General features: G+C 42.0%; 2 protein-coding genes across 3 annotated transcripts; both read left to right on the top strand.

Moving 5' to 3' along the window:
- The first annotated feature begins 9143 nt into the window (after window positions 1-9143).
- Window positions 9144-65942, top strand: LOC114642491 (zinc finger protein 845-like). The gene is made up of 6 exons (XM_051927763.1): window positions 9144-9262; window positions 13712-14266; window positions 19718-21023; window positions 56154-56175; window positions 61328-61787; window positions 63524-65942. Exons 2-6 carry the CDS (start codon window positions 13855-13857, stop codon window positions 64735-64737), a joined length of 3414 nt encoding a protein of 1137 aa, XP_051783723.1. The 5' UTR covers window positions 9144-9262; window positions 13712-13854; the 3' UTR covers window positions 64738-65942.
- A 7803-nt stretch (window positions 65943-73745) lies between these two features.
- Window positions 73746-106797, top strand: LOC127527733 (zinc finger protein 771-like). Of its 2 annotated transcripts, none has more exons than XM_051927412.1 (4): window positions 73746-73925; window positions 82270-82357; window positions 93240-93788; window positions 96819-98600. In XM_051927412.1, exons 3-4 carry the CDS (start codon window positions 93374-93376, stop codon window positions 98561-98563), a joined length of 2160 nt encoding a protein of 719 aa, XP_051783372.1. In that variant the 5' UTR covers window positions 73746-73925; window positions 82270-82357; window positions 93240-93373; the 3' UTR covers window positions 98564-98600. The 2 variants fall into 2 exon arrangements, with proteins under 2 accessions (XP_051783372.1, XP_051783373.1); XM_051927413.1 differs by lacking the exon at window positions 96819-98600 and adding an exon at window positions 105594-106797 and having other exon boundaries at window positions 73763-73925.
- The last annotated feature ends 9178 nt before the right edge of the window (window positions 106798-115975 follow it).

Raw genomic sequence — 115975 nt, forward strand, 5'->3', positions numbered from 1 at the left:
AGAATAAAGAATATCACAACTGTAATGAGAAAATCCGGTGTATGTTAACATTATTTTTATTAAATTCGCGAGCTAGTTTATACAGTCCACACATACCGGTAAAAGCGTTTGACGTAACCGGCCCCGCGTGGGGTTGGTCAGCCCTCGGCCCCGTACAGCCCTAAGGCCGCCTCTGGAAGAAATAAATGTCTCTAAATGAAGGTGACGCCGCCATGTGCGTACAAATTGCAGAATAGAGCTGTTATTGAAGTGACAGACGACACTGAAGTCCTGCCGACCGTCACCGCCGCCACTTTTACGGACGGGTCGAGCTGCCACTTCGAGACCCACCGAGTCAGACTACAAGTTCAGGGCGTCATTTCTAAGATTTTTTAAACATTACTTGGAAGGTGTCCTGATTTTTTTTTTTCCTCTCACAACCCAGCGTGCCCCCAATTCTATTAAGACCCTCGGTTTAAACCCATGTATCGAACCGGCACTGCCCCAATCTAATCCAGTGTTCTGTTCGCGTGCCAAACGCTGTTGTAGGAGAAAGTTCTTGTGAAATCTGGTGTCGTGGCGTGGATTTTTGTGACTTTCTCCGCTGAATGACGAGCGAACGGCTTGAAGAGAAACGGGAGAGAGGAAGGCAAACTCCTGCAAGTCAGTCAGTCAGTGTAATTGTAATTGTCTCTCTCTCTCTCCATTTCACTCTTTTTTTCTTACCTTCCTCTCTTCTCATTTATCGCCCACACGCTGTTCTTGTTTTTCATCCCTGCCCACGTCTTGCTCTGCTGTTCTCTCGTCCCCGACCCGATATTCTCTCCTCGCTCGATTTTACCGTTGCTTACCGACACTCATCCTCCTCTTCTTCTTCTTTTCGTTGTGTGTCTCGTAGGGCAGTCCTAGCGGTCCGCCGGCTAAATCAAACAAAGAGAAACAAAACGAGTCAACACCGAGCGACTCGATGGAAAGACCGATACCAATCGGTGCAACACTGCCATCTATTGGACGGAGAGGGGAAGCTTTATAAATCTTCAGTTTTCTCTATTCTAAAAACTATCCATCCATCCATCCATTTTCCAACCCGATGAATCCGAACACAGGGTCCTGCTGGAGCCAATCCCAGCCAACACAGGGCACAAGGCAGGAACCAATCCCGGGCAGGGTGCCAACCCACCGCAGGACACACACAAACACACCCATCCACACACCAGGGCCAATTTAGAATCGCCAATCCACCTAACCAGCATGTCTTTGGGAGGAAACCGGAGCGCCCGGAGGAAACCCACGCAGACACGGGGAGAACATGCAAACTCCATGCAGGGAGGACCCGGGAAGCGAACCCAGGTCCCCAGGTCTCCCAACTGCGAGGCAGCAGCGCTGCCCACTGCGCCACCATGCCGCCATTCTAAAAACCAGTTTCTGTTTAATAAAGTAATGCAACTCAATAATTAGGCACCACGAAGGACTGCCATACCGCCGGGCGCTGGTTCCACTAAAGGCCATTAAAGGCTCCGGTCTTTTGTAATAATAAATGGATTATCCTGGATTGAGAATGATGATGATGAATTTAATAACTAATTTCTATCTTCAGCCCTCACAGCCCTAAATTAGATTAGATGGGTTAGATTATTAATCAATGGATGGTCAGCTTCTAGATGAAGATTATTTATAAGAATTCTCTGCATCCCTCAATTTTGCAGGCTGGGACTACTCCAGAGTGCCTTGAGCATGGAAAAGGCACCTTATAAATAAAACATTATTATAGTTTTGTTGTTCTGGTCATTACACAGTCATTTGTTGTGGGAGACATGTGGTCATTCAGATAATAACTTCTTAAATCTCCAGGATGTTTACTGACAGCACAGTGGAGGCATGTCTGGCACAGACCGGTGACAGGGAGACAATGGGCATTAGATTTCTATTAACAGGGTCTCTGTCTCTTTCTAAGTAAGCACTTATTTGAACAAGTCCAAAAGAAATCACCAATCTACCCGACATGCACATCTTGGGCAGTGGAGCGAGCTGCAGTGCCACCCATGCTGCCCCTCTACATGGTACTTTGAACAAAATACAGGTCAGGTCAGGTTAAGGAGTATGCACTGGTACAGACGAAACAGCTGAGGATCCTGGTAGACGACCCCCCAAGCAGAAAAACGGTCCAGTCCCACACTCCGGAAATGACCTTCTATCTGCCGCAGCCAGTTGTTATGTGGACATTGCACATAATGATGGTCATCCTTGGGAAATCGTGCCACATGGCCATAGTGTCATAACTGACGCTCTCTCACAATGCAGGTCATGTGCCTCATTCGGGACTCCATGAGCAACACAAAGTCAAACCAGCAGGACCCAAGGATTCTCCAAAGAGACACAGGAGTCCAGTCTTCATCTCAGGTCACTGGATTGTGTTCATGTCTCGCAAACAGGGAGCACCAGGACTCTAAAGACTTGGACCTTCATCCATTTTTAGAGATCTCAGGAGCGCCACACACCCCTTCCCAGTGACCTCATGACCCCAGATGTTCTCCCAATCCATCTACTGACTTAATAGGAACAGTCACCAGAGTCACATGAATGTCACTGCCGAGGTAAGTAAACCTCTCGACGAGGTCGACACTCTCTCTGCAGACAGACACACTGCTGATGGCCATGACCAAGAGGTCATTAAAGGCCTGGCTCTTGGTTTTTATCACAAGCCCAAACCCTCAGACTCCTCACTCAGACTCTCGAGAGCCCCCATCAGATCCTCCATTGAAGATCACAGCATCGTCAGCAAAGGCAAGATACGTGAATCTTTCTTCACCAACAGATGCCCCCCAGCCGGTGGACCTCACGACTCTGCCCACCCCCCAGTCCATGCAAGCATTGAACAGAGTTGGAGCAAAAACACACGGCTGATGGACCCCAGAATCAACTGGAAAAAACACAGAGGGTCTGCCTCCACTCTGCACAGCACTCACAGTACAAGTGCACAGGCCGGCCATGACATCCAGCAATCCTGAGGGAATCCTGCGAACAGCAGTTATATGGGAATAATGGTTTTTTTCTTTTTAACAATATTTTCATCTTCATTCTACTTTTCCAGGTGTTCTAATTCTTTAATTAATTAATTATTTACTAATTAGTGGGTCTGACGCTAAAGTAGTTGTCTGCCTGGCTGTCTGCTCCACTCGTTTTTAATTGTCATTATTAAGATACAATGGAGGCAGCCAACTGCACAGAGAAAGGGCAAAATCAAATGAAATCAACAAAAATGAGTTAAGCATTTAAATTGAGAGCAAAAATGGAAATACTTCTAAAGGTCTTATAAAAGTAAAAGTCATGCTGCTGTGCTTTCTTAATGTAGAATAAGAGAAGAGAAACAAAAAGCAAATTAATTGAGATCAGCGTTATCAGGTGCGACTGAATGACGAGAGAACGTCTTACATGGCATTCCGGAGACTCGGGAGACCTCATCTGCCTGTTATTGACGGTGTCGGGTTCAAGAGGAGTGTGAGCATGGAGCTGACCCACACCATCACGATATACACTGCCTGGCCCAAAAAAAAGTCGCCACCACAAAAAAAAAGGCAAACACTCTAATATTTCATTGGATCGCCTTTAGCTTTGATTACGGCACGCATTCGCTGTGGCATTGTTTCGATGAGCTTCTGCAATGTCACAAGATTTAGTTCCATCCAGTGTTGCATTCATTTTTCACCGAGATCTTGCATGATGGGTGCATCACTTCATCTGCCTCTCTTCTTACCCTGATGTGCCCATCACTCTGGAACAGAGTAAATCTGGACTCATCAGACCACATGACCTTCTTCCATTGCTCCAGAGTCCAATCTTTAAGCTCCCTAGCAAACTGGAGTCTTTTATTCCGGTTTGCCTCACTGATTAGTGGTTTTCTTACGGCTACACAGCTGTTCAGTCCCAATCCCTTGAGTTCCCTTCACATTGTGTGTGTAGAAATGCTCTTACTTTCACTATTAAACATACTGTAGACTTGAGTTCTACTGTTGTTTTTCTTCGATTTGATTTCACCAAACGTTTAAGCGATCGCCAATCACGATCATTCAGAATTTTTTTTCCGGCCACATTTCTTCCTCAAAGACGATGGGTCCCCACTATCCTTCCAGTTTTTAATAATGCGTTGGACAGTTCTTAACCCAATTTTAGTAGTTTCTGCAATCTCCTTAGATGTTTTCTCTGCTTGATGCATGCCAATGAGTTGACCCTTCTCAAACAGACTAACATCTTTTCCACGACCACGAGATGTGTCTTTCGACATGGTTGTTTAAGAAATGACAAGTAACTCATTGCACCAGTTGGGGTTAAATAACTTATAGATATAGATAATCGCCCATGCAGTAATTATCCAATAGGAGGCTCGTACCTATTTGCTTAGTTAAATCCAGGTGGCGACTTTTTTTTTGGCCAGGCAGTGTATATTGTCACACACGAGCGATTAGGAATCTGCCTGAAGCAAAAACCTGAAGCCACAGTGAAGCCCCTTTGAGAACCCCTGTTGTAAAGGAGTCCCCCACAAGGCCGGTGATGGCTGCGCGGTTCGAGGGGGTGAAGGTTCGGCAGGGGATTAGTGGAGGGGACACGAGCTGTTCTGAAGGGTGCCTGCGCCTGCTGGTCGATGTCTCTCCAGGCTGCAAGACCCAAATAGGAGAAGCCTGGGAGATGTTGGTTTTAAAGGGAAGCGCAGGGGACTGGGATTTTTAAAGAAGAGTGCGTGTTTTTAACTCCATTTTAATAGAAGTATTTATGGCTTGATTTTAACCTCCACTATCATTTGGTCTTTTTATGGATAATTTATTTATTGAACATTTTTGCACTGCACTATTTATTTGGACATTGTTTTGTTTGGTTGTTTTAATAAAAGCAGCAATTTTACACCTACTCCTTGCTGTATGTGTGTTGTGTCCTCATCTGCCTGGCTCGGTTACGTTATTGATGGTGTCGGGTTCAAGAGGAGTGCGAGCATGGAGCTGACCCACACCATCACAATATATATTGTCACACACGAGCGCATAGGGAGCAGCTTAAGGACCCGATGCGCACCGTGATAAGTCATGCCAGGGGACAACGGCGGGGCGCTAACCTCTCTCTCTATATTTCCGCAGAAAGAATGAAGCACTGCTGTCATAACATACCCCGGATGACTACTGAAACCAGCTATTTCTGGGTTCCCTTCTAACCTCTGGTCCCCTCCTGATGACATCAAACTTCCCATCCATCACCACGATTTTCCCAGCATCACTTTACTTCACTTCCGGTCCCCCCTTATAAATTGTCCGACCAGCCAATTTTATCTTGTCTGTTGTACTTGATGAAAACACTGAGTGAAACTTATTTTTCTTTACAGTGTGCGGGGCCTAAACAACCCCAAACCTTTATGCTGTGTCTGTTTTTTATTACTATATATATATATATATATATATATATATATATATATATATATATTGTAACAGATAGAGGGCGCTATCGCTCCCTTGAACCCTTGTTCGAGACGCCAGACACCAGATAAAAGTCCAATATGACTTTATTTTATAATAATTATGTGCACCAAGCCCTCTCCACTCCACTATACTCATAAATAACACAATAACCAATAAACAATAACCAATCCTCCACTCCCAGACACGTTGCCACCCTTCCACCCAGCTCAGCTCGACGTCTGGGATTTCTCATGGTCCTTTAATAGTCCGTGACCCGGAAGTGTTTCGCCCTCAGTCCATGTGACTTCTTAGCACTTCTGGGTCAGATCCAAAAGTTCTCTTTTTCATTCCGGGAAGCACGTCATTCACCCTGTCGCTGTGACTAAGACGTACTTCTGGGCTATAGGGCACATAATAGTCTCTAGGCCTTCCTGCAGTGACCCGTGGAGGCCCCCATGGTATCCAGCATGTGATGAAAAACTCCATTGTCTATGATGCCCTGCTGGAACTCGGGGCATCCCTATGTTGCAGGCAGGGCTCCATCCGGCGGCTTGGAGGTGTTGGCTGGAATATATGGCCGGCAATCCCCCACAATGTATAATATATATATATATATATATATGTGTATACAGTATATATATATAGGTAGTGGTGGACAGCTGGTGCCCTTGCCTGGCCAGGACGCCTGAGGGAGATAACATACACAGGGCATTATCACTCCCAGATTGCTTAATGGCAGAACCCCCAGGTTGCAGCAGTGCCTCAGATTCCCACAGAGCTTCATGGGAGTTGGAGTTCGGCACATCTCCTTTGAGTTCCATGGGTGCTGAAAGAGGGCACTGAAGGGACTGCAGAGCCCTACTTTGTTGGGCTTCTGCCTCACCTGGAATTGCTTCCAAACACACTAATGGGCCATCGGAAGTACTCCCAGGTGCAGGATAACAGAAGCCCACTGGCACTGCTCTAGGAGCCTGAGTCAGAAGGAAGAGGGGTGAAGTTTGCCAGGAGGAGTGGAGGCGGAAGACAGAGAGACTGAGAGAAAGGAGAAGAAAAGAAAGGGCTGTGTACTTTATTCTACTGTGCTTATTGGAGTTGTACTGTGCTTTATTGTGGGAAACGATTGGGAAGCATTTCTCAATGTGAAGTCAAAAGACCTGTGCATTGCTCAACTTGTGTCCCAGTCTGTTTGTCTCGGGTTTGGGATGACTTTGTGCTGCAGGTTTGACAGGGTGAGTGGCAGGAAGAAAGCCATTCCTTAAAGGACAAAATGGGGTCTTGAATTACCAGCTGTGGACTACTGCAGACTGGATAAAAAGTCTCAACTTCTCAGCAAAAACTGAGAGCTGCTTTTTTCAACCGGAACTGTTAAGCTGTACTTGAAGCTGTTGTGCTGTGAGGCGCCCTGTGACCACGCAATCTGCTGACCTCCAGAAACGTGACTTCTGACTGAGTTGTGGCTTTGGCTCTGCCAGATCTCATCTCTTCCTATCAGAATTTCTTCCAGTTTCCAATGACCTTTAGATGGTGTAGGAGACCACTGGACTCACTGGCACTTGGATGTGTTTTGTTTTTTTGTTTTTTTTGCAATTTCTCTAAATGAAAGGCCTACAATTATAAGGGTAAAGATGCTCAGTCTCATTACATTTGTTCATTGCCATTTCTTGCCATTCTACTAAGGGTGTAGTGACACAGTTTGCTTGAAGACACACAGTGGATTTTTAAGTAATCAACAGAAGTTGGGACACCTGTGCAAATTGTTTGCTTCACTTTGCAAGGCTTCATGTACTTCAATTATTGCAGAACATCTGAAGAGTGTAAATTATTTGTTTTTTCCTGAAGAAGTCACATTTGTAATATTCTGTAATATTCATTTATTTGCTAACCTGAACTTTAAATTTAAAACTCTAGCAGTTTGCTGCTTACCTCTTCACCATTTTAGTTCATTTATTGCATTTAAACTGATTACTTTTTTTAGACAAAAACGGAAAAATGGTGGTGTTCTAAAACATTTGACTGGTAGATAGATAGATAGATAGATAGATAGATAGATAGATAGATAGATAGATAGATAGATAGATAGATAGATAGATAGATAGATAGATAGATAGGAAAGGCACTATACAATAGATAGATAGATAGATAGATAGATAGATAGATAGATAGATAGATAGATAGATAGATAGATAGATAGATAGATAGATAGATAGATAGTATATCTATCTATCTATCTATCTATCTATCTATCTATCTATCTATCTATCTATCTATCTATCTATCTATCTATCTATCTATCAGCCAGGCAGACAACACTGAATCATGAAAGGCTGCAACTTCTTTAGCGTCAGAACCACTAATTAGTAAATAATTAATTAATTAAAGAATTAGAACACCTGGAAAAGTAGAATGAAAATGAAGATCAAAATATTGTTAAAAAGAAAAAAAATACATTATTCACATATAACTGCTTTGTTCATTTACATATATATATATATATATATATATATATATATATATATATATATATATATATATATATATATATATATATATATACTCACACTGACTTACTAATACTTAGTTAAATACTATAAACTTAGTTATAAACGTTTCTAATTTTCTATAGTTCTATATCTAATTTCTATATTGTTCCCAAAACACAGAATATGGGAAATCACCACTCACTTTATTAACTCAGGAGACCAATTAAAAACAAGAACAAGGTTGGGGCCCCCAGGGCTGAGTTTGGGGAGCACTGTTTTAAATGATGGTTTCCTCTTTAGCTTTCTATTTTGGCTATTTCTTTTTCCCGTTCCATTAGCAAACATTCTTAATTCACACATCGTCGTTTCACATTGTTCTCCATATCATTTTGAGAGTGTGGCTCTGTTATAGCATTTCTTTATAATACACATTTTTGTTCTTTAAATTGTTGACCCTCAAGAAGTGTGTGGTTTCACTTCCAATAATTAAAGACATTCCTTCTAGAAGGTGATCCTCGTGAATGTCACTTTACGGTCACTGAGCACAGACTGTTTAATATCAATTTCCATGGCTTGCTTTAGTGACTCTTTTGACAGCATCCAATCAATCCTAGATGCCCAGATTCATCTTTATTACAGTGAAGTGCATTTCATTGGGATTTTATGTCTCCGCACAATTTAAATGAGAACATAAATGATTTACATCAGTGTAGCGCTTTTGTTTTATTTGCTAAGCAGGCCAGTGCAGGATCACTGATTGTATTCCAGTCCCCTGTGAAAACAATTTAACATTTGCAAGTGTTAAGATTTCCAAAATCTGATTCTTTAAAATGTGTATCAGTTTTCTCTTTCCCAAAGTACTGTTACTACTATATATGCTTTCTAAAATAACGATATCATTGTTTTTTTTTCAACCACTGAGAGTAACCATTTTCTAAATGCATGAACTTCACTTTTTAACATTTCCCCTTAAAACGTCGTCCTCATAATTACACATTCTGCTGAAGTATTACTCCCATAAGAGAGCGTCATGTCATCTCCCCCATTTTGTTCTCCTAAAATTAAAAGCAGACACTAATGCATGTGCTCACTGCAACAAGTAAAAATCAGCCTGACATTTTAAAACTTATGAATAATCCTCTCTCTGTCCAGTAGATGGCGGTGTTCACCAGCAGATCCGCACTGGAGCGCCTTCTCTCCGTCGAGTCGCTCGTTGATGACTCGTTTTTTTTCGCTCTGATGCTACAGCGGGCGGCTCGGGCTGTGATATGAGGCGCGGGTCTGCACTTTCAGAGACAAAGGGAGCAGAAGAAGAGAAAAGAAATAAAGAAAGAAACAGAGCATCAAGGAGTCAAAGTGTCGGTGAGCAACGGGATCATGGAGCGGGGTGGGAGACGAGAAGAAAGAAAGTGGAACAGGACGTAACTGGAATCTCATAGAGACACGGAAAAAAAAACAAGGAGAACGTGTAGGCGATGAACCAGAAGAGAGCAGGAGTGAGAGTGAGAGTCGCGAGAATCTGCCGAGGTGTTCAGTATTGATGGTAACGGCTCTCCGTCCGCCCGCCGCGCACCTACATTCTCCCGTTTACATTCACGTAGGCTGCCGTGTAAAGCGCTCGCTCGCCCGCCCGTCCTGTCCGCTCATTGGAATTCAACTCGAATTTAGCTTGTGTAGGAATTTGCAAAAACCCGAAATTCTTTTTTGGAAATATAACAAAAACTTTATACCAAATAAACGTGTGTAGCACTCGTAGAGTACCCGCAGGAAATCCCATGTAGACACGGAGATTGGTGGTCGCGAGCAGGGCCAGATTCAGACTCCGTGGTGCCTCCGTAATCACAAAGGGAGACAAATGAAACGCAATTTGTTTAATACGTTAAGCATCTTAATCAGAAGGTATGAAAAGAAAACGAGCTTTCAAAGCACAGACCTCCTGGCCCCCTGTATCAATGTTCTTAAATTACGTTGGAGTGTTACAATTTGAGTTATCCTTCACGATTGGTAAGGATTTGTGATTCATATTGCAAAATAAGCGTCTTTTGCTTAAACAACACTCGTTATAGCTTTATCTGGTTATTTTTGGCACAAAACAGAATTAAACAAACACAATAAAGCCTGGAAACTTCTATTCTTCTCATATGCACCAGAACAAGGTAAAGACATGAGCAAAATGCACAAGAAGAAATAGGGATATTAAATTGAAAAAAATAATTACAGTTAGTAGTGTTCAATTCTTAAAGTCCAAAGTATGAAGAAGAAGGGAAAAAAAACAGAATAAGGAAACGCGTAATGTGTTTTAGCTATCTGTACAAAAACAGGATAATACTATAAATCTAAACAGAGTGCAGAACAAAAAATCGGGAGTGCTCTCCCCTCGACTTTCTCGTATACTTGGATATGGGGATGGATATTTGAGGAGTAAACTGCAAGACAATAATTATATTTTTATATAATGTACATTAAAGAACCAAAAACAACAAATCAAATTAATAATATAGTGAACAATTATTATAAAAGAAAAATGGAATAAATCGGACTCTGCAGCTGCATGAATAAAAGGTGAAATATCACTTCCGGTTAGTGGAAATAGCCCAAAAGTTAATAGAAATCTACGTTTTGTACCGAATACTTGTAAGGAAAATTTAATTAAGCTAAGTGAAAGTGTACTCAGGTTATCGTGTTTACATACAAACACACACACAATTCCAAAAATGGTATTTTTGCACTCAGGGATGTCTAAAACGTCGAGATTCATCAAACATGTTTGGACGATTACAATACTTTCCCTATACTTTGCATACGAGAAAATAAAAAAAAGGCAAAGGATAAAATGTCCTCTTTCTAAAATCAGGACCCCTGCCTAACAGTCACTTCCCATACTTTTTAAAATGCTGGTTCTGTAATGGCACTTTATGGTTCTTTACTGGGCTCTGTGAGTCGTCGAGCTTGACTAAGAGTCATTTTAGTTTAGAAAGGGCTCTCAGTATAGGATGTTGGTGCTTTGAAAAACGCACCCACCACTCGACGAGCCACCTGGATTGAGGTCAGCATGCAGTGGATGACACCTCAGCACCACACTGGAACTGGTGTCTTTACTTTACTTTTTAATTTTTTTTTTTTTAACAGTGGCTGGAGTGCCAATCCTGCCATTAACCCCCGTGTTTTCCCCATAAATTGGAGGACCTGGATGCAGATTAATGTCATACCAGGATGAAGCAATTGCAGGTTTCAGGCCTCGCTCAAGGGCCTAACAGAATCGAGTCACTTCTGGCATTTACACGATTTAAACTGACAACATTCTGATTGCCGGCACAGATCACAGCCTCAGAGCCACCACTCCGCTCTAATATGTGGTGGGGGGAATCTTTAATGTACAGTTGGCTACTGAGCAGGACACTAACAGTTTATAAAAAAAAAATTAGGACTTAGCCTGTGTTGTTGTATGCAGTAAGAGTCCTTTTAAAATCACGAGCCATTGATATTTCGCAAATCTGTTACCGTCTCCTGCATTCATGTTAATTTGAAGTATGGAACCTGTCACAGATCAAAAATACATAAAAGTTCTTTCTGGAACCTTCAGTTTGATGGGCCTTTTGGGAGCCAAAAACGGTTTCCCTATGGCATCACTCGGAAGAACTGCTCTGGTACCTTTTATAATAATAATAATAATAATAATAATTAAAAACAATAACAATACTACTACATCAACTACTACTAACAATACTACTATTACAACTAATAATAATAATAACAATACTATTACTACTGCTATAATACTACTACTACTACTAACAATAATAATAGCAATACTACTGTTACTACTACTACTTATAATAATAATAATTATTAATAATACTGTTACTACTACTAATAATAATAACAATACTACTACTATTACTACTACTACTAATAATAATAATAATTCTTTGCATTTATATAGCGCTTTTCTCACTACTCAAAGCACTTAGCAATTGCAGGTTAAGGGCCCTGCTCAAGGGCCCAACAGAGCAGAGTATTATTGCCATTTACGGGATTCGAACCGGCAACCTTCCGATTGCCAGTGCAGATCCCTAGCCTCAGAGCCACCATATAATAATAAAAATGACAATACTACTGCTACTATTAATAATAATAATAAACAATACTATTACTACTACTAACAATACTGCTACTATTACTACTAATAATAATGATAATACTACTGCTGCTACTACTACTACTACTAATAATAATAATTTGAATGTGAATTTCCCCTTGGGATAAATAAAGTATCCTATCTATCTATCTATCTATCTATCTATCTATCTATCTATCTATCTATCTATCTATCTATCTATCTATCTATCTATCTATCTATCTATCTATCTAATAGTAATAATAACAATAACAGTACTACTATTACTACTACTGCTACTAATAATAATAATAGTACTAATAATAACAATAATAATAACATTACTACTACTACTACTAATAATAATACTGTTACTACTAATACTACTACTAATAATAATACTGTTACTATTACTACTAGTACTAGTACTACTACTACTACTATTACTACTACTGCTACTACTACTAATAATAATAATAATAATAATAATAATAAATAACCGTACTAATACTACTAATAATAATAATAGTAACAATAATAAAAATGACAATACTACTACTACTACTACTACTAATAATAATAATAATAATAATAATACTGCTGCTACTAGTACTACTACTAACAGTACTACTAAATAATAATAGTAATAATAACAACAATAACAATACTACTACTATTACTACTACTGCTTACAATACTACTACTACTACTAATAACAATAGTAATAATAATAACAATAACAATAATAACAATACTACTACTATTACTACTACTAATAATAGTGATAATAATAACAATAGTAATAATAACAACAATAACAATACTACTACTACTAATAGTAATAACAATAACAATACTACTACTATTACTACTACTACTAACAATACTACTACTACTACTACTGATAATAATAATAATATAATAATAACAACAATAATGTTACCACTACTACTACTAATAATGTTTCTCTAATAATTATTGGCACCCTCTCAGTTGCTTATATGGTTGCTGTGGCCCTAGTCATGCGAGACCATAGCCTATCCTAACAGCATCAGGTAAAAGGCAGGAACCATCTTTGGACAGGGTGTCAGTCCAGCACAGGGCACACTCACGTAGTGACGCTGGGTTAATTCAAATTTCCCATTCAGTTATAACATGCAGTCATTTTGGTTAGTGGGGCAGTGGTGGGGGGTTAACTGGGGGCTTTAGAGTCCTCAGAGTAGTGCCAGGCCGACACAGGGGGAACGTGCAAACTCTGTACAGATAGCAATATTCAAGACAAGGACACAGGAGGCATTAAACATTTAAGAATAATTGTCCAATCCACGTGGACATTTAGTTTTTTCTAGTAAACAAGACTCCTTTATTGTCCTCCAATTTCATAAATTGAAAAATGTTTGTTTGCATTACCAAAAGAACCCCTGAGTCGCATAAACATCCAAAAGACTTGGAAAGGTGCAAGGGATGAGAAGAAGGGTGACAAGTTTGTGTTGAACCTAGCAGGTACTGTATGACACTGGGGAGGTCAGTTAACACTCAGGATATTAACACATAACACACTAAAGCCGGGGAGCACAGCTCGTATCTCATAAAAAACTTAGTCAGTAGTTTCTTAGTGTTTAGTTAAGCCTGAAATGTGGTAAAGATATTTTTAACAGCTTATTGAAATAATTTTGTGACATTCCTTTTGACAGGTCAAAAGGACCATCTATCCCAGTTCCATACTCATGCAGTGAGGTCTCTAAGGGCCTCCAGGCCAGGGTTGTCCACGTGAGAAGGGAATCTTAGAAGAGAAGAGCAGGCACTTGGAGGAGAGAGAAGAGTTTTACATACAGCAATGGCCTCACTCAGTTATGATGGCATGGTTAAAAGACTGGAGCACATTAAGCAAGAGGACTGTGAGGGGGGTTCCCCAGAGGATGTGTGTGTGAAGTCAGAGGATTGCGAAAGAGGAATTTCATTTTTTAAGGAGGAGGAGGAGTCTGATGGAGAAATTGTTCAGGTTATGGTTGGGGATTCTGACGATTTCTCGGTTCACCTTGAACTGCAAAAGCATGAAACTGGAAATGTTTTCAAGCAGGACATTTGTGAAGAATCACATTCCACTTTGCAGCCCTGGGTCACAAATACAGGATACCTGGCTACCCAGCAGAATTCTATAGAGCTGAAATCTGAGTTTGAAGAAAAAATCAGTGAAGGAGATGGGAAAGACGAAGAAGAGCAGCAGCCATCTAGGAGCTTTGGGATAAGTAAGTAATGCTAATAAATGTAAAGCAATGTGAAACTGAGAATAGTTACAGATTCTGCGTGATAAGCCAAAATGAAAGTGAGGGACACAAATATAGACAAGCTGCTTAGCTACAAAACAATTAACTATTGCTGACCTAACAAGTAATAATCTAAAAACCTGAAGGTGTCCAGTACTTAATTTTGTCACATACAGTAAAGCTGTGGCATTAGAAGTAAAACCCGACCAATAATATTCATGATGAAATTAGCACCATGTCGTCTTAAAAATGCGTATTCTATCAACTGTGCTCCAATTAGGGTAAAAAGAGCACAAAAAAGGGGAAAAAATCATTCCATCTAGGCAGATAAAATCTAATGGAGTGATTTTGATCAAACCGTTCCTGTCCTTTTCCAATGCTGTGTCCCGTGTCACTCAGATGGAGTGATGTGCATGTGGTGATCGTGTCCACAGACTCACATCTTCCACTGCCCTTATGCTGATTTTTATAGAATACACGCCTACAGAATATGTGGGAAAGTTCAATAATTTGGTGCGCAGTTGGGACTAGAATAGATATTTTTGTCAGCGAGCCCCAAATCCCAACATGAACACACACACACAGAGTCCCGGGTTCAAATAAAGGATGGTTTCTTCAAAACAATACCTTCAAAAGTAAAAAAGCCCTAAGCACAGGTTCTCTTTCTCTTTACAACACCACCCATGTCACCACCACCACCACCACCACCACCACCACCACCACCACCACCACCACACCGCCCTCTTCCAGTTGAATGTTGCCTTCTTTCCTCCCAGCTCCGACTCACCTGGAGTGCGGTCCCTTTTATTGTGGACCCGGGAGTACTTCCGGTGCCAGGGCTGCTGCCCATTGGAAGCACTTCTTGGTCATACAGTGGTGTGAAAAACTATTTTCCCCCTTCCTGATTTCTTATTCTTTTGCATGTTTGTCACACAAAATGTTTCTGATCATCAAAAACATTTAACCATTAGTCAAATATAACACAAGTAAACACAAAATGCAGTTTGTAAAAGGTAGTTTTTATTATTTAGGGAGAAAAAAAAATCCAAACACCACCCCTGGGAAGGCCCTGTGTGAAAAAGTAATTGCCCCCTGAACCTAATAACTGGTTGGGCCACCCTTAGCAGCAATAACTGCAATCAAGCGTTTGCGATAACTTGCAATGAGTCTTTTACAGCGCTCTGGAGGAATTTTGGCCCACTCATCTTTGCAAAATTGTTGTAATTCAGCTTTATCTGAGGGTTTTCTAGCATTAACCGCCTTTTTAAGGTCATGCCATAGCATCTCAATTGGATTCAGGTCAGGACTTTGACTAGGCCACTCCAAAGTCTTCATTTTGTTTTTCTTCAGCCATTCAGAGGTGGATTTGCTGGTGTGTTTTGGGTCATTGTCCTGTTGCAGCACCCAAGATCGCTTCAGCTTGACTTGACGAACAGATGGCCGGACATTCTCCTTCAGGATTTTTTGGTAGACAGTAGAATTCATGGTTCCATCTATCACAGCAAGCCTTCCAGGTCCTGAAGCAGCAAAACAACCCCAGACCATCACACTACCACCACCATATTTTACTGTTGGTATGATATTCTTTTTCTGAAATGCTGTGTTCCTTTTACGCCAGATGTAACAGGACATTTGCCTTCCAAAAAGTTCAACTTTTGACTCATCAGTCCACAAGGTATTTTCCCAAAAGTCTTGGCAATCATTGAGATGTTTCTTAGCAAAATTGAGACGAGCCCTAATGTTCTCTTTGCTTAACAGTGGTTTGCGTCTTGGAAATCTGCCATACAGGCCGTTTTTGCCCAGTCTCTTTCTTATGGTGGAGTCATGAACACTGACCTTAATTGAGGCAAGTGAGGCCTGCAGTTCTTTAGACGTTGTCCTGGGGTCTTTTGTGACCTCTCGGATGAGTCGTCTCTGCGCTCTTGGGGTAATTTTGGTCGGCCGGCCACTCCTGGGAAGGTTCACCACTGTTCCATGTTTTTGCCATTTGTGGATAATGGCTCTCACTGTGGTTCGCTGGAGTCCCAAAGCTTTAGAAATGGCTTTATAACCTTTACCAGACTGATAGATCTCAATTACTTCTGTTCTCATTTGTTCCTCAATTTCTTTGGATCTTGGCATGTCGTCTAGCTTTTGAGGTGCTTTTGGTCTACTTCTCTGTGTCAGGCAGCTCCTATTTAAGTGATTTCTTGATTGAAACAGGTGTGGCAGTAATCAGGCCTGGGGGTGGCTACGGAAATTGAACTCAGGTGTGATACACCACAGTTAGGTTATTTTTTAACAAGGGGGCAATTACTTTTTCACACAGGGCCATGTAGGTTTGGATTTTTTTTTCTCCCTAAATAATAAAAACCATCATTTAAAAACTGCATTTTGTGTTTACTTGTGTTATATTTGACTAATGGTTAAATATGTTTGATGATCAGAAACATTTTGTGTGACAAACATGAAAAAGAATAAGAAATCAGGAAGGGGGCAAATAGTTTTTCACACCACTGTACATCTCCCTGCAGCACCCTCTTGCAGCACCTGCCAGAGACTACATCTCCTAGCATGCACTTCTGGGTACCGATACCACCATCTAGCATCCTGGGGGAATATAGAGTCCCCAGTGACATCTTCTTCCGATGGGCTGTCTGTTCATCCTCTCCAGCTATCAGCTATCACTTCCAGGTCTGGAACCTTTCTCTACCATGGTTGGGCTGCTTGTCTACCTGCCTTGGATGCCAACCCCCCCACCCCCCCCCCCATCCGGGCAAGTAACCATCCCCTCTTGTAGTCGGGATGGCCGTCCAACCCATGTGGCATTTACAATATGTAACATCCCATAATATTCTCAGACACTTTTTAGTCAATGCATATTCAATGCATTAAAGGCCAGATTGCTTTGAACAAGCCTGTAGGACCATAGCTGGTGTGATGACTGTGAATATCTGATAAATGAGGTAACCTGGATTGCCTATAATCAATATTTTTTAAAGAGAGTACAGATAACTTATCATTGCCTGGTGATTTTAAAACTGCAAAAAAAAATTATATATATACATGTATATTTGTAAATTGTCAAAGCTGTGCATTGCAAAGTCCTTTGGATGAGACGTAAAACCAAGGTCCTAACTATCTGTGGTCATAAAAGATCCCTTTGTATTGAGTAGGGTGTATCTTGATGTCCTGACTTAATTGCCCACCATGGCCTGGTCATTCTGACCCCCTAATCACCCCCTTTCTTTAATTGGCTAAATGTTTCTCACCCCTGCACTACCTAACAGTGAGTGCATTGGAACAAAATGGCTGCTGTCACATCATCCAGGTGGATGCTGCACATTAGTGATGGTTGAAATTGCTCCCCACTCACTATGCGAAGTGCTTTGAGTAGTGAGAAAAACACTCGTTAAATGTAAAGAATTATTATTGTTACTATTACAGTAATCCTTCGCTATATCACGCTTCGCCTTTCGCGGCTTCACTACATTGCAGATTTTATATGTAAGCATATTTAAATATATATCGCGGATTTTTTGCTGGTTCACGGATTTCTGCGGACAATGGGTCTTTTAATTTCTGGTACATGCTTCCTCAGTTGGTTTGCCCAGTTGATTTCATACAAGGGACGCTATTGGCAGATGGCTGAGAAGCTACCCGGCTTACTTTTCTGTCTCTCTTGCGCTGACTTTCTCTGATCCAGACGTAGGGGGATTGAGCAGGGGGGCTGTTCGCACACCTAGACGATAAGGACGCTCGTCTAAAAATGCTAAAAGATTATCTTCACGTTGCTATCTTCTGTGCAGCTGCTTCCTGAAACGACATGCTGCACGGTGCTTCGCATACTTAAAAGCTCGAAGGGCACGTATTGATTTTTGATTGAAAAACAAACTCTGTCTCTCTCTCTCTCTCTCTGCTCCCGACGGAGGGGGTGTGAGCTGCCGCCTTCAACAGCTTTGTGCCGCGGTGCTTCGCATACTTAAAAGCCAAACAGCCCTATTGATTTGTTTGCTTTCCTCTGTCTTTCTGACAGACTCTGCTCCTGACGCGCACTCCTTTGAAGAGGAAAATATGTTTGCATTCTTTTAATTGTGAGACGGAACTGTCATCTCCGTCTTGTCATGGAGCACAGTTTAAACTTTTGAAAAAGAGACAAATGTTTGTTTGCTGTGTTTGAATAACGTTCCTGTCTCTCTACAACCTCCTGTGTTTCTGCGCAAATCTGTGACCCAAGCATGACAATATAAAAATAACTATATAAACATATGGTTTCTACTTTGCGGATTTTCTTATTTTGCGGGTGGCTCTGGAACGCAACCCCCGCGATGGAGGAGGGATTACTGTATATCATTTTTTTTGGTAAGAGAATCCATGTAAAACGCATTTTCCCAAAGTTGTATCAGTGACACAAATAGTGTTGTGTAGGCTTCACAAATGTCAAAGGTCACAATACACTTGCACTTATGTGTAAATAACGGTGCTGGCGGGCTCCTTACACACCGACATACAAATACAAATCGATACAAATCATTCACAGCATCAGAGAGCACAGGTCAGTCCTTTTTAAAGACACTGGGGTGTGTGGATAGTTCTTTTCTGATGAGGTGAAACTAATCATGAGGAGTGACATTAGGGGCAGATGCTACAGCTATATTTTTGTCTTGGCTGCTAAATGCATAACATACTGCACATCTGCATATTTGCTGTGTATGGTTTTCACTTGTCATATTGATACTGAATACGTTATTATTTTAAGTATTTTGAAAGTCTGATATTATCAATGAGTACCTTTATAACTAATCTGGATAATTCAAAGGATTTTTTTTTATTTAAAAAGTTTTCAACATTTCATTATGCAGTGCATAATTTCAGAATTGTAATGCACTCAGAGATCAGTCTGCTATGGATTGCCACACAGCCTTTCTCACTTTCTTATTATTGGATGCATTTCCTTTGTGTTATTATAAACCAGGTATTATTTGTTGATCAACTGCCTAACAGACTACCTATGTCTCTAATGATTTCTACTCTTTTATGTCAATTAAGTAAAAGCTGTCCCATAATACACCATGTGGCTTCATACTTAAAGTCACAAGTGCTCAGCCTGCAGATGTCACACTTTCCTCTGTATCTTTTTGATTCCTCACAGATGTTCTTGACAAATCAGTTGTCAGGGCTGCTTAAATATCACTAGTGCACACATATTTGTAGATGGACTTGGCCCACCTTGCGTTCACAGTAAGCACTTTGAATTTGACGAGCTGACTAAGTCTGAATTTGAAAATGAGGTTCATTCAAACAAGATTTATTCAGGTAAGTCTCAATTTCTCCTCTTGGAATGCCCCCAGTAGTGGAACTGAGGCATAGAAATGGCACCCAGTGTTTCACTTATATCATATTAATGTTTTATTCATCTTAAAATGTTTAACTGAATTCTTTGTATCATTGTAGATTTCCATGACATTGGCAACTTCTCCCCATCTTTATTTGCGGAGACTTCTCCTCTGTATAGACTGCAACCCATGCAGGACGAGAGGAAGATGACAAAATCAACAAGAGGATCAGAGAATTTGACAGCAGCTTCTTTGCAGTGTAGTTCTTTTTCTGTAATAGAAACCATCAATGCTGACCAACAACTCATGTATTACGCAGACCAACAGGGTTTGCATGCTGGACAAGAGTGTGGACAAACTTTTAAAAACAAGTCAGACTGTAAAGACCTCAAGTCGGCTTATACAGGAGAGAAGCCACACTGCTGTTCTGAATGTGGTAAACGATTCCTCTATAACAGCAGGCTTCAGGCACACCTAAGAATTCATACTGGAGAAAAACCTCATTGCTGCTCTGAATGTGGCAAGCGATTTTCTGACAGTTATAGTCTCAAAAAACATAAAAGAATCCATACTGGAGAAAAGCCTTATGGCTGTGCTGAATGTGGAAAAACATTCATTAAAAGTAGTGCACTTCACAGCCACTCAAGAATTCACACTGGAGAAAAGCCATATTGTTGTGCTGAATGTGGAAAAAGATTTTCGGACAGTAGCAGTCTCCAAAGACATAAAAGAATCCACACTGGGGAAAAGCCCTATGGTTGTACTGAATGTGGCAAACGATTCGCTGACAGTAGCACTCTCCAGAGCCACACAAGAATTCATACAGGAGAGAAGCCATATGGCTGTGCTGTATGTGGGAAAAGATTTGCCACCAGTAGTCGCCTTCACCAGCACTCACAAATTCACACTGGAGAGAAGCCATTTTACTGTTCCGAATGTGACAAAAGATTCTCCAGCAGTGGCGCTTTTCGTAAGCACACACAAATTCATACTAGAGGGAAGCCATATTGTTGTTCTGATTGTGGCAAACATTTCACCACCAGTAGCACTCTTCGCCAGCATACACTAATTCATACAGGAGAGAAACCATATTGCTGTGGTGAATGTGGCAAAAGATTCTCTAGCAGTAGTTCTCTTCGACAGCATGTGCAGATTCACACTGGAGGAAAGCATTATGCCTGTTCTGAATGTGAGAAACGTTTTACAAACCGTAGCGGTCTTCAGTGTCACAAAAGAGTTCATACAGGAGAAAAGCCTTATTCCTGCTCTGAATGTGGCAAACAATTCAACAGAAGTAGTAGTCTTTGGCAACACACGCGAATTCATATGGGAGAAAAGCAATATGGCTGTTCTGAATGTGGCAAACGATTCTCCCATAGCCGCAGTCTTCAGAATCACATAAAAATCCACACTGTTCTGCAGTTGTGAATATGGCAGATGATTTTCTCATAACAGCAGCCCTCATAATCATTCATGAAGTCACACTGAAAAAAAATCTCCTAAGATCACGTCTTCTTTACATCATGTTGGTACCAAGATTTGATAGCCTGTCAAAACTAGGAGAAACTGCTCAGGCATAATTAATCAAGCCTCCTTGACCCTGGTTTCTACTACTTCAAAACCTGGTGTCAAATTAGGACCCCCCCAAGAGTCGAAGCAGCCACTGACTTTAACCATGCTGGAGAGTTTAACTCAGTCTGAGGGGACTTTAAACTCTCATCTTTGTTTCAGAAGGGATTTTCTTCAACTCCTCTTCCTCATCCAGACTTCAATTGGAACTTGAGCAAGCATCCTTACCCCTCAACCCGACCCCCTTATCATTGAGAAGGGGGGTGTAACAGACTCTGGTGCTCCACATCTGTGGGACTCATATCGACATGAAACTGGTTTCCCTAAATGCCTTTCTTTTTAACCTGTGATGACCACATTAACTTGTCAGCTGAAAATACCTGAGAATGTGAAAATAATTAGATGCAGATATGTACATATTTTAAATCCCTTCCTCTCTCCTTTTGTTTTTCTCAGAATAGATAGCTGAATTATCAGACTCTCTCAGGTTTGAATAATTGATGTGCATGCTGTAATCTGATGGCTACCAAGCACCATTTTAAGCTATAACATTGCATTTGTGCTCTCTCTATATAAATTAGAAGCAGTTCAAGCAACTCGTTTTTTAAAATATTTTTCTTTCGTGTCTCCTCTAGTTTTATTTTAGCTTCTCTCCATTTCTGTGCCAGTCAGTAAGCACTGCACTTGTACTCCGACTGTTTCACGAGTAAAGACAAAGCTCACGATTCATTACTGTGCTAATCACTTATCATCCGTGTGCATATATTATACTCTTTTACATCATTTGTAATGGCTCCAAATTATGTATTTGCCTCTCCAGGCTTTTTCTTGTCTATAATAGCCTATGAGCGGGGTGGGCAGTGTCGGTCCTGGAGGGCTGCATTGGCTGCAGGTTTTCCTTCCAATGCAATTGCTAAATTAGACACCAATCCTTGCCAATCTCAGACCTTATTTAATTTATTGGCTTGCATAGTCCACAATGTTAGGTTCTTATATCGTAGATTTTTGTTCCTTTCCAAGGAAATCATCCAAATAATTTGAAGCCTAAAATGGATCATTTTCAGTGTGTCACATTTTTCTCTTAAGTGTTTTATTAAACCAAATGGTGTGTGATGAATCGACACAGGTGTAAACTTAGAGGGGGAACTGCTGGGTCCTTTGTCATTTGTATCTTATTGCTAAAAGAAGCAATTAATGAAAATGAGCAATTAAGGGTGGGGAACCTTACCAAGCAAGACCACAAAATGGCACTTGGGCAAGTCAATGAAAACCTGCAGCCCTCCAGGACCGACATTGCCCACCACTGCTTTGTAACGTGTTGTGGGTACCTATTTTATGACATTTACCACATACTAGGTACAGCTTTTGTGGACGGGCAACTAATATTTTGCATCCAGTGCCCTTAACAACCCTTTGAATCCTGATTTCTGGATGGCCTAGCCAGGTAGTTTACACGGCTGCTGACATTCTGAGGCAGGCGGTGACATTTCATTGGACATGAAGCCATTTCAACTACCCAGCAAAGCTTTACTCTCATTTTTAATGTGAATAAACAATGAAGTAACATCTCCTTATTAATCTGCCATTATAAAATCACACACGTTTTTATTGATTTCATTCATGTTGTATTATCCCATGACTAACCTTTGTTCACAAATTAATAAAGTTATATATTTGACTTTCTGCAAATGTCACCCAAACAATGTAGTATAGTACCCCTGGTTCCAGACCCGGAGAGGGACCTGCTCCTCAGGTGGCCATAGGGTGTCATAGAGAGTGAGGATACATGGAGAAGCCGGCCATAAAACACCAATGCAAAATGGTTGTAGGGGTGGGGATGGGGGGAATCTCACAGACAGCTTTCAAAGAGTCCTTCGGCTAAAGCCCACTGGCCTGACTGCTTGGCTGAGGCTGAGCCGCAGATGTGTTTACGGAGCACAGGTAACCCCAGGTGAGTGGAGTGAGGTGAGGCTGGCAGTTTGTGTGCACAGGCAGTTGTTGGGGGGAATTGAAGGAACAGTCGAGGAAGGCAGTAGCGGGTTCAGCTGGTGAAGAAACTCTCCAGGGCTAAGCACAGAGTGCTATACCCATTTCTCCTTCTCCTGCACCTCTGGGTCATTAAAAAATTTATAAATGTTGATTCAAAATGAATGTGTGACACATCGAATATCTGTTATTGTAATTAGGAAGCTCAATTCATCTCCTATACAAAAATACAAATTAAAAAACAAAAAATCTGATACCTGATACACAAGCACTGAATAATTCACAGAGAAGACAATTCCGACGGCTGCTGTTCATGTTCCCGCCTGTAATGTTTCAGGAATGGAGACCATGTTAAATGGATGTATGAGGATTTACGCTGCGTGACCTTCTGACTCCTGCTGTGATGTGAATTACTGGTTTATCTGACTGTCAGCCCCGGGTATAAACAAACAGCAGCGCCAACCCTGCCTGTTGTAAACGCTTCCTCTTCTGATCTGCACTCCCAAGATTTTTCTCATGATATTCACCACCAGGCAATGTTGGCGGAGTCGATGCAGACACGTTTAGAAAGAGCGCTGGGGATGTTGTTGATTTTATTTAACGCTCAGAAGAAGTTGTGGAAAATTGGACATCGAGATATAAGCTTTATGCATGTTGACTTTCCTTAAATATTGAACCAAATTGAAAATTTTATATATTGTCCAGCCCTAATAGTAATCATAATTCAATTCAGTATTGTCTAGTGCTCCACTCTGAGTGCAGGCCCAGGTCACTGTGACAAATCAGTTATTTTCTAACCTGCTTAGTCCAGAACAGGGTCGTGGGGGTCTACCAGGGCCCATCCTAACTACTGTCAGGCCCAAAGCACAAGCAAACCCTGGACAAGGTGCCAGGCCATTGCAGGGTAAATAGACACACCAAGCACACACTTGAGCTAAATTAGAATTGCCAGTTCACCTAACCTGCATGTTTTTGGACTGTGGTAGGAAACCAGAGCACCAAGAGGAAACGCACACAGACCCGGGGAGAACATGTGTCCTCAGGTAAAATGTAAATATACATTTTACAAATAACTAAATATGCTGTGAGGGCTAGCCAGGATCCTTACCCAGTTGGGACACCCTCAGCTTTGAAGGAGAGGGGGAGATAGCATGCACAGGGCATTATACTCCCCCCACCCCCCATGCTAAATGGCAGTTCCCGGGTTGCAACATTGACCCAGACTCTCACAGGGCATTATGGGAACTGGAGTTCTTTGGCACAGCCTTGTTGACCCCCTACTTCATCGGGCTGCAGTTTTACATGGAAGTGCTCCTAGGCCAAAACTTTGGGACACTGGAAGCACTCCCGTGTTTTGTTTAAGAGGAGCTGCCTGCCACAACTCTGGGAGGAGGAGGAAGAAGCCTGTGTGAGGAATGGAGGAGGCAGAGAGAGAGAGTCAGAGAAGAAAACAGAGTTGCTGTGCTTCTGTACTGTGCTGGTGTTGTTGTGGGAAACACTTGCTGAGGGAAGAGTTTCCCATGAATAAAATACTCTTGTTTATTGGCAACGTGTGTCCCGAGCCTGTGTGAGTCAGGTGTTCGTGGGAGTTGGAATAACCCCTGGTGGCCACAACACAAAAAAGACACACAGAAAACAAGTAGAAACATTCATTGTTGAACAATGGAGGAGTGGAAAACAAAAACTCAGTCAGCAGCATCTCGGTCAATTGTAACAGAGAAAGTCAAAGTGAGACACAGTTACAGTCCCAGAGACCTCCACCAACTGGTTGCCCACCACCTCTGAAAGTCTGACAGCAAAACTTTTCTGTCTGAAGATTCCAGTGCCACTTTATCAGGGATGACTTTTCCAAAGGCAGGAGAACAGCCTGGCAGTAGAGCAGTGGCACCAAGTGGCGAGACAGGACAATAAGAGGAGAAACAGAAGAGAGGAGGGTTAATAGCAGTTTATATTTATTAAAGTTTTAAACAAATGACTAATGTACACAGATGCATAATGCACAACCGCTTGGCAGCTCTAGTCAGGGTATGCTAGATTACAGTAGCGAGTCTTCAGCCTGGATTTAAGAGAATCACATTAGAAACACTAGGAATGTCTTGGCTAAATTTTGAAGTCAGTGTAGTAGCATCAAAGTCACAAAGGGCAAATCACGAAAAGAAGAAGAAAAAACGCAAAATTAACAATACAAACTAACAGCATAAAATAAGCATTAAAAATCCACCAAAAGCGAGAGTACTGAATAAGCAAAAACTAAAAATGGAAATTAACTTCACAACAGAAATAGCATTTTGAAAATGGAAATGACTCACCCCCTGGTGGCTGCACAGGAGCCCCGTTTCCCACAGCATGCTGACCCTGGAATTAGCCGGTGAACTGCCTTGTTGAAGATGTGTGGACAAAGTCACGGATACTAAGAATATGACGTGTTGAATTGAACAGCACAGGGAAAGGTGACTGCTCTGTTTGCACAGCTGCTGTGTCTAAACTTTTGACTGGTGGTGTTTGTGTCAGCCTGTAACTGAATATTGTAGTCATCCTGAGGTATGTTCTTGTATTCAGTTTTAATATTAATAATAATAATAAGAAGAATTCTTTACATTTATATACTGCTTTTCTCACTCGCATGTTGATCTGGCAAAATGTTACACCAGATGCCCTTCCTGAAGTAACCCTCCCCATTTATCCAGGCTTGGGACCGACACGAAGAAACACACTGGACTGTGCATCCCCTGTGACTGAGTTCTTAATAATAATTAAAATAATGATGGATTTTATTTATAGTTGTCTTTCAAGACACACAAGAAAACCTTACAGAACACATTAATAGCATCAGTCACAATTTAAAATTAATACAATATTATTGTACTGTACAATAAAGCCAGAATAAATACAATAATAAAATTGGATTTACATTTATCAGCCAAAATTATCAGACAGAATGAGCCATCTGTTTTGTCTTGGTAGAGTAATATATATGGCTCTACTTTCTCCTATTGTATTATTAATATGTAGCCTTAGAATGCCTAATCTCACAGATTTACCACTGTTTATAAGGTATTATTATATATAACTTATCCCCACCTTCCCTTCTATATCTATAACCTCAGGCAATTAGATGGAGTAAAAAAGACAAGCAGAAGTTAAGTTACAGTTTAAACAATGCATTAGTATTATTGATAATATTCATAAATAATAACAAAATGCAAAGTATATTTGAATATTGGCAACCATACAACCTGATTAAATGGTGATATGCAGTTCAGGTGGCACACAGTCTTCTGGTTACTTAAATGTCTCTAGTTAAGGCATCATTGATGCTCAGCTTTCAGCCACATGTCTGTTCAAAATGGCTGCTGAGCTGTTCTCTTCATTGTGTGGTCTTCATCATCAGGTTAGCAAGAGAGATGCTTCTTCATCATATGTTGGTTGGTAAGAGAGAGATACTGAGGTCAAACACATACATTTATAGATGTTCTGTCCAACCCCGAGAGCCAATAGCACATCATGGTACTTAAAGGCTTCTGAACCAAGCCAATTCCAAACAGCCATACTTCAGACCAATGGGGGAAATAGAACATCTTAACACCTGCCCCCAAACCATATGTTAAAGTACACCTTAGCCCATTTGCGGGGGTAGAAATGACTTTGGCAAGGAAACACTTGCCAAACTGGTTTAAAACACACATCCCCCAAATCCTGTCGTAAAATTCAAATAGACCCATGAATGTTTTGTACAATGTCTTTATAAACAGTCTTAATTGTTTAACGAGTCTGATGCATAACTTGTGCATTGATTTGCAGTATTTGCTGTCCCAGTGTTAAAAGTTGTCCGTGACCATTTGTCCATTACATATCGTCTTTAATTCAAAGACAATCTGAAGAATTTGGATGCGCTTCTGATGACTTGTATCTGCTCCGGCTTGCTTCAACTGTTCCTTTAGCTTTGTGCAGTCTTCATATGTCATCAGATCTGGTGGTTCAAAATGAGACAAGTCCACACCTTCCACTAAACTAGCCCACTGCAATTTAAGTCTATTGTGAATTCTTAAAACTGACCGTTGTTCTTTACTGGTTTTGTGTCTAACTGCTAATTAGACCCCTGTCCCAAGCTATCTGTTTAAGCATATGCAGCTGTACAATTAACATCAAAATTTGAAAGGTAACATGCCACAGGTGCCAGTACAACCACTTCTGACCAAGTGAGAGCACATGTGCCACTGCATAAACTGTTCACAAACCAACTTTTGTGGCCCCTCTTCACACATTTGGGGTTGACTTAGTTGCCTCTTGTGCTTTTCTACCCATGGTGTAACCTTTCACTGCCATCAGCCTTTACCAGTATAGGCTGGCATCACCACCATGAGACATCACAGCTATGCAACTCATCATTCCCCACTGTAGGCCACCCCTAGAGTTGTTTGCTCACCATATGCATACTCGTTGTGCTAAACACCTCAGTTCAGAATTGGCCCACTGGTCCTCTGCTTGCACCACAGCTGACAACCTCAGCAGGGCTTCCATATTTTCCCAATTAGACTATACCTAAACATCGGAGCCCATATGTCTTGCAAATGTACCGGCTGCATCTGCTTTCCTGAAATGTTCACCAATTTTCTTAGTATACATTTTCCTTAATAATAGTATGAATTATATTAATTATCCCACTTAATTAATTAATACCAAGAATGTATACTTTATGAGCCCAGAATTAATCCCTTTATTTTGGCATTCCTAACTGGCTTATTCAGTTTCCACCCCTTGGAATATAAATTTTCTGCAGTAATGAACAAACCTTTCCTTTTAAACTATAGCTATTCTGACTAGCCTTATTATCACATGACTTGTGGACTTGTTACTCACTTAAACCCCAGTAAGAGTCTTTTTCTTGCTGTCTCTTCAGTTCTTCTTCATGTCTTTGTCTTTGGTCTTTTCCGCTGTTTATCCATTCCGCTATGTAGGCAGGTCTGCAAAATGGAAGGTGACAAAGCAGTTTCTGTCCATCTCGTCTTTTGGTTGTTAAACCTGGTGCCAAAACTGAAACTTTGCTTCCAGGCATTCATTGGTACAGCTTGGCCACTAGTGCCACTCTGCTACAATGTGCTAGTTGTAACCCAATCTCCTGCATGGATTTTACTCTGCTAATTGCCTTCACTATTTATTACCTGCACCAACTCAAAGTCCATAAAACCTTACAATAGAAGTAGCACTATTGCAAAAGGCCAGAAAATGGAAACAGAAATAACTATTTTCCCTTTCCTGTCTTCCTGCACTACCCTTCTATTTTTTTTTTTCATTGCCTGTGTGTCCTTTTTTATTTTATTGTATGGTAACTGCTACTTGAATGTGTGGGCTATAACCTCTCCAAAATCCCAATGCCAGATCCAGCATCTCTCCTAAAACTGACCTGTGTTCTTTACCCAAGACCAGCTCACTTTTCTCCATTTTATTACTGGGAGATTCATAGGCTGTCTTTTTGTCAGGTTTCGATTTACTGAACCTAAGTGTGTGTGTTTTTTAATTACTGCTGGCCCCAGCACAGCTTTTAGGACTTTCACACCCCTGTGCTTTCCTGACTTGCTGTCTGAGCCTGTAAACCTTCCTGCTGCACCATCCCCTGTTCTTTGTTCTTTGGCTTGTACTGATTCATTCAAACCAAATCCTAAACTGGTGCACTTTGTTTCCAACTCAGCCATTCTTGCATTAGCACTTTTAAACCTTTCACACACAAACACTTGAATTCCATTAATTTCCATTGTTCTATGTTTTAATTCCACAGTTCCTTTACTCATTATCTTTAAACCATTATCCATTTCATGCCCTCTAGTCAACAATTGCCATTCACACTCACCAGCTTCTCTGCCTTCTATCTGATTTCTTTGTCCTAAACCAAATTTCAGTGCAGCACTAGTTACCTTTCTTAACAGTGGTGAAATATCTATTGGTGTAGCATGTTCTTTAAATACTGGGCAGACCTCAGAATCACCTGGAGATTGTGGTGCAATGGAGAATAATAATGGAAGAAAACATCCTTGCTGTTTTCCCTTCCTTCCATCTCTCTCCTTTTCCTTGCACTCACATTCCCACTCTTTATCTGAGCACTCATCTCTCTCAGGTATGTCACCCACCCATGTTTTAGGGTTCCAGTCTGATCCAGTTACTATTGCCCTAACTTTCACCATGGGTGGTTTTCTCTCCTTCTTTCCCCTGCTTTCTGTGCTTTCCACTTCAGCAGTGGGTGTTCTACATGCTAGCACTTCACAATTTTCACACCAACTGTTACATCGTTCAAAACTTTCACACAACATTCCATTTTCACTTTCTTTCTCTTTGCTATTTTCTTCCTTATACTGATCTTCCTTATCACCAATAATACAAGATAGTAAACCTCTTATAACAGCAGCTGTCTTCTTTAAACCAGATTTCTGTTTTCCTGATTTTAATCCTTCCAGCCCCCTACCATTTTGTGGCATGCTCAGCTCAGCTTCTGCTTTCTCTACCTGCACTACAGGTTTCCTAGCTTTAGCCTGCTTGCTTCTACCACTCCACTGGAAGATGGCTGACTTTAATATAAATTTAGGCATTTCTGAGTCTACAATTATAATCTAATACAATTTGCAACCTTCGTTATGGGTTGGCCTACTTTTGCCCCTGTAAGCAAACATACATACATACACAAAGATCCTAAACGAATAAGTGCCATATGAATGATGTATGCATGTCCCATCACTCCCTAGCACTTTAACCACTTAAATGCCATATGAATGACGCATGCAATGTTCCACCACTCTCTAGCACTTTAATTAGGGACTCACTACGACCAGCACTAACAAACATGCGGGTGTCCTTGTGACACACATGAAGTCTCTACACTTTGTTGGTTATATTCCATTCAGCAACCAAACAATGTTTACTTCCACCGCATTTGTACACTGAATGCCCTAAAATTCACATACATATACACACATATACAGTGGTGTGAAAAACTATTTGCCCCCTTCCTGATTTCGTATTCTTTTGCATGTTTGTCACACAAAATGTTTCTGATCATCAAACACATTTAACCATTAGTCAAATATAACACAAGTAAACACAAAATGCAGTTTTTAAATGATTGTGTTTATTATTTAGGGAGAAAAAAAATCCAAACCTACATGGCCCTGTGTGAAAAAGTAATTGCCCCCTTGTTAAAAAATAACCTAACTGTGGTGTATCACACCTGAGTTCAATTTCCGTAGCCACCCCCCAGGCCTGATTACTGCCACACCTGTTTCAATCAAGAAATCACTTAAATAGGAGCTGCCTGACACAGAGAAGTAGACCAAAAGCACCTCAAAAGCTAGACATCATGCCAAGATCCAAAGAAATTCAGGAACAAATGAGAACAGAAGTAATTGAGATCTATCAGTCTGGTAAAGGTTATAAAGCCATTTCTAAAGCTTTGGGACTCCAGCGAACCACAGTGAGAGCCATTATCCACAAATGGCAAAAACATGGAACAGTGGTGAACCTTCCCAGGAGTGGCCAGCCAACCAAAATTACCCCAAGAGCGCAGAGACGACTCATCCGAGAGGTCACAAAAGACCCCAGGACAACGTCTAAAGAACTGCAGGCCTCACTTGCCTCAATTAAGGTCAGTGTTCACGACTCCACCATAAGAAAGAGACTGGGCAAAAACGGCCTGCATGGCAGATTTCCAAGACGCAAACCACTGTTAAGCAAAAAGAACATTAGGGCTCGTCTCAATTTTGCTAAGAAACATCTCAATGATTGCCAAGACTTTTGGGAAAATACCTTGTGGACTGATGAGTCAAAAGTTGAACTTTTTGGAAGGCAAATGTCCTGTTACATCTGGCATAAAAGGAACACAGCATTTCAGAAAAAGAACATCATACCAACAGTAAAATATGGTGGTGGTAGTATGATGGTCTGGGGTTGTTTTGCTGCTTCAGGACCTGGAAGGCTTGCTGTGATAGATGGAACCATGAATTCTACTGTCTACCAAAAAATCCTGAAGGAGAATGTCTGGCCATCTGTTCGTCAACTCAAGCTGAAGCGATCTTGGGTTCTGCAACAGGACAATGACCCAAAACACACCAGCAAATCCACCTCTGAATGGCTGAAGAAAAACAAAATGAAGACTTTGGAGTGGCCTAGTCAAAGTCCTGACCTGAATCCAATTGAGATGCTATGGCATGACCTTAAAAAGGCAGTTCATGCTAGAAAACCCTCAAATAAAGCTGAATTACAACAATTTTGCAAAGATGAGTGGGCCAAAATTCCTCCAGAGCGCTGTAAAAGACTCATTGCAAGTTATCGCAAACGCTTGATTGCAGTTATTGCTGCTAAGGGTGGCCCAACCAGTTATTAAGTTCAGGGGGCAATTACTTTTTCACACAGGGCCATGTAGGTTTGGATTTTTTTTTCTCCCTAAATAATAAAAACCACCATTTACAAACTGCATTTTGTGTTTACTTGTGTTATATTTGACTAATGGTTAAATGTGTTTGATAATCAGAAACATTTTGTGTGACAAACATGCAAAAGAATAAGAAATCAGGAAGGGGGCAAATAGTTTTTCACACCACTGTACATCAACAGTATTTTCAAACAGGGTGCAAAACATGGTTACCCCAAAATCCTGCCGGACTACGCCAATTGTTTTGTCTTGGTAGAGTAATATATATTGCTCTACTTTCTCCTATTGTATTATTAATATGTAGCCTTAGAATGCCTAATCTCACAGACTTACCACTGTTTATAAGGTATTATTATATATAACATATCCCCACCTTCCCTTCTATATCTATAACCTCAGGCAATTAGATGCAGTAAAAGACAAGCAGAAGTTAAGTTACAGTTTAAACAATGTATTAGTATTATTGATAATATTCATAAATAATAACAAAATGCAAAGTACATTTGAATATTGGCAACCATACAACCTGATTAAATGGTGATATGCAGTTCAGGCGGCACAGACTTGTAGTTACTTAAATGTCTCTAGTTAAGGCATCATTGGTGCTCAGCTTTCAGCCACATGTCTGTTCAAAATGGCTGCTGAGCTGTTCTCTTCATTGTGTGGTCTTCATCATCAGGTTAGCAAGAGAGATGCTTCTTCATCATATGTTGGTTGGTAATAGAGAGATACTGAGGTTAAACACATACATTTATAGATGTTCTGTCCAACCCCGAGAGCCAATAGCACATCATGGTACTCAAAGGCTTCTGAACCAAGCCAATTCCAAACAGCCATACCTCAGACCAATGGGGGAAATAGAATATCTTAACACCTGCCCCCAAACCATATGTTAAAGTACACCTTAGCCCATTTGCGGGGGTAGAAATGACAAATAAAGATATACAGTACAAAATATTCATCAAGTTATATGTAAAATCTCACATCACAACACCATCTTAAAAAGATGTGTTTTAAAAAGGTGAGATTTTAAGGTACGAAGAGAGTCGATATCACAAGTATCTTGTGGTAGAAAGTTCCAGAGGAGAGGGTCCGCTCGACTGAAAGCTCTAAACCCCACGGTAGTCAAACGAGCAGGAGGGATAATAAGACTGATAGAGGAAGAAGATCGGAGGATACGAGAAGGAACGGAGATGTGAAGAAGATCAGGAAGATAAGGAGGTGCAGGATTATGGAGGGTCTTGTATGTAATAAGCAGGATCTTCAGGTCAGTGTGATATTTAACAGGAAGCCAGGGCTTCCGGTTATCAACTGAGGAAGACCAGAAAGGGCAGAATTACAACAATCAGTATGAGGTGTCACCAGAGCATGAACAAGAACAGCAGTGCTGGGAGCTGAAAGAGATGGGCGTGAACGGCTGATCTGACAGAGATTGAGTTATGCAGACCGAGTCGCAGTAGCAATATACGCCTCATATTTTAAGGTGCTATCAAAAATGACACCTAAGCTCTTAACCTGGGAGGAAGAAGAGATTAGAGAATTATCAATAGTCAATGAGCTATTATCACATTTGTCTAAAACAGATTGAGTCCCTACCAGGAGAAGCTCTGTTTTATCACTATTTCATTTAAGAGAATTAGCAGACAGCCAGGATTAGACCTTCAGAGAGCAAAGAAGGTGGAAGAGTGGAATCGGGCTTAGTAGATAAATAGAGCTAGGTGTCGTGAAATGAAAGTGACAGTGAAAGTGAAAGTGAATATCAAATTTCCTAAAGATATGACTAAGGGGAAAAAGGTAAATAATAATAACCACTAACAACTGGACAAACTTCCATCCATCCATCCATCCATTATCCACCCCGCCATATCCTAACTACAGGGTCACGGGGGTCTGCTGGAGCCAATCCTCACAGGTGGCGCAGTGGTAGTGCTGCTGCTTTGCAGTAAGGAGACTGTGGGTTCACTTCCTGGTGCCTCTGAGTACTGAGAAAAGCGCTATATAAATGTAATGAATTATTATTATTAATCCCAGATTTTGGTGAAGATAAAGGTGAGCTGGTGGGCACACACTCTGAGCACCCTATCAGGCACTCCATCTGGGCCGGCGCTCTCTCATGTCGCTGCTATAAATGTAACGTTATTTCATAGCCAAATATGAACCTTACCCATCCATCCATCCATCCATTATCCAACCCGCTATATCCTAACTACAAGGTCACGGGGTCTACTGGAGCCAATCCCACCAACACAGGGCGCCAGGCAGGAAACAAACCCCGGGCAGGTGCCAGCCCACCGCAGGGCACACACATCAAGCACACACAAGGAACAATTTAGAATCACCAATGCACCTAACCTGCGTGTCTTTGGACTGTGGGAGGAAACCCAGGCAGACACGGGGAGAACATGCAAACTCCACGCAGGGAGGACCCGGGAAGCAAACCTGGGTCTCCTAACTGTGAGACAGCAGCACTACCCACTGCGCCACCGTGTCACCCTGGGCAAACTTGTGATCTGAAATTTTTTAATTGTACAAACTGTACAATCTGAGGGACAAGGGGGCTCCGCCCCCTGCTCACTTTACTCGCCTACCCCTGGTGTTGGGTAACCCGAAATACATTGATGAATGAATGAGATATATTGGAGTGTAAAGTTGTAGATGACGAACAAAGGAAGTATATTCATTAATCCTAATGAATGTCCACTAATAGTGGACTCATTACAGAATGCGTTGTCAGCTAATTGGCGGAATTGTTTATCGGCCGTCTGTCGTTCCTTTCTTTGCCATTTATCTATTCACTCTGCTGTTTGAGAGGCGCGTTGTAGGCGCCCACGTTCATTAATTGTATTCAAGCGGGCTCGCTTCTGTATGTATCTCTGTCAGTTGTGGTCGTTCGTTTTGAACCCGTGCCTGCCTTGCTTCCGCAGTTTCAGACGTGCGTTGTAGGCGTCTATGTTTATTGTATTTGTCCATGCGGGCTAGTTTTTGTAGCTCCGTTAGTCGAGCTGTTTGGTTTTGGAGCCGAGACAGTTTTGCTTCCGCAGTTTCAGACGTGCGTTGTAGGCGTCTATGTTTATTGTTTTTGTCCATGCGGGCCAGTTTTTGTAGCTCCGTTAGTCGAGCTGTTTGGTTTTGGAGCCGAGACAGTTTTGCTTCCGCGGTTTCAGATGCGCGTTGTAGGCGCCCACGTCTATTGTTTTTATCCATGCGGGCTCGCATCTTTGTGGACCTGTGGGGCCTCCGTAGGTGTGTTAGAAGCGTATGGACCATGCTGTGTAGTGTGGCCATTTAGTTCAGAAGCATGTTGTAGGCGCATGCGCCTTTCGTACTTTCACGCGCCTTCCGTAATATCTTTGTGGACCTGTGGGGCCTCCGTAGCCTCTTCCATTTGACTCTGGGGTGCAGCGCGGAATCCTCTTTTTTGTGTGGCTGTGTCGTTACCTATGGGCGCGTTGCCTCATTTCTTATTTACGTTAGTTGAGCTCCTTTGTTTTTGAGCTGTGACTCCTTCGTTCTCGGTGGATCAGACTTTGCTCGCTGTCAGTGCCTGCGCACTATGTCTCCTGCGTCCATGGGCATGCCATGTACCTGCATCCATATCCGGTTTACCATTCTCGGTTAGTAATATGGATAAGATTTAAACCAGGCATGTGGAGTGCCAATAATACTGATCGATTTTAATCTATCAAGAAGAATATCAGGTGAGAGTTCATCGAAGGCAGAGCTCAGATTAACACTAGAATTACCAGAGCCTACGAAAAAACTCGTAGATCCGGCCCACCTTAAATCGCTTCTTAAATCCGTTCACACCTCTCCGCCAGCATCCTTTGTCTTCTAAATGTGCTGATAAAAGACAAGCTGGCAGCAGCCGGCTATTCTATCCCCCCACCGACTTAAAACGTGAGCAAACTTTTCCCAGCTCATGCCTTGATTGATCATCTGGGAGTGAAGTGGAGTTTTACAGTGGAAATAATAGATCTTTATTTGGAACATGCATGTTCCATTTCTAAAGTAATCTGTGTAAACACATTGTTAAAACAGAAACTTTTTCATATTTTAGTAATAAATGTTACAAAATGTAGTAGGCATAAACTATAGAATATGTAAAGCCCGAGTTCCAAAGATCAAATAAACACTTTCACAAAAGCTTCAAGGTTGGTACAACGGTTTCTGTGATGTAGCGCATTAAGATTTGCTTCTTAGAACACAGCAGCTTTGCCATGCCTCACAGACCTGAGTTCAATTCCCTGCTGGGGATGAAATGTTGCTTTTTTTTTTTCTTTTTAACCACAAACGGACATAAAATTTATAAATTGGTATGCACTGTCAGTTACTGAGATCGTTATATTTTCATGTGGGATGCTCCTTTTAAAATATTTTTTTAACAATTGAGACTTCAATTAACAGGAACAACTGTCCTTATAACTTATTTTTAAGATCCATAACACACAGACAGACAGAGCACTGTGTAATAGAGAGACAGACATCCAGACATCCATCCATCCATCCATTTCCCAACCCGCTGAATCTGAACACAGGATCACGGGGGTCTGCTGGAGCCAATCCCAGCCAACACAGGGCACAAGGCAGGGAACCAATCCCGGGCAGGGTGCCAACCCACCGCAGGACACACACGAACACACCCACACACCAAGCACGCACTAGGGCCAATTTAGGATTGCCAATCCACCTAACCTGCATGTCTTTGGACTGTGGGAGGAAACCGGAGCGCCCGAAGGAAACCCATGCAGACACGGGGAGAACATGCAAACTCCACGCAGGGTGGACCCGGGAAGCGAACCCGGGTCTGAGAGACAGACAGGCAGAGATACAGTGGTGTGAAAAACTATTTGCCCCCTTCCTGATTTCTTATTCTTTTGCATGTTTGTCACACAAAATGATTCTGATCATCAAACACATTTAACCATTAGTCAAATATAACACAAGTAAACACAAAATGCAGTTTGTAAATGGTGGTTTTTATTATTTAGGGAGAAAAAAAAATCCAAACCTACATGGTCCTGTGTGAAAAAGTAATTGCCCCCTGAACCTAATAACTGGTTGGGCCACCCTTAGCAGCAATAACTGCAATCAAGCATTTGCGATAACTTGCAATGAGTCTTTTACAGTGCTCTGGCGGAATTTTGGCCCACTCATCTTTGCAAAATTGTTGTAATTCAGCTTTATTTGAGGGTTTTCTAGCATGAACCACCTTTTTAAGGTCATGCCATAGCATCTCAATTGGATTCAGGTCAGGACTTTGACTAGGCCACTCCAAAGTCTTCATTTTGTTTTTCTTCAGCCATTCAGAGGTGGATTTGCTGGTGTGTTTTGGGTCATTGTCCTGTTGCAGCACCCAAGATCGCTTCAGCTTGAGTTGACAAACAGATGGCCGGACATTCTCCTTCAGGATTTTTTGGTAGACAGTAGAATTCATGGTTCCATCTATCACAGCAAGCCTTCCAGGTCCTGAAGCAGCAAAACAACCCCAGACCATCACACTACCACCACCATATTTTACTGTTGGTATGATGTTCTTTTTCTGAAATGCTGTGTTCCTTTTACGCCAGATGTAACGGGACATTTGCCTTCCAAAAAGTTCAACTTTTGACTCATCAGTCCACAAGGTATTTTCCCAAAAGTCTTGGCAATCATTGAGATGTTTCTTAGCAAAATTGAGACGAGCCCTAATGTTCTTTTTGCTTAACAGTAGTTTGCGTCTTGGAAATCTGCCATGCAGGCCATTTTTGCCCAGTCTCTTTCTTATGGTGGAGTCGTGAACACTGACCTTAATTGAGGCAAGTGAGGCCTGCAGTTCTTTAGACTTTGTCCTGGGGTCTTTTGTGACCTCTCGGATGAATCGTCTCTGTGCTCTTGGGGTAATTTTGGTCGGCCGGCCACTCCTGGGAAGGTTCACCACTGTTCCATGTTTTTGCCATTTGTGGATAATGGCTCTCACTGTGGTTCGCTGGAGTCCCAAAGCTTTAGAAATGGCTTTATAACCTTTACCAGACTGATAGATCTCAATTACTTCTGTTCTCATTTGTTCCTGAATTTCTTTGGATCTTGGCATGATGTCTAGCTTTTGAGGTGCTTTTGGTCTACTTCTCTGTGTCAGGCAGCTCCTATTTAAGTGATTTCTTGATTGAAACAGGTGTGGCAGTAATCAGGCCTGGGGGTGGCTACGGAAATTGAACTCAGGTGTGATACACCACAGTTAGGTTATTTTTTAACAAGGAGGCAATTACTTTTTCACATAGGGCCATGTAGGTTTGGATTTTTTTTCTCCCTAAATAATAAATACCATCATTTAAAAACTGCATTTTGTGTTTACTTGTGTTATATTTGACTAATGGTTAAATGTGTTTGATGAGCAGAAAAATTTTGTGTGACAAACATGAAAAAGAATAAGAAATCAGGAAGGGGGCAAATAGTTTTTCACACCACTGTATATAAATAAACAGGGAAGGCACATGTACTGAAAGAAAAAAAAGATCAACATGTGCGTTGTTCCTGCTGCACTGAATAAGCTCACCCGCTCTAACATCACCCCTCCCCCCAATCTGACTCTCTAAGTAACAGCACAAGTACAGACACAAACCAAGTGTAATCAAGAGTCGCGGTTCGATCCCCACTCACTCCTATATTTGCCGTTTTCAGTAGTAAGCTGCTCTTTTTGTTAATATTATACAGTACACACATGCACTTGATTTGTGTCTGTACTTGCGCTGTTACTTAGAGAGTCAGATCGGGGGAGGGGTGATGTTAGAGCGCATGAGCTTATTCAGTGCAGCAGGAACAACGCACATGTTGATCTTTTTTTTCTTTCAGTACATGTGCCTTCCCTGTTTATTTATATATCTCTGCCTGTCTGTCTCTCTATTACACAGTGCTCGGTCTGTCTGTGTGTTATGGATCTTAAAAATAACAGTTATAAGGACAGTTCCATCCATCCATCCATCCATTTTCCAACCCGCTGAATCTGAACACAGGGGTCTGCTGGAGCCAATCCCAGATAACACAGGGCACAAGGCAGGAACCAATCCTGGGCAGGGCGCCAACCCACCGCAGGACACACACAAACACACCCCATGCATACACTAGGGCCAATTTAGAATCGCCAATCCACCTAACCAGCATGTCTTTGGACTGTGGGAGGAAACCGGAGCACCCAGAGGAAACCCACGCAGACACGGGGAGAACATGCAAACTCCACGCAGGGTGGACCCAGGAAGCGAACCCGAGTCCCCAGGTCTCCCAACTGCAAGGCAGCAGCACTACCCACTGTGCCGCCCTATAAGGACAGTTGTTCCTGTTAATTGCAGTCTCAATTGTTAAAAAAATATTTTAAAAGAAGCATCCCACATGAAAATATAACAATCTCATTAACTGACAGTACATACCAATTTATAAATTTTATGTCCGTTTGAGGTTAAAAAGAAAATAAAAAGTAACGCTTCATCCCCAAGTGGGGAATCGAACTGAGGTCTGTAAGGAAAGGGAAAGCTGCTGTGTTCTAAGAAGCAAATCTTAGTGCGCTACGCCACGGAAGCTGCTGTATTAGCCTTGAAGCTTTTGTGAAAGTGTTTATTTGATCTTTGGAACTCAGGCTTTACACATTCTATAGTTTGTGCCTACTACATTTTGTAACATTTATTACTAAAATATGAAAAAGTTTCTGTTTTAACAATGTGTTTACACAGATTACTTTAGAAACGGAACACGCATGAAATGCGTGTGTTCCAAATAAAGATCTATTATTTCCACTGTAAAACTCCACTTCACTCCCAGATAATCAAACAAGGCATGAGCTGGGAAAAGTTCGCTCACGTTCTGAGTCGGTGGGGGGATGGAATAGCTGGCTGCTGGCAGCTTGTCTTTTATCAGCACATTTAGAGGACAAAGGATGCTGGCGGAGAGGTGTGAACAGATTTAAGAAGCGATTTAAGGTGGGCCGGATCTACGAGTTTTTTCGTAGGCTCTGGTAATTCTAGTGTTACGGAGCACAAGTGTGGTGAGCAGCCCAGAGTCAGCTGCCATCAGCAGGTCATTGGTGATTTTTACTGTACTGTGAAATGGACGACATCCAATGGACTGAAATCATTCAAACAAGTGATTGTCTTGAAGATAAGAGTGGACCTGCTCAGCAACCGTTTTTTCAAGTGTTTTTGATAGGAAAGTTAAATTTTAGATCGAATAATAACAACCCTGCGGTGGGTTGGCACCCTGCCCGGGATTGGTTCCTGCCTTGTGCCCTGTATTAGCTAGGATTAGCTCCGGCAGATCCCCATGACCCTGTGTTCGGATTCAGCGGTTTGGAAAATGGATGGATAGATAACAACCACCACTACAACATTTATTTCTATAGCACAGTTTGATACAAATTATGTAGCTCAAAGTGCTTTATATGTTAAAGAAAGAAAAAATATAAAATTAAATTAGGCATATACCAATTAACATAGAATAAAAGTGAGGTCTGATGACCAGGGAGGACAGGAAGAAAAAAAAAAACTCCACACGGCTGGAGAAAAAATAAACAAAATCTGCAGGGGTTCTGAGGCCACGAGACCACCCAGCCTCCCTAACATTAATGATCTCAATCAGTCATCATAGTTTTCAGGCTCCACGTGGAAGAATTAGACAATGCTGGTCATGTGGACCTCTGGCCTTCAACTCATCAAAGTAGAGACTGCATGGTGCTTTGATCAGGTGTGTTGGGCAGATCGCCACCACAGAAAACCGGAAAAAGAACAGCAGAGAAAGTATATAAATAATAAATAAATAAATGATGATTTAGGTTGGAGGTTGCACAGCCTATTAGTCAATCAATCAATCAATTAATAAATGTGCATTGTGCAGATATTTCAAAATTAACTTAAAGAGTTGGGAGGAAGCATGGGATAGCGTGATAGCAGTGGACAGAAAAGACCCCTAAAAGGATTTTTTAGCACACCGTGGTGGAATGTGGCTGAAAGTGTTCCAATAGAGCACCTCCTGGAGGGGATTTTTCATGATGGCATCCAATCCTCTTTTTCCACCACAGCTTCCAGTGTGTCCAGAGTTGACCCTGCGATGGCACAGGCCTTTCTGAAAAGTTTATCCAGACGTTGCTCTTCTTTTGTGCTCAGGTTGCTTCTCCACCACACTGGCCACTATGGACTGATAGGACATTTCCAGCAGATTGCTGCACACATCAAAAGACCTGAGCAAGTGCAGTCTTTAATAGTTTTAGGGTTAATTTCACACTTTCACTTTCACTCTCTCTTACACAGAACGTCACATAATCCGAGTTAGCAAAATTTTAAGGTGTGTATCGCAGTGGTACTTAGTTAAAAAAACGTTTGACTATGCACATACAGTAAGCCCTCACTTATCGCGGGAGATAGGTTCCAAGGCCGACCCCGATAACTGAATTTCCGCGAAGTAGGGACACTATATTTATTTAATTATTTAACGTGTATTTGGATGTTTTTAAACCCTCCCTGTATTGTTTACAACCCACCATTTACTCTATTAAAAACAGGGACAACTGCTAAGCAATATCAAATCGGTAGATAAGTTTACACTTACTGTATAGCGAAGTACACGTAGCAGCTTGTAGGCGGCCATGACGTCGTCGACCTTGTTGCAAAGATTCCTAAAGCAGATTCCATCCAGACTACTGCCTTATCACGTCCACTTGCAACTCGTTTTGCACCCTGGTTAAAGGACACTGCGGCCGTAGATCTTATATGCTTTTCCTCCTTATTAAATAAAAAGAATCGATGTCCTGCAGCGGTGTAGCTGTTCCCTTCCTTCAACATATCCAAAACTTTTACCTTTTCTGCAATCATTTGCATCTTCTGTTGGTGCTTGGACACGGCCCCTGAAGCAGTAGCACGTTAATGATGAATGAGTGAGATGAGACTTCCTGGTTAATGCAACACTCCGTCACTGAGCCAATCAGCAGCACACAGGAACTTAACTGCGTCCTCTGATTGGGTAGCTTCTCAGCCATCCGCCAATAGCATCTCTTGCATGAAATCAACTGGGCAAACCAACTGAGGAAGCAAGTAAAAAGACCCATTGTCTTTCGCGAAGCAGCGAAAAATCCGTGTTATGAATTTAGATATGCTTAAATATAAAATCTGCGAAGTCGTGAATCCGCGAAAAGTGAACCGCGAAGTAGCGAGGGATTACTGTATATCAATATGTATAAATTAAAAAATATTTTTTCCTTCATAGTCACCAGATAGACCCTCAGGGTAGGCACACAACATATTCACCTGTAAAGTTATCACCACTTTTTCACCAAATTAATCTTTTCTCACAGTCAATAAGTTGTTCTGTAAATGCATGTTCTGACTAACATGTTTAAATGTTACCATGAAATACACCCAAAAAGAAAAAGTAGCAGAGCATAAAATAAAAGTGCCTAAAATCAAATACAGTGTAAATGGCTTTAAATAAAAGACACCAGTTCTTTGCGGGTCTTAATTTTAACTTGTATTATGACATTGGACATGTGCAGAGGAGAGATGCTGGGTATATTGGGAGAGGGATGCCAGGTGAGAGGAGAAGAGGAAGACCTAAGAGAAGGTTTATGGATGTGGTGAGAGAGGACATGCAGGTGATGGGTGTGACAGAGGAAGATGACAAGGACAGGAAGAGGTGAAAGAAGATGATCTGCTGTGGCAACCCCTAATGGGAGCCGCCAAAAGAAGAATATTATGACGTTCTATTTCAAGAGTTCCCAAAGTGGTCGATTTGAACTTTCTAGGGGTCGAAAGTTTTAATAAAAAAACCTGGGGGTCGATGACAGCAAAAATAGACCCCCTTACTACTGCTATTTGTTGGTTACTTCAAAATATCTATGATTCCAATAGGTGCAGTGCATCCGGAAAGTATTCACAGCGCATCACTTTTTCCACATTTTCTTATGTTACAGCCTTATTCCAAAATGGATTAAATTCATTTTTTTCATCAGAATTCTACACACAACACCCCATAATGACAACGTGAAAAAAGTTTACTTGAGGTTGTTGCAAATTTATTAAAAATAAAAATATTGAGAAAGCACATGTACATAAGTATTCACAGCCTCAAAATTGAGCTCAGGTGCATCCTGTTTCCCCTGATCATCCTTGAGATGTTTCTGCAGCTTCATTGGAGTCCACCTGTGGTAAATTCAGTTGACAGGACATGATTTGGAAAGGCACACACCTGTCTATAGAAGGTCCCACAGTTGACAGTTCATGTCAGAGCACAAACCAAGCATGAAGTCAAAGGAATTGTCTGTAGACCTCCGAGACAGGATTGTATTGAGGCACAAATCTGGGGAAGGTTACAGAAAAATTTCTGCTGCTTTGAAGGTCCCAATGAGCACAGTGGCCTCCATCATCTGTAAGTGGAAGAAGTTCGAAACCACCAGGACTCTTCCTAGAGCTGGCCAGCCATCTAAACTGAGTGATCGGGGGAGAAGGGCCTTAGTCAGGGAGGTGACCAAGAACCCGATGATCACTCTGTCAGAGCTCCAGAGGTCCTCTGTGGAGAGAGGAGAACCTTCCAGAAGGACAACCATCTCTGCAGCAATCCACCAATCAGGCCTGTATGGTAGAGTGGCCAGATGGAAGCCACTCCTTAGTAAAAGGCACATGGCAGCCCACCTAGAGTTTGCCAAAAGGCACCTGAAAGACTCTCAGACCATGAGAAAGAAAATTCTCTGGTCTGATGAGACAAAGATTGAACTCTTTGGTGTGAATGCCAGGCGTCATGTTTGGAGTAAACCAGGCACCGCTCATCACCAGGCCAATACCATCCCTACAGTGAAGCATGGTGGTGGCAGCATCATGCTGTGGGGATGTTTTTCAGCGGCAGGGACTGGGAGACTAGTCAGGATAAAGAGAAAGATGACTGCAGCAATGTACAGAGACATCCTGGATGAAAACCTGCTCCAGAGCGCTCTTGACCTCAGACTGGGGCGACGGTTCATCTTTCAGCAGGACAACGACCCTAAGCACACAGCCAAGATATCAAAGGAGTGGCTTCAGGACAACTCTGTGAATGTCCTTGAGTGGCCCAGCCAGAGCCCAAACTTGACTCTGATTGAACATCTCTGGAGAGATCTTAAAATGGCTGTGCACCGACGCTTCCCATCCAACCTGATGGAGCTTGAGATGTGCTACAAAGAGGAATGGGCCAAACTGGCCAAGGATAGGTGTGCCAAGCTTATGGCATCATATTCAAAAAGACTTGAGACTGGAATTGCTGCCAAAGGGGCATCGACAAAATATTGAGCAAAGGCTGTGAATACTTATGGACATGGGATTTCTCAGGTTTTGTATTTTTACTTGATGTTTTTGCAATTTTATTAAACTTTTTTCACATTGTCATTATGGGGTGTTGTGTGTAGAATTCTGAGGAAAAAAATGAATTTAATCCATTTTGGAATAAGGCTGTAACATAACAAAATGTGGAAAAAGTGATGCGCTGTGAATACTTTCTGGATGCACTGTACCTAATTAAGATTTTTTTTTATATATATATAACAGGGGCTGTCGAAATTTTTTGTTAATAAAAGTTTTTATTTCTTCAGATAATAATATGACTGAACCAAAAAAGAAATGCAGACAGTACAGCTTGGACATATTTTTGTTTAATTCTATGTTGATTTTTTCACTCATTTTTATGTTTAATAAAGAGATTTCAATATTTGTACTTATTTTGAATTCACATATTTATTTCATAAATGTCAAAAATATAAAAAAAACTCTGCTCGTATTTTTTTGCTTTATTTTTCATTAGTGCAGGTTTCGATATTAAATGTTGCACAAGATAATACCATATTCGGTAGGCCTTTTATCTTTTTCAATCACTAATTACAAGTGATTAAAATGAAAAGTTTGGTATCTAGTGAATATTTAATATCGAGTACTGTACAAATTTATTAATTTGAGAAAGTAAAGTAAATGACTAGGGGGTCAAGTTTTTGGTAAAGGGGTCTGCGGCCGAAAAAAGTTTGGGAACTTTTGTTCTATAGCAGGGGTAGGCAACGTCGGTCCTGGTGAGCCGCAGTGGCTACAGGTTTTTGTTCCAACCCAGTTCCTGAACGAGAACTCAATTATTGCTGATGAAGCACATATTGCTTAAGTTACATTTTGATGCTTCCTTTTAGTGGTCTCGCTTGTTAAGGTTCTCCAACCTTAATTGCTTATTTCAATCTTAAACTGCTGCATTCAGTGTTTTAATTGCTCCTTATTAGCAATAAGATGTAAAAGACAAAGCAGCCAGCAGTTCTCCAGCTAGCTTTTTTCCAATTACATCTTTGTGTGTTCGTCATGCACTGTTTGATTTAATAAAACACTGACAGACTGAAAATGATCTGTTTTAGGCTTCAAATTATTTGGATGATATCCTTGGAAATGAAAAAATTCTACGATATAAGAGCCTTACATTGCACAGACTAACAAGCCATAAAATTAAATAAGGTCTGAGATTGGCAATGATTGGTTTCTAATTAAGCAATTGGGTTGGAATGAAAACCTGTAGCCACTGCGGCTCACCAGGACCGACGTTGCCTACCCCTGTTCTATAGGAATACGTTTATAAATAATCCTTCCTCCGTGCAGTAGATGGCAGTGTTCACCCGAGTCACATCACTCACCTTTGCCGCGCGTCGCTCTCCGATGATTCGTTTCGTTTCTCTTTGTTTATTTCCGCCTTCGGAGATCCTCGGCTGCTATGCGGGACTCGTGTCTGCGCAAAAGAGAGAAGAAGGAGAAACAGAAAAAAAAAAGAGAAAGAGCGGCGATGAGGAGTGTCGGTGAGCAACGGCAGAATCGGGCGGGTTGAGACCATCGGGAGGAGATCAGAAAAGGAAAGCGGAGCGGGACGGGGGTAGCGTGGGGGCGGTGAAGGCGGACAGATCGGGCTAACGCCTGGCTGTCGAGCTGTCGATAGACGGTCAATCCGAGTCCCCCGTTGTAGTCAGAACTACAAGTCGGACAATTTAGGGAAGAAAACAAAGCTACCCGAATTCTCCAAATGGTAGCGTAACGTTAAGATTTCAACCAATTGTATGATATAAAAGATGCGACCTGGTCAGCCAGAAATGCCAGAATTACATTGAGAGTGATGTGATACATGGTGAACGCGTTTAGTTCGCTATTTATTTCTGCGAAAAATAACCCCTTTAACTTGTATTGCTTTTTAAGAAAGGGAAACTTGGGAGCGGAGAGGGTCTCAAAACCGGTGTTCTAACGAAACATCCTGCCCATCGAAATTATCTACTCACTGATAATACGCATGCGCAGACCAAAAATTACGCAACTTTTCTACCTAGTGTTACTGTATTACAGTAATATGTATGCTTTTTTTAGCCTTACTACATTAATACATTTATTACAGTTTACTGCATAGGTATTTACTGTCAAAATTTTATAAGTTTTATATTTTGCATGTGTGCTTTTAATCTTGTACAGCCCATTGTATCCATGCACGAGTAATGGCCGTCTTGTGAAATCTTTGCATCAGGCTGTGTCTCTTTCGGGCATTAAATGATGCATATAGAATAAATTGAGAAATGTTAACATTTCCATAAATAAAGTATGGTAGGATACTTCGACAAAGTAGGACAAATCGTCAGAACACCGGCCCGGGAATCCTTCAACGAGTGAGGTGATGAGGTTGACCCACTCAGCTCCATTATTCATTGTAATTTTCTTAAAATCTGTGATGAGTACGCGGCTCGCTATATGAGCCTAAGATATGAACTCTATGTAAACTGTAGCCAAACTTAATCAGTACACTGTTGTTTGGACACAACTTAAAATCTAACGACATGCTTTGAAATAAAATTTAATGAAAAATAAAAATTTAGTAACACGGCTTACACGTTATTAGAGTACATGTCAATGTCATGTCCAAATGCCAGTACACTAGTAAGTTAATAGCTTACGCAGTTTGCTGCTTTTAGCAGCCACATCATCAACAACACTGTTAGTGTCAAGTTTGGCTTGGATTCTTTTCTCCATTGACATCAACGTGAATGCCTCATGATGTTCTTGCGTCATTGTGCTTCTCAGGCGGCTTTTGATTCTCTTCAACGCAGACAATGATCTTTCACACTGCATTTGCAGCATTAGCAGGAGCTTGTAGGCAAACCCAGTGCTCTTGTAAGCATCAGTTAAGAGGTCCAACTGAAGTAGCACCCTATAGCAGCAGAGAGGACAGCCTTTACAATACTTGCAAGTTGACACGGTTACAATACAATACAATTTATTTTTTGTATAGCCCAAAATCACACAAGAAGTGCTGCAATGGGCTTTAACAGGCCCTGCCACTTGAAAGCCCCCCAGCCTTGACTCTCTAAGAAGACAAGGAAAAGCTCCTAAAAAACCATTGTAGGGAAAAAATGGAAGAAACTTTGGGAAAGGCAGTTCAAAGAGAGACCCCTTTCCAGGTAGGTTGGGCATGCAGTGGGTGTCAAAAAGAAGGGGGTCAATACAATACAATACACAGAACAGAACAAATCCTCAATACAATATAAAAATTTTACAGATACGGAGCAGAATTTAACAGTAGATAATATCACATAATATGATTTGGATTTGTTTAGAGTCCTGGAGACCTCAGCCATCAAGCTGCCTCCCCCATTTGGCCATTCCACGGGTGAAACAGTGCTTGGCCAGCCAATCCGATGAAAGGACTCCTCTTTCTCACGATTCCTGCGATCCTCCATCAGGGATGACTTTACCTTAGGCAGGCAAAACAACTTGACAGGTAGGCCGTGGCACCAAGTGCCACATCTGAGTACTGAGAAAAGAAACAGAATAGGTGAGGGTTGGTATCCAATTCTAACTATCATGTTACTTATGTTTTAGTGCTAATGACTAACAACAGAGATGCAGTCTGTACAGTTAATCAGCAGCTCTAGTCAGGGTGTGCTAAACTGAAGTTGTGTGATTTAAAAGCTGAGACCGAAGGGACATCTCTTATAGTAGCAGGCAGACCATTCCACAGTTTAGGGCCCTGTAACTAAAAGCTCGACCTCCCACCATTATTTTATTAATCCTTGGAATCATAAGTAGACCGGCATCTTGAGATCTTAATGTGCGCTCTGGTTTGTAAGTCATGATAAGTTCAGTCAAGTAAGCTGGACCTCGACCATTTAATGCTCTATATGTTAAAAGGAGGATTTTGAAATCTGCCCTAAACTTAACCGGGAGCCAGTGTAAGGATTTAAGAACTGGAGTTATGTGTTCGTATTTTCTTGTTCTTGTAATAATTCTTGCAGCTGCATTTTGGATTAACTGGAGGCTGTATAAAGAACAGTTTGAACATCCAGTGAACACCGCATTGCAGTAGTCAATCCTACTAGAAATGAATGCAGGAATTAATTTCTCAGAATCCTGTTTATTTAAAAAGCGCCTTAATTTCCTAACATTTTTAAGATGGAAGAAACCTGATTTGGACAACTTTGTAATATGCGCTTTAAATGACATGCTAGAGTCAAAGATAACTCCTAGATTGCGGGCTGATTCAGTAAAATTAATGGGGATCCCAAATGAGTTAAATGATGACAGAATATTGTTGTGATCAGCATCATTCCCTCCAACAATTAACATCTTTATCTGTGTTTAAAGACAAGTATTTCTCATTCATCCACTCCTTTAATTCATTAGCACAACTAATTAAAGACAACATTGGAGAAACTTCATTTGATTTAAATGAAAGGTATAACTGGGTGTCATCTGCATACGAGTGAAAATTAACATGATGTTTCCTAATGACAGATCCCAATGGAAGCATGTACAGTGAAAACAGTAAAGGTCCCAGTACTGAGCCCTGTGGGACACCATATTGAACTTCTGTGTATAATGATGGAGTCCTGTCAGCACATTTCTGTACATATTGGAATCGATTTGATAAATAAGAACTAAACCAAGAGAGCACGGTGCCTGTAAGCCCAATGTCATTTTCTAGCCTGTGCAGTAAAATACAATGGTCGATGGTGTCAAACGCTGCACTTAAGTCCAACAACATAATTACAGTGGAGTTTCCTTCATCAGAGGATATCAGAATGCCATTTACAACCCGCGTTAGTGCCGTTTCTGTACTATGACCAGTGCGGATACCAGACTGGAATTTCTCAAATTGTAATGCGTAAGATGTGACTGAATCTGACTGGCGACTCCTTTTTCTAGTATTTTAGAGAGAAAGGGAACATTTGAAATAGGCCTATAATTATTGAGTATGTGTGGGTCAAGGTCTGACTTGTTAAGTAATGGTTTAATGACTGACACTTTTAGTGCTTCAGGTACTGTGCCATGCAATAATGAACTTGTGCTTTATAACTTTATTTCATCATACTAATAATTGCAGATGAAAACCACTAATTATCGCTCATGCCGACGAGCAGAGAACAATAAAATGCATAATACATCCATCCATCCATCCATCCATTTTCCAACCCGCTGAATCCGAACACAGGGTCACAGGGGTCTGCTGGATCCAATCCCAGCCAACACAGGGCACAAGGCAGGAACCAATCCCGGGCAGGGTGCCAACCCACCGCAGGACACACACAAACACACCAAGCACACACTAGGGCCAATTTAGAATCGCCAATCCACCTAACCTGCATGTCTTTGGACTGTGGGAGGAAACCCACGCAGACACGGAGAGAACATGCAAACTCCATGCAGGGAAGACCTGGGAAGCGAACCCTGGTCCCCAGATCTCCCAACTCCGAGGCAGCAGTGCTACCCACTGCACTACCGTGCCGCCCCTTGCATAATACATGATCCAAACTAATTATTAGTATTGAAGAATTTAAATACTAGATATGAGAACAAGTAAATTGCAATAATGTACATGCTAACCAAAATGTAGCGGTATTGAAACAGAAATCGGCAAAAGGCAGTTTTGACCAAATTTTTCGCTGCAACGTTGTGTACTGACTTGATGATGTAATACAATATATTTTATTAGGACTATATAAACTGGACAGAAAATATTTAGTAGTTTAGAAAATTGATTTTATTGTCAAACAGTAACCAATACATAAAATTTATTTCATAAAATGGCCGACCCATGACCAGCCCACCAGGCGTTGCCCTAATGGCCAGTCCAACCCTGGGGAAACTTATATATTGATACTCGATTACGCACATGGAATTAACATTGCAGTCCTGATTGAATCAGAGTATTCATATTTTATAATGAATGTCTTTTTTTTTTTTACGTACAGTAACATACTTTTATACTATTCGTTAAACACCCATTAAGCCATCGACACGCCTGGTAATGGCGCCGGTTTCCTGCTGTGGATTGAAATGATAAAACAAACCGTTGCCGTCATGTAAGAAACTTTCTCACAGGTGGCGCAGTGGTAAGTGCTGCTGCTTTGCAGTAAGGAGATTGTGGGTTTGCTTCCCGGGTCCTCTCCCTGTGTGGAGAGCACTTTGAGTAGTGAGAAAAGCGCTATATAAATGTAAAGAATTATTTCTTAACTTGCCAATGCGAAACATAAGGGGTGACCCCGCTTTTTCAAGATAGAACAACAAGGGAAATGCAACACCGGTACATGCTTACCTCTTCACCGCAGCTCTGTGTGGGTTTTTTGTTTTTATTTTATCTTTCTTAAATATGTGTAAATCAGGGGCCGCAGTGGCTGCAGGCTTTCATTCCTTCCGTCTTCTTCATCAGTGACCAGTTTTTATTGGTAATTCACTTCTTTTGCTTTAGTTTTAATTAACGTGACTCAGGCCCCTTAGGTGTTTCGTTTTCCTTAATTAGCAGCCAAACAACAGCGAGATGCAAGGCGAGTCGCCACTTGACCAGCTCACCACAGCATCTGAAAATAAAGAAAGGTGAGGGTCTCCGTAAGGTTGATCTGACACATTTTGACGATGTTCTTAGAAAAAAAACGAAAATCAACAGTTTTGGAAATGTCTGCACTGGCAGAATGAGAGCAGCGACAAGCCGTGGAATTAAGTAACGGCTTTCACTGGTCAAGAAGAATTTTGCTACTGGGATTCTTTCAACAAATTTCACTTGCTGACTCCAAATCTGAAAACCGTTTTCGTCCAGCAGCACGTCCCATTTTTTAGTTGTGATGTTCCAGGTCATGGACAACTAGGGTGACTGGACAGTAAAGGCGATGCGTTTCAGCATTTAAGAAATAAGTTTGGTCTCGAGAAAAGTGAAGCCAAAATTAAGGAAGCTGTTTTTGTTGGCCCTGAAATCCGTGAACTGATGCTTGATGATGAGTTAAAAAAGAAACTGAATCGTCAGTCTCATTCGTGCAGGTTTTCCAGAATTTTCTTGACAGTCACAGAGCAGAGAATTATACTGAGCTTGTGGAGAATATGCTGAAAGTATATCAGCTGACGGGAGCAAGAATGTCACTGAAGACGTCATGTTTTGCATTCTCATCTCGACTTTTTTTCCACCAAATCTAAGCGATGTCGGAGATGAGCATGGGGAAAGATTTCATCAAGATATAAAGGTGATGGAAAACTGATATTGGGGAAAATTCACTCCGAGCATGATGCGTGACTGCTGTTGGTTCTTGCAAAGAGAGACGGATGTGCATTACAAGCGCAAAAGTGAGTGCCTCAAGCAGTTTTGGGCACGCTGACCTCACTTTAATATTGAAATAAATTGATATAAGTATGCTTTAACGTGTCTCTGGTATCGTCTTCTGGTTTGTTTTTGGAATAAAGACATCAAAACAATTTTGGTGGGACTGAGTCCAAACTCCAGATATCGTGTTGATATATTGATATTCAAAAGTTTCAAAACGTCAACCTGACGTGCTAGCTTAATTCCGATTTCATACAGTGCATCCAGAAAGTATTCACAGCGCATCACTTTTTCCACATTTTGTTATGTTACAGCCTTATTCCAAAATGGATTAAATTCATTTTTTTCCTCAGAATTCTACACACAACACCCCATAATGACAACGTGAAAAAAGTTTACTTGAGGTTTTTGCAAATTTATTAAAAATAAAAAACTGAGAAAACCCATGTCCATAAGTATTCACAGCCTTTGCTCAATACTTTGTCGATGCCCCTTTGGCAGCAATTCCAGCCTCAAGTCTTGTTGAATATGATGCCACAAGCTTGGCACACCTATCCTTGGCCAGTTTGGCCCATTCCTCTTTGCAGCACCTCTCAAGCTCCATCAGGTTGGATGGGAAGCGTCGGTGCACAGCCATTTTAAGATCTCTCCAGAGATGTTCAATCAGATTCAAGTCTGGGCTCTGGCTGGGCCACTCAAGGACATTCACAGAGTTGTCCTGAAGCCACTCCTTTGATATCTTGGCTGTGTGCTTAGGGTCGTTGTCCTGCTGAAAGATGAACCGTCACCCCAGTCTGAGGTCAAGAGCGCTCTGGAGCAGGTTTTCATCCAGGATGTCTCTGTACATTGCTGCAGTCATCTTTCCCTTTATCCTGACTAGTCTCCCAGTCCCTGCCGCTGAAAAACATCCCCACAGCATGATGCTGCCACCACCATGCGTCACTGTAGGGATGGTATTGGCCTGGTGATGAGCGGTGCCTGGTTTCCTCCAAAACGTGACACCTGGCATTCACACCAAAGAGTTCAATCTTTGTCTCATCAGACCAGAGAATTTTCTTTCTCATAGTCCTGAGAGTCCTTCAGGTGCCTTTTGGCAAACTCCAGGTGGGCTGCCATGTGCCTTTTACTAAGGAGTGGCTTCTGTCTGGCCACTCTACCATACAGGCCTGATTGGTGGATTGCTGCAGAAATGGTTGTCCTTCTGGAAGGTTCTCCTCTCTCCACAGAGGACCTCTGGAGCTCTGACAGAGTGACCATCAGGTTCTTGGTCACCTTCCTGACTAAGGCCCTTCTACCCCGATCGCTCAGTTTAGATGGCCGGCCAGCTCTAGGAAGAGTCCTGGTGATTTCAAACTTCTTCCACTTACGGATGATGGAGGCCACTGTGCTCATTGGGACCTTCAAAGCAGCAGAAATTTTTCTGTAACCTTCCCCAGATTTGTGCCTTGAGACAATCCTGTCTCGGAGGTCTACAGACAATTCCTTTGACTTCATGCTTGGTTTGTGCTCTGACATGAACTGTCAACTGTGGGACCTTCTATAGACAGGTGTGTGCCTTTCCAAATCAAGTCCAGTCAACTGAATTTACCACAGGTGGACTCCAATGAAGCTGCAGAAACATCTCAAGGATGATCAGGGGAAACAGGATGCACCTGAGCTCAATTTCGAGCTTCACGGCAAAGGCTGTGAATACTTATGTACATGTGCTTTCTCAATTTGTTTATTTTTAATAAATTTGCAAAAACCTCAAGTAAACTTTTTTCATGTTGTCATTATGGGGTGTTGTGTGTAGAATTCTGAGGAAAAAAATGAATTTAATCCATTTTGGAATAAGGCTGTAACATAACAAAATGTGGAAAAAGTGATGCGCTGGGAATACTTTCCGGATGCACTGTATATGTAATCAGTGTAAAAAAACGTAATAAAGAAATGCTCTGAAGTTCCCAGAAGCAAACAGAAAATATTTTTTGTAGGCCAGTGTTTTTTTCATTAAGAAACTGGTTGGAGTTTGAAGCCCCGATTTAGCTGGTCATCTGTCGGCTCGTTTCACGTCTCATTTCTGTTTGGCTGCCATTTAATGAAGAAAAGAATCAATTCCGAGGCCTGAATCCTTAAAAACAGGGCTATTAAAATGAAGGGTAAAGGAGTTAATTAAGCAGTGAAAATGGGTCACTGATTAGAATGAAAACCTGCAGCCCTCCAGGCCTGAAATTTGACACCCCTGCTGTAAGCGAACTCCGGTTCCCTACCCAGAATCCCCCACACTACTGTTTTTCTTTTTTTTGCAAACAATCAGAAATCCCCTCCTCTTCTTTCAGGGCTCCACCTCTTTTCTCCCTTCCAATGTCAATCATTTCCCCGTGCAGAGGAAACATCACAAGTTACAGCTGAGGGAGCGCTGAGTGTGCGAATGTAGTGTGAGAGGGAGACTGGAGTGGCAGCCTATGAAGGTCTTTCATTTCTACTCTGCCCACCATGCACCTGCATTCTCGCAGCCCGTCAAGATCTTCGAGGTCCATCAGCTTTGACGGTGCTCATGGCCCGCTTTTAGTTTCCCAGTGTCCAAGGTTGCAGGTGTTTGTGTAAGCTGCTTTGTTTGTCCCGTCCCGCCATTGGCATTCAGCCTTTCAAGTACCATGTAAAGTACAGAGGGAAGTCTCATGGATACTGGGAGGGTTGTGAGAGACCATAGTTTATCCTGGAAGAATCAGATACAGGGTCCCAGTCCAACATGGGGCTCACTCGGACTGGTCATTCAGCCTAATGTACATGTTTGCAATGTGGGGGGATTAAGCAGAAGCAAGGAGAACATCAAAACCCTGAACAGACAGCAAGAGGGAGTGCTATTCAAGACAAGGATGTGGGGTTCTCTTGAAGAAAAACTCTCAGTTCCAGACAGGAGATATCAGTAAGACCCCTGCCTGCTGTGCCACCATACTACTCCTCAGTAATCTCAGTATTTTAATGTGTGGATTTTTGTAGTAAGCAATAACCCGGAATGCCTTCTTTTTTCTTCCAGTATCCTAAACTAAGAGATGTTTGATTGAACTTCCAAAAGAGTCATCAAATCATACAAACTCTGAGAGGAGCTAAGTGAAGGTTCAAGAGAAGAAGTGTGAGGAGATCATCTTCAACAAGGCAGAAAACACACAGAGCAGGTCAGTTAACACGGTGGGCATTAACATGGCAAGGTCAGCCACAGTCCTGTAGACACACAGTAATCAGTTTCTGAGCTACTTGGTATTCCTCCATTATGACAGCCACTTAAATTCAGTTCAGGGTTTCAATGGACACAAATAGCATGGGGTACAAGACAGAAACCAACCCTGGAAGGGACACCAGTTCAAGTTTACAGCTGCCAGACAACTGGACACCGTGTACTGGGAATGGAGGAGGGAAAACCTGAGGAGCCAAAAGAATTGCCAGCACAGAATTAGAAACCGAAATGAGAGGGGAAATTCAACTTGTGACTTGGATAAATGGGTGGGAGTGTCAAGTGGATTTTACGTGAACTCTCCCGGGTGTTTGAACTTTGGGTGCAGCCACAGGGAGTTCAACCCGGGTGTCCGTGGAACCAAAACAGGACTAATCCAAAGAAGTCATTTAGGGGCTGAAGTGAAAGTGACACCCACCTGGATGGCATTAAAGCCATCTCCATGCCAAAAGTATTGGGATGCCTGCCTTTATACCCACATGAACTTTAATGCCATCCCCTTCTTAACACACAGGCTTTAATATGGAGTTGGCCCACCCTTTGCAGCTCTAACAGCTTCAGCTGTTCTGGGAAGGCTTTCCACAAGGTGTAGGAGTGTGTTGATGGGAATCGGTGACCAGGAGAACATTGGTGAGGTCAGGCGCTGGTGTTGGACGAGAAGGCCTGGCTTGCTTGCCGTCTCCCAAAGGTGTTCTGTCGGGTTGAGGTCAGGGCTCTGCACAGCCACACCAAAGTCGCTCCTCCATGTCTTTCTAGACCTTGCTTTGTGCACTAGTGTGTTTGCGCAGTCATGTTGCCATCCCCAAACTGTTCCCACAAAGTTGTTCAAAATGGCTTTGTATGCTGAAGCATTAAGAGTTCCTTTCACTGGAACTAAGGGGCCGAGCCCAACCCCACACCATAATCCCATAAATGTTAAACTTAGCCAAATGCAGTCAGGTGAGTCCCGTTCTCCTGGCCAGACTGTTCCATCAGATTGCGTGATTCATCACTCCACGTCTGCACTGCTTTCGAGTCCAGTGGTGGGTGGTGGGCTTTACACCACTGCATCTGACGCTTTAGATTGCATTGCACTTGGTGATGTCTGGCTTGGCTGCAGCTGCTCGGCCATTCATTCCATGAAGCTCTCTCTCTCTCTCTACGCTGCACTTTTCTTGAGCTTTTGGAGGTCTGTAGCTATCGACTCTGCAGAAAGTTGGCGACTTGTGCCCACCTCAGCATGCGCTGTACCCACTCTGTGATTTGATGTGGCCTACAACTTTGTGGCTGAGTTGCTGTTGTTCCCAACTGCTTCCATTTTGTTATAATACAGTTGACGGTGGAATATTCAGTAGTGAGGACATTTCACGAATGGACTTACTGCACAGATGGCATCCTATCAGGGTACCAGGCTTGAATTCACTGAGCTCCTGAGAGTGGCCCATTCTGTCACAAATGTGTGTAGAAGCCAGCAGTCTGCATGCTGAGGGGCTCGAGTTTATACACCTGTGGCTATGGAAGGGATTGGAACGCCTGAATTCAACGACTTGGGGGGGGGGGGGGGTTTCCCCCAATACTTTTAGCAATATAATGTATGTTGAGGTAGGAGTGGAGAGGTAAGCTGGAGTGTGTGGGTGCACAGGCAGGAGTAAGAGAGAGACAGAAAAGAAGAGGAGTGTGAAGAGGAGTGCTTTTGAGTATGGAGCAGTCGGCTTGTCTCCTAGTAGGCTGAGCCCATTCAGGCAGACCCTCTGAGGCTATAGATTGGGTTGCTAATATTTTTAAGGGCAATCAAATGTGCTGAACACGTATTTCTGTTAATTTCAGTGTAACTGAGCTTGGACTGCCGGTACGTCACAGGCCGAGTCACTTTAAAGCGATGGCCTTGGTTTTGGTCAAATTCAGCTTTGGATCTTTCTCTGTTGCCTTTGGGCCAGCTTTGACACACATCACCAGTATAAAACGGGTCAAACTGATAAAAAACAAAAATACACTCATAAACTTTCTCCACTTTTACTGTTCTTGTCTTTGCCTCAAATCAGCTGGACTTTCTCTCCCTGTCAAATCGGTTTTCACTCAGATTCTGCTGAGATCTTTTTTTATACCAACGTGGATCATTTCAGATATCTTTTAAACATTTAGTTAGTAGTTTTTTTGTGTTTAATTGTACCAACGCCCCCAGGAGAACAACTAAGCCCAGGGCAGTTGCACGATCAGAATACCTCTAGAGAAAAGCAGTTCCTTATTGAAGTCTTTCAGGGTAACTTGGCCAATGCACGTCCTTATTTTTGACGCACTCACCACCTGCTCCAGATCACCATAAGATAACAATCATTAAAGCAATGAAGGTGGGGGGGGGGGGGGGGGGGGGGGCTACATTTACATATTAACAGACAAGACGGTTATACGTAAAAGTGCATAACAAGAATTGAAGAGAAACTTTAACAGATTAGGGTGTGAGATGCTCTCGCCTGAGGTGTCCCCAAATTGGATCACCGTCCTTACAGTTCAAGAGCACGGTGAAATGCTGGAAGCCGATCGGAGTACACCGGCAACTGATGCCAATAACAGAAATGTCCTGTCCTACTGGTCCCCAAGGTCAATCGCTCTGGTCAAACCACAAAAAAAGTTTGTCTTCAGAGCTGCATCTCCCTTGTATCCCTGAGTAAAATAAAACCTTCTTCCAACAGGTGGACTCTTGGTGCTAAACACACTGTTTCTCCTTGCTCCACCGCTTGATGTCTCCCTCCCTTTCTTTTCCGGTTAAATCATCTTCAACCCAACTGTCCCGTCCACGCTGTGTCTTCCCCTTAAAGGTGTAGTTCCCCATTTTTGGCAAACCCTCAGTGGAATGGAGAAACAACTAAAGGACTTCTGGCTGTGCAGGAATAGTTGGCATTCACAGCAGAGTATCCATTAAAATACTTGGAAAGTAGATTTCAGATCCAAACTTTAATATGCAGATATAGATGTACACATGACTGTGTGAGTGGTCTACAATGTCTGTCTGTCTGTTTGTCTGACTGTCTGTCTGTCACTCTCTCTCTCTCTCTATGTCAATGTGTGTATGTATGTTCCAGTATCACTTCCGAACGGCTGGAGTGATTTTCATGAAACTTGGTACACATGTTTCTCATTGGTCGACTAAAAATACTATAGGGTGAAATCAGCCCTAACCCACTCCCTTCTGGGTTTTAGCTTGCGCTCTGGCAATGCATGTTATCATCCAATTGACACTCGTAACGGCCACTAGAGGGCAAACTGGAGGTGACTGCCAGCATTCTTTATGTTTGAGCGACACCGCGCACCCCTGTTGCTTTTCAAATAGAGTTGACCGGGTTGGCATCCCAACTATTTTTGGGACTCATTCTGTCTTTGTGACTCTAACAGTTATATATATACAGTGGGGCAAGAAAGTATTTAGTCAGCCACCAATTGTGCAAGTTCTCCCACTTAAAAAGATGAGAGAGGCCTGTAATTTTCATCATAGGTATACCTCAACTATGAGAGACAAAATGAGAAAACAAAAAATCCAGAAAATCACCTTGTCTGATTTTTGAAGAATTTATTTGCAAATTATGGTGGAAAAAAAGTATTTGGTCAATAACAAAAGTTCATCTCAATACTTTGTTATATACCCTTTGTTGGCAATGACAGAGGTCAAACGTTTTCTGTAAGTCTTCACAAGGTTTTCACACACTGTTGCTGGTATTTTGGCCCATTCCTCCATGCAGATCTCCTCTAGAGCAGTGATGTTTTGGGGCTGTCGCTGGCCAACATGGACTTTCAACTCCCTCCAAAGATTTTCTATGGGGTTGAGATGTGGAGACTGGCTAGGCCACTCCTGGACCTTGAAATGCTTCTTACGAAGCGACTCCTTCGTTACCCGGGCGGTGTGTTTGGGATCATTGTCATGCTGAAAGACCCAGCCACGTTTCATCTTCAATGCCCTTGCTGATGGAAGGAGGTTTTCACTCAAAATCTGACGATACATGGCCCCATTCGTTCTTTCCTTTACACGGATCAGTCGTCCTGGTCCCTTTGCAGAAAAACAGCCCCAAAGCCTGATGTGTCCACCTCCATGCTTTACAGTAGGTATGGTGTTCTTTGGATGCAACTCAGCATTCTTTCTCCTCCAAAGATGACGAGTAGAGTTTTTTTCATCTGACCATATGACATTCTGCCAATCCTCTTCTGGATTATCCAAATGCTCTCTAGCAAACTTCAGACGGGCCTGCACATGTACTGGCTTAAGCAGGGGGACACGGCTGGCACTGCAGGATTTGAGTCCCTGGTGGCGTAGTGTGTTACTGATGGTAGCCTTTGTTACTTTGGTCCCAGCTCTCTGCAGGTCATTCACTAGGTCCCCCCGTGTGGTTCTGGGATTTTTGCTCATCGTTCTTGTGATCATTTTGACCCCACGGGGTGTGATCTTACGTGGAGCCCCAGATCGAAGGAGATTATCAGTGGTCTTGTATGTCTTCCATTTTCTAATAATTGCTCCCACAGTTGATTTCTTCACACCAAGCTGCTTACCTATTGCAGATTCAGTCTTCCCAGCCTGGTGCAGGTCTACAATTTTGTTTCTTGTGTCCTTTGACAGCTCTTTGGTCTTGGAGTGTAACTGTTTGAGGTTGTGGACAGGTGTCTTTTATATTAATAATGAGTTCAAACAGGTGACATTAATACAGGTGACGAGTGCAGGACAGAGGAGCCTCTTACAGAAGAAGTTACAGGTCTGGGAGAGACAGAAATCTTGCTTGTTTGTAGGTGACCAAATACTTATTTTCCACCATCATTTGCAAATAAATTCTTTAAAAATCAGACAATGTGATTTTCTGGATTTTTTTTCTCATTTTGTCTCTCATAGTTGAGGTATACCTATGATGAAAATTACAGGCCTCTCTCATCTTTTTAAGTGGGAGAACTTGCACAATTGGTGGCTGACTAAATACTTTTTTGCCCCACTGTATATATATATATATATATATATATATATATATATATATGTAGCTGCCGAAGTATAAGGCGAGATTAAGCACGGGTAAATCGTGTGCCGAAAGAAATCTCTCAGTCCAAAAGTTTGTTTTAAAAATATTTAGTGAAAGTTAAAAGCAAATAATCCACACAAGAAGAAAAGATAAAATAGTTACACACAGAATAAAAGACATAAAAAGAAAAATGTATCTTCTCTAAACGTAGCTTTTCTTGAGAAACTTTAGTTATTTCTGTACTTAAAAGTTCTTAATTTCTTCTTCTGTACGCCTAAAGCGTATGGCTCTGCGCTTATATAAGCGCGTTATCTTTACAAGTTACTTCTCACACTCAAAGGGCCCATCGGCATGAGAGGCATGGTTTAAAACCATATGCCCTCTGCACCTTACACTGTGCTTAAAACTCATTAAAAAAAAAAAAAAGTGTTTTTAGCTAGCGGTTGGTAGCACTATAGCGCAAACTATTGCAGTGTTAGTTTTCTCTGTTGTTCAAGGTTTTCTCAGTGTTATTCAATGTTTATACATTTAGTTTACTATTACACTGTGCATTCTATGGTTTAATTAACTATATTTGTGCTTATAAACTTAAAAAATATATATATATTTACATACAGATTGTATGGTCTGGAACGGATTAATTGTATTTACATACAATCCAATGGGGGAAATTACTTCAGTTCCACTGTATGTGTATATATATATATATATATATATATATAAGCATACTAACAATATTTTGCGGTCTTGTATGCGTGTTATCGTCCAGTTGACACTCGGAACAGCCACCAGAGAGCAAACTGGAGGTGACTGCCAGCATTCTTTGTTTGAGCGCCACTGCACTCCTGTTACTTCTCAAATTAAATAGAGTTGTCCGGTTCCGGGCATCAACCAGATGATAACATAAATACAAGACAAGACCGCAAGACAAGCAAATTAGTGACTCTTCATTCTTTGTTAATTTATTTTTATTTTTAAGGTTTTTTTTTATTCTATTTTTCTCAAACAATTTAAAAAAAAACACTTGATTTTCCTCCCAGGCAATGCTGTGTATTTCAGCTAGTAAAAAGTTAAAGTAGAACTATTCTTAGTTCTCAAATTACATACAAAAGAAAATACCCTTGCACAATCTTACACAAATATTAATCACAAAATTGAGTACTGAAGTTGGCCATCATTGTAACTAAAAGCACTATTGAGAAGCGCTTAAAAGAGTTAAAGAAATAAGTGTAACTATTATGACGTTATTAATATATTAAATATTCAGAGTTTAGAGTGCCTTATAAGATCTGCATGGACAATAAAATTCTCAAAAATATAACATCGTTTCTTTCTGGTTCTTTACTCATTTAACTTTAACTAGGGAATAACTTATTGGTTCTTAGAGAAACATCCATCCATCCATCCATCCATCCATCCATCCATCCATCCATTTTCCAACCCGCTGAATCCGAACACAGGGTCACGGGGGTCTGCTGGAGCCAATCCCAGCCAACACAGGGCACAAGGCAGGGAACCAATCCCGGGCAGGGTGCCAACCCACCGCAGTAGAGAAACATATATACGCAAACAATTTAATACGAACAAAAAGAAATGAACAGAACGTGCATTGCTTCATTTGACGCACACTATTTCTAAGGAACTCTAACTATTTGAAGTGCAAATACTTATACAGTGAGAACATCCATGCTTTCTCTTTCTCCCTGCTACCCACAGTACTTCACTCCTGTGGAAGGCAGCGTCTAAGTCTGTCCTCCTGATGACTGAACTCCGCCTCTCAGTCACTGATGTACACCCTAAGGAGACGCAAACTGACAAAGGGACACTAGTACATGTGGCACTCGATACATATTGAACCCTGAAATGTGGTCAGGTTATTTATTTAGTAATCTCTTATCACTTTTACTTTTGTCAGGTGAATGGGGATCTCCTTCTCAGTTCCCACGTCCATGCAGTGAGGTCTCCAATGGCCTCCAGAACAGAGCTGTTCATGTGAGAAGGGACTCTTAGAAGAGAAGAGCAGACAGTTGTAAAGAGAGAAGAGTTTCACACGGAGCAATGGCCTCAGGCAATGGGAATGGCACGGCTGAGCGACTGGAGCCCTTTAAGCAAGAGGATTGTGAGTGGGGCACCCCGGAGTATTTGTGCGTGAAGGTGGAGGATTGCGAAGGAGCAATTTCGGATCTCAAAGAAGAGGAGTTTGAAGTGGAGCTGGTTCAAATTAAAGATGAGGATTCTGAAGATTTGCCAGTTAGCTTTGAACTGCAAAAGCATGAAAGCGGGAATATTTTCAAGCAAAATACTTCTGAAGATTCTTATTCTGGTGTGCAGCCTTGGTTTACTAATACAGGGCAGCTGGTTACCCAACGTAATTTTGTGGAGCTGAAATCTGAGATATCCAAGTTTGAGGGGAAAATCACTGAAGGAAACGGCAGAGAAGCAGAAGAGCAGCAGTCGTCTAGGAGTTTTGGTAAGTAGGCAATGCAATTAAACCTATCAACGTGAAACTGATTAACATTTGCAAGTTTCGCCACATTTACTCAGTGTAAGTCAGTGGTGGGTTCACTTTTGATTGAATATCAGTCGAGACCAGCAGCTTGGTGTGCCTCTTTTCACTCAGCAAAGCTGGCGTTTTCAGTAGTAAAATATTACAGACCTATATTGGTTTATGTTTAGTGAAATGTAAGAATCGCATCATGTTAAGTAATACACACTCTGAATTGTGAAGTGATTAAAAGAGACAGGTGTGCAAAAAAAAAAAGCTGAGCCTTGTTACCTCGATGCTGTATAATCTACTGGAGCTATTTTGCTTAAATCCACATCCTTCTAGAATGTTCTGTTGCTCACAGTTGTGCCGAGTTTCATTCGGATCAGACGATTCACTTTTGAATTATCATCTCTGCAATGTCCTAACCTGACAGGCAGACAGACGCTTACTTTGACAGTGGATTCCTGAAACTTATGCACCTCCAGAAAATGTTGGGAATTTTAAATGGTTCAGGATACACGTACCGTAATATTACCCTAGTAACGGTCAGGAAGCAAAGCTTGATCAAAAAGATGGCAGCACTCAGAAAAGGAGGTTCAGTTAGAGCAATGAAAATGAGAAAGGAGTGAAGTGGCAATAGGGACAACCAGAGAGTTGGAGTTTTTCTACATCCTTATGACCGACACACTTCTTCAGTTCCACTTGTCAGACCACATTCTCATCCTCCCGTCCATTTTCTTCACCTGAGGTCGCCGTCCGCTTTAGAATTGAGGCAGACATCAGCCTGAGGATGGATGCAAGTCCACACTTGCACACACACATCCACACTCGGGCACGCCGGCCCAGTCTTGAGACAGCAGTTAACACAGCAGTTGCGATGAGCAGATCCTGCTGATTTCGACGGAGTCATAGTAATGTTTGGGAATTTTATCAAATGCATTAAAGTCTGCGAGGAAGGAGAAACTGAACTTGTTTGAATGGATTTTAATGGTGTGGTGGTCTTTTTAAGTATCTTTGAGGGCTAGGAACACATCTGCCAGCTATGCTGGACTGTATATTGTGGCCAAAAATGTGACCTGAGCTGTGAGGCAGCAGCACTAACTACTGGGCCACCATGCTTCCCACACAGACAAACCGAAAACTGGAACGGTAACCACAAACAAAATACAATGTATGTCCGCAAACGAGCAATTAGTACAAAAGATATACATGACAGCGCCTCCAGAGAGCTGCAAGAAACAAAATCACAATAGCACAGCCCAATACTCAGAGTCCTGTGTCTCCAGAATTCCTATCACTAACTTAACACCCACAGAGCCTGTAATTTAGGGCATCAACGTTATAAACTTGGGGGTCTATCCCAACCAATATTGGCTTCTGTAGTTCTGTGGTGTCACACTGGTCTCACAAAGTATCATGGAGCACTGCTGGGGGGAATGAAGGTTTTCTAAGGTGGCAACATGTCAGACTATCAGAGAAGCTTTCTGCTATCAAAGTCATTGATGAAGCCAGCAAATTCACTCCTTTGCCAAATTTCGCTGATCCACACTACACAGCAGATACATCTTTAGGATATGGAAGGAGGATACAGATTGAACGGACAGAGATGAAAATGAACCTCAGGTTGAGGCAGCATCAATTACCAGCATGCCAAATATCCCTTGTTAATATTTTATTTGTTTTAAAACATACTAAGTTCTTTGTTTGTATCATTGCAGATGTGCAGGCGAATGACAGCTTCTCACCGGCATCATTTGCTCAGACTCCTCTTCAGCGTAGACTACAACACAAACAGGACACAGAGAAGATGAAAAAATCAACAAAAGGATCAGGGAATTTGACCTCCGTTTATTTGAAGTGCGGTTCTCTTCCTGCTGCCACATCTAAACAGAGAGAAGCCCTCAACTCGGACAAACAAGAACTTCCTAGCACAGATCAAGAGGCCTTGTGTGCTGGCCAAGAATGCAGAAAAACATTCCAAAACAAATCTGAGTGCAACAATCAAACATTGAATCATACAAGGCTGAAACCGTATTGCTGTTCTAAATGTGGCAAACGATTCTCTTACAGCAATGATCTCCAAAAACATACAAGAGTCCATACTGGAGAAAAGCCATATGGCTGTACTGTATGTGGCAAAAGATTCTCTAACAGCAGTAATCTCCAAAAGCATACAATGATTCATACTGGAGAAAAGCCTTATGGCTGTTCAGAATGTAGCAAAAGATTCTCTTATAGCAGTGATCTCCATAAACATACAAGAATCCACACTGGAGAAAAGCCATACGGTTGTTCTGAATGTGGTAAAAGATTCTCTCACAGTAGTGACCTCCAAAAGCATACAAGAATTCACACTGGGGAAAGGCCCTATGGCTGCTCTGAATGTGGTAAAAGATTCACCAACAGTAGCCACCTCCAGCATCACAAAAGAACTCATACTGGAGATAAGCCCTATTGCTGTTTTGAATGTGGCAAAAGGTTCTCCAAAAGTAGCAATCTTCAGCATCACACAAGAATTCATACCGAAGAAAAGCCATATTGCTGTGTTGAATGTGGCAAACGATTCTCTTCCAATAGTGGTCTCCAAACACATACAAGAGCCCACACTGGAGAAAAACCGTATGACTGTGCTGAATGTGGCAAAAAATTCACCAATAGTAGCAACCTTCAGCGTCACTCAAGAATTCATACTGGAGAGAAGGCATATTGTTGTACTGAATGTGGCAAACGATTCACTGACAGTAGTGGCCTCCGCAGACATATAAGAGTTCACGCCAGAGAAAATCGGTATGGCTGTGCTGAATGTAGCAAACAATTCCCTGACAGTAGTTCTCTTCAGCAGCATACACAAATTCATACCGGAGAAAGCGATATTGGTGTTCTGAATGTGGTAAAAGATTCTCTCATAACTGCGGTCTTCAGAATAACATAGGAACTCACACTATTCTGCACTTCTAAAATGACAGAAAAGTTTCCCATAACAGCAACTTTCACAATCAATCAAAAAAGGTCACATTGCACAAAATGTTAAAGGTAAAGGATTCACACTTGTGATTTTCACAGCAAATTAAGGTTTAACAGTGGAAAAAAGTCTTGTGGTTGTATTGAGTGTGGTAAATAATTCTCAGAGAGCAGTGGACTTCATTGATGTACAAAAATTCATAATTTTTGTTGACCACATGATGATTCACACTGGAGACAACCTTAAGGAGTATGATGAAGGGAAAAAAAAAATGAGGAAGGAAGGAGCCAACACTACATGTTGTAACTAATGACATCTTGATGTGTACCATTACATGGTAGGCTTAAATGTGTATGACGTGTACCACATCTCATCAAGGTGAATGTACTTACAACACACAGTATGAAAAGGATTCAACAAAATAATTTGAAGTGGCTTAACCTCTTCCACTTAGTGCCATCCCTGCATTAAGGACCAGTCAGGCACCAGATGGCACTGTTGTGCAAAGCCTGTAATAAGCTTCCCTTAGTAATGTCAATTTATTTAAATGTTTATAGCAAACTTAAACTAAGTCTTATTAATTATTCCTTTTCTGATTTCCCATCATATGCAGTTTCTTATCCAGAATTGGCCGTGGGAAATTGTCTTTCCGTGTGGTGCTGTTAGCTTGCTTGTGGCTCCTTAGGCTCAACCTTTTGACCCTTTAGTATTCATTAATAACGCGTGTGCATACGGGCAACTTGAACTTTTAGATTTACCAGGGGGCCTGAAGGCTACAGCCCACCTTATTGTCGGCAGAAAAACGAACTCCACTACATCTGATCTTATTTGTTCTCACTTCCAGTTTGAGGTTTGCTCAGTCAAGGATATGCAGCACAAGCCGGTGATGAGCAATGATAAGGCCAGGACTATTTATGTCATTCAATGTTGTCAAAATAATTTGAAAAGAAAATTGAATACCAGGAAAGCTTTGATACGAGACATGCTGATGAGCAGGATGTACTGCAACTGGGCAGCACTTTTTGATTTTCAGCCCTCAGCTGTAATGGTAAGGATGGTTATCTCTAAAGGCACAAAACGGTTTAAAAGTCATCCTGAATAAATTTTTTAAAGGCCTGAATAAGTTTAGTGACTTCTTAAAACGTATTTTCAGGATTAAAACATTTTGTCAGTAATTGAGTCAATCTGATGATTTAAATGTGTATGTGCTGTTTGTTATAACATAAAGAAAAATGTGTTGTTTGAGTGGTTTGCCATCTTTGTCCAGTCTAGCAATCTCCTGCTAAGTTGCTTGTCACATTCCTTATGTATCTGTTGAGAAGCTGGTGGTTATGTAGAGTTTGTACCCTTAAAGCCCTGTTGGAAATGCAGCATTTGAAACCGGGCTTTCTTCCTCATCCACCCCTACACTTGCTGTGTTTCTCTATTGTGCCCTGCTGGTGTGACTACTGCAGTTAAATGGGCCCTCGCCGATGGACTCCCTCACTTGTCTTCTTCCTACAGTCACCTTTGCTTATGTACCTTCTCTGTAAAAACTAGACCTCAGTATTTGATGGTCACATTAAGATGTTTGACTCCAAGTGAGCCCCTGTATATACAGTGGGTATAGAAAAGAACCCCCCCCCCTTTGAAATATTCCCCCTTTTTTTTTTTTTTGCTTTACGGCCTTAAATGAAAACACACACAAACTAATATTTCTTCCCAGTTTTACTTACTCAATGCAACCTCTAACATCTAAGTAAAAGATATCACAGCTACAGTTCAGAAAAATGATAAAAAATAAGACATACTGAGATTATCTATATCCATAATTCCTTAAGTATAAAGCACATGTTCTCTCTCTTCCACAATTCACTTCACAATACCTCCCATGTCACCACCGCTCTGCCTTCCTCGCTCCCTGCTCCGACTCACCAGGATATGAGAGTGCAGTCCCTTTTATTGAAGACGCAGGAGTACTTCCGGTGCCAGGGCTGCTGCCCGTTGGAAACACTTCTGGATCATATGGAAGCCCAACACTTCTACCTGCAGCACCTTTTTGCAGGGCTGTTCTGCTGGACTACATTTCCCAGCATGCCCTACTGGGTACCGATACAGCCGGGGCCGTTGTCATCTAGCATCCTCGGGGAATAAAGAGTCCCCAGTGACATCTTCATCCGATGGGCTGTCCGTCCATGCACCCTGGCGATCTCTTCCAGGTCTGGCACCTTTGTCTTTCCTGGATTATGTGCTGCTAGGAACCTCCTGTTTGGGTAAGGAACCATCCCCTCTCCTGGTCGGGATGCCTGTCTATCCCTATGTGGCACTTACACCGTCTTCTTCAAAAGTGCCAGACACAGGCCCTCCTTCCTCATTTTTTTTTTTTAAAGATATGCTCTCATACAGCACCTACTGTCGTCGTCCACTTTGTCTAGCCACATGAAACACCTCGGCTCCCAGTTGAGCCGTTTCTTTGAAAATTGATGCATTTAGTCTTCAAGGGAATTCTCAAAGGAGGCTCACTTTTCCCTGAGATATCTCAGATAGAGTGTGCTGCACAAACGCTTGAAAATCTGAATAGCACTGGCGGTGGATGAGATGAGATGGACTGTCTTCAAGCAGAGAAGCATTCAAATAACGAGCAGCTGAACCTTTTGAATTAACCTACAGACAGGCTATTCCAACTTATATTTTGTAGTATTTCTGCTTTGATTAATTCTTAAATCTTTTATAAAAAGCTTATCATCCAGTTGACGCTCGGAGCATTTAGTGAAGCGCCATCTGTTGGCTGATTGCGAACCTGACATGTAACTATAATAATAAATAATTCATTACATTTATATAGCGCTTTTCTCAGTACTCAAAGCGCTATCCACACAGGGAGGAACCGGGAAGCGAACCCACAATCGTCCACAGTCTCCTTACTGCAAAGCATAGCAGCACTACCACTGCGCCACCTGTGAGGATAACTCTCTCTCTCTCATATAGTGCCTTATCTATCTATCTATCTATCTATCTATCTATCTATCTATCTATCTATCTATCTATCTATCTATCTATCTATCTATCTATCTAAGTATCTATCTATCTATCTCTCTGTCTATCTATCTACCTATCTATCTCTCTCTCATATAGTGCCTTATCTATCTATCTATCTATCTATCTATCTATCTATCTATCTATCTATCTATCTATCTATCTCTCATATAGTGCCTTATCTATCTATCTATCTATCTATCTATCTATCTATCTATCTATCTATCTATCTATCTATCTATCTATCTATATATCTATCTATCTCTCATATAGTGCCTTATCTATCTATCTATCTATCTATCTATCTATCTATCTATCTATCTATCTATCTATCTATCTATCTATCTATCTATCTATCTATCTATCATATAGTGCCTTATCTATCTATCTATCTATCTATCTATCTATCTATCTATCTATCTATCTATCTATCTATCTATCTATCTATCTATCTATCTATCTCTCTCATATAGTGCCTTATCTATCTATCTATCTATCTATCTATCTATCTATCTATCTATCTATCTATCTATCTATCTATCTATCTCTCATATAGTGCCTTATCTATCTATCTATCTATCTATCTATCTATCTATCTATCTATCTATCTATCTATCTATCTATCTATCTATCATATAGTGCCTTATCTATCTATCTATCTATCTATCTATCTATCTATCTATCTATCTATCTATCTATCTATCTATCTATCTATCTATCTATCTATCTCATATAGTGCCTTATCTATCTATCTATCTATCTATCTATCTATCTATCTATCTATCTATCTATCTATCTATCTATCTATCTATCTATCTATCTATCTATCTATCTCATATAGTGCCTTATCTATCTATCTATCTATCTATCTATCTATCTATCTATCTATCTATCTATCTATCTATCTATCTATCTATCTATCTATCTATCTATCTATCTATCTATCTATCTATCTATCTATCTAATATGGTGGAGCACTTTAAAAAACTGATCATATGGCATAACATTTCTTTCTCAGAGCTTCATTTTAGTGTAACCCTGATAAATGATATAAGTCAGCATTTGTCAGCCTTTAAGTATTTTGCGACCCGAGTTTTCATAACAGTTTTAATCGCGCCCTCCTAACGTTTTTTTGAAAGGAGCCCACTAATACCAATTTGTTCTTTTTAAATTAATGATATATCATAGATGCGTATTTTATTATACCTACTTAACTTTTATCAACATTTATCTAATTCTATATTTATTTTTCTAGTATCAGAATATAGTTTAAGTTCATTTGTTTTGGTTTCAATAGATGTATTTTTCATATTTTTGATTCTTGTTTTCTTTTTTTCACATCTTCGTGCCCCCCTTTTTGTTATTTTACACCCCGCTCCACAGACTGAGAACTACTGATTTAAGTATTGAATTATTATTTTCTTCATGGCTTAATGATCCTTACTAACCCTTACTTTCTGTGCTGTGCCCCCACCACCTGATCAGAGCACCATGCCGTAACCCTACATTGATATATATGACCATCATCATCTGATTCTCTAACATGAAGCCTGAAAACCAGGGGGGGGGGGGCTGATTTAGATCATTGTTTGTCTGAGTTAAAGGAGGAATTTTTAAAACAGGAGCTTTCAAGGGGAATTTCTCTACCAATGTCTAACCCTGGGGTGCCCAGCTCTGGTCTTGGAGGGCCGCAGTGGCTGCAGGTTTTCATTCTAACCATCCTCTTAATTAGTGAGCTGTTTTTGCTGCGGATGAACTCGTTTTGCCTTCATTTTAATTGACTTGTCTCAGACCCATGAGTTGTTTTTTATCCCTTAATGAGCAACCAAACACAAAACAAGCCCCCCACATGACCAGCTCACCTGAAAATAAAAAAAAGGTGAAGGTCTCCGTCATGTTGATCTGCTCAGGTCAACAAAACATCTTGATGGTGGTCTTAAAAAAAGAAAAAAACAAACAAAAAATCAATTATTGTTTGTATTTGATCTTTTTAAAATATCTGTAAACCAGGGGCCGCAGTGGCTGCAGGTTTTCATTCTTACCGTCTTCTTAATCAGTGACCAGTTTTTGCTGCTAATTCACTTCTTTTGCTTTAGTTTTAATTAACGTGACTCCGGCCCTTTAGGTGTTTCATTTTCCTTAATTAGCAGCCAAACAACAGCGAGATGCAAGGTGAGTTGCCACTTGACCAGCTCACCACAGCATCTGAAAATAAAGAAAGGTGAGGGTCTCCATAAGGTTGATCTGACACATTTTGACGGTGTTCTTAGAAAAAAACCGAAAATCAACAGTTTTGGAAATGTCTGCTGTGGCAGAATGAGAGCAGCGACAAGCCGTGGAATTAAATAACGAATTTAATTAACAGCAAGAATCGGCTTCTCAACAAGAAACTGCTTGGAGTGAAATTGGTTGGAGTTTGAAGCCCCAGTTTAGCTGGTCATCTTTTGGTTCGTTTCACATCTCATTTCAGTTTTTGCTACCATTTAATGAAGAAAAGAATCAATTCAGAGGCCTGAATCCTTAAACACAGGGCTATTAAAATGAAGCGAGTTAATTAGCAGGGAAAACGGGTCACTGATTAGGAAAAGGGTGAGAAGGAAAACCAGCAGCCACTGAAGGAGTTGGACCAGGGGTGGTCTAACCAAAAAGAAGTAATAAATACCCACAAAATAAATGTTCGATAGACTCTGAAGCCCCTTTACAGAATAGACAAGCATCACTTACAGAGTGTTTTATTAACTGGGTAGTATCTATGCAATATTTTAAATGATAATTCTGTAATTGTATTATTTACTAAAAAAAAAACTTCTAAGAAAAAGTCCTTATAGAGTGACTATTTTTTTTGTTGAGCTGGCCACTGATAAATTACTGGAGGGCTGGTTTTATGAACTAATAAGTGCCTTATAAAATTATTATTACGACACTTGTCCAATATGTTGTACTAGCTGAAATATCCAGAGTTGCCCGAGAGGAAAATAAAGTGTTTTTTATTTGTTTGAGAAAAATATAATAAAAAAAAAAACAGCTTTAAAAATGAAAATAAATTAACAAACAATGGAGACACACTAATGTGCTTGACTTGCGGTCTTGTATATATGTTATCATCCAATTTACGCTCGGAACCGGCCAACTCGATTTAATTTGAAAAGCAACAGGCGGGTGCGGTGCTGCTGAAACATAAAGCATGCTGGCAGTCACCTCCAGTTCGCCCTCTGGTGGTCGTTCTGAATGTCAACTGGATGATAACGTGCAAACGGTACAAGAGCGCAAGATCCCACAACCACCTTACCCAGAAGGGGGTGGGTTATGGCTGATTTCACCCTACAGTATTTTTAGTCGAACAATGAGAAACATGTGTATCAAGTTTCATGAAAATCGCCCCAGCCGTTCGGAAATGATGCTGGAACATACACACATACATTGACTTTTATATATACAGTGCATCCGGAAAGTATTCACAGCGCATCACTTTCTCCACATTTTGTTATGTTACAGCCTTATTCCAAAATGGATTAAATTCATTTTTTCCCTCAGAATTCTACACACAACACCCCATAATGACAACGTGAAAAATGTCTACTTGAGATTTTTGCAAATTTATTAAAAATAAAAAATTGAGAAAGCACATGTCCATAAGTATTCACAGCCTTTGCCGTGAAGCTCGAAATTGAGCTCAGGTGCATCCTGTTTCCCCTGATCATCCTTGAGATGTTTCTGCAGCTTCATTGGAGTCCACCTGTGGTAAATTCAGTTGACTGGACATGATTTGGAAAGGCACACACCTGTCTATATAAGGTCCCACAGTTGACAGTTCATGTCACAGCACAAACCAAGCATGAAGTCAAAGGAATTGTCGGTAGACCTCTGAGACAGGATTGTCTCAAGGCACAAATCTGGGGAAGGTTACAGAAAAAATTCTGCGGCTTTGAAGGTCCCAATGAGCACAGTGGCCTCCATCATCCGTAAGTGGAAGAAGTTCGAAACCACCAGGACTTTTCCTAGAGCTGGCCGGCCATCTAAACTGAGCGATCAGGGGAGAAGGGCCTTAGTCAGGGAGGTGACCAAGAACCCGATGGTCACTCTGTCAGAGCTCCAGAGGTCCTCTGTGAAGAGAGGAGAACCTTCCAGAAGGACAACCATCTTTGCAGCAATCCACCAATCAGGCCTGTATGGTAGAGTGGTCAGACGGAAGCCACTCCTTAGTAAAAGGCACATGGCAGCCCACCTGGAGTTTGCCAAAAGGCACCTGAAGGACTCTCAGACCATGAGAAAGAAAATTCTCTGGTCTGATGAGACAAAGTTTGAACTGTTTGGTGTGAATGCCAGCCGTCACGTTTGGAGGAAACCAGGCACCGCTCATCACCAGGCCAATACCATCCCTACAGTGAAGCATGGTGGTGGCAGCATCATGCTGTGGGGATGTTTTTCAGCGGCAGGGACTGGGAGACTAGTCAGGATAAAGGGAAAGATGACTGCAGCAATGTACAGAGACATCCTGGATGAAAACCTGCTCCAGAGCGCTCGTGACCTCAGACTGGGGCGACGGTTCATCTTTCAGCAGGACAACGACCCTAAGCACACAGTCAAGATATCAAAGGAGTGGCTTCAGGACAACTCTGTGAATGTCCTTGAGTGGCCCAGCCAGAGCCCAGACTTGAATCCGATTGAACATCTCTGGAGAGATCTTAAAATGGCTGTGCACCAACGCTTCCCATCCAACCTGATGGAGCTTGAGAGGTGCTGCAAAGAGGAATGGGCGAAACTGGCCAAGGATAGGTGTGCCAAGCTTGTGGCATCATATTCAAAAAGACTTGAGGCTGGAATTGCTGCCAAAGGTGCATCGACAAAGCATTGAGCAAAGGCTGTGAATACTTATGGACATGGGATTTCTCAGTTTTTTATTTTTAATAAATTTGCAAAAACCTCAAGTAAACTTTTTTCACGTTGTCATTATGGGGTGTTGTGTGTAGAATTCTGAGGAAAAAAATGAATTTAATCCATTTTGGAATAAGGCTGTAACATAACAAAATGTGGAAAAAGTGATGCGCTGTGAATACTTTCCGGATGCACTGTATATACACTAGACAAAGAGCCCGTTCCGACAACGTAGGATGAAACGGGCATGAGTTTGTGTCAGCAGTGTATGAAGAACAAATGATAAGTAACGAAGAAGTTGTTTTGTAATGATTGTAGTCCGCTTTACTCATTACTGTACAGGCTTGTACTGTTAGTTGATGAATTTTCCAGGCCTATAATATAATATTGAATGATGAATGTTCCAGTACAATATGGAATAGTAATAAGTATAAGCACCACAAACCTGATATAGGTGTATTGAATGAATGCGTAATTGAATGAATGCATAATTAGGCCTCGAGCTGTAGTCGAAACCGCCTTTCAGGCCTGTAGAGCTTTAATCGAAGTCGCCTTTCTCTTTGAATTTTTGCGGCCGTAAATCCGCCGCCTGCCGCGATCTTGGGGTTGGATGTCGGTCTCGTAAGGTTTTTCGGGCAGCTGCGCAGAAGGCAACTACGCATTCGACTTCGTACGAACGTGGTGAGTGAGTGAGGAGGCTGGCGAATTATGCATTAAGATGTTAAAGATAATGAAAATCCGTCTTATCTAAGTGCGTTTTGTACGGAAGCTTATTAGGGCCATGGTGAAAAAAAATACGGACTCAGTGAAGAAAAAAAAAGTAAATGTCGAGAATAAAGTCAATATATCGACTTTATTCTCGACATTTCCACTTTAATTTCGATGCTTATGACAAGAATAAAGTCGATATATTGACTTTATTCTCGATATTTAGTTTTTTTTTCTTCACTGAGTCCGTATTTTTTTATTCATCGTGGCATTAATAAGCTTCCGTAGTTTTGAGAAAAGAGAGAAAACGATATTTTGATAAAGAATCCTCCCTCCATCCTGAAGATGGCAGTGTTGGCCCGATTGGGCTCACGTTTCAAACAGTTCGCCTTCGAGTCGCACCTTGATGACGTAACGTGTTTCTCTTTGTTTGAGTCCACGAGCGGGCTGCCGTACAAGACACGTGTGTTCTTGTAAGAGACAAACGCGAACAGAAGTGAAGAAGAGAGAGATAAAAAAAAAAGAAAAACGAAGAGATAAAGTACGGAGAAGAAGTGTCGGTGAGCAACGCGAGCATCGAGTTGGGGGAGGGAATACCGGGTGTGTAAAAGCGGAGCAGTACGAGGGCGGGAATGTCGGGGTATGGGGGTAGTAGAACCAGAACAACGGTGGGGTTTGGCGATACATACGAAAAAAATGGAAATAAAACATAGGAGGGTCGGAGGTAGAGAGAGAAAAGGAAAAAAAAGACGTGGCAGTGCGCGGACACTTTGATGCTGAACGACCGCCACACGTTCACTCTCGTGGTGAGGTCCAGGCTGCCGTGTAAGCCGCTCGCTCGTCTTGTCCGAGCTCGAGTTTACTGTTCGGGGGAATTCACAAAAAATGCGAGATTCCAGTTTAGAAATTTCACAAGAACTTTCTCCCAAGTAACGTTTGCAATATGAAGAGAGCACTGGATGAAATTATACGTGGGCCTGCGTACGGGGCCGGATTAATCCATGGGTTTAATGTTGAGGTGTGGCCTACAACCGCGTATGACTGGCACATACAAATCACGGCGCCTTTTAAGGTTTGTAATGTACTTCTGACTGTTTAAAAGCCGTAGCGACCGTACAGACGTCTTGAACTTGCAGTCTGAGTCGGTGGGTCCCAAAGTAGCGGAGCATGAAGCGACTCGCCTCATCTGTAAAAGCTAGGCGAGGGTATTGCCAGATTAGAAAATTAGAAATACGGGACATTCTTAAAATATCTCTCTACGTTACTATATATATACAGGTACTCGTCGACATACGACCTATGCAAGTTACGACTGTTCGACTTTACGACGCGTTTGACTGTTTCCCCTGCCAGCTGTTGGCAGCGCCAGTTTCCCGCACTCTCAAGTCTCGCTACGCAGCAGTAAAAATATACGCAGCAGTGTTGCCCCACGTGTGTTTGTGTCTTGTTGTTTTGGCAATTTTCGATAATAATATAACCCTAACATATAACCCTATAATATTAACACTAATAGCAGCTTTCTACTCAAAACGGCAAACTTGAGAAGCTGCCAGCATCAAACCCAGAAGCTCTTGATTGGGCAGTTCTTAGGATTGCACTACGCAAGCAGTCGCATCAACTGCTTACCGCAACCTGCTTTCTTTTTTCTTCTTGAATAAAAGCGCACTTGTTCTGTTATACTTGTACTTGTGAAAGTGTTTATTTGATATTTGGACTTCAGGCTTCACACTAGTCATTCTCAGTCACACACACCACTCACATCCACAGTTATCCCAGTCTCGTTCGTGCACAAGTTTTATATACAATCATCACATTCAAATGTTAACAGTTCCCACACACAACTGCTGACTACCAATCAAGAGCTTCTGGGTTCGATGCTAGCAGCTTCTCGAGTTTACCGCTTTGAGTAGAGAGCTGATGTTATTGTTAATATTATACAATAAAAGCATACATTTGATTTACGTCTGTAACAACTGCTGTAAATTTATAGTGCTTGTCAAAGTTAGCGTTCACACTCGCCCCGATATGACACTGCTCTTTTCAAATAAAGACGCGCTATAACAGAGGTGAACTCAGATCAGAGAAAACAGAAGCCCTCCCCGCAAGAAATGTCGTATGAATGGCGTATGGAAGAAGAAGTGTGTTAAGCGTTATGTAAATACTTTTGCTGGATTTAACAGTGAACAAGAACTTGATGAGATTCGTGAAGAAATAGTGAAACTGTCAAAAGACCTTTCATTGGAATGTGAAACGGAAGATGTCGAGGAGTTGCTAGACCGGGAATCAGGTGAACTTATGAATGAAGAGCTGATAGAATTGGAAGAAGAAACAAGAGAATTGGAGTAAGACGAAGAGGAGGAGGTGCCACAAAGAATGTTCACCACAAAGGGATTGTCAGAAGATTTATCTCTACTGAATAAACTCCTCGCTCATTTTGAAAAAATGGACCCAAATATTGAACGATTTGCGAGGATTGAACGGATGGCACGCAACACATTTCGTCCTTATTGCGAAATTTATGAAGAGAAAAAAAAACAAACAATTCAGACGAAGCTCACTATGTTTATGAAAAGAGCAACTCCTCCCATCACCCCGTCCGCAGCCTCGCCTGATCTGATGAAGGCGATATCGACAACCTGCAGCCAAGCACCAGTGGTGCCAGGAATTAAATGTACAGTACAGTATTTCTTGTTTTGTACGTTTTCCACATATTAAACAAATTGTACTGTAGTATGCTGTGTTTGTCTTAGAAAGTAAGAAAATGTTGATAAAATATTACTTTAAGATGATTACAATATTATTACCCAGTCTAATATTCTTACCTTAAATTAACATAGGCCGACTTACGTCCAGATCAACTTACAACCAGTCAGTCGGAACCAATCGCGGTCGTAAGTCGACAAGTACCTGTATGTGTATATATATATATATATATATATATATATAAATACAGTGGACCCTTGACTTACGAACTCAATTCGTTCGCGAGGGCTGGTTGTAACTCAAGTTGGTTGTAAGTCAAGACTATTTTTCCCATAAGAAACAATGGAAAAACCCATAATGCGTTCCGAACCTCCCACTGCAACACTTAACCTTTTCATAATAAAAAAAGGGTCGTATAATGTGCATAATTTACCAAAACACCAATAATTTTTCTAATGTACTAACTAAAAAGTAATAAAAAGTGCCTAGCCTACCAGAAACAACAATTTCATACTGTACTCACCATTTAATTTGACATCTTTGGGCTGCAGGAAGGGAGGAGGATGATAATGAAACTGAAGGCTTTTTAAAGGCTTTCTTTAACTTGCGCTCAGGCATTTGCAATCATTGCAATAGCTTCTTTTGCATTAATTTTAATCTCCTCCTGCCTACAAGTTATTCTGACGAGAATTTTTCTCAGCATTTCCTTGTGATGATACAAGGAACTGTTTCTGAACTCTTCTGAGACACCCCCCCCCCCCCCCCCCCCCCCCCCCTCACTCAATGGGAACGACATGCTGAAGTGCGTCCTGAAGCGCGATTGCCGTGACTGTGGAAGCTTACTTGTCCATTGCCGGGCAGGGATATCACATGCATATCACCCATCGATATCTTTTCTGTTTGCTTTGGCTGAGAGACTCAGCACAGCTTTAAGCCGGCTGTTCACCCCAGCAACAGATAAACAATCTTCCATACGGAGTTTGGACTTTGGCATGTCTTCTAGTTGGGGGAGGTCCCAAGAGAGTTTACAAACCTGACATTTTATTGAATGAGTGCCGCATTAATAGGAATGTTTCTGTTTGTTTACAATCGCGCAAGCGGATACACGTGACCGCATTCAGGTCGTAACGCAAGATGTTGGTCGTAAATCAAAATAAAAATTTTGGTCGTAAATCAAGTTGTTCGCATGTCAAGCCGGGCGTATATCAAGGGTCGACTGTAAATGTAAACAGGCCCCCTAAATACCTAAACCAATATATTATGTAAAAGTAGTGGCATAAGTTAAAAACATAATACAAGAATTTTAATGGGTTATGGGGAAAACAAAAGAAAAATCATTTGAAAAGTGTTTAATACAGGTAAAAAGTAGTACTAGGGTGTTGTACCGTGTTAGCCATTATGAATGTAGAGAAAAGCCAAGCAAAATGACACCTTTTATTGGCTAACTAAAAAGATTACAATATGCAAGCTTTCGAGGCAACTCGGCCCCTTCTTCAGGCAAAATGTAATCCGTATGTCGCATGTATACAGGTAAAAAAAAATCTGTAAAAGTGAAATCATTTGAAAATACAGTGGTACCTTTGAGATACGAGCGCCCCATCATACTAGTTTTTTGAGAGGTCAATTTTTTTTGCCTTGAGATACGAGCCATCAAAGAGCTTGTCGCCACACGTTCCGAGGAGTTGACGGAACTACAGACGCAGCAACATATGGAGGCTCTGCAGGAGATTGGTATCGCAGAGGCGGAGGAGTTTGTCTCTTTAAGTGAGATAAAGGAAGTGTTGGCAATGTGGAAAAAAAGTTTCGGACTTTATTGAAAACAAACACCCTGAAAAAGTTGTCAGCTGGTCGTGCAGCAGTGCTATTTAATGACATTTGCCTCACTCATTTCAGAAACATTCTAAAGGGGAGGAAGAAACAAAGCTCCTTGGACAGGTTTCTATTGAAACGCCCTGCCAATGAAAGTGACGAAAGTGTGGCAAAAAAGAAAAAAAAAAAACTAGTGACGAAGAAAATTAAGCAAAAGTGACGTGAAAGAAAAAAAAATAATACAATACGCGAATCAGCTCCGCCAACATCTGTTTATTTCTTTAGATTCTCTTTTATGTATTAGGTGTTGTTTAGTTTATCTTAATACATAATTCGCCAGTCTCCTCACTCACTCACTCACGTCCGTCCGAAGCTGAATGCGCCGTCGCCTTCTGCGCAGCTGCCCGAAAAACCTTATGAGACTGACATCGCTGCAGGCGACGGATTTACGCCCGCAAAAATTCAAAGAGAAAGGCGACTTCGATTAAAGCTCTAGAGGCCTGAAAGGCGATTTCGACTACAGCTTGAGGCCTAATTACGCATTCTGATTCAATTACGCATTCATTCAATACACCTACTGTATATCAGGTTTGTGGTGCTTATACTTACTGCTATTGCACTCGTGCCCGTTTCTTCTTATGTTGTTGAAACGGGCTCTTTGTCTAGTATACAATATTTGTTCATTATAAATACATTTTTCTTATGTTGAAAACGTTTAACAAAAAATGGGGGTGGTTTTTTGGGGGCTGGCACGAATTACCCATTGGGATTAATAAAGTATCTATCTATCTATCTATCTATCTATCTATTAATCTCATTTCAATTAATTACAATGGGGAAAAATGATTTGAGATACAAGCATTTTGACTTGCACGCTCGGTCACGGGATGAATTAAACTCGTATCTCAAGGTACCACCGTATTTATTTAATACGGACAACAGAGACATATTATTTAGTTCAAGCAGTTAAGAAAAAAAAGTGGTCCGTGTCAAGTAGTAACAACACCCTTTGTTGAGACTCTGTGTTGCAATGCTGATCCAGAACTGCACAGCAGCGCAGCTGGAGAGAAAACCGGTAAGAGTGTCGCCGTCCTCAGCCAACCACAGCAACTGAACAAGCTGCAAACTGGCAGCAAAAACCCCATTACCTTTGGGTTATTTTCATCAAGAAAATCTAAGAAACAAAAGTATAATTACTTATAAAGTTGCAGCTAAGTACCGTGAGACAGTAGTAAAAATATATTTTTATTAGCGAAATTTGAAAATGAACTAAATACGGGAAATTTGGGTGTCCCTGAAAGGTCAGTACTGGACAGGGGACAAAATGATCAAATATGGGACATGTCCAGTTATATAAGGGACGTCTGGCAACCCTAGTAAAAGCGGATACAGTGGCGACTGTAATGGCATGCGGGGCTTCATTAGCGCCTGTTACGTGAACAGTTTTATTCTGCCGTTTTTGTACACGAAGCAGCGTTACGTTTATTACAGGCATTCATTTCTTCAAAATCGCTCATAAATCCTTTTATGTGCTCCGTAATCAAGGCGAAAACCTGGCTTATATTTAAAAATAAAATCAAGAGAAAGATTACATGTTACTTTTAAGTGACAAATCCAATATATATATATATATATATATATATATATACAGTATATATATATATATAATATACAGGAATGGTATGAATAAAAAAAATAATAAACATAAGGCGAAGGGGCAAGTAATAATCGGAAAAGCCAAAAACATCCTGCAGTGTGGTTTTACACGTCTCCCGTTTTGAAGGGGAGCTCTTATCTACCCAGAGTTTCTAATCGGAATTCCTCATCCTCATGGCAGCCTAAAACCTGTTAAACTTAAAGAGGTATTTAGAAACTAAAAAAAATAAATAAAAATGCACAAACCCCGTATTTAAAAGCAAAGTGCGAAAAGCCTCATCAAGAACCTCATTCATCCAGCGGCCATTCCCATGTGTAAAGTCCTGCACGAAGAAAGATTTGACTGTCAGCTTGGGGAAAAGAAAAAAGAAATCCTCCTTTGTATGGTTTTAGTTGATCAAATGTGCTGGTAAGCTGGCGTGCTACAGTAAAGGACTGAACGAGACTTCGCCTTCGCTTTAATTGACATGTCTCAGACCCTTTAGTTGTTTCTTTTTTCTTAATGAGCAGCCAAACGCAAAACAAGGCGCCACATGACCAGCTCACCTGAAAATAAAAACAGGGAGGTTCATTCAGAGTTCCAGTTCAGTCTAACCTGCACTCCTTTGGGATGTTTCTTGAGAATCTGGTGTGGACGCTAGAGGGCACTGTTGCTCCTCAAACCCAGCAGGCAGACATGACTTGACTTGGTGCTTTCACCATGTTCTGCAAGTTGGGGATCATGCACTGATACAGTGCGTTGCTGCACCCACCACATGACAAAACAACTTGGGATCCCATGTTGGTAACCAAGGGCAGACACGTGGTCCAGTCCCAACTTCCAGAAATGACCCTCTATCTGCCACAGCCAGATGTTAACGCGAGTGACCCCTTGGCCTGGTTCAGCCGTTCGGGTCTCCAACAATGAGTATCTTACAAGCCGGATCACCCTCAGGTAATGGCGCCACATGACCGTAGTGCCAATGCAGGTCATGTGCCTCATTCGGGACTCTATGATCAACACAAAGTAAAACTAATGGTACCCAAGGATTTTCCAGAGAGACACAAGGACTCCAGTCTTCATCTCCGGTCACTGGATAACGTCCATGTCTCGCAACCATATAGCAAGACAGGAAGTACCAGGACTCTAAAGACTTGGACCTTTGTCCTTTTGCAGCGATATCGTGAGTGGCACACACCCCTTTCCAGCGACCTCATGACCCCCCCATGCTTTCCCAATCCATCTACTGACTTCATAGGAAGAGTCACCAGAGTCATGAATGTCACTGCCGAGGTAAGTAAACCTCTCAATGAGGTCGACACTCTCTCTGCAGACAGACACACTGCTGATGGCCGTGCCCGAGAGGTCATTAAAGGCCTGAATGTTGTTTTTTATCATAAGCCCAGACACTCAGAATCCTCACTCAGACTCTCAAAAGCCCCAGTCAGAGCCTCCATTGACAATCACAGCATCATCAGCAAAGTCAAGATCAGTGAATCTCTTTTCACCAACAGATGTCCCACAGCCGCTGGACCCCATGACCCTGCCCAACACCCAGTCCATACAAGCATTGAACACACTGCTGATGAAGCCCAGAATCAACTGGGGAAAAACACAGAGGTTGTGCCTCCACTCTGCACAGCACTCACAGTACCAGTGGACAGGCCGGCCATGTTATCCAGCAACCTTGAGGGGATCCCGCGAACCCTCAGGATGTCCCACAGGTCAGCTCGATCAACTGAGTCAAACGCTTTACGGAAATCGACAAAGGCTGCAAAGAAATTCTGCCGTTATTCGTGTTTGCGCTCCATGAGAACCCTCAGTGCCAGGATGCGGTCGGTGGTAGACTTCTTAGGCATAAAACCAGCCTGTTCCGGTCACTGGTAAGTGAGCAAGTGATCACGGATCCTATTGAGGACGACCCTAACATGGACCTTACCCGGCACCGAGAGCAGTGTTATCCCCCTGAAGTTGTTGCAATCCAGGCGATCACCCTTCTCTTTCCAGATAGGCACGACAAAAAAAAGCACCAAGAACGTGTGTTTTATTCTTGTTGTTTCTTCCAGTACTCTCTTAGCACCACAGCCCCAGGTTAACAGACAAATAAAGCACATCACACAATTCTTTCTCTCTCTTTCTCCTCCACACCTTCTCCCAATGCAGGCTCGCTGCTGGTTTTGCGGCAGTCCCTTATAGAGTGTCCAACCTGGATGTGCTTCTTCTCTTCCATCCACATGACCTGCCGGCACTTCCGGTTCAGATGGATAACTTATTTTTAATCAGCCATTCTCTTGACCTGCCAGTACTTCCAGGTTAGGCGAGAACCTTATCTCTCGTTGTCCATCCCTAGCAGCACCCACGGTACCCAACAGGGTTGTGATACCGAACTCCATGTCCCATGGTGCCCTGCGTCAGGGAAGCTGCCATCTGGCATCTTGGGTGGGGAGGCAATGTCCCAAAGTTGCTGCCTTCCCCTATCCTTGCACTCTCTGGGTGTCCCTTACACTGGAAAAGATGAAACAGAAACAGGGAGAACATGCAAACTCTGGACAGATTGCTACTAGAAGTGGTATTGAAACCAAGGATGCAGGCGCCATTAAACGTTTTAGAGTAATTCTCCCACCAAACATTAGATGGCAGTATTTCTCTGAGCCATTATCCACCATCCCATAATAATCACAATCTTTCGATTTGTGAAAAATTTTTTTTTTTATCCTTCACTATTATAACCTGAATTTTTGATTTTAATCACACAGGCATTGTGAAGGTGCATAAGAAGAAGAGGAAGGTGAGAGCTCGCCTTAATCAAGGCAGGAATTGCACGGAGGAGGTCCGTTAACAAAGGTGGGTATTCACACAGCATGGTCACCTGTTTATGATCTCTCCATTATGAGAGCCGCTTCATGCATTTCAGGGTGACAGTGGATAAGGTAGGAACCGACCCTGAAGGGGCTACACTCGGCCATCACCGGCCCCTTTAGATCTGTCATTGAACTGGAGACGCATGCATTTGAGAGGTTGAGGAAACACTGAAGGTGCAAAACAAGAAATTTTGAATGCTCGGGACCAGCACAGAAATTAGAAATGGGCCTTCTGAAGATGTGAGGTAAAGAGAGAGTGCGTGTGAGATAAACCCGTGGGAGTGTCAGATGGATTTTAAGTGAGTGTGCTTGGGTGTGGGGCCACCAGGCAGGGCATCCGGTGCAAAATTTTACCAGATCAGCATACAGACAACAATACAGATTTCAATACAGATCAGTCGAGCCCTGAGTTTACAACGACTGACACCAGTACTGTTAGTCAACAGGGTGCTGGCGGAAAATGGGCTTCTGTTTGCCAAAGGAGAAGAAGAGGGGAGAGATGTGTCCGGAGGCAGAGAGGGGAAGAGGAAGGTAAAGAGAGTGGAACCCTGAATGTTGGCAGTATGACTGGTTAGGGGAGAGAGTTAGCAGATATGATGGAGAGAAGGAAGGTTGATATATTGTGAGTACAAGAGACTAAATGGAAGGGGAGTAAGGCCTGGTGGATTGGAGGTGGATTCAAATTGTTCTATCATGGTGTGGATGAGAGGAGAAATGGAGTAGGAGTTATTCTGAAGGAACAGCATATCAAGAGTGTTTTGGAGGTGAAAAGAGTGTCAGACAGAGTGATGATTATGAAGCTGGAAATTGGAGGTGTGATGATGAATGTTGTCAGTGCATATGCACCACAAGTTGGGTGTGCAATGGATGAGAGAGAAGATTTCAGGAGTGAGTTGGATGAACTGATGAACAGTGTACTCAAGGGATAGAAAGTGGTGATTGGAGAGGATTTCAATGGACACGTTGTTGGTGAAGGGAACAGAGGAGACGGATGGAGATGGGTAGGTATGGTGTCAAGGAGAGGAATGAAAAAGGTCGGAGGATAGTGGATTTTGCCAAAAGGATGGACATGGCTGTGGTGAATACAGATTTGAAGAAGAGGGAGGAACATAGGGTGACGTACAAGAGTGAGGAAGATGCATACAGGTAGATTACATTCTATGCAGAAGAGTTGATCTAAAGGAGATTGAAGACTGCAAAGTGGTGGCAGGAGAAAGTGTAGTTAGACAGCATAAGATGGTGGTCTGTAGGATGATGTTGGAGATCAAGAAGAGGAAGAGAGTGAGGGCAGAGCCAAAGATCAAATGGTGGAAGTTGAAAAAGGAAGACTGCAAGGTTGAGTTTAGGGAGGAGGTGAGACAGGCACTGGGTGTCAGTGAAGAGTCGCCAGACAGCTGAGAAACTACAGCAGATGTAGTAAGGGTGACAGCAAGAAAGGTGCTTGGTGTGACATCTGGAAAGAGGAAGGAGGAAAAGGAAACCTGGTGGTGGAATGAGGAAATACAGGATATTATACAGAGGAAGAGGATGACAAAGAAGAAGTGGGATAGTCAGAGAGATGCAGAAAGTAGAGAAGAGTACAAGGAGATAAGGCGCACGTTGAAGAGAGAGGTGGCGAAGGCTAAAGAAAAGGCGTATGATGAGTTGTATGAGAGGTTGGACACCAAGGAGGGAGAAAAGGACTGGTGGGCTAAACAGAGGGGCCGAGCTGGGAAAGATGTGCAGCAGGTTAGGGTGGTAAAGCATAAAGATGGAAACATACTCCTAAGGAAAGAGAACTTTCAGAGGCTGATGAATGAAGAGAACGAGAGAGAAAACAGGTTGGATGATGTGGAGAGAGTGAATCAGGAAGTACAACAGATTAGCAAGGAGGAAATAAGGACAGTGAGGAAGAGGATGAAGAATGGAAAAGCCGTTGGTCCAGATGACATACATGTGGAAGCATGGAGGTGTTTAGGAGAGATGGCAGTGGAGTTTTTAACCAGATTGTTTAATGGAATCTTGGAAAGTGAGAGGATGCCTGAGGAGTGGAAAAGAAGTGTACTGGTGCTGATATTTAAGAATAAGGGGGATGTGCAGGACTGTAGTGACTAGAGGGGGATAAAATTGATGAGCCACAGCATGAAGTTATGGGAAAGAGTAGTGGAGGATGGTTTCATGCCAGGAAAGACCACCATAGATGTGATGTTTGCTCTGAGGGTGTTGATGGAGAAGTCTAGAGAAGGCCAGAAGGAGTTGCATTGCGTCTTAGTGGACCTGCAGAAAGCATATGACAGGGTGAGGAGAGAGGAGCTGTGGTTTTGTATGAGGAAGTCGGGAGTGGCAGAGAAGTATGTAAGAGTGGTACAGGATATGTATAAGGGAAGTGTGACAGTGGAGAGGTCTGTGGTAGGAGTGACGGAGGTGGGATTACATCAGGGATCGGCTCTGAGCCCTTTCTTGTTTGCAATGGTGATGGACAGGTTGACAGATGAGATTAGACAGGAGTCCCCGTGGACTGTGATGTTTGCTGATGACATTGTGATCTGTAGTGCGAGTAGGGAGCAGGTTGAGGAGACCCTGGACAGGTGGAGATATGAGAGGAGAGGAGAGGAATGAAGGTCAGTAGCAACAAGACAGAATCCTTGTGTGTGAATGAGAGGGAGGTCAGTGGAATGGTGAGGATTTAGGGAGTAGAGTTGGCGAAGTTGGATGAGTTTAAATACTTGGAATCAACAGCATAGAGTAATGGGGATTGTGGAAGAGCGGTGAAGAAGAGAGTGCAGGCAGGATGGAATGGGTGGAGAAGAGTGTCAGGAGTGATTTGTGACAGACGGGTATCAGCAAGAGTGAAAGTGAAGGTCTGCAGGACGATAGTGAGACCAGCTATGTTATATGGGCTGGAGACGGTGGCACTGAAAAGAAAGCAGGAGACAGAGCTGGAGGTGGCAGAGTTAAAGATGTTAAGATTTGCATTGGGTGTGATGAGGATGGACAGGATTAGAAATGAGAACATTAGAGGATCAGCTCAGGTTGGACGATTGGGAGATAAAGTCAGAGAGGCAAAATTGCATTGGTTTGGACATGTGAAGAGGAGAGATGCTGGGTATACTTGGAGAATGATGCTATGGATAGAGCTGCCAGGAAAGAGGAAAAGAGGAAGGCCTAAGAGAAGGTTTATGGATGTGGTGATAGAGGACATGTAGGTGGTGGGGGTAACGGAACGAGATGACGAGGACAGAAAGATACGGAAAAAGATGATCCACTGTGGCGACCCCTAACAGGAGCAGCCGAAAGAAGAAGTTGGGTGTGTGGCCGTCAGGTGCAGGTAGTGGGAGTTCAATCCAGGGGTCTGTGGAGCAAACCAGGGCTGACTTTGATCTGTAGAAGTCATTTTAGTGTTGGACAGGGAAGTAGGGATGTCACAATACCACAATTTCTGTATTTGATACCAATTTCAGAGAAATCTTACAGGCCTTGAAGCCTTTTTCAGTACCGCAGCAAAAACATAAATCCCATTCAGGTGCTTTTTATTGAAAGTACGTCCATTATTCAATTGGATAATATTGTCCTGTAAAATAAAAGTAAAGTAGGCAGCTGTCTATCTTGGAAGATGATGGGTGTGCCATGGTCAGTCTGTCGTAGTGCTATTGAAAACAACTTCTAGAGAGGCTCAGCAATCCGATCCTTGCATGGAAGTCCCTTCCACTGATACTGCATACAAGGTTGGATTTTGAAACTGGAGTTTGTTGTCGCTGCCTTCTGTCCTCCAGCTGCTTATTGTGCCTTTCTTCGCCTCCTTTGAACGGCCAAGCGCCAGCCACTTCGGTTGCCTGCAAGCTGTTCTCTAGGTCGACGCCTGTCCCTTTTAGGCCATGCAGACATCTTTACACTGAAGTGCTTGGAGGCCCACTGGGCGATGGCCCGTGGCCAGCTCACCATACGTGACATCCTTGGGAATGCAACCATCTGTCATTTGGTGCACATGTCCCAGCTAGTGCAGTCTTGTCAGACTAAGGAGAATATGCATGCTCAGTGAGTCAACTTGCTGCATTACGGTGGCATTGTTAACCTTGTCTTGCCACGTCATTCGAAGATGCGTCGTAGGCAGTGAAGGTAGAAGCTCTTTAGGCGATTTTCCTGCCTGAGGACACATGTCTGGTATACCTTCAGTTTGGTGTTCAGGGTCAGCTGATTGTTGATCCACACACTCGCTCGCTCAGTGTGGCCATCACACCGGCACCTCTGGCGATCCACCTGTTGATTTCACTATCGAGTGATAAGTTGCTGCTGATGATGGAACTCGGGTAAATAAAGTGGTCGGCGACTTCAAGCACTGTGCTGCCAAAGCTAATTGAAGGAGGACCAGGGATGTCCTGGCCCTTGACATTGGTCTTCTTAATGCTAATAGCCAACCCAAACTCCCTGCAGGTTCACTCTATTGCTGAAAGTATTGGGACACTGCCCTTTACACCCTCATGAACTTTAATGACACCCCCTTCTTCACACACAGGCTTTAATATGGAGTTGGCCCACCCTTTGCCGCTCTAACAGCTTCAGCTCTTCTGGGAAGGCTTTCCACAAGGTGCAGGAGTGTTATAATGGGAATTGGTGACCAGGAGAGCATTTGTGAGGTCAGGCACTGATGGTGGACGAGAGGGCCTGGCTCACTCGTATATCTCCACAGTCTGTAATTCATCCCAAAGGTGTTCTGTCAGGTTGAGGTCAGGGCTCTGCACAGCTACACCAAACCTGCTCCTCCATGTCTTTCTAGACCTTGCTTTGTGCACTGGTGTGTGCCCAGTCATGTTGCCATCCCCAAACTGTTCCCACAAAGTTGTCCAAAATGACTTTGTATGCTGAAGCATTAAGAGTTCCTTTCACTGGAACTAAGGGACCGAGCCCATCCCCACCTCCACCACACTTTCCACTTGGCACAATGCAGTCAGGCGAGTCCTGTTCTCCTGGCCAGACTCGTCCATTGGATTGCGTGATTTGTCACTCCACGTCTGCACTGCTCTCGAGTCCAGGGGCGTCTGGTTTTGCTTTACACCACTGCATCTGACGCTTTGCATTGCACTTGGTGATGTCAGGCTTGGCTGCAGCTGCTCGGCCATGAAGCTTGCTCTCTCTACGCCGCGCTGTTTTTGAGCTTTTGGAGGTCTGTAGCTATAGACTCTGCAGAAAGTTGTCGACTTCTGCACACCTCAGCATGCGCTGCCCCCGCTCTGTGATTTGATGTGGCCTACCACTTTGTGGCTGAGTTGCTGTTGTTCCCAATTGCTTCAATTTTGTTATAAGGCCTGGCTTGCTTGCCGTCTCCCAAAGGTGTTCTGTCGGGTTGAGGTCAGGGCTCTGCACAGCCACACCAAAGTCGCTCCTCCATGTCTTTCTAGACCTTGCTTTGTGCACTAGTGTGTTTGCGCAGTCATGTTGCCATCCCCAAACTGTTCCCACAAAGTTGTTCAAAATGGCTTTGTATGCTGAAGCATTAAGAGTTCCTTTCACTGGAACTAAGGGGCCGAGCCCAACCCCACACCATAATCCCATAAATGTTAAACTTAGCACAATGCAGTCAGGTGAGTCCCGTTCTCCTGGCCAGACTGTTCCATCAGACTGCGTGATTCATCACTCCACGTCTGCACTGCTTTCGAGTCCAGTGGTGGGTGGTGGGCTTTACACCACTGCATCTGACGCTTTAGATTGCATTGCACTTGGTGATGTCTGGCTTGGCTGCAGCTGCTCGGCCATTCATTCCATGAAACTCTCTCTCTCTCTCTACGCTGCACTTTTCTTGAGCTTTTGGAGGTCTGTAGCTATCGACTCTGCAGAAAATTGGCGACTTGTGCCCACCTCAGCATGTGCTGTACCCACTCTGTGATTTGATGTGGCCTACCACTTTGTGGGTGAGTTGCTGCTGTTCCCAGTTGCTTCCATTTTGTTATAATACAGTTGACGGTGGAATATTTAGTAGTGAGGACATGTCACGAATGGACTTATTGCACAGGTGGCATCCTATCAGGGTACCAGGCTTGAATTCACTGAGCTCCTGAGAAGCGACCCATTCTGTCACAAATGTTTCTAGAGGCAGTCTGCATGCCAAGGTGCCCAAGTGTATACACCTGTGGCCATGGAAGGGATTGGAACACCTGGATTCAATGATTTGAAGGTGGGGGGAGAGGGGGTCCCCAAAACGTTTGGCAATATAATGTATGTTGAGTTAGGAGTGGAGAGGTAAGATGGAGTGTGTGGGTGCACAGGCAGGAGTAAGAGAGAGACAGAAAAGAAGAGGAGTGTGAAGAGGAGTGCTTTTGAGTATGGAGCAGTCGGCTCGTCTCCTAGTAGGGTGAGCCCATTCAGGCAGACCCTCTGAGGCTATAGATTGGGTTGCTAATATTTTTAAGAGCAATGAAACGTGCTGAACATGTATTTCTGTTAATTTCAGTGTAACTGAGCTTGGAATGCCGGTACGTCACAGGCTGAGTCACTTTAAAGTGATGGCCTTGGTTTAAGTCAAATTCAGCTCTGTTGCCGTTGGGCCAGCCACTCCGTAATGAGCATTGCGCCAGTCTTGGGCTTTGCTCTTAGACAAGCTCAGTTAGTTGAACAGCATCCCGTCGCTGCTGGTATGTAGGTTGATGCCTTCGACAGAGCCCTTGAATGCAAAGTTCAGTAGTACTAAGGCTAGGGATCTGCACTGGCAATCGGAAGGTTGCCGGTTCGAATCCCGTAAAAATGCCAAAAGGGACTCTGCTCTGTTGGGCCCTTGAGTGAGGCCCTTAACCTGCAATTGCTAAGCGCTTTGAGTAGTGAGAAAAGCGCTATATAAATGCAAAGAATTATTATTACGGAGAAGAGAATGCCAAACAAGAGTCAGTGCAGGGACACATCCTGGTTTCACACACTGCTCTTGATCGGGAAGGGATCAGAAATGTCCCTGTCATAATTGACCACACCCTGCCTATCCTCAGGGGAAGGTCGCTATAATACTAAGCGATGGTAGTGCATCTTTAGCAGCTGAAACATATCTGTCCTACTCATGAGGTCAAAAGCCTTGGTCAGTTCGATAAATGTGATATATGATGGTTTGCGTTGTTCTCTGCTTTTCTCTTGGAGCTGACATAGACAGAAGATCAGTTCGACTGTGGATCTTTCATCCCTTAAGCTTTTGGAGAAGTACAATCTGCAAGGACTTGCAATTGAGTTAGAACCACACGGTCGAAGACCTTACCCACAATGCTCTTCAAGGAGATGCCCCAGCAACACTTAGGCACTGCCATCACCCTTATTTTTTTATACAGGGTGACTATCTTGGTGCTACAATGTCCCGTGGTACCTTGCCTTCCCTCCAGCAGAGGCACAGGAGCTCATAAAGTGACTTTAGTGGGGCTGGCTTTCCACATTTAATGATGTCCGGCAGTATGCCGTCCTCTCCCGGTGCCTTTCCACATATTAAGGCGTCGATGGCTTTGCTAAGTTCAGTCACAGCTGCTTCTGCATCTGGGTCTTCTAGGCAGGTCTTCGATGGCGTCTAACACTACTTGAGTGACGGAGTTTTCTATGGCGTACGGGTATAGATAGTGTTTGACCCATCGATCCATTTATTTTTACTTTTTCTTATACAAAGTATAGGGAAAGTAGTGGAACTGCTCAAAAATTCAATTTTGAGACATTTTAAACCTCCCCGACTTTCTCGTATACAAAGTTAAGCAAAAGTATTAGAATCCTCCAAAAATTCAGTTTCGAGATTTTAATGAATCTGTACAGTTTAGGTTTCCCCGAGTCCAAATGGACATCTGTAGAATGAAAGTGAAGCCTCCATTCCTTTATCGGGACTGTGCAGGACACGATATTCAAAAGCGGTGGATCTTGCCGTCATTTCATGCTGTCTTACAGATACGTGGCACAACAAGTTAAAGCATTACAACTCGCATCTGATTGCTCACATAATTGCACTCTTAATGCACACTCAAGTTGATTTCTGAACCAGCTCTATAATGAAATAAAACTGACAATAGTGAAAGTGAATTTGTGTGTACCCTTTACTCCTTGCAATCGCCGCTGGCTGAACGAGGCTCTCGTCCGTTATGGGTGAGACTTTTTGCACTTGGCTATTAAGTCTGCCATTTGTTACTTTCTTGAATAGGAAAAGTATTGTAATCGTCCAAAAATTTGATGTCGAGATATTGATGAATCTCAACGTTTTAGACCTCCCTGAGTGCGAAAATACAACTTTTGGAATTATGTCTGCATGTCTGTCTATCTGTCTATGTGTGTAACAAGTGAAGTAAATAACAACTACTTGTATCACATTCATCACATTTTTTAGTGTTTATTCTCAAGAACATTCTCTTTGTCTTCAGAATCAAACGAATGACACAAATTTAGCCTTTGCGGATTCCTATTCAGCTATGAAGTTTGCCATTTTACGGTCTCTGTGGTTATGCGTCTACTAACGTAGCACGTGTCGTATTAATAGGACCACATTGAAACAGTGAGTGAGTTTTATTTTAGTATTAACAGCTGGAGCGGCTGAATTGAAATTTGCGTCGAGTTTTACTGCTACGACTGCTTTCTAGCATCGTCCTTTGCGTGTTTTGACACATCTGCTTTTCTGTTGGTGCCATTTGTGTGACCTGCGCCTGCACTCACTGAAGAGCGTTATTCAGGAAATGTCATCTTGTGTTGTAAACACAACTGGTGTGCCGTTTCCTCCAGTCCTCTATGTGTAATTGTGGATGGGTGTGACCCTGAGCTGTATACATTTGTCAGAAAATGATTAGACCCTTGAATGGACATCTGTAGATGTGCTTATTGCAATCATAGAATGAAAGTGAAGCCTCCATTCCTTTATCGGGGCTGTGCAGGACACAATTTTCAAAAGTGATGGCTCTTGTTGTCATTTCATGCTGTCTTACAGATACATGGCACAACAAGTTAAAGCATTACAACTCGCATCTGATTGCTCTCTTAATGCACAGTCAAGTTGATTTCTGAACCAACTCCATAATGAAATAAAACTGACAATCGTGAAAGCTAATTTGAGTGTTTGCCTTTTTTTTTTTTACTTTCTCGTATACAAAGTGTAGGGAAAGTATTGTAATCATCCAAAGATTCGATGTTGAGATTTTGATGAATCTCGACATTTTAGATCTCTCTGACTTTCTATTATGCAAAGTATAGGGAAAGTGTTGGAATCCTCCAAAAATTCCATATCAAGATTTTGATGAATCTCGATGTTTTAGACCTCAGAATCTGAAAAATTCCATCCATCCATCCATTATCCAACCCGCTATATCCTAACTACAGGGTCACGGGGGTGTATCTGCTGGAGCCAATCCTAGCCAACCCAGGGCGCTAGGCAGGAAACAAACCCCGGGCAGGGCGCTAGCCCACTGCAGGGCGCCTACACACACCATACACACAATATAGGTGCATTGGCGATTCTAAATTGTCCCTAACCTGCAGACATGGGGAGAACATGCAAACTCCACGCAAGGAGAACCCGGGACTCCTAACTGCAAGGCAGCAGCGCTACCCACTGTGCCACCGCGCCACTCCGAAAAATACCATTTTTGAAATTATGTCCGTGTGTGTGAACATGATAACTTGAGTGCGCTTTCACTTCAGTCAATCAAATTCTTCAAAGTATTAGATACAAAACATAGATTTCTATCCACTTTTGGGCTAACTTTCCGCTAACTGGAAGTGGTGCTTTACCTTTTGTTCATGCAGCTGCAGAGTCCGATTTCTTCAACTTTTATAATAATTGTTTAACATATATTATTATTTTGATTTGCCGTTGATGGTTCTTTAATGAACATAATATAAAAAATTGAATCATTGTCTTGGGGGTTTACACCTCAAATATCCATCTCCATATCTAAGTATATGAGAAAGTCGAGGGGCGACCCTCCAGATTTTTTAAATAGTAAGCACTGTTTCTTCAATCACATGTTGAAATTCTCCTGCCTCAAACGTTCTGCTGCTGTTCTTTTTGACGTGTGTCGATGCGTTGCTATTTCATCTCCTCTGTCAGCCATTTTCATACATAGCTTTTCCACACATGTATTACTGCACCTTTGAAGTCATTTGTCTGCCTGCAGTCCCACATGAGTGCAGCACTGACTTTCTGGCGGTACCATTGATGCTGTAATAAAGTGAGTGCCGTTATGTTTTCATTATTTAGATATCAACTTGATATCAAAGTGCTGGCTCTTGTGATATTCCTACCTGAATGTGACAGCTGCGCGGGGGGGAATTAAAGTCCTCATTAAGAAAGCAAGAGAGAGAGAGAAATAAATAAAGAGGAGTGGGAGGAGGAGTGCATTTGAATATGGAGCAGTGGGTGGCTGGAAGATTCAGCCTCTCCGTATAGACGGGGGATCAACAGCCGTTCAGGCAGGACCACTGAAGCGGTCAGTTGGCTTTGTCATGGCTCGATTGGTGCCTGTGACAGATCTGTTCTCTTCCATGTCTTCTTTCTGTTGATTTCACTGTAACTGAGGTGTGGCATAGCAATTCATCACCACTCTTTATAATGGTGGTCTTCGTTTAGGTCAAATCCAGACTTTGGACCGCCCTCTGTTCCATTTTGATTAAACGTGTGTAGGCCTGTGTTGTCATTACGAAATGATTCAAAATGAAAAAGCCTTTGTTTATTAAAAAAAAAATCTACTCTCCCTGTTTTTGACTTTGCCACAGCATCAAGTAAGTTGTCAATCCAAATTTTGCTGAGGGTGTCTTAGGATAACATGGAGTGCTCACAGCATTTCAAATCAGACACAAATGTACCTGCTAGTTTTGTATGTTTGTTTAAAACTGACATGCACTCAAATTATTTTTGGTGACTCTCTGAAGTCAATCTTTTACTTTTATTTTGACAGATAAAGACCCTCTTTTTAAGTTCACATGGCCATGCAGGGAGGTGTTTAGTGGCCTCCAGGACGGAGCTGTCTGCGTGAGAAGGGAATCTTAGAAGAGCAGACACTCGAGGAGAGGGAAGAGTTTTACACGGAGAATGGCTTTAGCCAATGACAAAGACACCATTGAGAGACTGGAACTCCTTAAACAAGAGGACTGTGAAGAGGCTGCACCAAAGGATTTGTGGGTGAAGGTGGAGAACTGCGAAGGAGAAGGAATTTCAGCTCTTAAACAGGAAGAGTGCAAGGTGGAGATTGTTGAAGTCCAAGTGGAGGATTTGGAAGAATTCTCACTTAATCCTGAACTGGAAAAGCTTGAAAATGGGAACATTCCCAAACAAGAAATTTTTGAAGAGCCTCATTCCAGTTTACAGCCTTGGGTCTCTAACACAGGACAACAAGGTACCCAGGAGAATTCTGTGGAACTGAAATCTGAGTTACTGGAGTATGAGGAGAAAGTCAATGGAGGAAATGGGAGTGACGAGCAGCAGTCATCAAGGAGTGTCAGACTAAGTAAGTAATGGAACTGAACATAAGCGTGTAGCTACGTAGTAACCTTAACAGAGTCTACCTTGTGTTTGTATTTGTTTTTAGTAGGTGAAAATGAGAGTGAGATACACAAATCGAGGCAAGCCGCTCAGGTACATAACGACTAACAATAGCTGACCTGACAAATAATGAACGATAAAGGTTTGTGCAAACACAAAAAAGCTTAAAGTATCCAGCAAATGGATTTCCCCCATAAAACCTCAATTTTTGCAGTTAATGTCGTTAGTGTTCTGTTTATTGGAATTGAACAATCCTAAAGGCTTTAAAATATGTCCTCTATCAACTGTGCTCCAAGCAGGAGGACAAATGCACACACAATCCTAAAAACATTCCCTCCATGCATAAGTATGATATTATGGCAATAAGAGGAACCTGACTAAAGTATAAAGATAAGGATGAGTGTAACATAGAGGGATACACAATTTTTAGGAAGGGTGGACAGAACACAACAGAAAAGGAGGTGGGGTTGCTGTTTATGTCAAACAGGATTTAAACGCAAGTCCACTTCAGTTGGACGATGAGCCCCATCTTAGTGAGGACGTCTGGCTTCGCCTGGAAAGCACTGGGGAAAGAGGCCTCGCTTTAGGGAGTGTGTTATAGACCACCTAATGCAGACAGTAAGTTCAATGCACTTCTTTTTAGTAAATTTAAAAAGGCAAGTTTACAAGGGGATATTATCGTCATGGTGATCTCGACTACCCCAAAATTAACTAGGCTAACTTTCCAAGTAGCAGAGCACAAGAGTAGGAATTTTTAGACATAAGCAGTGACTGTGTTTTATCACAGTATGTTAAAGCACCAACACGGGATGAAGCCTGTCTGTAATAATCAGGACAGAATTGAGGGTTATAGAGGTGATTGGACCACTAGGGTCAAGTGACCTTAATATCAGACAGTTGTCAGTGTTTTTAGAAGAGTGAAGATGCAAAAACTAAAATTGTTAAGTTGAACTTTGCTAGACAGATTTTCAGCAGATGTGGCAAACTCTAAGGAGGATGAACTGGGATTGGGTTTTAAGTGTGGAGACAGTCGAGGAGAAGTGGGACAGGTTTAAAAATGTTTTACACGTAATGCGGGACAGATACATACTGACATTTGGAATTAATAGGACATTTTAAAAAACTCTACAGTGGGTTAATAAAGAGTTTAAACAAAGAAGCTGCAAAGGAATAAAATGACGAACAACGCATATGTAAGACGAATAACAGCAATGTGCATTGTAGGGCATATGAGAACATGAGGGCAACCATTAAGAAGGATATTGGGGATCGGCCAGACTTCGGACATTTCAGTTCCACTAAAGAGGATCAGGGCAGGTCACACTTGGTGACCGAAACCACTTAGTGTCACATCTTAGGCTGCTCTGTCACGGCATGAAAATGAAGGTTAGTGAAGTTGTGTGGACTGAGAGGTCGTGAAATTCACCATCGATGAGAAATAAAAGGTGCAGAGGAGTTTTGTGTTAGCATATCTGATGTTACTGAATCCTCAATTAAAGGAAACTTACATGTTTATTACAAAATGGTAAAACATTACAAGCCCAGCTAAAACGCCAAGAATTCATATTGACATTTCAATATTGTCATTCACCACCTATTTTTGTCACAGACAGAATTTTATTTTATGTTATTTTTTTCTTCAGCGTATCTAATGTTGCCACACTCTTAGTTCCACTGTCATTTAAATTGCTTTGACACATTCATTACAAAATGATAAAACTTTAGCAAATTGACAAACTTCCCCCTCGGGACAAATAAAGATCTATCTATCTATCTATCTATCTATCTATCTATCTATCTATCTATCTATCTATCTATCTATCTATCTATCTATCTATCTATCTATCTATCTATCTATCTATCATATAGTGCCTTTTCTGTCTCTTTCTCTCTGTCTCTTTCTGTCTATCTTTCTCTCTGTCTCTTTCTGTCTATCTCTTTCTCCATCATATAGTGCCTTATCCATCTCTTTATCTATCTCTCTCTCATATAGTGCCTTTTTCTTTCTATCTATCTATCTATCTATCTATCTATCTATCTATCTATCTATCTATCATATAGTGCCTTTCTATCTCTATCACATAGGGCACTATATGATAGATAGAGATAGAAAGGCACTATCTGTCTTTCTCTCTGTCTATCTTTCTCTCTATCTCTTTCTCATAGTGCCTTTCTATCTATCTCTCTCTCATATAGTCCCCTATCCATTTTTCTCTCTTTCTCTGTCTATCTTTCTCTTTATCTCTTTCTGTCTATCTCTCTCATATATCGTGCCCTATCTATCTTTCTCTCAATCTCTCTATCATATAGTGCCTTTTCTGTCTGTCATATAGTGCTTTTTCTATCTCTCTCTCTCATATAGTGCCCTATCTTTCTCTGTCTATTTTTCTCTCTATCTTTATTTTTATCTCTTTGTCTATCTCTTTCTCTATCATATAGTGCCTTATCCATCTCTTTATCTCTCTCTCTCTCTCTCTCTCTCATAGTCAGTCTATCTATCTATCTATCTATCTATCTATCTATCTATCTATCTATCTATCTATCTATCTATCTATCTATCTATCTATCTATCTATCTATCTATCTATCTATCTATCTATCTATCTATCTAGCCTTTTCTATCTCTATCGCCTTTTCTATCTCTATCTATCTATCGCCTTTTCTATCTCTATCTATCATATAGTGCCCTATCTATCTTTCTCTCTGTCTGTCTTTCTCTCTATTTCTATCTCTCATATAGTGCCTTTCTCTGTCTCTCTCTCTCTCTACACAGTGGTACCTTGACTTACAAATGTCCCAACTAACCAGTTTTTTGAGATACAAGTCATCTCTCGGCTGATTTTTTGCTTTGATTTGAGCCAGCTTCAGATAGCCCACGGCTAGTTGTTGCAGCAAACGCCACAACATCCGCCCAGCATTTTATGTCTCACTCGTTCACTTTAAGTGGTTAGCTCACAGTTGAAGTATCAGTATTGTACTCGCATTTGTGCTTGCAGTTATTTTGCAAAACTTTGTTTTTCCAACCATGGGTCCGAAGAAAGTGAGTGCGAAGGACAGTGCTGAGAAGAAGAAGCGGATGATGTGCATGGAAGTAAAGAAGGAAATTATTGAAAAACATGACCAAGGTGTGCGCGTAGTCGACTTGGCGAAGCAGTACGAGCGTAGCACTTCTACAATCTGCACCATACTGAAGCAGAAGAAGTTGATAAAGGCTATAATGCCAGCCAAGGGCATTAAAATAATTTCTAAACAGCGGACATCTATCCATGAAAATATGGAGAAGCTGCTAATGGTGTGGTTGACGGAGAAGCAGCTCGCAGGAGTTATCGTGACGGAAGCTAGAATCTGCGAGAAGGCACGAGCTATTTACGCTGATTTGCTGCAGCAGACCCCAGGCACTTCGATGGAGGAGGCATCGGGCGAGCCGTTTAAAGCCAGTCGGGGGTGGTTCCAGAATTTTAAAAAGAGGTCCGGCATTCACTCCGTTGCCAAGCATGGTGAGGCAGCGAGTGCGGATATAAAGGCAGTTGAGGATTACCTCAAAACTTTTGCTAGAATTATAGCAGCCGAAGGATACATCCCCCAGCAAGTCTTCAACTGTGACGAGACAGGACTATTCTGGAAGAAGATGCCAAGGAGGACTTATATAACGGCAGAGGAGAAGAGGATGCCAGGCCACAAACCCATGAAGGATAGGCTAACCCTCGCACTGTGTGCCAATGCGAGCGGCGACTGCAAGATTAAGCCGCTGCTCGTTTATCATTCGGAAAACCCCAGAGCCTTTAAGTCCAATAAGATTCAGAAAGAAAAACTGCAGGTTATGTGGAGGGCAAACCCGAGGGCGTGGGTCACCAGGCAGTTCTTTGTGGAGTGGGTGAATTTGGTCTTTGGTCCTAATGTTAAGAAATATCTCCAGGAAAATAACCTACCCCTGCGAGCCCTTCTCGTCCTGGACAATGCGCCTGCTCACCCACCTAACCTCGAAGATGACATCCTCGAAGAGTTCAAGTTTATAAAGGTTCTCTACCTTCCACCCAACACCACCCCTATCCTGCAGCCCATGGACCAGCAGGTGATTTCTAATTTCAAGAAGCTCTTCACTAAGCACCTGTTCCACCGTTGCTTTGAGGTGACGGATAGCACAAACCTCACCCTTCGAGAGTTCTGGAAGGACCACTATAACATTGTGATATGCCTCAGAATTATCGATTTGGCCTGGCAGGGTGTTACAAAGAGGACCTTGACCTCTGCGTGGAAGAAGCTGTGGCCTGAGGTTGTGTCTGAAACAGACTTTGAAAGACTCGAACCCGAAGCGGCAGTGGTGGAGGAGATTGTATCCCTTGGCAAGTCCATGGGCCTGGACATGGATGAAGGGGACATCAACGAACTCATCGAGGAGCACTCCGAGGAACTGACAACGGAGGAGCTAAAGGAGCTAGAGACGCAGCAGCACAAGGAGGTTTTGCAGGAAATAAGGGAGGTGGAGGAGGTTATCTCTACAAGTGAGATAAAAAAAATGTTGGGAATGTGGGAGAAACTTTCGGACTTTATTCAAAAGAAACACCCAGAAAAAGTTGCAACTGGCCGTGCGATGGTGCTATTTAATGACACTTGCCTAACGCATTTTAGAAACATTCTGAAAGGGAGGATGAAACAGACCTCATTGGACAGGTGTTTATCGAAAACCCCTGCAGATGAAAGTGAGGAAGGCGTGGCGAAAAGGGCAAAAATCAGCAAATAAGATTGAGTTATTCAGTACAGCCTTCGTCGGCATCTTCAAGTCGTCTGATCTCCAAGGTAAATGCTGTACGTTATACTTAAGAAAACCAGTTTATTGTAGTACATTCTGTTGTGTTTTTATACAATATTCATTATTTATAAGTACATTTTTCTTATTTAAAACCATGTAACAAAAAAATTGCAGTGTTTTTGTGGGTCCAGAACGGATTAATGGCATTTCAATTCATTTCAATGGGGAAAATTGATTTGACATTTGAGTTACGAGCTCCGTCACAGAATGGTGCCTTGACTTACGAGTTTAACTCATTCCGTCTCTCTATCTACCATATAGCGCCTTTTTATCTCTGTTTATCATATAGCGCCTTTATCTCTCTCTCTCTTTCTCTATCATATAGCGCCTTTTTTATCTTTGTCTATCATATAGCGCCTTTTTTATCTTTGTCTATCATATAGCGCCTTTTTTATCTCTATCATATAGCGCCCTTTTTATCTCTCTATCATATAACGCCCTTTTTATCTCTCTATCATATAACGCCCTTTTATCCCTCTCATATAGCGCCTTTTTATCCCTCTCATATAGCGCCTTTTTATCTCTATCTCTCATATAGCGCCTTTTTTTCTCTATCTCTCATATAGCGCCTTTTTTATCCCTCTGTCATATAGCGCCTTTTTTATTTCTCTCTATCATATAGCGCCTTTTTTATTTCTCTCTATCATATAGCGCCTTTTTTATTTCTCTCTATCATATAGCGCTTTTATCTCTCTCTGTCTATCATATAGCGCCTTTTTATCTCTCTCTGTATCATATAGCGCCTTTTTAATCTGTCTGTCTATCATATAGCGCCTTTTTATCTCTCATATAGCGCCTTTTTTATCTCTCATATAGCACCTTTTTTATCTCTCTCTCTCTATCATATAGCACCTTTTTATCCCTCTAATATAGCGCCTTTTTATCCCTATCATATAGCGCCTTTTTTATCTCTCATATAGCGCCTTTTTATTTATCTCTCTCTGTCTATCATATAGCGCCTTTTTTGTCTCTCTATCATATAGCGCCTTTTTTGTCTCTCTATCATATAGCACCTTTTTTATCTCTCTGCATCATATAGCGCCTTTATCTCTATCATATACCTCCTTTATCTCTCTATCATATAGCACCTTTTTTCTCTCTCTCTGTCTATCATATAGCACCTTTTTAATCCCTCTAATATAGCGCCTTTTTATCTCTATCATATAGCGCCTTTTTTATCTCTATCATATAGCGCCTTTTTTATCTCTATCATATAGCGCCTTTTTATTTATCTCTGTCTATCATATAGCGCCTTTTTTATCTCTCTGCATCATATAGCGCTTTGTTTCTCTCTCTGTATCATATAGCGCCTTTTTTATCTCTCTGTCTATCATATAGCACCTTTTTTATCTCTATCATATAGCGCCTTTTTATTTATCTCTGTCTATCATATAGCGCCTTTTTTATCTCTCTGCATCATATAGCGCTTTGTTTCTCTCTCTGTATCATATAGCGCCTTTTTTATCTCTCTGTCTATCATATAGCACCTTTTTTATCTCTATCATATAGCGCCTTTTTTATCTCTCTCTATCATATAGCGCCTTTTTATTTCTGTCATATAGCGCCTTTATCTCTCCCTCTCTTTATCATATAGCACCTTTTTTATCTATCTCTATCATATAGCACCTTTTTATGTATCTCTCTATCATTGAGCCTTTTATCTCTCGCTCTGTCGTATAGCGCCTTTTTATCTCTCTCTGTCATAGAGCCTTTATCTCTCTATCATATAGCACCTTTTTATTTATCTCTCTTTCTGTCTATCATATAGCGCCTTTTTTGTCTCTCTATCATATAGCACCTTTTTTATCTCTCTCTGTCTATCATATAGCGCCTTTTTTATTTCTCTGTATCATATACAGTAATCCCTCCTCCATCGCGGGGGTTGCATTCCAGAACCCCGCGCGAAAGGTGAAAATCCGCGAAGTAGAAACCACATGTTCATATGGTTATTTTTTATATATTTTAAGCCCTTATAAACTCTCCCACACTATTATAAACATTTCACGCACAATTATACAGCATAAACCCTTTGTATTCTCTTAGATATTAGGTAAGATTCGTTGAAATTATGTATGTAAACACAGTTTACATACAGTAAAACCTAAATATTATTTTAAAGATATTGAGCGTCTCCGATATCACATATGTTACAGCCATTACGACAGACAGGCCACCAGCAATAAATACGTACAATGCAAGAAAAATTTTATACAGTAAAATGTGTGTACAGTGACACTAAACTATGTACATGTAATAAGTACTGTACATAAATAATTAATTATGGTTACTCACCAACAATGACACGACGACTTGTCCGATAACGAGGAGTTTAATTTTACTGCACAACAAAGGATAGTGTTACAGCTCTTCTAAAGGAGCCTCTTCAAGCGACTGTTTAGCACCGCCGTTGTTGTTCTTCCATCACTCTTCAATCCAAATTCCTAAAGCAGATTCCATCCAGACTACTGCCTTACAACGTCCACTTGCAACTCGTTTTGCGCCCTGGTTAAAGGACACTGCGGCCGTAGATCTTACATGCTTTTCCTCCTTTTTAAATAAAAAGAATCGCGGACTCATTTATGCTGTAATGGTGTCCTGCAGCGGTGTAGCTGTTTCCTTCCTACAACATATCCAAAACTTTTACCTTTTCTGCAATCATTTGCATCTTCTGTTGGCGCTTGGACACGTTAATGCTGAATGATTGAGATTAGACTTCCTGGTTAATGCAGCATTCCGTCGCTGAGCCAATCAGCAGCACACAGGAACTTAACCACGTGCTCTGATTGGGTAGCTTCTCAGCCATCCGCCAATAGCGTCCCTTGTTTGAATTCAAATGCGTCCCTTGTTTGAATTCAAATGGGCAAATCAACTGAGGAAGCACACGTACTGTAGACCGCAGACATCCGCGAAGCAGTGAAAAATCCGCGATATATATTCACATATGCTTACATTTAAAATCCGCGGTGGAGTGAAGCCGCAAAAGACGAAGCGCGATATAGTGAGGGATCACAGTACTTGCTTCCTCAGTTGGTTTGCCCAGTTGATTTCATACAAGAGATGCTATTGGCGGATGGCTGAGAAGCTACCCAATCAGAGCACGCAGTTACGTTCCTGTGTGCTGCTGATTGGCTCAGCGACGGAGTGCTGCATTAACCAGGAAGTCTCATCTCACTCATTCAGCATTAATGTGCTGCTCCTACTGCTTCAGGGGCCGTGTCCAAGCGCCAACAGAAGATGCAAATGACTGCAGAAAAGGTACAAGTTTTGGATATGTTGAAGGAAGGGAACAGCTACACCGCTGCAGGACACCATTGCCACATCAATGAGTCCACGATTCTTTTTATTTAAAAAGGAGGAAAAGCATATAAGATCTACGGCCGCAGTGTCCTTTAAGCAGGGCGCAAAACGAGTTGCAAGTGGACGTGATAAGGCAGTAGTCTGGATGGAATCTGCTTTAGGGATTTGGATTGAAGAGTGCTGGAAGAACAACAACGGCAGTGCTACACAGTCACCTGAAGAGGATCCTTTAGAAGAGCTGTAACGCTCTTCTTTGTTGTGCAGTAAAATGAAACTCATCGTTATCGGACAAGTGTCATTGTTGGTGAGTAACCATAATTAATTATCTACGTACAGTACTTATTAAATGTACATAGTTTAGTGTCACTGTACACACATTTTACTGTATACAATTTTTTTTGCATTGTACATATTTATTGCTGGTGGCCTGTCTGTCGTAATGGCTGTAACATATGTGATATCGGAGACGCTCGATATCTTTAAAATAATATTTAGATTTTACTGTGTGTAAACTGTGTTTACATACATAATTTCAACAAATCTTACCTGATATCTAAGAGAATACAAAGGGTTTGCTGTATAATTGTGCGTGAAATGTTTATAATAGTGTGGGAGAGTTTATAAGGGCTTAAAATATACAAAAATAACCATATAAACATATGGTTTCTACTTCGCGGATTTTCTTATTTCACAGGAGGCTCTGGAACGCAACCCCCGAGATGGAGGAGGGATTACTGTACCAGAAGTAAAAAGACCCATTGTCCTCAGAAATCCGCGAAGCAGCGGAAAATCCGCGTTATATATTTAGATATGCTTACATATAAAATCCGCGATAGAGTGAAGCCGCGAAAGTCGAAGCGCGATATAGTGAGGGATTACTGTAGTGTCTTTTTTATCTCTCTCTATCATATAGCGCCTTTTTTATCTCTCTGTGTCATATAGCGCCTTTTTATCTCTGTGTCATATAGCGCCTTTTTATCTCTCTATCATATAGCGCCTTTTTTATCTCTCTGTGTCATATAGCGCCTTTTTATCTCTGTGTCATATAGCGCCTTTTTATCTCTCTATCATATAGCGCCTTTTTTATCTCTATCATATCGTGACTTTTTGTGTCTCTGTCATATAGCGCCTTTATCTCTCCCTCTTTGTTTATCATATAGCACCTTTTTATGTATTTCTCCTCTATCATTGAGCCTTTTTATCTCTCTCTCTCTCTCTCTGTCATATAGCGCCTTTTTTATCTCTATCATATAGCGCCTTTTTTCATCTCTCTGCATCATATAGTGCCTTTTTTATCTATTTATCATATAGCGCCTTTTTTATCTCTCTGCATCATATAGCACCTTTTTTATCTCTCTGCATCATATAGCGCCTTTTTTATCTCTATCATATAGCGCCTTTTTTCATCTGTCTTTCATATAGCGCCTTTTTTATCTGTCTTTCATATAGCACCTTTTTTATCTGTCTTTCTCTATCATGTAGCGCCTTTTTATCTCTAAATCTATCATATAGCGCCTTTTTATTTATCTCTCTCTATCATATAGCACCTTTTTATTTATCTCTCTGTCTATCAGCGCCTTTTTTATGTCTATCATATAGCACCCTTTTTATCTGTCTATCATATAGCACCTTTTTATCTCTGTCATATAGCGCCTTTTTTATCTCTGTCTATCATATAGCGCCTTTTTATCTCTGTCATATATCTCTATCATATAGCACCTTTTTTATCTCTGTCATATAGCGCCTTTTTTCTCTCTCTGTATCATATAGCACCTTTTTATCTCTCTCTTTCATATAGCACCTTTATTATCTCTGTCTATCATATAGCACCTTTTTTATCTCTATCATATAGCGCCTTTTTTCTCTCTCTGTGTCATATAGTGCCTTTTTTATCTCTCTATCATATAGCACCTTTTTATGTATCTATCATATAACCTTTTTTATCTTTGTCTATCATATAGCACCTTTTTTATCTATCACTCTCTCTGTCTATCTATCTTTTTATATAGCGCCTTTACTTGTTGTCTGTCTGCCCATCAATCAAAAGCTATTCTGTCCTATTAAAAGGACAAGGATTTATAAAATAATCAATTTTAAATGCATATGCTATTCATCCCCATTGCTTGTTTTTGTCAACAAGAGGCAAATGGAAATGATGTAGAAATGAATTAAAAATAAAGTGTGGGTTCCATAAAATTCCTACCATCAGTTATAAAAAGTCACACACAGTTCTTAGTCACTTGACCTTCAACAGCGAGTAGTTACTGTCACGTCACACACAACAAAACGGCTGATGTGAAGACCTCCTTGATCGGGCTGTGGCGGGTGCCGCTGTCCTTGAGTTGCTTTGGTGCTCGTCCTCCAGATATATTTGTAGTCCCATTCAGTGCATAAAATGTCTGTTTGATTTCCACAGCCCTTTAGGACCGTCATTGGCACAGGTCCACTCCTTGCGGTGTTTTCTGCGCTCTTATTTGAATTTCCTGGTTCAGCTCCTCTCCGTTCTGTACCTTGTCGATATCCTAGCAGGCTCCTGAACACACAATATTTGTCTGCTTCTCAATCAATTTTCTGGTAATTCTGAGGGATGTGCTTGTGTGCAGTCTTCACTTGTCACATTACTTCTGAATTCTTCATTGTTTTAAGTATTTGAAGCCTGACATTCTCACAGTATGACACTATGAATTGGCATGTATGCAACAAGTGGGAATCCCGGGGTGCATACAGCTGCCCTAACCCTGACACAGACTGGCAGGACCCTGGTTTAGCACATGTCACACAATTGGTTTATTTACAGAGTTTGCCTTCCACAGCACCCAAGGCAAGCACCGACACAGTCCCATGGCCCAGCCAGTCCTCCACACGCGCTTCAGCCACTCCCCCCAAAACTCTGGCCATTGAGAGGTGGTGACTGGCTCCCTTTGTAGAGCACCCGGAAGGAGTGTGGCGGAAATGCTCCCAAATAGGGCCCAGCAAACATCCTGGCGCCCCTGTTGGCTGCCACAGGCCCCAGCAGGACTGAGCTTCCATGCTCATAAGCTGTGGCCCCTCTGGAAGGTCCGGGGGACAAACAGTCTTGAAAATACTCCCTCCCCTGGTCCTTTCATGGTCGGGGGGTGTCTGCCACACAAACTTTTATACTTGATGGCCTTCACATTTCCGTATGCAGTGCACAAATTCAGAACCATGATGATCTTAGGCATTGGTCTGCTATAGATTCTCACACAGCCCCCCCTTTCACTTTGCTGCTTTTCCTTTGTTTTTATTTATTATCAAGTGTAAATTTCTTGTTCATCTGCCGAAAAGTCAAACGCTATCCCTTGTACGTGTTCCATCTGTATCCCATAATGCACCATGCATCCTTATCAGCTTTACACTTGAAGTCATAGGTAGTCACATTGCAGATATTGCCCTCTCCTCATTGATGTTCTTCAGGGATCGGCTGTTGGGCTGCCTAAATATCTCAAATGTGCCCCTAATAACGGCCTTGGCCAGTCTTGAGTTCACAGTCAACACTTTACATTTTTTCAATTTGAACACACAGCTGTTTAGCCAAGTCTCAAATTCAGTGGTAAGGCAGAAATACCTGCCAATGTGCCACCTATCATATGTTAGGGTTTTACGTATTTTTAAATATTTAAAATAACACTTTCTGTCATTGCAGATTTACATGAGAATGTTGGCTTTTCTCCATTTGCTCAGCCCTCTCTTGCGTGCCAACAGAAACAGAACAGGAAGAGGAGGAAGAAATCAACAAGAGGATCGAAGAAGTTGACAGCAGCCTCAATCCAGTGTAGTCCTCCTGCTGTGAAAGAAGCCACCAACACTGACCAACCACAAGGGCCCAACACGGATCAAGAGGCTTTGTGCGGACAAACTGTTGAAAAGAAGTCTGACTGTAAAATGGACAAATGGGCTCGTTCAAGGCCTGAATCGTATGGCTGTTCTGAGTGTGGCAAGCAATTCCTTCATAAGTGCTTTCTTCAGTTACACTCCAGGCTTCATACTGGAGAGAAGCCATATTCCTGCTCTGAATGTGGGAAAAGTTTTGCTTACAGTAGCAGTCTGCAGACCCACCGAAGAATACATACTGGAGAAAGGCCATATTGCTGTGCTGAATGTGGTAAACGATTTACCTCAAGTAGCGGCCTTTATAAACACTCTCCGATTCATACTGGGGAAAAGCCACATAGCTGTACAGAATGTGGAAGAGCATTCGTTAAAAGATATGATCTTGTGAGGCACATACGGATTCATACTGGAGAAAAGCCCTATTGCTGTTCAGAATGTGGCAAAAGATTCCGTGTAAGCTGTGATCTTCTGATGCACAAGCGAAATCACGCTGGCGAGAAGCCGCATGGCTGTTCTGAATGTGGCAAGCGATTTCCTACTAGTTCCAAGCTCCAAACCCACATGAGAACCCATACTGGAGAAAAACGGTATGCATGTGCTGAATGTGGAAAAAGATTTGGCCACAGTGGCAATCTTCTACGACACCAGCGACTTCATCAAGTTCGTGGTGGACGAAAATCCTATTCCTGCTCCGACTGTGGCAATAGCTTCGCCTATAAGCAGAGTTTTCTGAATCACGTAAGATTTCACATTGCTCTCCAGCTGTGAAAGTGGCCGACAGAATTCCCATAAGGGCCGTCTTCGGAGATGCACACTGAAGAAAAACCTTACTGCGGTCGCTAAATGTGGTAAAGGATTCTCGCTTTTCAGTAATTTTCCATGGAGTTTAAGAATCCAAAGTAGAAAAGAGGTTTTCTTGTAGTTGTGACTATGGTAAGCGATTCTCAAAGAGCAGTGGACTTCATATCGATAAAAGAACTCACGGTGCCAAGAAGCCTCGGGGGGGGGGGGGGGGGGGGGGGGGGTGGGGGGGGGGGGGGGTTATGGTGTTCTGAAGATATCAAGTGTTTCTCAGACAGCACAAGTATTGAAGGTCACGTGACAATTCACACGAGAGAAGCCCTGGAGGGTGAGAATTGAAGTGTCCTGATGAGCAGTGTTGGATATAAAGTGGGAAAAGTAAGATGTTACGTTGTTAGATTTTTCATTTCTTTTTTTAAATAACGAATCACCGGACACCCTAGTTATTTTACTGATCTCAAAATACTTACATTACCTAAAGGGGCTCTGCCTCACAATAAGAAGAGCAGGGTTCATGTCCAGGGTCCTCCCAGCAAGGCGTTTTGAATGTTTTCCCCGTGTTTGCATGGGTTTCTTATCACAGTCCAAAGATGGGCAGCTTAGGTGGATTGGCGTTTCCTAAATTGGCCCTCGTGTGTGTGTGTGTGTGTGTGTGTGTGTGTGTGTCTGCCCGTTCTATGATGGATTGGTGCCGCACCTAGGGTTTGTTCCTGCCTTGCACCTGCTGCTAGCTAGGATAGACTCAAGTAGAACCCTGTGACCCTGTTTAGGATTAAGTGGGTTAGAAAAATGACTGAGTTAAGGGGTGTGGCAAATATGTGCATTACTATGGAAGAAGTTTATTCGGGATACTATATAAATATATATACAGTGGTGTGAAAAACTATTTGCCCCCTTCCTGATTTCTTATTCTTTTGCATGTTTGTCACACAAAATGTTTCTGATCGTCAAATACATTTAACCATTAGTCAAATATAACATAAGTAACACAAAATGCAGTTTGTAAATGGTGGTTTTTATTATTTAGGGAGAAAAAAAAATCCAAACCTACATGGCCCTGTGTGAAAAAGTAATTGCCCCCTGAACCTAATAACTGGTTGGGCCACCCTTAGCAGCAATAACTGCAGTCAAGCGTTTGCGATAACTTGCAATGAGTCTATTACAGCGCTCTGGAGGAATTTTGGCCCACTCATCTTTGCAAAATTGTTGTAATTCAGCTTTATTTGAGGGTTTTCTAGCATGAACCGCCTTTTTAAGGTCATGCCATAGCATCTCAATTGGATTCAGGTCAGGACTTTGACTTGGCCACTCCAAAGTCTTCATTTTGTTTTTCTTCAGCCATTCAGAGGTGGATTTGCTGGTGTGTTTTGGGTCATTGTCCTGTTGCAGCACCCAAGATCGCTTCAGCTTGAGTTGACGAACAGATGGCCGGACATTCTCCTTCAGGATTTTTTGGTAGACAGTAGAATTCATGGTTCCATCTATCACAGCAAGCCTTCCAGGTCCTGAAGCAGCAAAACAACCCCAGACCATCACACTACCACCACCATATTTTACTGTTGGTATGATGTTCTTTTTCTGAAATGCTGTGTTCCTTTTACGCCAGATGTAACGGGACATTTGCCTTCCAAAAAGTTCAACTTTTGTCTCATCAGTCCACAAGGTATTTTCCCAAAAGTCTTGGCAATCGTTGAGATGTTTCTTAGCAAAATTGAGACGAGCCCTAATGTTCTTTTTGCTTAACAGTGGTTTGCGTCTTGGAAATCTGCCATGCAGGCCGTTTTTGCCCAGTCTCTTTCTTATGGTGGAGTCGTGAACACTGACCTTAATTGAGGCAAGTGAGGCCTGCAGTTCTTTAGACGTTGTCCTGGGGTCTTTTGTGACCTCTCGGATGAGTCGTCTCTGCGCTCTTGGGGTAATTTTGGTCAGCCGGCCACTCCTGGGAAGGTTCACCACTGTTCCATGTTTTTGCCATTTGTGGATAATGGCTCTCACTGTGGTTCGCTGGAGTCCCAAAGCTTTAGAAATGGCTTTATAACCTTTACCAGACTGATAGATCTCAATTACTTCTGTTCTCATTTGTTCCTGAATTTCTTTGGATCTTGGCATGATGTCTAGCTTTTGAGGTGCTTTTGGTCTACTTCTCTGTGTCAGGCAGCTCCTATTTAAGTGATTTCTTGATTGAAACAGGTGTGGCAGTAATCAGGCCTGGGGGTGGCTACGGAAATTGAACTCAGGTGTGATACACCACAGTTAGGTTATTTTTTAACAAGGGGGCAATTACTTTTTCACACAGGGCCATGTAGGTTTGGATTTTTTTTCTCCCTAAATAATAAAAACCATCATTTAAAAACTGCATTTTGTGTTTACTTGTGTTATATTTGACTAATGGTTAAATGTGTTTGATGATCAGAAACATTTTGTGTGACTAACATGCAAAAGAATAAGAAATCAGGAAGGGGGCAAATAGTTTTTCACACCACTGTATATATAACTGGCTATGATACAGCATCAAATGGGGAATGAGTGAGAGATACTGTAAGTATAAATGTAATCGGCCCACTTGAGGGTCACACGGTGCCAGCGGTTATTGCAGTGGCACTGGGTGTGAGGGAAGAAGAAAACTGCTGCTCCATGGCTGGGCAAAATGGCAGAAGATGGTGAGCTCCAGTAACAGACCCGTATAAGTGAAGTGTCAGGTTAGCTTTAATCCAGGCGTCTGCTGTACATGTGTTTTAAAAACCCTGTGATCGGATGGCATCGCAGCAAACAATCTTAGGGATGGGGCAGCTCAGGGTGAGAATGTAAAAAGAGGATCGATATTATGTACCTCTCCACTTGAAGGATTAAATAAAAGCTTTTGTAAAACACTGGAATATTATTAGATAAATACTTTATTAATCCCAAGGGGAAATTCATAATTATATTAAATATTAAAATTAAATATTAAACCAGTAACGGCAGACTGCGCAGTGAATCCACTTGACTTCTAGTTTTCCTCCTCTTTCTCTGTACGTTTAGCATTTGTTTGCTCAGAGGTTGATGCTCTTGGTCCTTCCTGAGCAGCTCTTGTTTTCTCCACCCTAGCGGCCCACTTCTTCTCTTCTTTCGTCAGCATCTTTACGCGTTAAAACTGATTAAGGCCGTGTTTGTGTTGCAATGGCGTGGTACGTTTTTCTTAATTTTTTACTTAAGCTGGCACTTAAGTCTTCAGTCTGCCTCAAGAATGATTTAAGATATGAAGAGGTGGGGGAAGTGACGGCGAAGGTGGTATAGGGATGAGAATGGCGAGAGTTGATTCTGCAATAAAATAAAAAGCATCACCCTGACAGTGGCTAGTAGACGTCACGTAGTATATGTGTACCAAATTTCATGTCAAACATTTTGCGGGCTACAGGTGATTTAAAATCCTGGACAGCCACAGTAGCGTATTACAGTATACTAGCCATGTGCAACTGTGGACACTTTTTGTGACTGAAGACAGAGAAGAAAATTAAAATTAGTCAAAACCTTTTATTAATACATACCAGGCAAGGGTAAAATGTCAGAGAAACACAGTCCTAGGACACCGCGCTTCATCTGCCTCGAGCGCAGATGTCCTTGTTCTTTTATACCTTTCTAATCTCCTGATCGTTGACCACGTAAGCAAAAAATAGCATCCTGACTCATTGTACTTTTCCAATTTTGTAAAGTCATTACCCTAAAGGTATATTTTCTTGTCACACACATCATCAAAAGAAACTTCCAGAAAGTATACATGCTTTTTGTCACATACGCAAAACACAAACAAGTTTCATCATTTTGTCCTATTTTCTATACACACATGCATTTTGTTCAATTACATCTTTTTATGTTTTCACACTCCTCCCTTTTTGAACAAAATGATGTGGGCAATATAATTCTATCTTGAAATGGTTGATGAAGGGGAAGGGGAATAGAAAGTGGAAGAAGCTATACGAGACATGCGCTCATCATGTAGCATATATGCCCTTTCCATAGAGGCGGTAAAGTACTTAGATATTATATAGCGAACCAAAGGAATAATACAACAACCAACCAGGAGGAGGAGGCAAAATGTCACAACCAAAGAAATGAAAACAGATCTTATCCATTGTCCCCAGGATCCGAAGGAGGATGCAAACCACTGATCCCAAGGATTTGTAATGCCAGAATTAGTGGAAAGTTCTTTAGAGAGAGCAGTAAGGCCTGCCAATGCACGAGTTATTGATCCATCTGGCGCGGTATTATTTGGAATATATGTACAACAAGCATCACCAAACATAGCACAGACACCTCCCTTTTCTGCAAGAAACATGTCCAGGGCTAGACGATTTTGCCAAGTCATCAGAGAAGTACGATCAAGCTGTTCATGTATGCCTTCAATAGCGTCTTTGGTGAAGTTAAGGAAATGTTGTTGGTTATAATAAAGATAATTAATCCAGTCTACATTCTTATTAATAGTAATTTGGGGTATGATAGATTCAAAACCGGCAGCAACTTGATCCCTAGCTTTAAATCTGTCTGGGACACCCCTAGGGACTCCAATAGCATCTATGTATACTCCAGGGCCATGTAAGGAGATATCAGTAGGCATATGGAAAAGAGAGCGGGTATGTCGGAAATAAAAAGGAGGGGTGGAATAATATGGGGAGTGAGAGGGAGGTAAGGATAGAAGTCTAAAAGGCATAACTAATTGGATTGGAGCACAGGTACCAGACCAGTTAGGGGGAAGGGTGACAAATAATTTGGACCTACGACACATCCACCAAATATCTGATCTAGGAGTGGTTTGGGAGAGAAGAAAGGAAGACAGAACGGTGTTCAGAGAAAAGTTAACCTGAAAAGTTTGAGAACAGAAAGAAAATGGTAATTCTCCTACCCATGTCGTTCCATAAGATTTGAAACATGTATAATTTCCTTCGTGAGTTTGAAACATAGGGGTATCCATGTGACGGGTGGGGGGAAAAAGAATAGATAGATTAGAACACTTTGAACCAGAGAGGGGTTTCTTGGAAGTAGTGAATAAGTACAGAAGGCAGGGCAATCCCACAGGGTCAGAAATGTTAGATAATGGGAAAGGGACTGTAGCTAAATGAGGACGGGCTGCAGCACACGCATAACAATGAGAACGATTAACTTGCTTAGCTGAATAGAGAACCCACTGCAACCATCTATTCTGATTCCCATAACCAGTTTCTACTGAAAAAGTGGATGAAATAAAAACACAGTAGATGTGAAGGGTTTCGGGGCAAGTACCAGAAGTAAGGAAAGATTCTAGCCAGGTGGTGTCTACTTCTATAGGGAAGTATTGGGCAGTACAGTGTAAAATGTCAGGGGCCTGTAAATTGGGAAAAAGACAAGGGGAAAAAGAGTGTAGGGCTTTGAGGAGAATGGTGTGTGGGGAAATATCTAAAGTCCATGCTGCAAAAGAGGGTTTGGGATAAGGGGTAATTTGACACAACAACTTGGGGGTTGAACAGAAAAAACCTTTTTCAGTCATAGAAATAGAAAGAGAAAGTTTTGTCATGAGATCTCTTCCTAAAAGGTTAACTGGACAAAGCTGATTCAAAAGAAAACGATGCAGTAAGGTATGTCCGCCAGGACGTGACTGGACTTGAAGAGGTTTTGATACTTGAAGAAGGTGAGGTTGTCCAGAAGCAGTAAGCACAGTAACAGTTTCGTTCGAAGCAGGGACCTTTGCCAGCGAGCGAGTGGCACCAGTGTCGATTAAGAAAACAGTCTCAGTGCCATCAACGAACAATGTCAGTAAAGGATCAGTCTCTGAATTATGGGTGAGCAAAGGTAGTTGAAAAAAGTGGCTGGAGGTCCCAGCGTTTTCCTATGGCCAGTATTGTTAGTCAGGGGTGTCAGAGAAAACAGGTGGAATAAGGGGAGGTGGGGGCTGTTGCTGTCTGTGAGGGCACTCCCGACGAAAATGTCCAGTTTCACCACAAGCGTAGCAAGAGTAGGAATTAACATTGGGATTAAAGGGAGAGGGAATTAAAGGATTCTTAGTGTGGTCAACAGGAGGAGCTCTAAAACCACCTCGTCCTCTTCCTCTAAAGCCGTATCCTCGACCTTGGTCAGGAGCATTCCTGGTATAATAGTTCATCTGTGCTGCCAATAATTTGGCATGAGAGTCCGATTCGGCATGTTCAGCATGTCGTTTGACTTCATCAAACGTGGCACTTTCCCACTCAATACAGGAAGTGCGGACCTTGTTTTGTATATCAAAGCGCAAAACGGAAACAAAAGGTGAAAGTGCAGCTCGGGTGCGGTCATCAGCATTTCCCAAGCCCGAGTGATTAGCCATAAGGTCTTGAATCCTATGTGCCCATTCATCAACCGTTTCGTGTCTCTTTTGTTTTGCAGCAGAAATAAGGGACCAGTCCGTTCCTTTTTTTATATTTTTCTGCAATATTTTGTCTCAACGCCTCCCATTGTGGGTTAAATTCGCCTTCTCCACCTATCCCCTGTCCTCGAGTTAAAGCTGGGTTCCATACCCATGGAACGTCATTGCGGACACCCCTGCTAACAGTGGCCCATGTGGTCCCAAGCTTTCGACGAAGTACCTGGGTCCATTCAGCAGCATTAGGCTTATACATGCTATCTAACTGATCAAGTTGTTCAACAAATTTTAGTCCTCCTACTTCCTTTGGATCTGGAAGTGCATTCACGACATCTTTTAGTTCTTGGATGTCCCAATTCCGATTTATCATAACTGTTGTGGGATTTTGGGGTCCAGCTGGATGGGCAGGGTTATAATGGGGATTGGGAACTTCTATCAAAGGGCAAGTAAGTGAAGGTGAAGGATCAGAAGAGAAAAAAAGTTGGAGCTGGTTTGTGAGTGGAGGTTTGACTTTGAGTGCATTTGGAGACGGGGGTTTGTCTAGTCCAGGGTGGGTCATCACGATGGGTTGAGGGGTCATAGTGATCTGTACCTGGGGAATCATCAGGGGAAACTTCTGCTAGTTGTAGTGCAGGGGGGGGGCAGTCGGAATGGGGAATAGAGGAGGGGATAATAGAGGTGCCTGAGGTTGGTTCTGAGGAGGGGAAAAAATAATAGGAAAAATCTAAACCTGTCTTCTTTTCTATAAATTTTCTAGGAGACCCATTTTTACGGGGCGTCTGTTGATCCTCCGAAAATAATTCTTCCAGCATTAATGATTTTGATCCCCCTGTGCGGCGATTAACAGGCTTACTGTTATAAGTTCCCATTATGTCCCCTTGCTCTCCCGGGTTCTGTATTTAATTTTCCAACTATATACTGATTCGCCTAATCCCTTGTACGTATGAATCAGCGAGGCATTAAGTGTGCCACTCACTAAACCTAAACTGTTCCCTTCTTTAGTCCCAAGGGGAGACACCTAACTATCGGTCCTGTCCCAGTTCCCAGGAGAACACGGTATTGTTGCTTATTCCGTATGTAGATTTATTTATTTTCCATAGCGCTACATATCTTCCATAGCTACATATCTTCCATAGCGCTACGTATCATTCCGTTCCTAACAGCAATCCTGCAATCTGTGCTCTTTTCGGTTTATATTTCCATACCACCCCGTTACTCGTCCCATTAGCCTGTCCGCTCACATCCCCGGATTCCAGCTCAGGTGACTTCGTGTCCGATTCGGTTCAGCAGAATACTACATCAATACGTCCAGCCGAGTCTAGGATATGGGTGAGGCCAGTATCCTTTCGTCAGACCTTTCGTATGCGTCAAACTGCTTGGGTCAAGTCTCCATCACCTTAAGCAACCCGTTGAGATATGAGTATGACTAGACGGTCAACAGGAAACTCGCCCTCCCGTTATTTAGAAAATAAAAAAATGTTCGGAAATCCCCCGGTGCTTACCCCAGCCTGGAAGTGTGCAAGCTCTGTCTGGAAATCCGTTCAGTCACCGTGGATGTAGCAAAGAGGAGACCAGGGACTCCTCACGCAAGAACTGTTTCAGGACAGGGCAGTCCTAACTTTTGCCGGAGCTGCATGCTCTGCTGCCGGAGCGCTCAAGTTGACGGCAGTCCGCTGGTAAGACGGATCACTGAAATGGTCTCGCTGGAGGAGTCGACCGGCCGTCTCTTGCCCCACGTCCGGGCGCCAAAAACTGTGGACACTTTTTGTGACTGAAGACAGAGAAGAAAATTAAAATTAGTCAAAACCTTTTATTAATACATACCAGGCAAGGGTAAAATGTCAGAGAAACACAGTCCTAGGACACCGCGCTTCATCTGCCTCGAGCGCAGATGTCCTTGTTCTTTTATACCTTTCTAATCTCCTGATCGTTGACCACGTAAGCAAAAAATAGCGTCCTGACTCATTGTACTTTTCCAATTTTGTAAAGTCATTACCCTAAAGGTATATTTTCTTGTCACACACATCATCAAAAGAAACTTCCAGAAAGTATACATGCTTTTTGTCACGTACGCAAAACACAAACAAGTTTCATCATTTTGTCCTATTTTCTATACACACATGCATTTTGTTCAATTACATCTTTTTATGTTTTCACACAACCCAACTACGTTGCGGGTGTTAATGTTGTCTGTGAAGGGCTCCCTGTTTAAATGCGGCTGCCAGTCGTGAACTGAGCCCTTCATTGCACAGCATTATGATTTTTTATAAGGGAAACAAAATTACAAAAGAAAACCCTTGGACATTGATTCGATAGGAACGGCCTACTCAGAATCCCTGTCCGAATAGTAATTATGTGGTGGTGGAGGAGCATTTCTGCTTCTCTCCGTTCACAGTCCGTCTCCTTTTCACGACGCTGTCGTTTTCTCTCACGATCTCTTCTCAACCTTTCTCCGATCTCGCAGGTTACTTTGTGGCAATCCAAAGAGTAAGGCAATATACACGGAGCAATGGTTATAAAAGGGGGACACATAGGTATCCAGACTCTTTAAAGCATAAATAGGGTTCACTTCACTGACATGTGAGCAAGCCAGGGTACAACTGTGAGACGCGCAGCACTCGCCGGCTACAACGTAACAATAATAATTTCTGGAACGTGCTGTTACGTTGTCATTCATTTTACCCACTGTCTTTCTTTCATCCATATGTTACGTAGGCACGTACCTTTTATCTTCGGCAATCTCATTCTCTAACCAGGCCTCAGGAGCTAACCAGCGTAACACTGTCCACCACCCCTTTCGTTATTCCGGCACATTGTTGACATCTGTGAGTAACAACAACGTACTAAACTGGAAGGTGGTCTACGCATGCGTGGAATTCATGGACAAACAAAGATCAAGATCCAAATGAAGATTATATATAAAGATTAGTTAGTTTAAAGTACAACAATTTGTTTAGTTTGAATGTCTGTGTTTTGAGGTGTGACTGGAGTACTACAGTCTTCAGTAGTATAAGCCTGGAGGAGATTCTTAATGCAATGCCTAT

This window comes from Erpetoichthys calabaricus, chromosome 5, assembly GCF_900747795.2.
Source record: "Erpetoichthys calabaricus chromosome 5, fErpCal1.3, whole genome shotgun sequence".
Taxonomy (NCBI): Eukaryota; Metazoa; Chordata; class Cladistia; order Polypteriformes; family Polypteridae; genus Erpetoichthys; species Erpetoichthys calabaricus.

Excerpts from the sequence above, each read along its gene's own strand:
- LOC114642491 (XM_051927763.1), top strand. The coding sequence starts at position 13,855 with ATGGCCTCACTCAGTTATGATGGCATGGTTAAAAGACTGGAGCACATT. Across the intron at positions 21,024-56,153 it reads ATCCACACTGTTCTGCAGTT|TGTAACTGAGCTTGGACTGC; the intron begins GTGAATATGGCA and ends TGTTAATTTCAG. Across the intron at positions 56,176-61,327 it reads TAACTGAGCTTGGACTGCCG|AAGAGAAGAGCAGACAGTTG; the intron begins GTACGTCACAGG and ends AGGGACTCTTAG.
- LOC127527733 (XM_051927412.1), top strand. The coding sequence starts at position 93,374 with ATGGCTTTAGCCAATGACAAAGACACCATTGAGAGACTGGAACTCCTT. Across the intron at positions 93,789-96,818 it reads ATCAAGGAGTGTCAGACTAA|TTATTTTGCAAAACTTTGTT; the intron begins GTAAGTAATGGA and ends TTGTGCTTGCAG.